General features: G+C 36.9%; 1 pseudogene; it reads left to right on the top strand.

Annotated features, from left to right (window-relative positions):
• Positions 1-50,552: 50,552 nt before the first annotated feature.
• Positions 50,553-129,677, top strand: LOC108177905 (homeobox protein NANOG-like; annotated as a pseudogene).
• The last annotated feature ends 14,502 nt before the right edge of the window (positions 129,678-144,179 follow it).

The raw sequence follows: 144,179 nt of genomic DNA, 5'->3' as shown, positions 1-144,179 counted from the left end.
TTTGAATTCCCTGTTTTAAAAATGCCTGTTAAATTCCTTTGTTCATTTTTTAACTGGATTTTTTGTTTTGTTGTTGAGATTCTTGAGCTCTTTATAGATTCTGGATAGTAATTCATATAACAGTTGTATGATTTGCAAATATTTTCTCCCATTCTGTCAGTTGCCTCTTCACTTTGCTAGTGTTTCTTTTGCAGTTCAGAAGCTTCTCAGCTTAATGTAATCCTATTTGCCACTTAGGCTTTGATTGTGCTTTTGGGGTCTTTTCTAAGAAGTCTTTGCCTATGCCAATGTCTTGCAGAGTTTCCCCAAAAGTTCTGTAGTAATTTGATGGCATTCGGGTCATATACTTAGTTCCTTGATCCATTTTGACTGGATTTTTATGTAAGGGGTAATGTAGGGTTTTGTTTTGTATTTTTACATGCTGAGATCCAGTTTTCCCAGCACCATTTGATGAAGACACTATCCTTGCTCTAGACTGTTCTTTAGTTCCTTTGTCAAAGATAAACTAGGTGTATATATGAGGATTGATTGTGGAGTTTCCATTCCGTACTAGGTCTACAGATCTATTTTTTGCCAGTACCAGGCTTTCTTGATTAAAACTGTCCTGTATTGTGTCTTGAAATCTGCTATTGTGATACCTCTGGCTTTGCTTTTATTTTATAAGATTACTTTAGCTATTCAAGGTCTCTTGTATTTCTATGTGAATTTTAGTATTGTCTTTTCTAGATTTGTGAAGAACGTCATTGGTAATTCAGTTGAGATTGCATTTAATCTGCACATTGCTTTCAATAGTAAGAACATTTTGAAGATAATGACCTCGTTTCAACTTGGGTTATTTGTGTAAATATTTATTTTCCAAATAAAATAATATGTTGAGGTACTAAAGGCTAGAGTTTCAAGATATCTTTTTAGTGATATGATTCAAACCCTAACAGTCAGTGTCTAAAAATTTTTGCTATAGGGGCAGTGTTGTGTAAAATCACTGCCTGCAACTCTGGCATCCCATAAGGGTAAGGAAGAGTCTCAGCTGCTTCAATTCTGATTCAACTCCTTGCTAGTTTCCTAGGAAAAATAGCAAAGGATAGCCCAGATAGTGGAGCTCTGCCACTCATGTGAGAGAGCCAGAGGAAGCTCCTGGCCTCTGGCTTCAGTCTGGCCTAGTGCTAGCCATTGTGGCCATCTGGGAAGTGAATCAATAGATGGAAGATTTCTCTTTGCCTCTCCCTATCTGTATGTATTTCCAACTTTCAAATAAAATAATTAAATATTTTTAAAAGGTCTCCATATAACTTAGCCATCATTTCATATACACCTACTAAAGAGAAAACACATGCACATGGACCATTGAAGATCCATAAAAATGGAAGCAACTTAGCTGTCCACCAGCTGGCAATATGATAAGAAATACACAATGAATTGAGGCTGGTGCTGTGGCTCACTTGGTTAATCCTCCGCTTGCGGTGCCGGCATCCCATATGGGTGCCGGGTTCTAGTCCCAGTTGCTCCTCTTCCAGTCTAACTCTCTGCTGTGGCCCGGAAAGGCAGTGGAGGATGGCCCAAGTGCTTGGGCCCTGCACCTGCATGGGAGACCAGGAGGAAGCACCTGGCTCCTGGCTTCAGATCGATGCAGCGCCAGTCATGGCGGCTTTTGGGGGGTGAACCAACAGAAGGAAGACCTTTCTCTCTGTCTCTCTCACTGTCTAACTCTATCTGTCAAATAAATAAAGAAAGAAATATACAATGAAAACATATCATTGCTTCACATAATAATGAATAAGAGCAATTTGTATGCATTTTACTAAGTCAAAGTAGCATATCCATGTATTCTTTTACATAATTCTGTTTGTATGATCTATGGATAAAGGTAAAACTACAGGAAGGGAACATAGCTCAGTAGTTGCTATAGAATATATTGGTGAAAGGGTTTTGATACATAGTGACAGCATTAGAATGTCAGGCCAATGGGACAATTCTCTATGAAGATCTTGGTGGTGGATTGATGACTCTATATCTCTGTCAATACTTCTAGATACCTACACACTAAAAAGACAGAATTTCAATGTAAGCCAATTTAAAAATCAACAAGAATTTAGTTGAGCAGAGGACAGTAATAATTTATACTCAGACCAGTTATTAAAAATGAATCACATAATACTGATGGAGGTTAAGTGTAATATAATAACATAAGTAACTTTGAGAAACTATTTTGATTGCATATTTTCAGGCTGTGAAGAAAGCTAATCAGAAACACCATAATCTGGTTAGTATATATGTGCACTTCCCAGAAAGTTACATTTTAATAATATTGAAATAATTTATATAAATTTTGGCCAGCGCCGTGGCTCAATAGGCTAATCCTCCACCTTGCGGTGCCGGCACACCGGGTTCTAGTCCCAGTCGGGGCACAGGATTCTGTCCCGGTTGCCCCTCTTCCAGGCCAGCTCTCTGCTATGGCCAGGGAGTGCAGTGGAGGATGGCCCAAGTGCTTGGGCCCGGCACCCCATGGGAGACCAGCATAAATACCTGGCTCCTAGCTTCGGATCAGCGCGGTGCGCTGGCCGCACACACCGGCTGCGGCGGCCATTGGAGGGTGAACCAACAGAAAAGGAAGACCTTTCTCTCTGTCTCTCTCTCTCACTGTCCACTCTGCCTGTCAAAAAAATAAATAATTTATATAAATTTTAATATCAAACAAGGAAATAATTATCTTGCATATACTGAGAGCCAATTTTGTCACTATCAGAAAAATTAAAATCATAGGGAAATTTAGAATGACATCTGTAGTGTTTAATTGCTATCAGAGTTATTAGTACAACATTTATTATAAACATAGATTCAGAAATAATTATAGATGTGCATTAGTAATCCTATGTTGTTGTCCCATCTCCATATATCACCTACCAACAATGGCTTTCTACTAGCAAGGAATATATGGCACCCAGATCTTGGGATTAAAGGGCAATAGACTAGTGGAAAAGCTGCTAAAATATTTTATTAAATTTATATCTTGGATAATAATTGTACTATAGAGACCAGCATTGTCAAAAAGCAGATAAAGTTGCTGCCTGCAACACTGGCAACCCATAGGGTGACGGTTCATGTTCTTCTGGCTGCTCTACTTCTGATATAGTTCCCTTCTAATGGAAAATCAACGAAGATGGCCAAAGTAGTTAGGTCCCTGCCACCTATATGGAAGACTCAGAAGAAGCTCCTGGCTCTTGGATTCCATCTGCCCAGAACTGGCTGTTGAGGCCAACTGGAGAATGAACCAGCAAATGGAATCTCTCTCTCTCTCTCTCTCTCTCTCTTCCTCTCTCTCTCTCTCCTTCCGTCTCATTCTCAGTAACTATGACTTTTAAAAAACTCTTTAAAAAATTGTACTCTAATTCAATGAGATGTTAGTATAGAGGAGGCTGGATAAATGGTACATGAGAACTCTTGCTATTTTTGCAATATCTCTACATGTGTGAGATTATTTCAAGTTAAAATTCAAAAAGGAATTTTCCACAATAAGCATATACTGACAATTTTTATGTTTCATGTATTGTAGAAAGATTGTAATTTAGCTTTTTGTTTCTTTAAATATTAATTTCTTATTCATTACAGTATAGGAATTGGGAGAACCCATGTGAACAGTATACAAATGTAAGAACTTTATATACTATTTTTACAAATATTTTGTCTTTAAAATACTTTCATAGTAAATTTTTATATGTAGTATTTATTTATATATTTTATATTTAGAGAAAAATTGATGAGAGAAATACAGAGCTGCTGTCTCCTGAGTCATTCTCCATATATTGAGAACAACCAGGATGGGGTCAAAGCAGAAGCCAGGAACTCAATTCAGGTCTCCCCTGTGGGAGACAGGATGACAAGTACTTGAGCCACTACCACTACCTTTGAAGGTCCATCTGAGTAAGAAGCCAGAACCAGGAGGTGTAGCTGGAAGTCACATCAGGCACTCTTTTTTTATTTTTATTTATTTATTTTTTTTTTTTGACAGGCAGAGTGGACAGTGAGAGAGAGAGACAGAGAGAAAGGTCTTCCTTTGCCGTTGGTTCACCCTCCAATGGCCGCCGTGGCCGGCGCGCTGTGTCTGGCACACCGCGCTGATCCGAAGGCAGGAGCCAGGTACTTATCCTGGTCTCCCATGGGGTGCAGGGCCCAAGCACTGCACTCCCTGGCCACAGCAGAGAGCTGGCCTGGAAGAGGGGCAACCGAGACAGAATCCGGAGCCCCGACTGGGACGAGAACCCGGTGTGCCAGCACCGCAAGGCGGAGGATTAGCACATCAGGCACTCTGATATGGGATGCAGATATTCGAGTTGGCATCTTAACCACTAGGGCAAATGCTTCTCCCAAATAAGTTATTTCCATATCAGTCTTTTTGTAGAGAAACTTTTATTCTAATCATAATGTAAAACTGTTGAAAATATAAATGAAATTTGTCGTCTGCAGAAGAAAAACCATATGATTATCTCAATAGATGCAGAGAAAGCATTCGATAAAATTCAACACCGTTTCATGATGAAAACTCTAAGCAAATTGGGTATAGAAGGAACATTCCTTAATACAATCAAAGCAATTTATGAAAAACCCATGGCTAATATCCTATTGAATGGGGAAAGTTGGAAACATTTCCACTGAGATCTGGTACCAGACAGGGATGCCCACTCTCACCACTGCTATTCAATATCGTTCTGGAAGTTTTAGCCAGAGCTACTAGGCAAGAAAAAGAAATTAAAGGGATACAAAATATTGTCAGTATATCCTTATTGTGGAAAATTCCTTTTTGAATTTTTAACTTGAAATAATCTCTTATAGTGACAAACCTGGCTCTCAGTATATGCAAGATAATTATTTACTTGTTGAGAGAGAGGTCTTCCATCTGCTGGTTCACAATCCAATTGGTTTCAAAGGCCAGAGCTGTTCTGATCCAAAGCCAGGGGCCAAGAGGTTCTTCTGGGTCTCCGACGCAGGTGCAGGGACCCAAGGACTGCACTGCAGGCAGTGGCTTTACCCACTATGCCACGGGGCAGGCCCCATGTCTTATACTTTTACACTATTATTATTACTAGGATTTTTCTCAGACCAGTTTTCATAATTTAAATTTTAGTAAAAATCTGTTCTGACAAAACTGTATTATCTGAAAGTAGATCAATATTTGTTAATTTGTGCAAAATTCTATCTGCTAGATATCTTGAAATTTATGGTCAAACATGTTATTAATCTTTAGAAATCTAATACTATTTTTGGGACAGACTGAAAGTTATATCTCGTTGAAAGCTATGGGTGAAGTCTTGGAAATATTCATTGTTAGTTAAATTCAGATATATAAATATATATATATACACGCACATATGAATTCATTAGGTGCTTAGTTCTCCAATTGGCTAAATTTGATGTTCAGTAATTTAGAATTAGTAGAATTACTGAATATAACTAGAAAGATGGTTTTTACTGATCACTTACTAATAGGCTGAAGCTGTCAGCATTTTTCCCTATTTTAATAAATTAAAAAAGGTTTGAAAGTCACACAAAAAATTGCTGCCTTGCTGCAAAATTAATTATTCTCCGTACAATGTTTATTAACGTATAGGAAATAAAAGTAAAAGCCTTCTGCCAAGGATCAATAGACATAAAAATGGAAGTTGATTAATAATGTTGAATTTTCATGTTAACTACTACGCTAATAAGTAAATGAAATATGTATCCAGTATGCTAGCATTTTTGTGTATTAAAGCATAAGTAGTGGTAAAAAGAAGATATTTTACAAAATACATAGTTATGGAAAGGAAATAGTCCTTAGTGCTGGGATATTTCTTTCTCTAATAGTGTTTTTATTTGATGCAAATATGATATGAGGAAATACAGATCTTGCTGCAATTATATGTTGTATAAAATTGTATGTGTTTTGAAATGTACAGAGGTTTTATTTATTTTAGAGTGAGAGAGAGAGAAAGAAAGAGACAGAGAGAAAGAAAGAGACAGAGAGAGAGAAAGAGAGAGAGAGAATCTTTAATCCATGGTTTGCGCCTGAAATGTCCCTAAGTGCTGGGGCTAGGTCAGGCTAAAGACAGAAGTCAAAAATCAATGAAGGGGCCAGCGCCGTGGCTCAATAGGCTAATCCTCTGCCTAGCTGCGCTGGCACACCGGGTTCTAGTCCCGGTCAGGGCGACGGATTCTGTCCCGGTTGCCCCTCTTCCAGGCCAGCTCTCTGCTGTGGCCCGGGAGTGCAGTGGAGGATGGCCCAGGTGCTTGGGCCCTGTACCCCATGGGAGACCAGGAAAAGCACCTGGCTCCTGGCTCCTGCCATTGGATCAGCGCGGTGCGCCGGCTGCAGCGCGCCGGCCGCGGCGGCCATTGGAGGGTGAACCAATGGCAAAAGGAAGACCTTTCTCTCTGTCTCTCTCTCTCACTGTCCACTCTGCCTGTCAAAAAAAAAAAAAAATCAATGAAGGGGCAGGTGTTGTGGTGGAGCAGGTAAAAGCTGCCACCTGCAATGCTGGCATCCTATATGGGTGCTGGTTCAAGTCCCGGCTGCTCCACTTCTGATCCAGCTCTCTGCTATGGCCTGGAAAAGCAGTAAAAGATGGCCCAAGTCCTTGGGCCCCTGCACCAGAAGAAGCTCCTGGCTCCTGGCTTCAGATCGGTGCAGCCAATTGGGGAATGAACAAGCAAATGGAAGATTCTCTCTCTCTCTCTCTCTCTCTCTCTCTCTCTCTGTCTCTCCTTCTCTCTGTGTTAACTCTGACTTTCAAATAAATAAATAAAATTGTTAATAAAAAAAGAATCAGTGAGGGTCTCCCATATGGGTGGCAGGGAACCAAGTGTTTTAGCTATCACTCACTCTCTACCAAGATGCACATGAGCAAGAAGCTGAATCAGAAACAGGCAGGACTCAATTTCAGGCACTGTGCTATGAGATGTGAGCATCCTATGCAGAAGCCTGACCCATCATTCCACAATGCTCACCCCAGAAATCAAATAATTTTCAAGGTAAACATTACAAAAGAGGCGCCCACATCCAGAGCTTACCTCCTCAAGTTTTCCCCTGTGATTAAAATACCAACTATAGGGAACAATGCTGTGGCATAATGGGTAAACCACCTCCTGTTGTGCCGGAATCCCATATGGGCACCTGTTCAAGGCCCAGCTGCTCCACTTCCAATCCAGCTCCCTGCTGTGGCCTGGGAAAGTAACAGAAGATGGCTCAAGTCCTTGGGCCCCTGCATCTGCATGGGAGACCCAGAAGAGGCTCCTGGCTCCTGGCTTTGGATCTGCGCAGCTCCAGCTTTTGTGGCCAGTTGGGGAGTGAATCAGCCTCTCTTTCTCTCTGTGTCTTTCAAATAAATAAATAAATCCTTTAAAAATATGAATAATAGCAACAACAACCTAAGCAAAATATGAAAAGTAAATACCTCTGGGCTCTGAAAAGTAAATACTTGCAGTAGTAAATTTAGACAATTTACTTATTTTGTTTTCCTTTATTTCTCTCTTTTTTTTTTTTTTTTTTTTTTTTTTTTTTTTACTGCTCTACCCTGCCAAGCAATCTGCTTCCACAACTGCACAACGGCATAGCTGACACAGAGAGAAGTGGCTGTAAGTGAATCAAATGCTGTCTGCACTATGAAATCACAGCCCCTTCATCAGGGATTCAGCTCGACATGAACACAAGCATTTTGAATGTGTCACCATCTTCCCCTGAAAGTCATCTGCAGGAATAGGACAGGTTACAAAATGCTGCTAAAATAATCTGCCAGGGAGTTGTGTACAGGAAGGGCCTGGGAAGTCGCTTACCTAATGTCTGGAACGTTAATGTTTGTTGAGAAAGTCCAGGAGCACCCTGCTTACGTGTGAGCTGCCTTGTGTAGATTAGCGTATAAGCCGTTACTACTGGCTGGAGGACAGAATTCATTGCTTCCTGGCTGCTAAAGATCAATCTGGAGATTGAGATTACACTATATATAATCGTGTAATGTCCTTTTCCTCTTATCTCTCTGACCCCTCTGCCTTTAGCTGCTGGTACTCATATACCAGGTTTTTCAAAAATCAATCTCTCTCTTTCTCTCTCTCTCTCTCTCTCCCCCCTTCCTTCTCTCTCTCTCTCTCTCTCTCTCTCACACACACACACACACACACGCATTGTCTCCCCCCCCCCCCACTACTCTCAGGCAAGCCTCAATAAGGAAACCATACTCCTCTAGTGACTGTAGTGGTGGGTGGTGGGATGATGGCAGTGATGTCATGGAGGTATCAAAACTCTGAAATAAAATCCTTCTCTTTGTCAAGAAAGATCTCCTGTGGTTTGAAGAATGTTTTTTCTCTCTACTGACCCACAGAAGAACATACAAGTTAAAAAACAAAATCAGAACAAGATAAAAAGAGACTCTGAGACATGGAGAGCATGATAGATATTCGTGAGAGGAGGAATATAGACGAGCCTGATAAGAAAACTATGCAGTTGGAAACCAGAGCTTTCTAAGATCAGGAACAAGGCAAAGATCTCTGCTCTCATCACTGCTTTTCTCAACATCATCCTAGAGGTCTCAGCCAATGCATAATGTGAGAGAAATAAATGTAAAGACACTGAGAAGTAAGAAATAACAGCACTTTCCTCCCAGATAAAATTATTAATTGTGCCATTAATACGAAGTAATGAAGGAAGAACTCCTGGAATTAATAAGTGAGTGTAGAAGGGTTGAAGGATACAAGAACAATCAGAATCCAGGATACTGACAACACTAAGTGATGGAAAGGACATTGAACAACAGGAGTTTTCATCCATTGCTGGCAGGAATGCAAACTGCAATAACTACTTTGGAAAACAGTTCTATGGTTTCTTACAAAAACTAAAAGCACTTTTACCATATGATCCATCAAGCATTTCCCTTGGTATTTATACAAATAAATTGAATGTATATTCCACACAAAACCTGTACACATCTCTCTACGTCATCTTTATTAATAATTGCTAAAACTTAGTAACAACCATGACCTTCATTAGTAGAATGGATAAATAAACTGTGGTCCATGTCGACAATAAAATATTATTCATTACTAAAAAATCATTTATTAAAAATGGAAGCAAAAGTGGCAAAAAATGAATCAACTACATGGAGGATGCTTCTTAATATCTGACATTCTGAAAAGAGAAAAACTGTGGAGCAATAAAAAGACAAGTGATTTAGGGGGAAAGAAGGATGAATGGGCAGAGCACAGGGTACATTTAGGGCAGCAAAATCACTGTGTGTGACACTGTAATGGTGGTTACATGTAATTATATGTTTTTTCCAAACTAATAATAGGTATAACACCAAATGCTAATGTTAATGTATAATATGGAGTGAGAAGGTAATGATGTTTCAATTTACGGGCATTGATAGTAACTAAAATGCTGCTCTAAGAGTGATGTTTATAATGGGGGAGAATATGTATGTATAGAAACAGGTGCATTTGGGAAATTTGTGTTTTTCTTTAAGCTTTTGTTTATCTAAAACCTCTCTATAGCATAGTCTAATAAAGAACTATATTGCATACTGTCATCTGGAGAAAGATTTGGCTGAAACACAAGCAGAGCAGTCCAAAGCAGAGCTGTAGACATTCTTGAGTGATGGGTGATTAAAATTTCCCGAAGTACATTTTTAAAATAAGACTCAGAGAGACAAGCAGAGCTGATGCAAGATGCTCAGATTATGTTTTGACTCTTGCTCAGGACAGAGGAGTGGGATGTTACTATGCAAATGAGGCAGCAAGCTCCATAGCTTTAACCCAAAGGCACTGTGATCACAGCTTCTGAAATGTCCACCAAATGGAACTGAAGTAGGAAGAGAGAGTAGTAAGGCGAAAGGACAGCATTTTAAAAGGGACAGAAAAAAAAGAACTCTGAAACTGGCCAAAAATTAGGAGGGCTGGCACTGTGGCACAGCAGGTTAAAGCCCTGGCCTGAAGTGCCAGCATCTCATCAAATTTAAAAACAAAGCTGAGGGAGCAGTGCTGTGGTGTAGCAGGTTAAGTGTCCACCTGTGGTGCAGGCATCCCATATGGGTGCTGGTTCAAGTCCTGGCTGCCCCTCTTCCAGTCCAGCTCTCTGCTGTGGCCTGGAATAGTAGTAAGAAGATGGCCCAAGTCCTTGGGCCCCTGCACCCACATGGGAGACCTGGAGGAGGCTCTTGGCTCCTGGCTTCAGATTGGCACAGCTCCAGCCATTGTGGCCATCTGGGAGGTGAGCCAATGGATGGAAGACCTCTCTCTCTCTCTGTTTCTTCCTCTCTCTGTAACTCTGTCTTTCAAATAAATAAAATAAAAATCTTTAAAAAAAAGAAAATTAGGAGTTAACAGGGGAAGAAGTAGTAGGAACCCTGAAGTGAAGAGCCAGAGATAAACAATTCTCTCAGCTACCCCTTGTAGAACAGCTTCCTACATTCCCCGGCACTGCCCTGCCCTTTTGAGGTTAATCATCTGATTTCCTGGAAATTGCTGTAATCTATAAATCATATTCCAACTAAACTTTTTCATCTGACTTATATGGTAAATAAACATATTTAAAACAGAATTTGAGCATGGTTCATAGTAGGGGAAGGAAAGAGAAGTGAATGTTATCTTGTGGGTTGCAGTGTTCAAATATTCAATTAGTTTTTGTTCATCTACATTAGAATGCATTGTAATAAGTGTATTACATCCCATCCCAGTACTGTCAGATGTGACAATTCCACTTAGGGAAAAACTGCCAATAGAAATGTGCTAATGCAAGCACTCAAGTGCCATTTACCATCAATTGGTATGAGTGATTTTTAAGATTATTTTAAGATTTATTTATTTATTTGAAAGGCAGAGTTACTGAGAGGCAGAGACAGACAAAGAGAGAGAGAGGTCTTTGCAGATGGCTGCAACGGCTGGAGCTGTGCTGATCTGAAGCCAGGAGCCAGGAGCTTCCTCTGGGTCTCCCATGTGGGTGCAGGGGCCCAAGGACTTGGGCCACCTTCCACCGCTTTCCCAGGCCATAGCAGAGAGCTGAGCTGGATCGGCAGTGGAGCAACCAGGATATGAACCAGAGCCCATATGGGATGTTGGCACTGCAGGTGGCGGCTTTACCTGATAGGACACAACGCCGACACCCATATGGTTTAAGTGTGTCTAACCTCTGTTAGTCTAAGTTTACTATATAGATTTGCTGACAAATCAGAAACTTTAGTTGCAACAGCTGTGACTGCAGTAAAAGTACATTTCTGCCATAAGGAGCGGCTTAAACATCCTGACAAAACTGAGTGGTTTGGGGCCTGGCATTGCAGCACTGCAGAACAAGCCACCCCTTTTAATGCCAGAAACCATCATCCAAGTCCTGGCTTCCCAGTTTCTAATGTGAGTCAGCACTAATGCACCTTGGAAGCCAATTGATATAACCCAATTGCTTGAGTCCCAGCTACCCATGTGGGAAAACCGTGATCAAGTTCCTTGCTCCTGACATCAAGGCTGGTCCAGCTCCAGCTGTTGTGGCCATTTGGGGAATGAATCAAGAAGATGAAACATCTCTAAATATCTATATCTCTCACTTTCTCTCTCTCTCTCTTGACTCTCCTTCTTTCAGTGGTTCTGTGCATTTTAAATAAATAAATAAATATTTACAAATTTGTATAGTTTGCTTGCCAAGCAATTTTTGTCTGCTATGCAGCCAAATTTACAAAGTTCAATCCTTCCATCACTCATCAATAAGCCTCTGTCCTTCTGATCTCCCTCAAAAAAAAAAAAAAGACTCAGAATTGTTTATGTATTTTAGGATAGTTATTAGAGATAAGGCAGGTGTCTAAGGCTGATGTTTTTCCAAAATAAGCCTTTGAAAGAATGTAGCTTAAACTTCCACTGGGAGGGAGCCCCTGTTCAAAGATACCATTTGGATATTTGAACTTCTGATATAATATGATTGAAACTCCTTTTGAACAGTAATTCTTACTTTTCTACTGAACTTTTGTCAAACTGAATGCATTACCTGTGAAGGATTTATGATTTTCTGGCACCCTATGAACTATTTTGCAATATATAAATTCAAATCAATAAATAAGGAGGTAGGAAGACACCAAAAAGCCTTGATTGTCAAAAGGAAATAGATGTGCTCATAAACATAACTGGTCTCTCCCTAGTGGTAGCTCACTTGTGTGTATAAATGTGATATCTTCTTCTCGAGATGCACTTTTATACCCAACAAAATTGCTTGAAGAAAAAACAACACTTCAGTGGGACTCTGGATTCTCTAAGGGCCATGCAAATATTTGGCCTTTGATGGTTGGTTTAACCAGAAATCTGTTGATGTCTACAGGATCCAGAGGCTGTTTGGCCTCAATTAAAGCTGTATAGAGCAAAATGTGAACATTGTTACTCCATTCAGAAGGAAGAAATCTGAGTCTCAGCTTTTATCAATGGCGTCATTGTTTCATATGTTGCTTGGGAAAGTACAGACGGACAGATGAATGGCATCCCTCTTTGGTTCTGCAAACCATTGAATCAAATTTTCAAATTTTGATAGAAATGCCTGGTACACTTATCTCTCAGAGTAACAATAAACTGCTGATTGAAACTCAATTTATGTTTTTGATGCAGAAGCTACCAACTCATGTTTGACATATCACTACTGATGAAAGTAAGCCATTGGTCTTGTATTCATTGGAAGGCTGCTTAAGAAGATCCTGGTAGATTTATCAGAACTAATATAGGTCAACTTTTTTAGCTTTCTGTATTATTTATAGGCAGATGATTGTGTATTTTTTATCAAAAAGACTTCTGAATAATAACCTAGGAGTCTGATTTTACCTCCCTCTTTCTTTCTGACTCTACACTTTAGACTTTAGAATGAGGGAGTTTCACATTGAAAAGCAACTCTACTCAAATGGGACAACCTATTTTGTCTACTTTCTGAGAAATTATGAGTATAAAAGTTTTTTTTTTAAGTTAAGAAAGCAGTCCACACAGAACCATCATTATTCTGACACCAAATACAAGTTCAAGATATTCCAAATACCATATATCACATTCAGTAATTTGCCGGAAAGACTCACAGAGCTCACTGAAAAGTGTTGTAAGGAAGTATCAGATTAAAATCAGACAGGAGAGGAAACATTTTGGACAGAGTTCAGGAAAAGTGCCAGTGAGATTCTACTCACATTCTCCCTGTGGAGTCAGCATGATTTTTCCATCCCTGATGTTTGACTGCATACAAGGAATGCTCTGAACACGGATGCTCACCCAAGCCACAGTGTTCAGAATATTGGGGAGAGGTCAGGGGGATTTCTGTAACAATTGATTAGTCAGGAAGCTGGTTACATCTCAACAGTCTCAATTCTCCAGAGGTCTATTACACTGTGCGACATGGGGCCCTCCACCACAAAATCACCTTGTTAAATTTCACAGTTTAATTCAAAGCCCCCAGGCAAATAAAGATATACATATTAAGCATGCAGTTTTAAACACTTAGAAACTATCTCACAAGAGCCAAAGACAAAGGCCTAATTTCTATTTGGAAAAATTAAATTCTGTACTACACAAAGTATTGTAGGGGCTATATATAAAGTTAAACTGGAGATCGATAATATCTTCTTAACAATTTCTGGGCATGATGCTTTTAACTATGTGCCAATAGGAACTCCAAAAAGATTCCAGAAAGAAAAGCCACAAGGGACTAACAAATTGTATTAATTTTATATAGATGTTCTGATCCCTACTATAATTGATATTTCCAAGCTAAAGATCTATGTATGATCAAGGCTAATGATCTAAAAGTTAAATTACAGCTGTTAGAATGGGACGATTTGAAGATTTGAAGGAGGCCAACAATTAGGCTCCCACGATGGGAACACATTTGAAACCAGAAGGGATAGAGGAAGATGAAAAATAATGATCTTTGTCTTTCAGAACACCTAAGTATAACATAAGATTCTTTTAGGGAGCAAATAATTTTAAAAAATTTCTTTCCAGGAAAACCACATACTTTATGGGGATTGAACCTTTTTTGTGGAAGTCAAGCATTATAAACTATTAAATTTCAAATTAAGAAATAATCATAAGAAACATTTAAATGTTTAGGCAAACATCAACCCAGGCTTTGAAATCATTCAAATCACACTTATTTCCTGCCCAGGGTTGTTAAAAATGACCAAAATAGCCTGCACCCCCTTTTCAAGCGGGCAAAGAGGAGTCTGCAATCATTGGTATGTTCTGCTCCTGATGGGTAAATGTTGTGGACCAATTGCATAATACACAAGTTAAGTTGAGGGGCTAGTGCTATGGAGCAATGGGTTAAAGTCCCAGCCTGCCAAGCCAGCATCCCATATGGGCGCCAGTTCTAGTCCCTGCCACTCCACTTCCCATCCAGCTCTCTGCTATGGCCTGGGAAAGCAGTAGAAGATGGTCCAAGTCCGTGGGTCCCTAAACCTATGTGAGAGACCCAGAAGAAACTCCTGGCCCCTGGCTTCAAATCAGCTCAGCTCTGGCTGTTGTGATCATTTTGGGTGTGAACCAGTGGATGGAAGACCTCTCTCTCTCTCTCTCTCTCTCTCTCTCTCTCTCTGACTCTACCTATCTCTGTAGCTCGGTCTTTCAAATAAATAAAAACAAATCTTTAAAAAAAAAGTTAGGTTGAAAGCTATCAGTGTTCTAAGGTAGTCAATGTTCAGAGGAGGATAACATTTGGGATATTGGGAAAACGGCCAAAATCAATACAGCAAGGTTGCCTTATCTTACTGCTGTGTAACCTAAATTAAATGGACTTGGTCCCATATGTATATCATCAGATTAATCAGAAAGACTGACAGAGACTCATATTTACTGTAACATTTGTCAGCATCAAGGAGTGTAAAGAAGCATGCAAATATTATTAGAAGACATTTCTTAGGACTTTTTGGATTCCTTCAAGAATTGAATCACCATTTGTCCCAGGATAGATTTTTAAAGATATCATGTAACACCTGGTCTTAGGAGACAAAGATGATGTCTCAATTTTTTTCCCTTTCCAGGTCAATAAATGAATATCTTTGCACAAACATTTTTTAATTACATTGTCAGTTTCAGAAGTTCAAGTTTACTTATCTTTGGAGAAAATTCACTTCTTGTAAGACATTCATCTGGGCCTGCCTCTGCCTTAACCCTGTGGGACTCCAGCGATAAGATAAATAGATGTAAATGTGAAGCCTATACTTCCTGTTGTGATATAAGTAATAAAAGTGCTTTTCCTCTGTCCCAAAGATCCATGTCTTTTGCCAGCATATATGAAAGTATGGCAAGCAAAAATATAGCTTACAAATAAGGCAATATCTCAGACTATTTACCAATCCTAACAAGAGAATATAGTTGGAGAACTCACATTAGTTGATTTTAAGATTTACTATAACTTGGTGGCTCATGTCAAGAGCTTTGAGTGGTCACTGACATAAAAAATAAGAGTGTTGATTGCTAAATACTGTGCACTTAATCCCAATGTTGGACTTCTTTTCTTAATGTATTGTACTATGAGAATTAACTGTAAAATTTGTTTCCAAACTGTACTTTATACTTTGTGTGTCTGTGTGGAGGCAAACTGTTGAAATATCTACTTAGTACAGAGTTGGTTTGTACTATATAGTATAAATATAAAGTCAATTAAAAATGGAAAAACAAGATTTACTATAAAGATTTAATGATCATGACAATGCGGTATTGGTGAATGCTTGAATTTTAATTTTGACATGATTGTAGATTCACAAACAGTATGCATTGTAAAAATAACAGGCATATAGACAGAACCTGACTACCCTTAATCAATCCATCTTTAATGATAATATCTTGTAAAATTCTAGTACAATATTTACAACCCAGATATTGATGTTGATATTGATGCAGATCAACACAGAATATTTCCATCATCATAGACACTTATCATGTTTCTCTTTTATAGCCATCTCTGCTTCTTTTACAACCCTACTTTCAACACTGGCAATAACTATTATCTCTCTGCTTAAACAATATTATAACTTCAAAATGTTATATAAATGTAATAATATAATACATAACCTTGGGGTTGGTTGCTTTACACTCAGCAAAATCCTCTGGAAATTCATCCACATTGTTATATTTATCATTAGTTTCTTTGACAGTGCATATATTGATGAATGTACCACTGGTTGTTTAAATTTTCACTTTTTGGGTATTTGAATTGCTTTTACTTTTGACTATCCTAAAAGTTGTTAAAATTCATGTAAAATGCTTTTGTGTAAAAATAAGTTTGTTTGTTTAATTCTAGCATAAGCAACCAAGAGTGAAACTTCTGGGTCATGTGATAGTTGTAAGTACAGTTGTGTAAGAAATTGCCAACATCTTTTCCAGAGTCTCTGCATCATTTTGCAGTATCGTAACAATCTAGTTTGTGTGCATTGACTCCAGGAATTTGGAGATATCTATGTTTTTATTATAGCCATTTCAGTAGATGTGTAATACCATTTCATTGGGGGTGTTAATGTGCGTTCTCTAATGAATGGTTATGCTAAGCACCATCCCATGGACTTCTTTGTCATCTGTTTAACCTCTCTGTTGAAATGGCTCCATCTGCTATATTTAACTGAACCACTGGATTTTATTTTTCAAGTATTTAGTTTTGAAAATTAGTTATATAGATTACTAGCTTTTGTTCAAAATATATATATTGCAAATACTTTATCCTGGTCCATAGCATGTTTTCTCATTCTCTTAACAAGGCTATTATATGACAAAAAGTAATTATGGTAAGATCTAATCTATGAGATATAGTTTTCTAGTTATGTATTGTGATTTTAGTGCTAAGTGCAGGAACAGTTGGGGCCGAGATTTATGGCACAACATGTTCAACAACTGCCTGAGACACCAACATTCCATATGAGTGCCAGAATGAACCAAGTACTTGGGAATCTGTCACTCCTGAAGGAGACCTGTGTGGAGCTTCCGGTTCCTGGCTTCAGCCTAACCCAACCCCAGTCATTCTGGCCTTTCGCAGAGTGAACCAACAGATGGAATCTTTCTCTCTCTCTCTCTCTCCCTCTCTTTTCTCTTTCTATTTCTCTCTTGTCTGTCCATCCCTGTTTCTCTATAAGCCTTTCAAATAAATATGTGGTTTTTTTTTAGAGTATTGAGAGTTGAGAAATGTCTTTCCAATTTTAGAGTAAATACAATATTTCACCACTAAGTGCCACATTGTATGCAGTGTTCTTGAAGATGCTTGGGATTTTTTGACACTACCACTGCAGTGGATCTGAGAATCTTATTATAGTCTCCCACGGGTCGAATATTTACTTTTCCCATTAAGCCTTTTCTGAGGTGTGTGAAGAGAGCACTGCTATTTTTCTATCGTGACTCCCTGGAGTAAAGTTGTTTTTAGGCTGTCCCTTTCCTGATCATTTAGCTAGAGAGAGAGAAAGATAAAACCTTTTACCTGGCTGGCGCCACAGCTCACTAGGCTAATCTTCCACCTGCAGCGCTGGCACCCCGAGTTCTAGCCCCGGTTGGGGCGCTGGATTCTGTCCCGGTCGCTCCTCTTCCAGACCAGCTCTCTGCTGTGGTCCAGGAAGGCAGTGGAGGATGGCCCAAGTGCTTGGGCCCTGCACCTGCATGGGAGACCAGGAGGAAACACCTGGCTCCTGGCATCGGATCGGTGCAGCACCAGCAGCAGCAGCCATTAGGGGAGTGAACCAATGGAAGGAAGATCTTTCTGTCTCTCTCTCTCTCATTGTCTACCTCTGCCTGTCAAAAAAAAATAATGTAGAGTAACTTTCCTTTTTTTTTAACTTTTATTTAATGAATATAAATTTCCAAAGTACAGCTTATGGATTACAATGGCTTCCCCCCAATAAAGTCCCTCCCACCCGCAACCCTCCCCTTTCCCACTCCCTCTCCCCTTCCATTCACATCAAGATTCATTTTCGATTCTCTTTATATACAGATTCAGTTTAGCATACATTAAGTAAGGATTTCAACAGTTTGCTCCCACACAGAAACATAAAGTGAAAAATACTCTTTGAGTACTAGTTATAGCACTAAATCACAATGTAACTTTCAATAAGGAAGCTAGGAAGAGAACATTTAAGCTGAAGAAGTAAAAAGAAATTTACCTTTAGAAAAAAAAGTCATATGGCAATTACTTTTGACAAGTGTTCAAATATGATTCAGTGGGGGAAAATATAATCTTTTGATAAAATGGTGTTGAAACAATTACATATTTTTGCATAACCACATTGCAAAAATATTCACACACCGACATGTGAAATGTAAAAATATAAAACATTTATATGAATACCTAAAATAACATGTTTGTGAATTTGGGCTAGGCAACAAGATTTTAGAAACAAAGCTAAAAGCATAATTCTTATAAGGAAAATAAAGTAACTTTACAGAAACTTAAAATTTTGTGTTCTGTAATACTATTTTTAAGAGAAAGAAAAGATAAGCTTCAGATGAGGAGAATATATTTGAATCCACTTATGCAACAAATTACATCTATCCAGAATATATGAAGAACTTTTAGAACCAAATAATATGAAATACATCAACTTTACCACAGAGATTAACAAAATATCTCAATAAATATTTCCCCTCTTCAAAAGCTGTTTATACAGTTGGCACATAAACACATGAGAGAATGCTCAAAATTAAGAGATATTAGAAATATGCAAATTAGAATCACAGTAACAAACACCTGTGACCCACCAATCCCACTCCTATGTATCTACTCTAAAGAATTACTCACCAAAAATGTATTCAGAAAAAAATCTGTACATGGATGTTAATAAAATCTTTTTATAATAACCCAAACATACAAACACCCTGAATATCATAGAATAGGTTAACAGATAACCAGACTATAGAATATCCATAAAATCGAATGTTAACTAGCAATATTGAAAATGAACTAACACACACAACATGGATAAATCTCATGTCTGTTACCTCTGTGAAAGAAGCCATGCTCAAAAGGTGATATGTTGCATGATTCTATTTAAATATTCATTCACAAAAAGGCAAAAGTCTAGCAACTATGAATGGATTAATGAGCTACAGTAAGTTTGATTGCAAGGGGTAGAACAGGACTATGTTGAAGATTTTCAGAGTCCAATTTGTGCTGCTAGTGGGAGAATGTCATGGTGGGTAACTTACAAACAATAGAAATTTATTCTAACTGATGAAATCTTTACTTAATATATACTGAATTGATCTTATGTATATAAAGATAATTGAAAATGAATCTTGATGTGAATGGAATGGGAGAGGGAGCGGGAGATGGGAGGGATGTGAGTGGGAGGGAAATTATGGGGGTGGAAGCCATTGTAATCCATTAACTGTACTTTGAAAATTTATATTTACTAAATAAAAAATAAATAAAAAAAGAAATTTATTCTAAGAGCTGAGAAATCTATGGTCAAAATATGGGTAGATTTGGTTTCTGATGATAGCCTGGTCTCTGCTTTAAGCCTACTGCTTTGTACATTGCTGAAGAATTAAAGAGTTGAGAAAGAGTCTACATAAAAAGCTCTTTTTTAAAAAGATTTATTTATTTATTTGAAAGAGTTACACAGAGAGAGGTGAGGGTAGATTTGGTTTCTGATGATAACCTGGTCTCTGCTTTAAGCCTACTGCTTTGTACATTGCTGAAGAATGAAAGAGTTGAGAAAGAGTCTACATAAAAAGCTCTTTTTTAAAAAAGATTTATTTATTTATTTGAAAGAGTTATACAGAGAGAGGTGAGGCAGAGAGAGAGAGAGAGGTCTTCCATCTGATGGTTCATTCCCTAATTGGCCGTAACAGCCAGAGCTGCACCAATCCAAAGCCAGGAGCCAGGAGCTTTCTCCAGGTCTCCCTTGCGGGTACAGGGGCCCAAGGACTTGGGTCATCTTCTACTGCTTTCCCAGGCCATAGCAGAGAGTTGAATCAGAAGTGCAGCAGCCAGGTCTCGAACTGGCACTCATATGGGATGCCGACACTTCAGGCCAGGGCGTTCACCCACTGTGCCACAGCGCCAACCCCATTTAAAGCTCTTTTACTAATACATTATATCTGCTCGCCAGGATGGAGCTCTCATGTTCTATTTAACTCTTAAAGCTGCCACCTCCCAATGTCATTACACAGGCAGTTAAAATCAATAGGAGTTTTGGAAGAGACAGAGATTCAAAGAATTGAAGAGGGCAATGAAGAAAATGTACATATTTAATTGGCTGCTGCTTTTATAATGATGTGCCTGTTAAAGTTCACAGAAGTGTGGTGCACTAATAAGAGTGAATTATACTAAGTGGAAAATAGATGATCAATTAATGAATAATATAAAAAATTGATAATTTGTTCCCACAAGACATTTATTGAATTGCACACTATAGGCTAACTGCTTATTCTTTAGAAGAAAAACACAATTTCATGCATAATGACATATAATATTTAATTATAATTATAGACACTAATAAATATGTACTATTGTGTTATGCATTCTGGGATCAAGTGTCTAGTAGTCTTAATTCGAAGAAGTGAAACACACTTAGTGAAATGATGCTTGAAATATTTCCTTTATGAAAATTTCACCTTAAGAGAATCTTACCCTTACCCATTGTATTCTTACCATCTTGATACTTTGAAAATGTTAGATTTGTCACATCTTTGTCTAAATTTTCCGACGTCTCCTTACATCCTTTATAGGAATGATGTTAACAGGTATTAGCACAGCGGTTTAATATGCTACATGGCAGGTCTCATTTCCCATTCCAGCTTCTTGCTAAGGCATATCTAGGAGGCAATAATGCAGGTACTTGCTTTTCTTCCACCCACCTGGGAGATCTTGGTTGAATTTAAGGATTCTGGCTTCAGCCTGACTAAGCCTCGGCAATTGTGGGAATTTGGTAGTGAATCATCAGATGGGAGATCTCTCTATTTCTGTCAGTATCTTCTTCTCTCTTTCCCTCTGCCTTTCAAAGAAGTAAGTAGAAAGCTAAGGAGTAACCAAGCCATGATCTTTATTTGGCTAGAGCATTTCCTGTTATTTACCCCACCACCACCTTTCCACTGCAGCTACATCTATTCCCTTTGTATCAAATATAATAGGCATGTTCTTGGTTTTGAATTATTTGTTTCCAAAATTTGACTATTCTTCCTCTCAGTGGATATAGCTTATTCAAATCCTTACTATATGTCATGATTTTAGAGAAGCTCCAATGAAAATTATAACACTGCTGCATACATGAGGGCGCTTCAAAAGATCATGATAAAATGGATTTCATTGATAAATTCATTTGGTGAAAAAATTGAGATGGCTGCATATATTTTTAGTAAAATACAATTCTCCACGAACTTTCTGCAGACCACTTGTACAGCCCCTATTTGTCTTACACAAGTGATATTTTTATTTATCACTTACCCTGTGCTTACACAATGGAGCAGTTTACTTTCTTCATCTTATTTGCTTTCCTTTACTCTTCTTAAAACTTAAGGTCTTTCAAAGCAGGGAATTTTTTTTTTCAAAAGATTTCTGTTTTGACAAAACACTGTGTTTGCCACAAAATTGATACACAGCCAATTCTCTCTCTCTCTCTCTCTTTTATTTGAAAAGCAGAGTGTCAGAAAGACAAAAAGAGAGATTTTTTCTGCCCATTCATTCACTCCCAAATGGCTGCAATGGTTGGGGCTGGACCATGCTGAAACCAGGAGCCAAAACCTCCTTCTGAGTCTCCAATATGAGTAGTTGAAACTCAAGTACTGAATATATAATATGTTACCTTCCCAGGCACATTAGCACAAAACTGGATTGGGGCAGGCGCTATGGCACAGTGGGTTAACACCCTGGCCTGAAGCGCTGGCATGCCATATGGGCGCCTGTTCTAGTCCCGGCTGCTCCTCTTCTGTTCCAGCTCTCTGCCAAGGCCTGGGAAAGCAGTAGAAGATGGCCCAAGTCCTTGGGCCCCTGCACCCTCGGGGAGACCTGGAAGAAGCTCCTGGCTCCTGGCTTCAGATCAATGCAGCTCTGGCCGTAGCAGCCAATTAGGGAATGAACCATCAGATGGAAGACCTCTTTCTCTCTCTGCCTCTCCTCTCTCTGTGTAACTCTGACTTTCAAATAAATAAACAAATAATCTTAAATAAAAAAAACTGGATCAAATGCACATCAGCAGGGCTGAAAGCAGCACTCCAATATGGGACCTGGTTGCAAATGACTGGTTAACCCACTGAGAGGATGGACTGTGCCTACATTGTTTGTTGATGCATATGCAAAGCAATTAGAAAGTATTTTGCATATAGTACCTATTCAACATGTAATTGTTGAGCAAATGAAGGTCACTAATTGTATATACATAATTGTCAAATTTACTTCTGTGGATAATTTCATCTGTTTGAGATTGAGAATTGCAGACTCTAATAATAAATAAACACAACTAATGATATTTCAAAGAGTTCAAAGGACAATTCTCTCAACTAGTAATGTGTTACTGGATTATGCTAAGGGTAGCGTCCTGTAACTGAAGAGTTTGCTCCAGGTTGAAGATAAAGCAAAGATAAATCTGGAATGCTGGCTTATGGATGTGGGCTTTCACAATCTGTCTGTAGTGATTTGGTCTTAAGGAAGACATTGAGTTCTAGAAAATGAGTAATTCTCCTATCATAATTTTTACCAAAGTAAAATCATTTGACTCTCGTTTTAACACTGACTCTGGGGCAAAAAAAGTAGTAAAAGGATTTCAAAAATATCTTAAATCTTTTAAGTCTCTGATTCCAGTAACTGAAATTTTATTCTGAAATATCTGGGTTGATAATGTAAAATGCTTTTCTCGTGGTTCTGCATATAATATGTTTCCACTTAAGTGGAGAGAAAAAGTCTCACTTCAAAAAAAGTCTCACTTGGGACTTGGAGGATCCAGAGGATAACACAGAAAATACCCGGTTAAATCAGTTTCAGTACAATAAGAGAGTAAGAGCTGAAACATAAGTAAGATGGCTGGAAAGCAATTGTCTTTCTCCAATTTTCTTCCATTGAAGCAATACAAGCTCAAGACAAGGGTGATTGTTTCCATGTTTAGACAAAGTAATAAAGAAAGCAGTCATTGTCTACATTGTAATATATTCCCAATGCTGAGAGCAGCTGAATCTCTCTCAAGGATAGTCCTTGTTCAGGAACACCTGCTTCAGGAAGGTCATTCAGTAAACTCATTTAGATTCAGGGTGAATGCAGAGCTGTTGTTCCTCTCACTGATATGCTGGTTAAGAGCATGATACCAAATGAACATTGAAAATATTGAATAATAATTGTTAACACAGTATGCAATTTTAGCAGTGTTGCTTGATTACAGAGTTTTATGGAAATATATTAAAGTCAGATAATTTTAGGTTTTGTAAACTTTTATTAATATAAAGGTAACAGGTTTCATGTATTTCACTGGTTTAATTCTAAGATAACCATATTTCTTTCTCTCCCTCTCTCCCTCTCTTAAACCTCTCTTAAAACCTTCCATCATTTTAATTTTTGTAAAAGCATAATTTCAATCCACTCTATAATCAAGGTGTAATTCACCATTAGCCATGATATTCAACAATAAAGTAGAACAATAATTTTAGATTTTAACTCTAAGGACAATCAAGTGCAACGTTAGTATAAAAGCATATATATTTTACAAGTTGGTAAATGTCCCACTGAATTGACTTGCTTTTAAACTTATTCTAGACATTTTTAAGATTATTAATATTTTTCATTGCTTTGTGTCTTCCAAATTAATGCTTCTAAGAAAGGCAATAGCAATAATTTATTGTAGAGATGCTATGAAAGTGCCTCTCATGGTGGCATACCCTCCTGAAATTAGGGGCAGGGCTGTAGTTTCTGCTCATGCCAAAACAAAACCTGCCCCCCAAGGAATGTGACAGCTGGAGCAGCAGGGGACTAATGTACATGAATTAGTACCCGGAATATTTTTGGGAATTGTAAATTTGCACGAGCATCTAAATGGGCCTGTCTGAAGATATATAACACAGCTCTAATCCCTATCTTATACCACCAGACTGAATCCCTTTTCCCAAATCCTTAAGTTGATGTACAACCTTGCCTACCTACTTGCTGGCTTGTAGACTTGCTGGTACCCTCTAAAATTGGGAGAGCATAGCTATCCAGTGATGGGCTCTTAGAAGGGATGCTCCTGTGTCCTGTCTCCGCATTTGAAAAACCCCACAGTTTATACATTAGTATGTTTGCCTGCGTGTACCTACAATCTGCTACCCTACTGGTATTGAAACATGAATTGCATAATTTGCCAAAATAAAAAAAAATAATAATGCAATAAAATTATAAAATAAGATTTGTGATGCTGAATTTAGTTAAAGGGAAAGCAAAGTAATTTACAAATGAATATTTTCTTCAACAAATTATTCTTTCACAATATGGGAGAATATTATAGGCAAGTGATTCATAAAGTAAAAAGTGATTTTGCTATGATGCTTCAGGGATAGTGAATTGAAAGGGAAGCTGAGCTGTAGTTTTTATGAAAACTCATGTTGTGTGTTTCAGAAATCTGATAGATAAAAACATGAAAATAATGCCCTAAAGGTAACAGATATGCCTGAGATATGGCAACGACATGGAAAGGCATGAAGTGAGTCTCAGCTAGTGTTAATTAGACTTGTCACCAGACACTGTGCATCTTTATAGGGGTGCAATGTCTACCAGGAATATCAACTTTCAACATTTGACATATTGATTTTTTGCTTTAATCTATCACTTTGACCCTAATATTTTTGAACATGATTGTTTTCTCATATTACATTTGTGAATTCTTGTACATAGCTTGTGCAAAGCTATATTACTAGAAACATAGGATGATTGAAATTAGTACATACACATAAACTTGCCTTCTGTTTTTACTACCTTATCTAAAAAAAATCAAAAGTAAAATAGTTAAATGACAAAGCCGCCATTCTCACTTGTTGGTATTGGATATTAAAAAAAGATAATAAAATTTCATAAATCTAGCAGCTAAGAATTCATCACTACAGAAAGAAGACAAGGATAAATCTATGTGTATGAATTTTTATAAATAAATGAGATCAATAATGCATATTTATTTTTCTTTTGTTAAACATAAATACATTTTCTAAGGGAAAAATAGGCTTGTAAAAGTACTATTGATTCATTATAAATAATTAATGTTGTGCCTTGGATTTTACTAAAAGCAGAGCCTTAGAAAAAGAATTTGTGCAGGTACAGAAATGAGACAAATGAGGACACCAGGAGGTAACTGTTGCTATGGGATATCCTGAGACACACACAGAAGTCTTTCCAGCATTGTCTTTCTCCTTCATGGCCTCTCTCAAGAACTGAAGCTGGATCATTTGTCTGCCAACTTCTTTTCCCAGTATATTGTATTGTTCTTTTTCCTCTTAAGTTCCTGGCACTTCCAAGTTGCATGTGTATGACATTTTGGAAAAACACAGTTAAAAATCGGAAAGAGACAAGACGCAGATAAAAGCAGCAGATGTTCAGCAAAGGATAAATATGAGCCAGCTGCAACTTCACACTGTAACTGTCCCCAAAATAAGAAACCAGCCAAAGCCTTTGGTATATTCTATACAATAGACTTCATAGAATGATGATTATGGTGGTCCATTCTTCCTGAGCTTTGCATCTGGATTAGGGTATTGTGCTATAACAACTCTGGGAAAAGTAAGGCCAGGGAAAATGATGGGATGTGCATTGATCTTTGCTTAAGTGAATAACTGTTTGCTGCTTGGTTTATTAAAATGATATCAACAATGCGAGTTTAAACAACCTTGTAGTCTTAAGACTATTAAAATTACTTTTTAATGTTATTTCCTCTATTTCATCCACCTGTAATTACCTGTAATTAAAAGTATGCTGGGATGGGGCCAGAGCTGTGGTGTGACTGGTAAAGCCGCCTCCTGCAGTGCTGGCATCCCATATAGGTGCTGCTCTACTTCCTATCCAGATCTCCGCTATGGCCTGGAAATGCAAAGAAGATGGCCCAAGTCCTTGGGCTCCTGCACCCAAGTGGGAGACCCAGAAGAAGCTTCTGGATCCTGGCATCAGATCAGCTCTGTTCCAGCAAGGGCAGCTATTTGTGGGGTAAACCAGCAATGGAAGACAACTCTCTCTCTCTCTCTTTCTCTCTCTCTCTCTTTCTCTCTCTCTCTCTCTCTCTCTCTGTCTGCCTCTGCCTCTGCCTCTCTGTAACTCTGCCTTTCAAAAAAATTAAAAAAAAATATTTTTTAAAAAGTGTGCTAACTTGTCTCTTGAATTCTATCACTATAACAGTAAATCTTTAGGTGTTAATATCGAACTAGAAAAGACAAGATATTCAAATTTCCAATACACAGGGATGCAGTTAGTTATGTTTACAGTGATTTTGACTTTATAACTTGCTACTCCTAAGACTGCCAGAATTTATCCAAAATGTGTTTATTTATCATTTTTAATATAATAAAATCATGATTACACACTCAGCACATAAGGCAGGACATGTGACTGAAACTGCCCAATTGAAGATGAATGGAAATTCTTGGACTTGCCTCCAGTTCAAGGCAAAAAGCAGAATGGTCGTGTCTTTTCCATGAAGTCTTCTTCCTGCCACTTGACACCTGAATCAGGAGAAGAAAGTCAGACAGCGGAGCTATACAATAGGAGGACATTAGCTACTTTAAGAAGCTCACAGGTCACAGCTGTTTTACAAACACAGGTATCGCACAAGAAATACATTTATGGTAGGTTAACTTTCAAAACGAACACTTAGCTTTTTGCCATCCTAGCTTATATATTTTATGAATAGAAACTTTTAAAATAAACTATTGAGATTAACTTCTATTCAGTGATTATCACTTAGCTTCACATTTTCCATTCACTTTATCAGTTAATCTGCAAAAATATTCAGTGAAAGAGACACTCATTACTGTTATCTGATGAATGCAAAGATAGAGGTTCTGGGTTTGTAAGAAATGTGTTTGTAATCATACGCACATAAAGAGTTGCGTTGAATTCAATCCTGAGACTTCCGTTACTAAACTGTTTTCTGAAAAAAAAAAAAAAAAAGTTCATACAATTTTTTTTTTTTTTTTTTTTTTTTGGACAGGCAGAGTGGACAGTGAGAGAGAGAGACAGAGAGAAAGGTCTTCCTTTTCAGTTGGTTCACCCCTCAATGGCCGCTGCGGCTGGCGTTGCGGCCAGCACACTGCGCTGATCCAAAGCCAGGAGCCGGGTGCTTCTCCTGGTCTGCTATGCGGGTGCAGGGCCATAGCACTTGGGCCATCCTCCACTGTACTCTCAGGCCACAGCAGAGAGCTGGACGGAAGAGGAGTGACTGGGACAGAATCTGGTGCCCTGACCCGGACTAGAACCCGGGGTGCCGGCGCCGCAGGCAGAGGATTAGCCTAGTGAGCCGCGGTGCCAGCCTACAAATTTTTCTTGATAACAACTACAATTTTAAAAAATCAAATTCAAACTCTTTTGTGTTTTCCTAGATTCTGAGTCAGTCTTCCTCTTCATGAACGCCCTTCTGGTTTAAAATAAATACACTTTCCTTTGTGTCTTTGCAGAAGTTTTCTTCATAAATCCTAGAGATGACTTGCATACCAGATTCATTAATTCCTTCCATTTTTCTTTTGAAATGTAGATTGAAAAGCGTCTATTGCTAAGGGTATGTTAACACAATAATGTCCTTCCACAAAATTTATTTTTATTCCAATAATTAACAAAGAAGGACTGGCCTGTTTGGTGATAACAACTGGTGCTGAGGGACTAGAGCTGTGGTGTAGCAGGTAAAGCCTGCCTGTAGTGCGGCATCCCATATGGCTGCCAGTTCTTGTCCAATCAGCTCCTCTTCCAATTCAGCTTTCTCTGTGGCCTGGGAAAGCAGTAGAAGATGGCCCAAGTCTTTGGGCCCCTGCACCCGTGTGGGAGACCCAGAGGAATTTCCTGGCTCGTGGCTTTGGATCTGCACAGCTCCAGCCTTTGTGGCCAACTGGGGAGTGAACCAGCGGATGAGAGACCTCTCTCTCTCTCTTTCTCTCTGCCTCTAATTCTCTCTGTGTGTAACTCTGACTTTCAAATAAATAAATAAACCTTAAAAAAAGAAAAGAACTGGTGTTGAGCCAAATTATTGGAGTTGAATCTCGAGTTTACTAGTTCTTGCTAGTATTTAATATTAAAATAACATAAGAAACAGAATTGCTCAATATATGTTAATTGATATTAATTCATTGTTAATGGAAATTTTTAGAACTTATGCACAGGAATTTGAACTATGAGCAAGGCTCATATAGCTCTATTTATTTCCAAACACAGTATTTATGAAGCATTTACTGTTAACAAGCATCCTGTTACCAGGGGAAAAAAAAACAGGAGCAGCAGTAAAAGCCATAGCAACGAAATAATGAATATAACAAGTCACTTGCATTGAATTGCTGTTTTTGATTTGCATCCAGGTAGGAAAAAATTATTATTTTGTATTCTTTAAATAGCCTGAACTGGGCTTGATTTACCAATCTCTAAAAGAAAGAGAAAGGAAAATAATCCAGAATTCATTAAGGGTAAAGTTGACTCATTCAGAGGAGAAATGTAAGATAATAGGAAAACATTGTAGAGAAAATAAATAAAAGGAAAATATAAGGAGGAAAATCATACAATATACCTTATCAAATCAGACCTAACATTTGAATGGTATATAAACTTTAAAGTAACTTCTTATGAATTCTGAAAATATAAATTAGAGTTTAAGATTTTATTTTCTTGCTTAGCAAATTTGTTATTATGGTATCTTTCTAGAAACAGATAGTGATAATTTGAAAAACATAGTATCCTAAAATATAGGTATTTTGAATAAATTGATTTTTAATTTTATACTATATTTTGAGTCCTTAAAATATGGTAAATGTGGATAAATCATATCAGGAATAATGTCAGTAATTATTACAGTCTTGGTATGTATGTAATACCTTTGTGAATTATTTAGCTAACATACCTCCATTTGGATAATGTAAAGCAAAATTTTGATATAAATAAATCTGCAATTCTAACAACCTCTGTGGTTTTGTTGTTTTGGGGGTGGTCATGTTTACATCAACGTATAAATATTACTATATGGAGAAAGTGGATTATTGTTTCAAAGAGTTTTGGTGGACAAATTAAAATTCAAGGTGATAACAAAACCACAAGGTTTCATGTGTTGACATGAGATGCACGTTCATTTAGATGACACAGAGGACAAAAATTAAAGTGTACAAATGTCTTTTTAGTGAGCAGAGTTAAATCATGCTAAGTTTCAACTTTATTAGAGTATGAAAAACACAGTGGATCTGAAGAGAATTGGCATTTTGAGCTTCAGTGATTGTTTATAGCCCATGTCTCTACTGTTGAAGAACAGTGTTTTTTTCTGCTTACTATTTGTTGAATATTTTTCTTAGTGTAGAGTTAATCTTATGAGTATAAAATAAACTGAAAGCATGTCATTGTAAAAAATGAAAAGAAAGAATAAGAAAGGAAGGAGGAGGGAAGGTGAGAGCATGGTCAGAAGGGAAGGTAGGGGGAAGTATCATTATGCTCCTAAATCTGTATATATGAAAAACATGAAATTTATTCATCTTGAAAATAAATGAAAGCATAAAGAAGGAAATTTAAGTTTAAAGCTACCTATATACAGACAATTCTTTTAAAAGTTGAAAGTAGAGTTACTAGTTTTAAGATATTAACACAAAGAAGCAAACTATAATCACCAAATATATAAAATACCATGTGTTAAAAAATAAAATAAAATAATGACAAAAAGATACACACACATACATCCCCCCCACACACGAATATTCTCTTAGACACTATTAGTTGATCTCTAATATGCCTGGATTAAGATTATCAATTAAAGGATACAATCTTCCTATTAAAATCTCACTCTTTTCCCTTGTACACTTTAGACATGAGGGAGTTTTAAAACTAAATGTTATAAAAACTTTAAAAAAAAGAGAATGGAAAGACTTTTCAAAACTTATTACCAAAATTAAAGTCATGTCATATTTTTGCCACTAGAAAATGATGAGGTTTTTAAGTTTTTAAATTTGTAAAATTCATTTTTCTATACGAATTGATAGCACCACACAAGCATCATTTTAGCATGAATACACTGACAACTGATCAGGACTCTTTGTGCATTTTACACTTTATTGTTCTTGCTTTCAGACTTTGAAATGGGTATTTCTCCAATTATCATCTTTTCATAATATTGGACAATAATTTAAAACTAAGATTTGAATATGTTGTGTACAAATAGTTCCTGAGAAGTAATTAGATATAAAAACTATACTAAAATATTCATTCAGTATACATATGAAATATGTGTTTTTGAAATTCTAACAATATTCTTATTTCCAATTCAAGAAAAAATATAGGGATTTTAGTAACTTACTTTGTATAATATTTTTCTCTTACACTATAAATACTAATTAATAATAACTTTAATTATTCTCTTATTTCTGTAATATCCATTATTGTGTGATTATTTTTAAGTAACTGTATAGTATATAGAATATAGTTCAAAATGCATTTAGTGGGCCGGCACCAGGGCTCACTAGGCTAATCCTCTGCCTGCGGCGCCAGGTTTTAGTGCCAGTCGGGGCGCCGGATTCTGTCCCGGTTGCTCCTCTTCCAGGCCAGCTCTCTGCTGTGGCCTGGGAGTGCAGTGGAGAATGGCGCAGGTCCTTGAGCCCTGCACCCGCATGGGATACCAGGAGAAGCACCTGGCTCCTGGCTTTGGATCTGCGCATTGCGCTGCCTGCAATGTGCCAGCCATAGTGGCCACTTAGGGGGTGAACCAATGGAAAAGGAAGACCTTTTTCTCTGTCTCTCTCTCTCTCACTGTCTAACTCTGCCTGTCAAAAAATAAATAAATAAGCAAAATGCATTTAGTGTAGTTTATAATGTTAACACTTTTCTACTAAAAATAAACTACTAATAGAAACTAAAGTGTCTTTTTATTTCATTTTGGTTTTAGCCATTTACTAAATCTAAACAGAGAATTGTGTTGCAATTACATGAAATATTTATTCTTCATGGTTGTAGTATTAAATTAATATAGTGTTAGGTTCATTTTTTAATGTTTGTATAAATTTGCATTTTTTCACTTCTAAATGTGCTTCACTGACTTTCTGGTTGAATTTCATTTCTGGAAATAAAAAAAAAAACATAAATATGGTTCAAAATAAAAACAAAATAAATGCCTATGCTTTTCTGTATTATTTGAAGTTTCATGGAAATAGTCAATGCTTCATATCTCACTCTTAGGTTCCTTAAAAATATATGCCATCTTTATTATTCTTGTCTTTCTTACTTACTGAAAATGTTGAAAATGATATTGACTCTCCACCCACCTCTCCTTGCCAGTTCTTCTCATTCTTCTCACAAAATAGTGATACGCTATTGTGTAGATAGGGCTATCTCATTTTCTGCTCAAATGGCATGGTCTTGCTTTTATTCTCAACCTCTCTACAACAATATAGAGAATAGTTTGGATTCCTCTAAATTTAATTATTGTTACAAAATGTATAAACAGAAGTGCATAAAAGACACCTACATATAACATGGGCCTCAATTATATGCACATTAAAAAACTATAAAGTATATATGTGGATTCAAAGTCAGTTTTGAGTGTTTCTTTAAGAAATAATCACAAAAAGCATACATCTGTCAATAGTGTTTCTTCTGGTCCACTCTTGATCTGCAGTGATCACCATCTGGTATAAAGATAGCCTATATGTATATTTTTTCATCATTATTTCCAAGTTTTTTTAATACTAAAATATAAATGTACTTTTTAGCTCCTCTTTGTTTTCGAAGGCAATGACTGAAGTCTATCTCTTAACTTTAACATAAATGGCATTTTTTCCTGTCCTTCATTATCAGTATGCTGTTTCTACAGTGGTCTCTGTATACACCAAGGGAATGGGGTTTGGAAAAGAATAATGTAGTTGTGAGTTATAAAGCACTATATATGCTGATTATAAGAGATAATTTCCTAAGTATTTACAGGTGCAGGTTTCCCCTCGCGTGTGTGTTATCTTCACTACTTTATTTCACCTCTCTAGTCTTCAACTCATTATCTACAGCTTATGGGAAATTAAATATAATATTGGTTATCATATCATTACATTTATATAGCTAGAATGTTATTTACTAATATGACTAACCAGGTGATTTTTAGGATTAAATGTGATAACAATTACCTGGCATATCATCAGACGTACAGAAAATGGTCAGTGTTGGAATTAATTTGCCTTGCATATATTTAATCTAAATGATGTATATTAATATTATAGCGGAATATAGTAATTAAGTAAATAAAATTGCTAAAAATCATATAAGTTTTTGAATAATAAGGAAATTAAATGTTGTCTTCCAGAATATAAATTTGCACTTAAATTATTCCTTATTAAGCACATAATGCTAAGTTGCACATTTTACATAATATTAGCTTAGGCAAACTCCCTCACTTTAATGAGGCATCCAAAGCACTCCAAATGAAATATCAAGGTTAACTATTTTAGCCACCTAAACCATCTCCTCCTTGCTGACTGTACAATATTTATCTTGACAGATGTCAGCTTCATAATGCTTGTGAGAAGTTTGTGGCTTTCATTACCTGGATTTACAATACTGTGCAACAGAGGCTTAAATTGCACTGTGAGCCATGACAGCTGGCAAAAATGAGTCAGAAGGAGAATTCCATCAAACCGGCAAAGCTTGAGAAAAGCTTAGTGAAGTCAATGAAAATCATAAAAGCTGAAGAACCTGCAGAATAAAGACTTATAAAGGAATGAATGAATGAAAAAGGAGCTGAAGATTCCTATGCCTCTAGCATTGGCATTGCTCATTGCTCTGAATAAAGGAGTGATTTTAGTTGTATGCGAGTAAAAATCACTCAGAATATGTGCAGAGTACCTGGACTTTGATTAAATTGTTTTCAGCACCTTTTTAAGTGCACTTGTCCTCCTGCATATTTATGTATGTATTTGTTCTGACATTTATTTTTTAATTAAATTTTATTACTAATCTACAAAAAAAAAAGGCTTGCACCCCATATCTCTTAAACAGTTCCCATGAAAATAATAGACATGGATAAAAATTTTCTGAGTCTTTGCATCTTAGAAATTTAGAGGATGGTGCAGATTATCATTTATGTTTGAAAAAACTGAAGTTCTCAGAAATAAGAGATATTCCACAAGGTAGAGAAACAAGTGATTTATGACTTCAGCTAATGGGTGAGACCTATCAATTAGAAAACATTTTGATGGTAATCTGCTTTACTCAAAATCTGTTTATTTAACTGGTAATTTCCTCAAAATATACCTTAGGAACCATATCCACCTTGGCATAGAGAAAGTATCTGGGTACTGTGACCCAGCCAAGTTAACATACAAAATTAATCATAGCCTCAAATGATTTTTTGTTTGGTTGGTTGCTTTGTATTTGTTTCCATTGCTCTTAGAATTCATGAATAGGGTGGCAGCAAGATGGCAGAATAGGAAGGGAGCACACTGATAGTCTGGGAAGAGACACTTTAATAAAAGTGGAGACTGATAGTCTGGGAAGAGACACTTTAATAGAAGTGGAGATACTGCAGGTTCAAGGAAGAGTAGGGGAAGAAACAGCAGAGGAAACTCTTGCAGAACTAGTGATTCACAGTGGACCTGCATGAGGGCATGGGAGCCCATGGCTCGGGACACCAGTGGCAGAATCAATGCACCAGCAGTAGCCCCAAACACCAGCAGGAAAGTGGAAGAGGAGACTAGAGTGAACGAGGCTTGAAACCCTGTGGGGAAAATTTCACCAGGCTAACTAGAAGAGAGAGGAAAAAAAAAAAAAAAAGTTACCGGTATGAGCACGAGTTTCTCTCTCTCCGCTCACCTCTCAAAGGCGAGCAAGACAAAGAGCAGGCACCATTTTGGACATACATTATAAGCGGGGTGACTTCAGGTCTGCACCCACCCTCAGCCAAGCAGAAAAACCTGACTCGGGGGGGGGGGGATGAAAAACAGGAGATTAGGACCTAGTGAATGTGTGGTGCTAATAAACTAAGACTGTGAAAAAAGAGATGGTGGGTGAGAGAACTCATGGAATTCATGTGAGTACTCTCCAGAGATGCTACAATTTGGTATCCTTGGCAACCCAGTGGGAGACTGCAGGAGAATTTGAGCCTGTACTGAGGGCCACACAGATTCCCTATGTGGTCCTTGGGGAAGAGCTTCCAATCTCTGGCTCCTGTGGGTATATCATTTGCCTGCTAACTACCTTTAATTCCACTCAGCTGTGCAGAATTACTTCCCTTCAGAAAGAAAGAAAGAAAGAGAGAGAGAGAGAGAGAGAGAGAGAGAGAGAGAGAGAGAGATTTACCACGCCTAACCTGGGAGTGTCACCTTTGGCACACCCTTAACCCTGAGGAACCAAACAGAGCTCTCAGGCCACACCCATCTCAAGCCTCTAAGGCTTCATCAAAAGCAGACAGTCCACTTAATACAGTCATACTATAACAAGAAAAAAACACCACAGCGAGGGAAGAAGAATCCAAAGAATATCTCCACAATGCCAAGCAACAAATGCAGAAATTGAGGAAACAAGAACAAAGGAGACATTATGATGCCCCTGAATGAACAAGACACCCCAAGTCAAGATTATGAAGATGATGAGATGGAAGAAATGCAAGATACAGATTTCAAAAAATCTATAAGAACATTTAGAAGTTTTCAAAAACAAATGCTTGAGCTACATAAATCCTTATTGGACAGGATAGCAAATCTCTCTCATGAAAATGAAATATTAAGGAGGAATCAAAATGAACACAGAAACTAGTAGAACAGGAAAGTGTGATAGTGAAGAGAAATCAAAATGAAATGAAGAGCTTAATAGATCAAATGAAAAACACATTAGAGAGCCTTAAAAACAGAATGGGTGAAGCAGAAGAGAGAATATCAGACTTAGATGACAGAGCACAGGAAAGTATACAATCAAACCAAAGAAAAGAAGAGGAAATTAGAAATCTAAAAAATATTGTTGGGAATCTACAGGATACTATTAAAAACCCAACATTCAGGTTCTAGGAGTTCCTGAAGGCATGGAGAGGGAGAAAGGATTAGAAGGCTTTTTTAGTGAGATATTTGCAGAGAACTTCCCAAGTTTGGAGAAGGACAGAGACATCCTAGTACAGGAAGCTCATAGAACCCCTAATAAACATGACCAAAAGAGATCCTCACCACATGTTGTAATAAAACTCACCACAGTGAAACACAAAGAAAATATTCTAAAATGTGCAAGAGAGAAAATCAGATCCTCGATTAGACTCACAGCAGACTTCTCATCAGAAACCCTACAGGCTAGAAGGAAATGGCAAGACATATTCCAGGTACTAAGAGACAAAAACTGCCAGCCCATCCCAGAATATTATATCCTGCAAAGCTCTCATTTGTGAATGAAGGTGAAATAAAACTTTCATAGCAACAGAAATTGAAAGAATTTGTTGCCACTCATCCAGCCCTGCAAAAGCTGCTTAAAGATGTGTTACACACAGAAACACAGAAACAAGGTCATCAATATGAAAGAAGGTAAAGGAAGGAAACCTCACAGCAAAAGATCACAGGAAGTTCAAAGCATATATTAGAAAATATCTTTGGCAAATGGCAGGGCAAAGTTATTACTTATTAATAGTCACATTGAACGTTAATGGCCTCAACCGTCCAGTTAAAAGACACAGATTGGCTGGTTTAAGGAACATAACCCATCTATTTGCTGCTTACAAGAAACACATCTTTCCAACAAAGATGCATGCAGACTGAAAGTGAAAGGCTGGAAAAAGATATACCAAGGCAACAGAAATGAAAAAAGAGCAGGTGTAGCCATCTATTGCTCTTAGCTTAAGAAAGATTTTACAATTAAATGAAAACTTGGTTACAGCTTTCAGGTTTTTTTTTTTTTTTTGGATAAACATAAATGAAGAAGTTTTCAACAAAACACTAGCAAATCAAATCCAAAGCAACACCAGTGATTATACATAACAGTAAATTTGATTTCATCCAAAGATGCAAGGGTGATTCAACATTTGCAAATCAACAAACCTCATAAATCAAATCAACAGAATGAGGGAAAAAATCATGTGATCATTTTAACTGACACAGGACGTAATTGATAAAATTGAATATCTCTATAATTAAAAAATCCTCTACATATTAGGTTAAAAGGAACATATCTCAAAATTATAAAGCCTTTATAATACAGACCAACAGCTAGTTTTATACTGAAAAGTATAAAGCAGAAATCACTTCCTTTCAGATATGGAACAAGAGAAAAATGTCCATTTTTCACCAGTCTTATTCAATATATTATTGGAAGTACTAGCAAGATCATTTTGGGAGGTAAAAGAAATAAGGTAATTAAAATTGGAAAGTAGGAAGTCAAAATAGACATATTTGGGACCAACTCTGTGGCATAGTGGGTAAAGCCACCACCTGCAGCATGAGCATCCCATATGGTCACCAGTTGGATTCTTGGATGCTCCACTCAAGATCCACCTCTCCGCTGATGCACCTGGGAAAGCAGCAGAGGATGGACCAAGTGTTTGGGCCCTTGCATCCATGTGGGAGACCTGGATGAATCTCTAGCTCCTGGCTTCAGCCTGACCCAGGCCTGGTTGTTGCAGCCATTTGGGGAGTAAACAAATAGATAGAATATTTCTCTTTCTATGCCTTACCCTCTCTGTAATTCCTTTCAAATAAATAATTAAACTTTTAAAATCAACATTTGCAGATTACATGATGTTGTACCTGGATGAATACTAAGCACTACACCAAAAAGCTGTTAGAACTTATAAATCAGTTCAGCAAAATCACAGTTACAATGTGAGCAAACAAAAACAGTAGGATTTTTATGTACCAACAATGATCTCACTGAAAGAGACATCAGGTTTGAAATCCCATTCACAATAGTCACAAACACAATCCAATATTTAGAAATAAATTTAACCAAAGAAATGAAATATCTCTAAAATAAAATTTATAAAATATTGATGAAAGAAATCATCAAGATGACTGGCACTGTGGCACACTAGGCTAATCCTCTGCCTGCAGCACCAGCACTCTGGGTTCTAGTCCTGGTTGGGGTGCCAGTTCTGTCTTGGTTACTCCTCTTTAAGTCCAGCTCTCTGCTGTGGCCCAGGAAGGCAGTGGAAGATGGCCCAAGTGCCTGGGCCCTGCATCTGCATGGGAGACAAGGAGGAAGCACCTAGCTCCTGGCTTCGGATTGGTGCAGCGTGCCAGTCGTAGTGGCCCTTTGGGGGGGTGAACCAATGGAAGGAAGACCATTCTCTCTGTCTCTCTCTCTCACTATTTAACACTGCCTGTCAAAAAAAATCATCAAGGACATAAAAATTTGAAGATATTTATTGCTCATGGATTGTAAGATTTATTACTTCTGCTATTCTGCTATTACTTCTAGAAAATAATTGTTACATTTCCTGGTCACAGTATATTTTATTTCATAACATCTGGATCCTCTTTTTATGTATTTATTTTATGTGTGTTTGTTTGAGCTTATAACAATCAACCATGCATATCCTTGTTATACCATTTAAAGCTAATATAACCACTGTGAACTTGAGGCCATCTTGTTTTTTTATTATTATTATTTATTTGAAAGACAGAGTAACAGAGAGAGGTAGAGACAGAGAGAGTGTTCTTCCATCCACTGGTTCATTTCCCAGATGGCCACAATGGCCAGAGCTGCGCCAATCTGAAGCCAGGAGCCAGGAGCTTCTTCCAGATCTCCCACACGGGTGCAGGGGCCTAAGGACTTGGGCCATCTTCTACTGCTCTCCCAGGCCATAGCAGAGAGCTGGATGGGAAGAGGAGTAGCCGGGACTAGAACTGGCACCCATATGGGATGCCAGTGCTTTCAGGCCAGGGTGTTAACCCACTGTTCCATAGCACTGGCCACCAGTTGGTTTTTTTTTTTTTTAAAGAAACTTTCAGTGGTTACAAAATTGTATAAGCTGTTCTGACAATTTTCATGTATACAATTTTTAAGAGACTTCTTAGGCAAATTTGGTCATTCTTTCTTTCCAAGTATCATATTTGTTGGCAATTATGAAATTTTCCAGAACTATGTCATTTATCTTTGATTTCTGAAAGTGTCAATACTTTTACTCAAGTTAGTGACACTTTTACTTCATGGTTATACTGGTATTTGATGTGAATTTTATTTAAATTTTGTGAAAATTTTTAACTTATATTCCTTCTTAATATAATTGTAATTGTTTAGTTTTCAACAATTTCATATCTATTGGTCACTCTGTATTGCCCCTACAAAATTGCTCATGTCTGTCAAAGTGATCAGCATTTATTTATTTCATATAATTTGCATGCTTTTTCATCTGTTTTATAAATTATAGTTAATACTAATACTTGTATATTAACATCCTAGTGCAAGTCAATCTTAGCAGTAGAATCCCATGGTCATCTTGGTTGGCTTTGTCATTATGAGGTCCCCAACTCCATCACAATTCTACAACTTTCCTGGCTACCATCATTTACACATATTTTTAGAACTATCTTATACTCATTTGATAATTCATCATTTGCAAGAGTTTCCCCCTATATTTTCTTTCAGAAAGTTCAGAGCCAGAGATTCAAATCTTAAATGTAGGTTTTTGATCCACCTTGAGTTGATTTTGAATATAATGAGAGGTTAATACCACATACACACACACACATACACTTTAGTTTTGCAAGAACTGGTTATTTTTATGTACATTCTATGGAACTTTGGTCAAAAATCAGTTGCCTGAATGTACATGAAGTAATTTCTGGACACTTCATTTTCTACAATTGATCTATTTGAAAATTTTATGTTATTAGTGAAACTTTATAATATGCTTTGAATCAGGTACTATGATGCCTCAACCTTTATTGAAAAATGAAATGGCACAGATTTCTATGTATAAGATCAATATAGCGCTTGGCATTTTGGCACAGCATGTAAAGCTACTGCCCGCAAAGCCAGCATTCCATATGGGCACCAGTTTGAGTCCTGGTACCTCCACTTCTGATCCAGCTCCCTGCTAATAGCCTGGGAAGGCTGTGGAAGATGCCCCATGTTCTTGGGTCCCTGAGCCCATGTGGGAGACCAGAAGAAGTTCCTGGTTTCTGACTAGCTTTAGCCCAGCCTAGTTTAGTTGTTGCAGCCATTTGGGGAGTGAAGCAGTAGATGGAAGATTCTCTCTCTCTCTCTCTCTCTCTGTCTCTTTCTCTCTCTCTCTTTAACTGTGCCTTTCAAATTAATAAAGAAAAAATTAAAAATTATTTTAAGAGATCTATCTATCTATCTATCTATATAATCAACAGAATTGCTATGTACAAAGAAGACACAAATAGGAAACAATTTTAAAGGACACAGACTAGAAAATGAATACACACAAGATAAATGAAACAAGGAAGGACTAATCTATGTAATATCTTCAAGTGTTATTTTAAAAAAATCTACAGTAGTACATAATTCCTATCAGCTTGTTTGACAAAGATTTAAAACGCAGTTTGAGAAAACATATTTTCATCAAAACTGATACAGGCATTTCTCCTTTGCAATTTTAGCTCCCACATATAAGAAACTGTGGTATTTGTCTTTCTGTGTCTGTCCAGCATGTATTTGTTTTTGTTTTTGCTTTTTTGCTCAAGTTCACTTTGGCTTTTCTGGGTACTTTTTTCATACATATTTTTGTATTGTTTTTCTACTTCTGTAAAGAATGTCATTGGTATAATGACATGGATTGAATTGAATATATACTTAAGATGCTATAGATTCTTAACAATAATAAATCTTACAATCCATGAGCAGCTTTCAGATTTTAGCAAATACTCACTAATATTTACCTAAATAAGGATATATACTATAACTTGTTTTGCAAAGTGTAACTTTCAAGTCTACTTTAACTCTAGCTTTAAATAAATTAAAGTAATTTCAGTAATTTCTGGCAATGTATTTAATACATAAGGACCAAAAATTATTGTTACCATGGAAATACTACACTAATAAGAATTAATTTAGGGATGTCTTTTTTTCTAGTCCTTTTATTTCAATGAGGAATAAACCATTTTTGGCATGCACCCTTTTGGAATTCATCATCAGATACTGAGGCTTTTTTAACCCTAGAAGCTAGAAGGAGGAATACTTGATCTTTTGCTGCACCATGTCATGGCCAGGATGCAAACTGGAGGAAGAGGAGACTTGTCCCCTTAAGGGAAGAATTAACTATAGCACCATCCTCCAAGTAGATATCTTTTGTCACAAGTAGTGAAATGGTCTGAGATCTTTTATGTCCAAACATTTTTTCCCTGCAAGATAAGCCAAACATTTGCCAAGCAAAAGTTACCCTCAAGACTCCAGCTTCCCCTCTCCCTCCCTCTGCCTAGAGCCTGTAGCACATTCTACACCAATCCCTCCATCTACTGCTCCTATGCCTTCTCGCCCCTCCCCTTCAGGGACTACTTGTTACCAAATAGGACACTTCTGACTTCTATTGTATTCCCCTGCCCCCACCGAAGAGGTATCAAGAGTTCAGCAGCCTATTTGTGCCAGATATCTTGTCCTTATAGGATCTTAGGCAGAAAAAGGGGGTTGGAATATTTTCAAGTGGCCCTGACATATATATTGATATATAAATTGCCTTCCAGAATTTGTCCCAGTGTTATGATCTTACCTAGAAAGATCTGATACTACATTTAAATTAGATCTTAACAAGAACCTTGAAACAAGTTGATCTCTCAGCTGCAGAAATTATCAAGGATGAAGCTTATTTGATGTTGACATCCCTGCCTGATCAAAGGGGTCAGGAACAGATATATTATCATTTAGAAAAAAGGCTACTTCTCAGGAAAATCCTCACCCTAAGTAGACACCAGATAGCCCTATAGATGAATGGAAACAAAAACATTCCATTGCTGTGTCTTGGAGGAATTGAGGAATAACAGGCACAAGCCAATAAACTACCCTAATTTGTCCATGATAGACCAAGGCCTTGAAGATAAACCCTCTGCCTTCCCAGAGAGATTGAAGCAGGTTATTTAATATACTTCCCTAACAAAATCTCCCAATTCAAAGGAAGGGCAGGAAACCTTGAAGGATAAATTCATTACTCGATCAACTTCACATATTAAGAGAAAGTTACAAAAACTGGCTATTAGAGCCTTAGAAAACCTCTGAAGGTCACTCACTTTAGTCTTTTACCATGGGTACCAGGGAAAGGTACAAATAGAGGGAAGGGATGGGAAAAAAAAGACTACAGATCTGGTAGGAGACTTGTGGTCATATCAACCTGAGGGTCCCCAGGAGTCACCGAAGTGCTATTGCTATGGTTAGGCAGGGCACCTCAAGAAGGAATGTCCACATTCACATCGTCAGAGAAACCTCTAACTTTGATACACACTGAGCAGGGGAGAGACCCAGGGAAAGAGAATTTTCTGAGGTAGCTTCTTGAGGTGTCTCTTGAGGATGCTATTAGTCTTTTCTACTTTCCTTGACAATTGGGGCCTCCAGTCATAATGCAGACGATATTGTATACCAAGCACATTTGAGACTCATGGAGTGATAGTTGCCTTTAAGGAAGAGCCATTGCCACTTTGTAGGCTCTTAAGAAGTCCAAACTGAGGGAGTATTTCAAACAATAGCACTTTTAGTACTTCAGTGGCCATGATTGTACAGGGAAAGACTCCCAGCCAATTAGGAAATGTGTCTACCCATACCAGGAGGTACTCCTATTTCTTGTTGTACTATAACCTCTAGAAAGTGCTCATTGAGTCTGTTCAGATGAATATTTTGCCATGATCTTTTGTAAGGAGTATCCCTAAATCAAAAAGGTCTCTGAAGGTTCAAGGAATCTCCGGAGTCTCCTTGGCTGCTGACCTGTCAGTCCAGTCTGCCAATTGGACAAATTTTATTGGTCCCCTTTTGTTTTCCCTTACAGAATATAACTTCCTCTTCCTAGGGGCAGAACATTGAAGATAACAATCTTTCATTTCCTGATGGTACTTGATGGAGGACCCATTTATGGTGGGAAAGTGCCTTATTTTCCAAATACCAAGCACTTTTGCAATACAGTACAGTCATCCATTCAGTATTTTATTTATTTATTTATTTATTTTTATTTTTTGACAGGCAGAGTGGACAGTGAGAGAGAGACAGAGAGAAAGGTCTTCCTTTGCCATTGGTTCACACTCCAATGGCCGCCATGCCCGGCCAGCGCACCGCGCTGATCCGAAGGCAGGAGCCAGATACTTATCCTGGTCTCCCATGGGGTTCAGGGCCCAAGGACGTGGGCCATCCTCCACTGCACTCCCAGGTCATAGCAGAGAGCTGGCCTGGAAGAGGGGCAACCGGGACAGAATCTGGCACCCTGACTGGGACTAGAACCTGGTGTGCCAGCTCCGCAAGGCGGAAGATTAGCCTATTGAGCCGCGGCGCCGGCATCCATTCAGTATTAATGAACTGCTATTGGAAAATCAGACTTCATGCAAAATTAGATCCATCACAGCTCTTGTCAATTTCCAACAGGCAATTCAAGACTTCATGGATACAGAACCCAGGGAATCAGGAAGCCATATATATATATATATATATATATATAGCATTATATATATCATTGTATATATTTATATATATATGCCATTTGTATTTAAAGCTACTGGTAATTCTAACTAACTAACTAACTAAATATATATATATATATATATATGCACACACACATACCCTTGGAAACTCACTGTTAATCATGGCCCTTCCTACTCACTATCCCTCTTTGGAGGAGTGGTGAGAGATATCCTATCCTGTGATTTTTCAACTGCTGCTACAAGTAAAACTGTCCATATTGAATTTCTGGATCCACCATTCCAAAGTGAAGGTCTGTGTTTCTGCATCAACCTCAGATTCACTCCTGGATGACGACCCCAGCACCTAAAAAAAGATGAATGCCCCTCCCAAGCACCGAAGAACGCAAACTCCTTTGTTAAAGAGATAAGTAAATCTGTCGTGCACACTCATGCCCAGTCTTCATCCTCAAATCCACCATCCCTTAATTCAATCATCAAGCTGTAGTTGTTTGGGGAATAGCTTTGCTACTCAGCATGGTAATTTTTGACATCATAGTATACATCTGCTTACCTCAATATTCTCTGCTCTTTTTTTTTTTTCAATAGACTAGCTTTACGTTATACAATTTTTCTTATCTGTGCTCCTAATTTTTCATGACCACAAGACATGAACCCAAGCAATTAAAACAGAAGAATTCTACAACATTTATCCAATAGATCTGCCCTGTAGCTGCTTGATCAAATTTTACCTGTTCTGCCAGAAGAAGCCAGCATCTTCTCATTTTTTTAAATAATTTTGTGACTTCAAGGTGTATGTGAGTCATATAAATAATCCATTTCCTCTTCCACTGGTCACAGTCTTTCTGAAGAAACTCTCTACAAAATGAAAACAGCAAACTCAACCAAAGTTTTTGCTTATCTAGTACCCTTCCCTGAATTGCTTACCCCATGTTCTGATTTCAGCTGAATATTTCTTGATAATAAATTATTTATTCCTAAATGTGCATCTCTAATATATAACCCAGTCTAATAAAAAAGGAAATTATATGGTATTATTCATGACTATCCCAGTGAAAAGTAAGAAAGTAAGAATTCTGGTTTTATGTCCTAAAGACTTGAAATATAAAAGAATTACTTCTGGAAAGCCAAAAGCTACTCATGATCCCTGTTGAATTTATCTCCCTTTATGTCAGCATAAATTCTCTTTTGATGCATATGGTTGCTTCTATGCAATGCAAAGGGACAGGAGGAGGAAAAAGCAGGCACACTATCCCTAGAGGGAATGTGATACGAACTATAGCTGTTTCTAATATGAGAATGGAGGCCTTAAGTATTAAGCTACCATAGCTTCAGAAAAAAAAAATAAATATTTTCTGTATTTATTTGTTTCAACAACATTTTTTCTCTTCTTTCTATGTCTCTACAGATAAATACATACTAAAATACCTGTGAGATATTGGCTTTATTGAAGGAAAGTGAGGATAGTGCTTTCTAGATGATAGGCCCTTATCAAGTAGTTTGTCAATTACTTTTTGTATTAGATAGTGGTAAAATAAAGTTAAAAAAGAAAACATCAAGATGCCTAAAATTTTTGATAATATAGCTTGTAGATACTATTCTGTAGCTGTTAACTGCAAGTTTGCTAATAATTAAGAGATTTGGGAGGATCATTTAACTTAATGATTACTGTGTTAAATGTCTTTGCAAGAGTAGTGTTGCCAGTGCCAGCACTGTGGCACAGTGGGTTAACACATGGCCTGCTGTGCCAAGATCCCATAAGGGCACCATTTTTAGTCCTGGTTACTCCACTTCTGTTCCAGCTCCCTGATAGTGCACTTGAGAAAGCAATGGAACATGTGCCAAGTCCTTGGGCCTGTGCTATCCACGTGGAAGATCCAGATGAAGCTCCTAGATCCTGGCACCTAGCTTAGTCCTTGCCCAGCCCTGGCTGTTGCTGTCATTTGGGTAGTGAACCACCAGTTAGATGATCCTATTTCCTTCTTTCTGTCACTCCAACTTTTAAATAAATAAGATAATTTTACAAAAAGAAATAGTGTTGTCAAAGAAATAGGGAAGAACAGAAGATGGGATCATACTTTTCTATGCTCTTCATGAAGCTTTTTGAATATTTGTTTTGCATGGATTTACATTCAATTTTCAAAGCTGATACTAAAGAATGTCCCTCAGCTGTTGAACAAGCATTTGCAGCTTGTAAAATGACAATGGGTCAGAAGTGTAGTGCATTTTAAAAGTAAAATGTCTCGCCGGCGCCGCGGCTCACTAGGCTAATCCTCCGCCTTGTGGCACCGGCACACCCAGTTCTAGTCCCCGTCGGGGCGCCAGATTCTGTCCCAGTTGCCCGTCTTCCAGGCCAGCTCTCTGCTGTGGCCAGGGAGTGCAGTGGAGGATGGCCCAAGTGCTTGGGCCCTGCACCCCATGGGAGAGCAGGATAAGTACCTGGCTCCTGCCATCGGATCAGTGCGGTGCGCCAGCTGCAGCGCGCCGGCCGTGGCAGCTATTGGAGGGTGAACCAACGGCAAAAGGAAGACCTTTCTCTCTGTCTGTCTCTCTCTCTCTCTCACAGTCCACTCTGCCTGTCAAAAATAAATAAATAAATAAATAAAAGCAAAATGTCTTGTAATAACTATTACAAAAAAGAAATTTGTCAAAGAAGTGGACATTCATATTATTATTTGAAAAAAATCTCAACATCACAGCATCCATAGTTACCTTATTCACATTATGCACTCTTATACTAATAAACTATGAAAGCAATAGCAAGAAAATGTCAAGATTGACTTGTATGGTTGAATTCATGTTAAATTGAAACTATAGTTTCTGAAAGCATTTTTCTTTTTTTAAAATAATTACATGGCAGATTATAAATAAGCATATATGTGGAGATTTTCTTAGTTCCAAGACTTGAAATAATCACATTTTATAAAGTACATTGACTTCTGAAGTGTTTATTTCTCACATTCATGTTTTTCACTAGTAGAAGGTTTTTAATAATTTTTTCTAATAATAAAAGATTTACTAGTGAGGAAGTGGAGAATCAACATATCTCTACCTAGTAATAAGAAGTGATAATTAGTAGAGATGCATCCTTAAATCAATATTAACTACGGATTTCCATCCTGTGTACTAGGATTATAATGAGATATGTACACTAGATGCCCTTGAGCATTTTATGTTATAGCATTTAAATTAACAGCCTTAGGAAACAAGAAATAATTAATATTGTGAAACGACCCCAGAATGACATAAATTGATGTACAATGATGCAACGCCCTTGAGATCAATCATTGTTAAAACAGTGCTAAAGATGATGAATGGTGAAGAAAATGGTAGCAGTGGACAAGGATGAGGTGGGGAAAGAATGAAGTAGGGAGCTAGGAATATATAGGGAATAAAAGCCAAAAAAAAAAAAAATACAAAGTAGGAGGAGCACTTGAGACTATAAAAGAGAAAAAAGCAAATAAATATTCCATGTAAATTTCCCTGGACACTTCAATATGTTTATTGATCACGAAGAGTTTAGAAAGTTACATCAATTTCAGACAATATTATTTTTGTTTGTTCAAGTAAATATGATTTTTTAATATGGTTGGAATCAGAAAATTGTATCCAACAGTTAAGATATCAGTTACAATGTCAGTGTCATATGCTAAAAAGCAACATATGTATCAATGTAATCAGCTGTATATAATACATATTCATAAATACATAGAAGTTCAAAAAGATTAAGGAAAATAAATTGAAGATAAATTTTTGGGTAGACATTTGCTGTAGCGTATAACATGTATCTTCATATACACACATCCCATGTCAGAATGCCTGTGTTTGAGTCCTGATTCTACTCCCTCTTTCAGTTTCTGTGCCCAGGGAGACAACGATGATATCCCCAGTGCTTGAATTTTGCCACTCACATGGAAAACTCGGATTGAGGTCCAGACTCTTGGTTTCAGCCTATCCTGTCTCAGCTGTTGCAGGCATTAAGGAAGGGAATCAGCAGACAGGAGATCTCTCTTTCTCTCTGTATCTTTATTTTTCAAATAAGTAAATAAATTTCAATATTATAAATATGTTTTGAAGCAAAAATTTTTGGAATTTTACTCATATAGGAGTCTTCAAAAACCATAGAAAATGCAAATTCTGAAAAAAACTATGTATGAGTTTCAGCATTTTTGCATAACAAAATAAACTTACCATAGAATTACATTTTTTGACAAACATTTTCAAAGCTTATTGTATATCCTTATTTTAATCCACATTGCCTTATTTGTATCATATAGAAAAATAAAGTAGACACTTTATTTCTATAATTTTACAAATCATATTACTTAAAAGTTTATTAAAAAGGTAGATAGAGTGAGAGAGACAGAGAGAGAGAGAGAGAGAGAGAGAGAGCAAGCTTTCATCTGCTGCTTTATTCCCCAAATGCCCCGAAAAAGCTGGGGCTGAGCCAGGCCAAAGGCAAGAGCCAGAAACTCCATATGGGTGTCCCAAATTAATGCCAGGGACCCAAGTACTTGGGCCATCATTTGCAAGCTAGCAAGAAGCTGGATGAAAACCTGAGGTGGGACTCAATCCCAGGCACTCCCATGTTGAGGTGTCAGTTTAAATCCCAGTGCTACAATGCCTACCTCTCTTTATTATTCAATATTTGAATACCTTTGCATAAAGATTTTGAAAGGTTTCCTAATGCAATAATTCTTCAAGAAGTTCATGGGAAATGGAATTTAAAATAAATTTTTTGGTGAAAAAATTTTTAAAGTCTGTGTATAGGGGCCGACGCTGTGGCACAGTGGATAAAGCCGCAGCCTGCAGTGCCAGAATCCCATCTTGTTGCTGGTTCAAGACCAGGTTTCTCCACTTCTGATCCAGCTCTGCTGTGGCCTGGGAAGGCAGTAGAGGATGGTCCGAGGCCTTGGGCCCCTACACTCATGTGGGAGACCCAGAAGAAGAATGTGGGTTTTTTGTTGTTGTTGTTGTTTTTGTGGTTTTTATTTTTCTTTTTATATTTATTTATTTATGTGAAAAGCAGATTTTCAGAGAGGCAGAGGCAAAAAGAAAGTGGTCCCCCATCTGCTGGTTCATTCCCCAAATGGCTGCAACTGCTGGAGCTGCACCAATCCAAAGCCAGGAACTAGGAGCTTTTTCTGGGTCTCCCACAAGGGTGCAGGGGCCCAAGCACTGGGGCTATCTTCCACTGATTTCCCAGGCCATAGCAGAAAGCTGGATAAGAAGTGGAGCAGCCAGGCTCGAACCAGCGCCTATATGGGATGCTAGCACTGCAGGCAGAGGCTTTATCCACTAAGTCAGGACTCAAGCTTATGCTTTGTTTTTTTTTTTTTTTTTTTTTCATTGTTGGAATAGCTAATAATTTTGTGTTCAGTCTCTAATTATCTGATGTATTCAAATTTCATGTCCCTCCTCTCAATGTTCTGTCCCTCTAATAGTTAACTTCTTTTTAATTTTTTTAGTGGATTCAGGTTATATTTTCAATGCCTTCTTTTCCCCAAGGCTATTCACATAAAGAATGATTTTTTTTTCTCTCTGAACAAATATATAAAATTAAAACACATATTTAATCAGATTATGCCACAAGTGCAAATTTGCCTTTAATTAACTATATAGTTTAAGGTAAGTCATTTTATTGACAATTTTGAATATTAACATAGATTTATATATTGCAAGGATAGGAATATTTTGAAATTCATCTTATTATACATTAAACTAAAATATACTCTATATTTAATTCTGAATATAATGGACTCAGAGTCTATTGGTCATTTTCTCTACTACAAGATAAACATAAATTTAATATATAGTTCAGAAAAAAATTCAATTGAAACTCACACCCAAGTACAGACAGTTATTCATACAAGTTTAAGAACTAATCACAAAAAAGTTATCTTATAAAGGCAAGGTTTTTATGTGGAAAAAACTGGCTTATTCTATCATAGTTTTATAAGTTGAGTCATTCTGCAACAAGGATGTCCATCAGTGGCTTAGGGAATAAAGAAAATGCACCTTTTACATGCAATGGAATGCTTATTTTTCAGTCTAAAATACATTTGCAGAAGAGGAAATGGGACTGGAGAATGTTAAAGGAAAGAAAACAGACACATATGGGAAATATTTTAGCACAGTGATTGAGGCAGCTCTTTGGGACTCCCACATGCCACATCAGCACACCAGTTTGAGTCTTTGCTACTGAGCTTCTGATACAGACCACTGCTATTGTGTCTGGGAAGCAACAAATGATGACCCAGGTTCTTGGGCACCTGGCACCCATGGATGAAGTACCTGACTCCTGGTTTCATCCTGGCACAGCCCAGGCTGTGGGGGAATGAACAAATGGATGCAAGATATTCTCTCTCTCTCTCTCCCTCTGCCTCTCCCTCTCTCACTCTCCCCCTCTCCCTCCGTGTGTGTGTGTGTGTGTGTGTGTGTCTAAAAGCAAGTAGATCTGAAATTTTATTAGCAATGACCAGAGCTGGCCCAGGTTGGGAGAGGTTACCAAATTCAGACAGATATAGAAAATAGGTTCTGCTGTTCCTCAGATCAGTCAGCTGACCATAATTCAAAAAATATACTACATAAAGAACTGGAAGAAAGGAGCTGATAGCTGCATACACAGGCTAAGAACACGGAAAAGTCTAATTACATGATCTGATTGTTTTATGTGATGTATATGTGTTGAAACATTGTACCACAACATAAAAATGCTTAACTATTACATTTTAAAGTTTCAAAATAAAATAATTTAATAAAAGCCACAGTGATTTTAAAAGCTGGTAAAGGATGCTACAAGAAAGGCTTGAAATTATAAGCCATGCAATCACAGATTACACATTAAATATCTTGCAAAATGTAACTTTTTAAAAAAGCAATAAGAAGTTATAAATAATATATATAAATACAGAATTAACCTATATATATATATATATATATATATATACACACTTAGTTATAAGGGAATATTTATGTTCAATATTTTCCTTGCATAGTCTCTTTATAGAGTGGTACTAGTATCTTTGTGTTTCCTCTTGATTGTTCCCCTTTCAGCCAGCAGCAGGGGCTGGGTTTGAGGGAACCTCTGCCCACCCATCAGTGAGAAAGCGTCCCCCAGAGACAGGTTCCCAGTGGCAGCAAGGGTGCCGGGGCCGGGGGGTGGGTGGGTGGGGGGAGGGTCAGGCTCCAAATCTGGAAAGCACAAGGGGGTCCAGGAGGGCATGGGGCTGGCCGGGCGCCTTTCCTCCACGCCAGCACCAGCAAGGCCCCAGTGTTCAGAGCCTGCCCGCCCAGATCCAGGCTGGATCAGCACTGAAATGCGCCCCTCTGCTGCCTCTTGCTCCCCAGGCCAGCACACGGATGTCCAGGCCCTGGGCCTCTTAGCCCCTTCCGGCCAGTGCCGAGGAGGAAAGAGCCCCTGTCGGCAGCGGGCTCAGCCCTGTGGGGACTGCATGAGGTCGCCCTCATCCCCAGGTCCCCAGGACCCCAAAGCCACCGTGGTGGGGGCAGACCCCTCCCACATACCTGCACCTTCCCACTTCCCCCCGGTGACCCTACTCTTCCCTCGGATGAGAGCAGAGCTGTGGACACGCTGCTCAGTCTCACGGACTGGACCCTTCTACATGCCCTGACTTCAGGCCCCGGTGGAGGTGCAGCCCACAAGAACCCAGTATGTGCAGGGCGTTCTCTCCCGAGTACTGCAGCGAACTCGGTCCCTGCCTTCAGGGGCTGGCCGCTGGGAAGCTAGTAGGGACACAGTCCCGTTCCCCTCACAGGTCCTGGCTCTGGGCCTGTCCCCTCCGCACTGCCTGTCATTTACGGAAACCCCGCCCCGGTCCCCCTGCCCTGTTTATTGAAGTAACTGTGAATCGAGGTGCGGAAGACATGCCTGTCTTGGAAACACGTGGAGAATGACAGATACTGTGAATTCAGCCCCCACAGCCAACTGTGAAGGAGGTGGAGAAGGGCCCCCTGGGAGCTTCCAAGGGCTCAGAGTGGAGCCCAACCAAGCTCAGCCCTTCGAGGCACCCCTCGATCCCAGCCTCGCCCCGAAGCCTGTGGCCCCTGAGCTGTCTAACGTAAGGTCTTGAACCAATGCTGGTTCAGAGTTAACTGTGAGCGGCCTGTAGCAAAACTGGCTTCCGCGCGTCACCGGGTCCGAACGCCCTCTGCCATCCTGTGCCGCTTCTCCCTGTGCTCACTCAGGGCATCGGAAACCCATCCTGGGAGGGTCTGGGCGGTGGGGCAGAGCCCGCGCCGAGAGGCGGCTGGGAGCCAGGGCGTCAACAGTGCGTGCAAAGCAAGCCTCTGCGGCCGCCGCAAGGCTCACACTTGCATTTTTTGAATGTGATGTAAAATTTGTACAGGAAAAGTTTTTATATTTTCTATCAACTGCATTTGTCTTCCAGAAATGCTATTAATTTAAATTAAAATGGTTAGTATTAACGAAAAAAAAAAAAGAAAGAAAGATTTCTAAGCCTCTGAATACATGAGAAGGAAAATAACTGAGGAATGTTTGAAAAAAATTAGTTTTGAAGAAAATATTCCTTAAGTGAAAAGATGATTAATCAGCATGGGCTTTTAATGATCTCCTCTAATATGCTATCCACCTTCTGTTTTGGTAAAGAGTAATTTGTTTCTGTTCTAAAGTGTTATTTCATAATGATCTTATATGAAAATGGAGGCTTTATTGAGTAGAATTACTTAGCAAAGAGTGATCATAAACAAGTAAACATTGTAACTGATCTACTATCCGAATAAAGGTGGAATTTTTTAAATTTTTAACTTTTCCATAGTATGAGAAATAAATAGTTCTAAACAAAAATTAAGGAATGAATTGCTGGAGAAAATTGAAAGGAATCTGGGAAAAGTTTGAATTTCATAAGAATTCTGAAAGTTGTAAGAATTGGGCAACTTGTTTTTTTTGTTTTGTTTTGTTTTGTTTTTTGTTTTTTTTTTTTGTTTTTTTGGTTTTTTTTTGACAGGCAGAGGTAGACAGTGAGAGAGAGACAGAGACAAAGGTCTTCCTATGATTCACTCCTCAAATGGCCACTACAGCCGGCGCACTGCTCTGATCCGAGGCCAGGAGCCAGGTGCTTCCTCCTGGTCTGCCACGCGGGTGCAGGGCCCAAGGACTTGGGCCATCCTCCACTGCACTCCCGGGTCACAGAGGAGAGCTGGACTGGAAGAGGAGCAACCGGGACAGAATCCAGTGCCCCAACCGGTGCCGCAGGAGAAGGATTAGCAAGTGAGCCGCGGCGCCAGCCAAGTTGGGCAACTTTTTAAATTTTTTAGTTGAAAAATATTTTAAATTTATAATTTTTCAAGAACTGCAAACAAGTCTTTAAAAATATATAAATGACAGGAACTTTTTTAAAACAGTTTATCACACATATTTTATGAGGATTCAAATAACATACATATTATATGAAATTCTTTGTGATTTTATTGATATATAGCAGGTCTTTGAAAGTTTTGACTTTTGTAACTAAAATACTTTCCACATGAGAAGCAAAGGGGGATGAGAAAACACTGTGACTTGTTTTAATAATAAAAGTCTCTGAATAATTAAAATATTTACTTAGCCTAAAATAAGTAACGAACTCCACACAGCATTTAGACATATGTGAATAATATGTCAAGCAGAAAGATGATGTATTAATTATCATAAGGTATAATATTTAAATACTGTGTGCATGATGTTTAAATACTATGGTGTGTAATAAAGGAGAAAATGTATGGAATTCATATATTATTCAAATAAATATTCAAGGTGAAAAACTGAAGATCTGTAAACAAATTAAATGATTACTTTCTGAATTTCATTTTTATATTTTTTTCATTTTAGAAGCTTGTGTATTTTCCCTTAATCTTAGTTTATAATGATTTAATTTATTAATGTATTCATTATAAAGTATATATTACCCTTATGCTTATATATTAAGAACCTAACATTCAGTAGCTGGAATTTTTTTTTTGAATTTTTTTAATTAATTTATTTAAAAATTAGAGTTACATAGGGAGAGGAGAGGCAGAGAGGCAGAGAGAGCGAGAGGTCTTCCATCCGCTGGTTCACTCTCCAGATGGCCACAATGGCCAGAGCTGCGCCCGTCCAAGGCCAGGAGCCAGGAGCTTCTTCCAGGTCTCCCATGAAGGTGCAAGGACCCAAGGACTTGGGCCATCTTCCTCTGCTTTCCCAGGCCATAGCAGAGAGCTGGATCAGAAGTGGTGTAGCTGGGACTCGAACCATATGGGATGATGGTGCTTCAAGCCAGGGCATTAACCCACTGCGCCACAGCGCCGCCCAGCTCCCCTACCTGGTTATTTTGTGATAGCTACAGGTCTGTTAAAAGATATTGATGGGGTCTTTGCTGTGGCTTGCCAGGTAAAGCCACCACCCGCAGTGCCAGCATCCATATGGGCACCGGTTTGAGTCCTGGCTGCTCCAGTTCCAATCCAGCTTTCTGCTATGGCCTGAGGAAGCAGCAGAAGATGGCCCAAGTCCTGGGTCCCTGCACCTGTGTGGTAGACCTGAAAGAAGCTCCCGGCTCCTGGTTTCAGATCAATGCAGCTCTAGCCTTTGAGGCCAGTTGGGGAGTGAATCAGTGGATGGAAGACCTCTCTCTGCTTCTGCCTTCTGTAATTCTGCCTTTCATTAAGAGATATTGATAACCAAACAAATGTTTGTTAAATTTCCTAATATTTGTGCTACTGAAATCCATAGTATGATTTATGGAAATACACAAAATATTAGCTCCTCAAGTTATTTTCAAAATCAAATTTCTGGAAACTACATAGATTCTCTGCTTAGAAAATTCAATGTAATTGTTAAATATTTCACTTCAATAGAAAACAGTAGCCAACATGTGAAAAATAGAGTTTGAGAATATTTTCTGAAAGTAAAGTGAAAGGCCCACTACAAATGAACAATTATGACATATAGTATATTTTGTGCTTTTTTATTATGTCCTTGAAATTTTGCTTAAATGAATTACAGATATATTCTGTGTAATCAAATGTAGCATATTATTAAATACTCCAAGCAAAATTTATGTAAAATAATTATTATTTATCATTTTTCCAGGAATGCAGATGAAAAGAAAAAAAAATTCAGGTGATGATACAACTGCTTTTAAGTAGATGAAATTCAGCATGATCAGGCCAGCGCCATGGCTCAATAGGCTAATCCTCTGCCTGTGGCGCTGGCAACCTGGGTTCTAGTCCCAGTCAGGGCGCCGGATTCTCTCCCGGTTGCCCCTCTTCCAGGCCAGCTCTCTGCTGTGGCCTGGGAGTGCAGAGGAGGATGGCCCAGGTCCTTGGGCCCTGCACCCGCATGGGAGAACAGGAGAAACACCTGGCTTCTGGCTACGGATCAGTGCGGTGCGCTGGCCGAAGCGAGCCGGCTGCAACGGCCATTGGGGGGTGAACCAATGGAAAAAGGAAAACCTTTCTCTCTCTCTCTCTCTCTCTCTCTCTCACTGTCCACTGTGCCTGTTAAAAAAAAAAAAAATCAACATCATCAGACAAACTTTCTGGCTGAGGGACTGAAATGTCACTTTTCATTAATCTATTGAAGGATGCAAATAAGGAAAAGATTTCCACCATTTTTAACAAACTAACATTGTTCTTGTGTTTTAAATACAGCATTGCAATGTTCTATTTTCCTTAATTGCATTCTCTACTTGTTTAATTCCTCTTCACTTTCTATCTTGTACCTGAACCCTCAACACTGGTGACGTCCTTTATATTAAAATAAACAGTTGCAGTGATTGATTACTATTCTCATTCAACAAAAATTTTGATATTACTTGCCATATCTTTAATTATTTAGCACACTTTAAAAACTAATATACCTCTATTTTCTGGAATAATTTCTAATACTTGATATCTTAATTATAAAATCATACAGTACTATATGTACATGGGTACTTCGAAATTTGAAAAATTAGAATCAAAATGTAACTTTGTTATGGTGCAAATTTGTTTTTAGAATTTATACAAAAATTTCTTCAAAAAGTTCTTGATAAATATATATTATGAAAAACTGCACAGGGATGTCAGGATTTTTTTGCACCAAAATAGATGTATTTTCATGCCATTTTTTTCATTAATCTTTTGAAGTAACCTCTTACAAGTATGTATGCTAAAGAGCAGAGAACATAAGCCAATAATAACACATTTGGGAAATAATAAGGGCTAGCCTTCTATAAAATGTTGATACAATAGAATTTTCCTTGTATACATATTATGTACACCTACATACAGGCTCAAATATAAAATATTCCTTCTAGATGTTGTTCTTTCACTTGACATTTTGATACTATCTTCAGTACTAATTTCCTGGCAACATATTAGTTTTCCATCCTTAAATGATATGTGCAATTTACTACTTATAAGTAGCTAGAGAATATTCAATCTGACATATTCTAATGTAGGTATATTGGATGTTAGAGTAAAATAAACATTCCATGTGATAACTCTGTTTCTATTTAAAACCAGTTTCCTCCTTTGCTTAATAATCTACATATCTTAAGTATGCCATTTTCCTCCAACTAAGCGTCCATACACATACATTCTTTCACTTGAGAAATTGTTTTACATCTCATTCATCTCTTCATTCTCTAGCTTGGCTTAGAGTAGTTTTCACATGTTTTATTAAATAAATATCATCCCAGTCTAGCTCTTGAATTTATATGTACAGGTGAGACTACAAATGTAATATGTTTATATCTTTTATTATTACAAATGTAATCCATGATTACCTGTTTTTGGCAGCACACCTGTCTTTATTCTTTGTGAAGTTAATACAAATGTCTCCGCTTGTAGCTTTTTTGTTAATCTGTTGTTAAACATTGACTACTTGCTATGTTTAATTTTTACTGATAGAAATCAAAGCACATCAAACTATAATACTAATAAAAAACAAGTTGGTATCTACCATTTTCTTATAAGAATATATTGAATTTACAATAATTAAAGACTGTCTTTATTAAGGAATAACTAATTTTTAATTGCTTACCAAAGTTTTCAAAGTCTGTATTTCAGAGATTTCTATATGCACTGCTTTTTTCTCTTTTTTTAAGATTTATTTATTTATTTGTAAATCAGAGTTACACAGAGAGAGGGGTCCTCTATTGACCGGTTCACTCCCCAATTGATTGCAACTGCCGGAGCTGTGCCAATCCGAAGCCAGGAGCCAGGAGCTTCCTCCAGGTTTCCCACACTGGTGCAGGGACCCAAGGACTTGGGCCATCTTCTACTGCCTTCCCAGGCCATAGCAGAGAGCTGGATCAGAAGTGGGGCAGCAGGGCCTCAAAGCGGCACCTATATGGGATGCTGGCACTGCAGGCGATGGCTCAACCCACTATACCACAGCGCCAGCCTCATGCATTCCTTTTTTATTTGATGTGATTTAAAAAATATTATAATGGAGTATATAAATATTTTTTCTACAGAATTTTACAAAATTTAATTTGCTTCGTATAATCATGAATAAAATGGAATTAAAAATATAGTAACAATATGGGGATATCTAAGATGAATAACTAGGGAAAAGACACAATGATTTGGGCCATGGAAAGGTAGCAGTATGGCAGATAAGGGACCACACTCCCAGGGGACAGCTGGAGAGAAGTTTTTGGTGAAAAGTCTGCAGAAATAAAAAAGACTCAGTGGGGCAGCAAAGATTGAACAAATATGCAGCACCTGGCAAGATGCCATCAGTGACTCCCACAGCGAATGGCTGCTGGGGATGCCATTTTACCAGAGTGCAGTGAGAGGAGACTGCTGCAGCCTGTGTACTGCTGGTGATCTCGCCTTTGGGAGAAACCCAGTGTTTCCACTGACTTTGCCTTTGGCTTGAAGAGCTGATGGGTGCAGGATGCCCACTTAACTCCACGAAGGGAGTACGAATTGCTTCCTCCCTCACCAAACCAAAGTGCCAAGTAACCAGCAGGCAAGAAGCCCTATCTTCAAAAAATAATGTTGAGTAGAGGCCTTTGTACTCCATACACCAGTAGTGGATTTTGTCTGAGGTTTATACTAAGTTTCCCAATGACTGAGTCCTGCCTGCAGAGTTTGCAGGGGGCAGGGGGCCCACTATGCTATGAAATAAGGCCTCCTCGGTTCCCTCCCAACATCAAAGCACTAGACTCAGTTTGTCAAGGCAGAACATCAGTTGATTTTTTGCCAGAGATATGGCTGGCTCCAGCAGCTCTCTCCAAGGAAAAGAAGGTTCTCAGAGCAGAGAGTCGATTCTCTGCATCCTGTGATTATGAAAATCAAGTAAAATGCTAGAAACTGAGAAAGGCATGGGGTATGGCTGGGTCTTTGAGAAACCAGTTGCTCCAAATCCAAAAGCTCAAAACACTCTGAGAGATGGGGAGAGTCATTATAGTGGTCACCACAGAACACACAAATCCCTTGTGTGCTTCATGTGTCTGAGTGGGTGAGGTGTTCAGGCTCTGAGAGCTCACCGTAGCATTTGGGTCACCTTCGTTCAGTGAAGGGCTGAGGCTGTGAACATCCAGCCAATTCAATCATCCCTCTCCCCCTACTGATGATATAGGAGCCTTACCACGCAAAACTTGACTATCATTGTGGACCGATGTCCCATCCTCAAACTATTGACAGAACTCCCTGGCCCCACACAGTTCACACCTCTTAATATTCACTACATGCATAGGATTTGCAGTAAGCCATAAAGGTGCATTCCATGAACAAAGCCTTCTGAGGAGATACTAAGAGTTTCCAATAACAAGTAAAAGCAGAAATAGAAATACAAGAAACATGATCACAAAAGAAAACATGACTTCCCCAAAATAACATGATGATACTTCAGTATTAGACTAAAATGAGATTTTTATGAAAAAATCTGACAGGGAATTTAAAAAAAATGATTATAAGATTACTTTTTAAAGGTTTTTGATTTTTTCTTCTTAAATAAACATGAATATATATATATATATATAAAGATTACTCAAAAAAAAAAAAAAGACCACAGAGAAGCAGTGATGTGAGATAATCAGCATATGATATAGATGAAATTTTCCACAAGAGATAAAGATATTAAGGAAAAATCAAGCTGAAGTATTAGAAATGAAGCAGTCAGTAAGTTAAAAAAATAAAGAGAATTGAAAATGAATCTTGATGTGAATGGAAGGGGAGAGGGAGTGGGAAAAGGGAGGGTTGCAGGTGGGAGGGAAGTTATGAGGGGGGAAAGCCATTGTAATCCATAAGCTGTACTTTGGAAATTTATATTCATTAAATAAAAGTTAAAAAAAAAAACACAGTTGAAAATGTTAGCAATAGACTCAGTGATAAAGAAGAAATGATGTCTGAACTAGAAGATAAATAATTGAAAATATCTGTCAGATAAAAGGGGAGAAAAATTACAAAAACCAAAAAGAGCGTTTGAGATCTATGCTATGGCATCCAATGATGAAATACATGTGTCTTAGGGGTTCATGAAGGAATGGAAAGCCAAAATGGATTAGAAGACTTATTTAGTGAAATAATAGCAGAAAAATTTCCTAATTTGGAAAATGGTATGGGCATCCAAGTAGAGGAAGTGCTTAGGACCCCAAATACACATGATAGAAAGCATTTTCACCATGACACACTACAGTCAAAGGTTCAAAAGTAAGACATAAATAAAAGGTCCTACAATGTTCAAGAAATAATTGCCACATTACCTTTAAAGGGACTCCAAATATATTGACAACAGATTTCCAACTGGAAACACTACAGGCTAAGAGAAAATGGAGATATATACTATAAGTCCTAAAAGAAAAAAAAAAATAAGAAAGAAAGCAAAAGCTATGCACAGTGAATCTATCACTTATAAATTAAGATGAAATAAAAACTTGCCAAAATAACAGGAATTGAAAGAATTTGCCACTACCCTGTCAACCTTAATGATAATTGTCACCCACAGAAACAGAGAAACATCGTCATTACCATGAAATAACATGAAGGAACAATGCTTGAGGCTGGCGCCTTGGCTCACTTGGTTAATCCTCTCCCTGTGGTGCTGGCATCCCATATGGGGGCCAGGTTCTAGTCCTGGTTGCTCCTCTTCCAGTCCAGCTCTCTGATGTGGCCCGGTAGGGCAGTGGAGGATGGCTCAAGTCCTTGGGCCCTGCATCTGTGTGGGAGACCAGGAAGAAGCACCTGGCTCCTGGCTTTGGATCAGCGCAATGCCGGCCATAGCGGTCATTTGGGGAGTGAACCAACAGAAGGCAGGCCTTTATCTCTGTCTCTCTTTCTCACTGTCTTTAACTCTGCCTGTCAAATAAAAAAAGGAACAATGCTTTTTAGTATAAGTAAAAACGATATTCAAAACAAAAAATAGGGATATTTAAAAAAAATAGCAACATAGCAAAGATAGGTGAATGAGATTATATCAAGCTAAAATGCTTCTGCACAGCAAAGGAAACACTCAACAAATTGAAGTAACTGACAAAATGAAAGAAAATATTTGTGAACTCAACAACAGCAAAACAAACAACCAGTTATTAAATTGGCAAAGGACATGAACATGATTTTTTCAAAGATAAAATACAAATGGCCAAATGACACATGGAAATTTTCTGAGGATCACCATCTGTCAGGGAAATGTAACTAAAAACCACAAAAACGGTTTTACCTCAGCTCAGTTAGAGTACCTACCATCAAAAAAATCTAAAAATAACAAATGCTAGTGAGAATGTGGAGAAAAAAAAATGAAACCTAAATACACTGTTGGTGGATATGTAAGCTAGTACAGATATTAGGAAGGTAGTATAGCAATCCTTCAAAAATCTGAAAGGAGATTACAATATGTCCCAGCTTTCCCACTCCTGGAAATTTACCTAAATTAAATGAAATCAGCAGTTAAAAGAGTTATCTGTACCCCTATATTTATAAAATCTCAATTTACAGTAGCTAAGGTATGGAATCAACCCAGATGCCCATCAATTGATGACTGGATAAAGAAAATATCTTTTTGTATATGATCAAATATTACTCAGTAATAAGAGAATGACATTCTGTGTTTTGCAATAAATTGGATACAATTTGAGATAATTATGGTTATTGAAAGAAGCCAAATCACCAAAAAGGAAATGTCTTTTCTTTTATTTGTGGTAACTTACATATAAAGTACAAAATAGTAGTGTATGAGTGAAATTTACATTTTGAGATTTGATTATTGTTTAATGACCTTGTGTACGTGCCTGTGGAATATGGGTCTTTCTGCTTTCTACTTGTTGAATTCCTCATTTATTGGAAGATCATGCCAATGATAATAAAGTAAATTGGTAGTATCTTATTGCAAAAATTAAAAGAGAAAACAAAACAAAGAAGCAAATGTATAAGGAGGGAGTGTGGAAAGACCATTACGTGCTTAAAATTATACATATGAAATATATGAAATCTTTTCTTTTTACATAAATAAATAAATAAAATTTGAAATATAATTACAAATAATATGGGACTAGATTATTGTAGAAAATGAAATAAAGAAGAAATCATTAAAACAAAGAAACAAATGGAAGAAGATAGTGAAATGCATTGTTCATGTAAATGAATATATTTAAAAAGAAATTATTAAGTATATGCATGTATATATGCTTTAAGATTTATTTATTTATTTTAAATGCAATGTGATAAAGGAGAAGAGGAATACAGGAAGAGACACAGAAACACACAGAGAGAAAGCTCATCCATTCTGGGGTTCACATTCCAAATATCTGCTATAGACAGAGTTGAGTCTCCCATGTCCTTGGTGGGGGACAAGCACTTGAGATATCATGTGTTGATATCCCAGGCACATTAGTAGGAAGTTGGATCAGAGTTGGAGGAGCTGGAACTCTAATCAGCATTCTGATATGGGATTCTGTGGTCACATATTTAATATATTGACTGGATATTAACATCAGTGAACAATAGCAGAAACAAATAGCAAAACACACTCTAAATAATTATTCACTATAAATTGACTTAACATTTATTTGGAATATGAATGTAAGAAAAGGGATTGCTGTATTTATATTTAATGACAAAAGGTACTGTGCTACATGGTACATTTAAAATTTTATTAAACTGCTACTAGTTTGTTATTAGGTTCCCCAATTTTGTATAAGAAAATTGTTAAAATTAAAAATCTTTCAATATGAAGGTAATACTCAAATCTACATTGCATCTCACTCTAAAATGTTATCTGCTTTGTAAGATATGATATTAAAATAAATTAGTGAATACTATGAATACTCTTAAATAGCCAGCATATAGTTTAAATTAAAAATATGCTAAATTGCAAGCACACAAGCATATGAATTTAATTAAATGAACATACACTAACAGAAAATATAATTTTTAGCAAATTTTGAAGGACTTTCAAAGAAAGGAATGTATTTAGACAAAAACTTACTTTTCTGCTGGTGCTGCTGTTGTGTTTTTATCATTGCGTTAACATTACCAAATATGTAATGAAAGTAAACCTTTATTCCATTTGTGCTTTGAGCTAATTATTTTTAATTATACACCTGCCTCATTCCATTCTTATTTTCTCTTGTTTGGAAAAAAAAACATAAATAATGACACAGAATAGAAGTAATCATCTTTTTTCTATGAAAGATAATGTCTAATTTTCTTCCCAAAATTATATGTTCTGAAAAGTGTGTATATTTCATATTTTGAAATTTGGATATTTATTTATTTAAAGAAAAACAAATTACTTTTCATACAACATATTTAGTAAAATTGTTTCAACTCAAAAGCAATTTAAGTCAGCAACATATTGAACTGTAATTAAAGATTTATGATTCTATTAAAAGGTAATGTTGTAGTTTATTCTTGATAATAAAATACTTCATGAAAGTTCAATGTTGTATACAATGCAGAAAGAAATGGAAAGATCTCCCACCCATTAACTAGCCTTGTCATTCTATTCCAAATCTTAAGACTGTTTTTCAATGACAGAGTGAGTACAGATATGATTAAGATATTATGATTCTTGTCTCCACACCTATTCAGAATATGTTAAGTAATATATATGGATTGTGGTATAATATTTTAAAATATTATTTTAATTTTCAAACAAAGTAGATGAATTTCTGGTCATAATAGTACACCATATTCATGTTACAGTGCCCCTTTTCAACTCAAAATGTACAGAAATTAGAAAAGTGTTATAAATATAAATAACTGAAAAAGAAGAACTGGGTTAAAAAAAAAAAAAACAGAAAATAGACATAACATATACAGTGTTAAAAACCATAGGTCATTGACCCATAAGCATATAGTGGTGACCAAGAATCTTTCTCTAGCATGAGAAAGGGACAAAGTGTGTACCAATGGAGACAGGAACAAAAGTTCAGCTCACTGCTTACTTGTTGGGCTGTCAAGCTCTCCATCTAAGCACCAAATTCTCAATAGGTTTGCAATTTTCAGCAAATAAGGACAACAGATGTAGTGAATTATGCTTAATTAAAAAATGATCCACTGTTTAGCTAAAATTTAAGTGAGCTTCATTTATTTTATCTGTCAATTTTACTCCTAAAGCTACAGTTTATTTTTTTTTTTATTTATTTATTTTTTTGACAGGCAGAGTGGACAGTGAGAGAGAGAGAGAGAAAGGTCTTCCTTTTACCATTGGTTCACCCTCCAATGGCTGGCGCGGCTGGTGCGCTGCGCTGATCCGAAGGCAGGAGCCAGGTACTTATCCTGGTCTCCCATGGGGTGCAGGGCCCAAGCACTTGGGCCATCCTCCACTGAACTCCCGGGCCACAGCAGAGAGCTGGCTTGGAAGAGGGGCAACCGGGACAGAATCCGGCGCCCCGACCGGGACTAGAACCGGGTGTCCCGGTATGCCAGCGCCGCAAGGCGGAGGATTAGCCTAGTGAGCTGTGAGCCGCAGCACCGGCCCTAAAGCTACAGTTTAAAGAAAATGTATGAAAGGCTTACATATAGTTTATGGAAAATGCATATTGTGAAAAAAATATAGATTTTAAACCGTTTTAACACCAAAATATACTTATATTTCAAGTCTATTTTTCCATACACATTTTGATGTCCCCTCAAATTCCATCAATATGTGGAACCGAGAAAAGATAATGAGAGTAGGGCCGGCACCACGGCTCACTAGGCTAATCCTCTGCCTGCGGCACTCGCACCCCGGATTCTGTCCCGGTTGCCCCTCTTCCAGGCCAGCTCTCTGCTGTGGCCCGGGAGTGCAGTGGAGGATGGCCCAAGTGTTTGGGCCCTGCACCCGCATGGGAGACCAGGAGAAGCACCTGGCTCCCGGCTTCAGATCAGTGTGGTGCGCCAGCTGCAACACACTGGCCATAGGAGCCCTTTGGGGGGTGAACCAACAGAAGGAAGACCTTTCTCTCTGTCTCTCTCTCTCACTGTCTAACTCTGCCTGTCAAAAAAAAAAAAAAAAAAAAAAAAAGATAATGAGAGTAGCCATGTTCAAATTCAACTCTCCTAAAAACTTCCAGGGTTGAAAGAGCAATATTTTAATAATTTTACAGGTTATAAAATTTCACTATTGGCTTCTATTATTAAAAATTATTGTGCCAGGAAACAGATGCTGGAAAATTGTTAGGTAGAAAATAGCAAAAGAAAATAAAAAAAGTTAATGAAGAAAAAATGTGAATAAAGTAAGAAAAAAGCCCTCAGGGTACATAAGGTATTCAAATTTCCAATGTAAAAGAGAAAAATTAACACTAAGAAAGTAAAAACATTACATTTAGTACGTGAAATATATGTAGATGAAATGGCATAATGAAGCATTTAAATTCAGCATGATGATGACACTCAAATAGTCAAATAAAAAATTAAATGAAAGAAATAATTTGCATTTATGTTATTTAAAAAGAGAATGAGCTGGCGCCGCGGCTCACTAAGCTAACCCTCCACCTGTGGGGCTGGCACCCTGGGTTCTAGTCCCGGTCGGAGCACCGGATTCTGTCCCAGTTGTTCCTCTTCCATTCCAGCTCTCTGCTGTGGCCTGAGCAGGCAGTGGAGGATGGCCCAAGTTCTTGGGCCCTGCACCCACATGGGAGACCAGGAGGAAGCACCTGGCTCCTGGCTTCAGATCAGCGCAGTGTGCTGGCTGCAGTGCGCCAGCCGTAGCGGCCATTTGAGGGGTGAACCAAAGGAAGGAAGACTTTTCTCTCTGTCTCTCTCTCTCACTGTCTAACTCTGCCTGTCAAAAAAAAAAAAAAAAAAAAAAAAAAAAAAAGAATGCAACAAAAAGTTTTTAGTATGACAAAAGCATAAAAATGTTAGAAATAGAAGCAATATTGTTCTGCCAATTATAATGTATATGATAAACACATCAGGAAAATATTAACAATTCTTACAACACTATTGAAGAAGTTGCAGTTACTGTAGCAAAATGTTAACATGATGACAATGACATATTGTTAAGAAGATCATTTTTATAAGATGTAGAGATGCCTGAACAAGATTCAGAAGGAGAAATTGAAAAGGAATTTAAAATGGAAATACTTGAAAGTGTAATAAAGTAACTTTTTGAAAATTGAAGGAAAATGACTTATGTTATTATACTCACATTTCACCTGTGCAAAATAAAATATCTTTGTATTAAGGCCCATGACGTGGTCCATTTGTTTTCTTTATTTTTAAAAATATGTTTTTTTCAAAATTTACAGACAGATGAGATACAGAGGGAGAGATAGAGAGATCAATGTTCCATGTGTTGGTTCCTCCCTTAAATGTAATGACTTGTGCTTGCTCCACCCAAATCCAGGAGGTTTAACTGGGTGTCACACCTCGGTGCAGGTACACAAGCACTTGGGACATCTTCTTCTCCTTTTCCAGGCACATTAGCAGGGAGCTGCATCAGAATTGCAGTAGCCAGGACTCTCTCATTAGCACCTGTATGGGATGCCAGTGCTCAGGCAGAGGCATAATCTGTTATGATAAAACACTGGCCCTGTCATTTCCTTGTCATATAAAAATACTGAAGACAGGGTAACTTAAGAGGAATAGAGCTTTATTTAGCTAGCTCACGGTTCTAAATGCTGCAGAAGTCCAAGTCCATGGTACTGGCACCTGAACACTATCTGTTGAGAACATGATTACTGCATCATAAAACAGCAAAGGGAGTCGAACAAAATAGAGCAAGTATTCTAGCTCAGTTTCTCTTCCTCTTCTCATAAAGCCAATAATATCATCATTGGGGGAGGGATGTGTCCCATTCTCATGACCACATCTAATCCTAATATTTGTTAAAGACCCCACCTTTGAATTCTATTTTTTAAATGATTTATTTATTTATTTGAAAGTCAGAGTCACACAAGGAAAGAAAGAAAGGCAGAGAGAGAGGGAGAGGTAGAGAGAGAAGGAGAGGGAGAGGGAGAGGGAGAGGGAGAGGGAGAGGGAGAGGGAGAAGGAGAGAGTTCTTCCATCCACTGGTTCAATCCCAGTTGGCCACAGTGACCAGAGCTGTGCCAATCTGAAGCCAGGAGCCAGGAACATCTTTTGGGTCTCCTACACAGGTGCAGGGATGAAAGGACTTGGGCCATCTTCTATTGCTTTCCCAGGACATGGCAGAGAGCTGGATTGGAAGTGGAGCAGCTGGGACTCAAACTGGTGCCCATATGGGATGCCGGCACTGCAGGTGGTGGCTTTGCCGCTATGGCACAGCACCAGCCCCTTGAATTCTATTAATATATGAATTTTAGAATTAAGTTTCCAATATGTACAATTTGGGAAGACACAATCAAAACAACATAGAGAACTATAAATATCATGATTAAAAATGGTGGTTACATTTAAAAAATAGCTATACATAATGAATCAATTAATTCATATGAATTATATATTACATGTGTATTACTGTTTGCATTACATGTATGTATTAATATATCTGTTACTGACTGAGCAATGATGAGCATGTTTTCTTGTATCTGTTGAACGTTTCTTTTCTTTTTTTTTTTTTTTTTGACAGGCAGAGTGGACAGTGAGAGAGAGAGAGAGACAGAGAGAGAGGTCTTCCTTCCGTTGGTTCACCCTCCAATGGCCACTTCACGCTGATCCGAAGGCAGGAGCCAGGTGCTTCTCCTGGTCTTCCATGAGAGTGCAGGGCCCAAGCACTTGGGCCATCCTCCACTGCACTCCCGGGCCACAGCAGAGAGCTGGACTGGAAGAGGAGCAACCAGGATAGAATCCGGTGCCCCGACTGAGACTAGAACCAGGGGTGTCGGTGCCACAGGAGGAGGATTAGCCTATTGAGCCGTGGCGCTGGCCTGAACCTTTCTGTCTTCTATGGACAAATGTCTGCTCAGTTTTCTTACCCTTTTAACAATCTTCTTCTTACCTTTCAGTTGTTGGAATCCTTTGTGTATTTTGGATATTAACTCCTTATCAAACTGTTGGTGATCTCTTCACACAGTTGTTTCCTTTATTTGAAGAAGAATTTTAGTTTAACAGAATATCATTTGTTTCTTTTTTATTGTGTTGCTTAAACTATTGAAGTCAAGCCAAAAAATCATTACCCAGATCAATATCATACAGTTTTCATCACACATTTTTTCTGGTAGTTTCACAGTTTCTAGTGTTACATTTGAATCTTTAATCCATTCTGATTTGATTTTTGGAATGAGATGAGACCAAAGTTCATTTTCCTGGATGTGAATATTGAGCTTTCACAACACAATTTAGTGAATAGGTTATCAGTATCTCAATGTATATCCCTGCATCTTTGTTAAAACACTTATTAACCATAAAAAATACATGGAATCATTTCTGGGTTCTCATTTGCATCCCATTGGTCTATATGCCTATTTTTTGGCAATACTGTGTTGTTTTAATTACTATATCTTTCTAATATACCTTAAAATCAGGCTGTGCAATAACTCTAAATTGAGTTTGTTTTTTCATTATTCTTATTGCTATTCAAGGATGAAGTAGATCTTTAAAAGTAAAAGGACGTTATATTGAAAATTTTAGATCGAAATGTTTCTCATTATAAATATCAATTTTATAGTACATAATTAAATCAATAAAAATTAAATGAGTGATTTAGAAAATTCAAATTTATCTGATAATACAAATTCTATTTTACAAAAATGCTCCAAATCCAGTCATTTTACAAAGCTTCAAGAAAATATAATTTTCTTTTGAACACTATTTGTGAAAAAAGAATTAAAGTTAGTGAAAAAATTTGAACTTAATGGAAACCTGAACAAGAATACTACAAGAAGCTAATGATGGTCATATTTTTAAATTGCTAAATGAATTCATTTGATTGACATTGAAAACAGTTCTCTCCTTTCTAATTGCACATGCTCTCGATAATTCACGATTATTAAATGAAGATGATGTGATCATAGTAGGTTCAACCAATATAGCAAGCTTATTTTAATTAATTGAAGAGAAAGCTGAAATTAGTTTCCTATTGTGCTGATGGAAAGTGCATACATTATACATCAACCCATAACTATGTATTGAATCAAATCCCTCATTATTTTCATTTTCATCCTTTCTCTCTTTTCATTATGTTCTTTTTTGTTTTAAAGATTTATTTATTTGAAAGAGTTGCACAGATAGGAGAGGCTGAGAGATAGAGGTCTTCCATCCACTGATTCACTCCCCAATTGGTCGCAAAGGCTAGAGCTGTGCAGATCCGAAGCCAGTAGCTGGAAGCGTCTTCCGGTTCTCCCATGTGGGTACAGGGACCCGGGGACTTCAGCCATCTTCTACTGCTTTCCCAGGCCACAGCAGAGAGCTGGATTGAAAGTGGAGCAGCTGGAACTAGAACCTGTGCCCATATGGGATGCCGGCACTGCAGGCGGCAGCTTTACCAGCTAAGCTACAGCATCGGCCCCTCATTATATTCTTGCCTTGAATGATATGAAATGTGAGCTAGGTTCAATGAAATTCTTTAAACATTATATTATTTATATTTCATATTTTGTATGTTCGTAACAATAATTTGTTAGAAATAATGAGGCACCAACATCTGAATTTATAGATAAAGGGTTAATATTGTTAATATCAGATACAATGTTTGGATTGTCCTAGATCTATGATCTCACATTTCAGATGTTGTTTGTTGCTATACGTAATATAGATATGATACAGTAGATATCCCAAAGGATTCAAAGACCATTCCTCGTGTAAGGATGGACACTCTGTTAGCACAATGCTAGTGCCACGTAAATGTCTTCCAAAGGTATCACGTTAAGACTGTAAATGCCTCTATTGTCAAAGTCATTATTTTTTATCCCTAAAGGAGTGGATTTAGAACTATGTCAGAGCAGACATTCAAAGAAACGACTTTAGTAGTGCTGTGTCTCAGCATGATGATTATGTCACTATGTGCTGGAATATGATTTTGAAACATGAGGGAAACAAGAGGGAAACCTGTTGGAGTGAGGTGGACACTATGGGAAATGGTGGCTTGATCAGCATAGCCCTGACTGTTAATGAACAACTAAATACATTATCCCTCTTAGTAGTTTTTTTTATCTGTTCTACTTAATATGACTGGTTTAGATCTGTAATTGATGCACAGTTATTCTTAAGTGTTGAAAATTAACTGAAATGTGATCCCTGTTGAACATGGTGGTGGGAATGGGAGAGGGAAGAGATGTATAATTTGGGACATGCTCAGGCTGACTTGCCCCAAGTGGTGGAGTTGGAAGCATACCAGGGGATTCCAATTCAATCCCATCGAGGTGGCATGTACCAATGCCATCTCACTGTTCCAGGTGATCAGTTTCAGTTCACAGTTGGTCATGGTGAAGGGACTGGGAGTCAAAGGGAGCACATACACAAGTCTAGTACCTGCTAACGCTAACTGATGGAGTAAATAAAGGGGAGAGTGATCCAACATGGGAAGTGAGAATCTCAGCAGACTCATAGAATGGCAGATGTCCTAAATAGCACTCTGGCCTCAGAATCAGCCCTAAAGGCATTCGGAGCTGGCTGAAAAGCTCATGAGAGTATTTCAGGCATGGAAAGCCAAGACACTCTGGCAAAAGATCTCTGCGAGTGAGATCCCAGTGGAAAGAACAGGCCATCAAAGAAGGAGGTACCTTTCTCTGAAGGGAGGAGAGAACCTCCACTTTGACTATGAGCTTGTCTAAACAAGATAAGAATCAGAGAACTCAGAGGGCTTCCATAGCCTTGGAAACTCATGACTGGAGCATAGGGAGATTACTGATGCCATAGACAGGAGTGTCAATTGGTAAAGTCAACAACAGGAGTCACTGTGCACTTACTCCTCATGTAGGATCTCTATCCTTAATGTGCTGTACATTGAGATTTAATGCTATAACGAGTACTCAAACAATATATTTCACTTTGTGTTTCTATGGGGGTGCAAACTGTTGAAATCCTTACTTAATGCATACTAAACTGATCCTCTGTAAAAAAAAAAAAAAAAAAAAAAAAAAAAGAAATTATCAATTCCCAACTTGACTCTCACTGGGATTAAACATGACAATAGGTCTGCTCTGATTTCATCATCATTTTAAAAAATCATCTATTATTTTTCACTTTATGTTTCTGTGTGGGAGCAAACTGTTGAAATCCATACTTAATGTATACTAAGCTGATCTTCTGTATATTAAGATAATCGAAAATGAATCTTGATGTGAATGGAAGGGGAGAGGGAGTGGGAAAGGGGAGGGTTGTGGGTGGGAGGGACGGTACGGGGGGAAAGCCATTGTAATCCATAAGTCGTACTTTGGAAATTTATATGCATTAAATAAAAGTTTAAAAAAAAAAAAGTAAACCAGTAGGCTTAAAAAAAAAAAAAAAAAAGAAACATGAGAAATGCTCTATCTAAGCGGAGAGGAATTATCTGCTGTTTGTTTTTGAATAACTCAGTTCTGCCCCATGTTAGCTTGGGTTACTTAAAAGAATCTTATTATGACTGAAATACAGGCAAAACGATTTATTAGAGCAAAATGTAAGATAGATGAGGTTTGATAAGTGTTTATCAACGCCTATGGAAACGTTTCAGATTGTCATTATTGATCACAGATTATTTCAAGACTGAGTACAGAATATGTATCATTTATCTAATCCCTTTGTTATATCCAGGAGTTGTAGCAAAGTTTTGTTTTAATCATTCAGATATCATTTTAAGTATACTAGGAAGATACAGGACATAAAATGTTATAGCAAGAAATTATTTTGAATGATAAATTGTCACTTTTAAAAAAATCACCTAGAAATGCAATAGTATTGTATATTGAATATGTAGTTAAATAATATTTGCAATACTATAGTTAATACTTGTAATATTATGAAGCTACATATTTTACATAAACTTTCATCAAAGTAGTTAATTACATATAAATACATATATAAGTTTATATGACACATGAACATTAAATATGTGATTGCAAACTATTTTTGTAATCCTTCAAAGTAATCCTTGCACTTAGTAAGTTATAATTTTTGTCTTTTAAAAAGAAGATATAAAGTTTTCTGGAACCCTATCACATTTTGATCTATAATAATATACAAATTTTCAATGTGTTAATAAACTCTGGAACATAAGTTCATCAAGGTGGCAAAGTGTATTACTCAAAATATAATGGAAGGAATATCATAAACTCACTAAATTTTTTTCAAATACAAAGAAGCTAATACATGGCACAAGGTGTTATTGCACTGTTAGGTTTGCCAAGAGAGTAGAACCCAGCCGGAGGCTTGTAGGTAATAGGGGAAAGTCACTGAACATACCAATTAGAGGTCAAAAAAAGGCTCGAGTGTCCTTCTAACCTTGGAGTCATCCCACAGACTCAAAGCAACCAGACAATAGAAGATGACATTTGGTCACTGCAAACTCAAGTCAGCTAAACATCAGCCATCAGAAACACAGGAAGGAATCCTCTGCCTGCCTTTCACTTTACAGGTATTTTCTGAATGTGTTTCATTGGAAGACCTAGATAACCTCTGAAGTGCTGGGGACTAAAGGGTCTGAAAAACATATTTTATGCATTTTCAAGGATTTCAGCCTCTATCATACAGGGAGTGCACAGAAGGGATGAAACGTTAATGAGAGATGAAAAAAAAAGTGAAAAATAATAAAAGGAGTGACCCATCCTCTTTAGTTTAAGAGTTTAGGAAACCAACTGTGTAACATTAATTTGAGTTTTTGCTTAAGCAGTAAAGAACAGAGATGTGAGGAGCATGATGTAGTGAGCTACTGAGTGTGTTGAGAGTGCAAGTTTCATGTTATGGAAAGGAAAGCAATTGTAGTAGTAGGTGGTAGTGCAAAATTCACAGCAACATTCGGAAACACATGTCAGAATTGCAAAGGGATTTTAACTTTGTAATCCATGGTGACTGAAGATTTGGATATGGTATGCTTAGTTTTATACTTTAAAGGGTGGATGGAAGGAGACAGGAACCGCTATATAAAGAAAAAGGAGCCAACTTCAATTGTATATTTATACACTCCCCTATGTTTGCAGAAATTATAACTCCTCCACAGATATAATGAAGAGCTTTATATATAAATTAATTCATTCAACTATTCTGTTTGAAAATGCTGTTTGGAAACTACTCTGGCACTGAGGTCTCTCTTTTACTTGCATTTCATGCTTTTTTGCCAGTAATCTTTTTGCTTGAAACAAAAAGGGAATTTGAAAAAAAAAAAAAAAAAAACTCTTGTTTATTTTACTCTTTACTGAAGAGAGCTTAACAAAGTAAAAAATCCCAAAATAAATGAAGAACTGGAAGAGTAATGATGAAAATACCAGAAGTACAAGATAAAATCATTCCATACTTTGATACAGTTTCCGTATATTTTTCATCTTCTACACTCATCTTCTCAGAAGCTTCTATCCTGATGTCATTAAGCATGAGATTGACACAGAATGGAGGAAGATAAAATAGTTTATTCAATCCAGCAATGATTCTATTTTCTACCATTCTGCTTCACATTTCTCTTTTAGAGGAGGGAAGAACATCTTGTAATTTCTCTGGATATATATTATCTTTCAGACATAGTGATAACACTATGAATGAACAATAGGTCATAGAATAAATCAAAAGGTGGTCTAGTGCTGTGGCATAGCAGGTAAAGCCACTGCCTGCAGTGCTCACATCCCAGTTGGGTGCCAGTTCGAGTCCTAGCTGCTCCACTTCCAATCCAGCTCTCTGCTGTGGCCTGGGAAAGCAGTACAAGATGGTCCAAGTCCTTGGACCCCTGCACCCACGTGGTAGACCCAGAAGAAGCTCCTGGCTCCTGATTTCAGATCACACAGCTCTAGCCAGTTGTGGCCAACTGGAAGTGAACCAGCAGATGGAATTCCTCTCCCTCTCTCTCTGCCTCTCCTTTTCTCTCTATGTAACTCTGACTTTCAAATAAATAAATAATTTTTTTTAAAAATCAAAAGGGAAATAAAAATCTGAAAAATTACCTACAAATGAATGAAGATGACAATAAAACATAGCAAAAACTAACAGGACACAGCAAAAGCACTGTTAACAGGGTATTTCATTGCAATTGATGCAAACATCAAGAATTTTGAAAGGCATCAAATAAATGAGCTATCAATGCATCTCAAGGACCTAGAAAAAAATGACAGCAATTCAAAACCAAAATACAAAATTACTAGGAGAAAAGAAATAATTAAAGTTAGAGAACAAATAAACAAATTTGAAACCAATAAAAACAATACAAAAAATCAGTGAAATGAAGAGCTGTTCTTTTTTTTTTTTTTTTTTTTTTAAAGAAAACAACATTGATACCACACTGGTCCAACTAAGAAAAAAGAGAGAAGATTAAAATCAATAAAATCAGAGATGAAAAAGGAGATGTAACTACAGATACCAAGAAATAAAAATAATAATTAGAAATTACTGTAAATAGCTATATGCCAACAAATTGGAAAATAAAGAAGAAATGGATAGATTCCTAGACACATACAATCTACCAAATTTGAGTCATGAAGAGAGAAAAGCTAAGCAGACCAATAACCAAGACAGAGATAGAATCTTTAATAAAGACTCTTCCAACAAGGAAAAGCACAGTACAGATGGCCTCACTGCTGAACTCTACCAGACTTTTAGAGAACTAATTCCAATTCTACTCAAACTTTTCAAAACAACTGAAAGAGAAAGAATCCTCCCAAACTCCATCTATGAGTCCAGTATCTCCTTCATTACTATCCAGAAAAAGATGGAACCAACAAAGAGAACTAGATGCCAATATCCCTGATGATCATAGATGCGAAAATCCTCAACAAGATACTAGCTGATTGAATCCAGCAGCTTATAAGAAACATCATTCTCCCAGACCAAGTAGGATTTATTCCTGGTATGCAGGGATGGTTCAACATATGAAAATCAACAAATTCGATACATTACATTAGTAAACTGAAGAATAAAAGCCGTATGATTATCTCAATAGAGGTACAGAAAGCATCTGATAAAATACAACTTTATTTCATGTTGAAAACCTTAAGTAGATTGAGTATAGAAGAAATATTCCTCAAAAGAATCAAGTCAATTTATGACATGCCTACAACCAGCATCTTTTTTGTGTATGTGGCATGATAAGGTTTACAAAGAAAGTGAGAAGAACATGCAGGAACATGAGTGTTTTGTTAAGGGAGACTGGGCCAGGAAGGGGAAAGGCAGACCTCCATACTAATCTTTCCCTGGTCCACCAGGGGATAGACAGAGCAAGAGAGAAAAGAAGGCCACCTCCCCTTCACCAGACTTCTTGTTATCTTTGAAAAGGGGAGTGGGTACATGGTCTGATTAACAGGTGGAATTTCATGGAGGTAAGGAAATATGGTCTCCACCACAAGAATTAGCTATCTCCCTGATTTTTTCAACATAATTCCCCCCTCAGAGATTCCTGACCCTTAATCGTAAGGGGATGTTAAAGGACATAGGCTCATCATATCTTCTGTATCCTTCCTGCTAATCATGGATGCAGGCCAGCATCTTATTGAATGGGGAAAATTTGAAAGCACTTCCACGAAGATCCAGAACCAGACAAGGATGACTGCTTTCAACATTGCTATTCAACATGGTCTAGTCTTGGAAGTTTTAGCCAGAGATATTAGGCAAGAAAAAGAAATCAAAATATACAAATTGGGAAGGAGGAAGCAAAATAATCCCTATTTGCAGATGACATGTTTCTATTTTAAGGGAACCAAGAGACTGTTAGAACTATAAGATTTTGGTAAAGTGGCAGGATATAAAATTAACAAACAAAAATCAGTTACCTTTGTGCACACAGACAATTCCATGGCTGTGAAAGAACTTCTAAGATAACTCCCACTCACAATAGCTATGAAAATATTGATAAATACCTTGGAATAAATTTAACTAAGGATGTGAAAACTCTATAATGAATATTGAAAAAAAAGAAATAAAAGAAGACACACACAAAAACAAAATCTTCCAGGTTCATGGATTGGAAGAAATAATATCATCAAAATATGCATACAACACAAATCACTTTACATATTCAGTGTGATACCAATCAAAATAACAATAACATTCTTTACATCTCTTGAATACATGATGCTAAAATTCATAGGGGAACATAAGATACCCTGAATACTTAAAGCAAGATTATATTATAAAGCAAAGCCAGGGACATCTCAATATCAGATTTAAAGGGCAATTATAATCAAACAGCCTGACACTGGCAATAAAATAGTTGTGTACACCACTGGAACAGAATAGACATTCTATAAATCAATCCATAAATCTACAGCCAACTAATGTTTAACTAAGGAGTTAAAATCAATCCGTGAAGAAAGGTTAGTCTCATCAACAAGCAATGCCAAGAAATTTGAATCTCCTCATGTAGAAGAATGAAACAAGACCCATATCTGACACCTTATATAATTATCATCTTAAAATGGATCAAGGATCTAAATCAACCACTTGACCTGATACCATCAAATTACAAGAGAAGAATGGGGGGGGAAACTCTGCAAGACATTATCATAGGCAAAAACTTCTTGGAAAAGACCCAAGAAGCACTGGCAATCAAAGCCTAAATTGAAAAGTGAGATTACATCAAGCTGAGATGCTTCTAAACTGCAAAAGAAACACTCAGCAAAGTGAAGAGGCAACCAACAGAATTGGACAGAATATTTTTTTTAACTTTTATTTAATGAATATAAATTTCCAAAGTACAGCTTTTGGATTACAGTGGATTTTTCCCCCCATAACTTCCCTACCACCTGCAACCCTCCCATTTCCCACTCCCTCTCCCATTAGATTCGCATCAAGATTCATTTTCATATATATTTATATACAGAAGATCGATTTAGTATACATTAAGTAAAGATTTCAACAATTTGCACCCATATAGAAACACAAAGTGTAAAGTACTGTTTGAGTACTATATAGCATTAATTCACATTGAACAACACATTAAGGACAGAGATTCTACATGGGGAGTAAGTGCACAGTGACTCCTGTTGTTGACTTAACAACTGACACTCTTGTTTATGGCGTCAGTAATCACCCTAGGCTCTTGTCATGAGTTGCCAAAGTTATGTAAATAAGCCAGTCCCAAAGGGACAAATATCATATGTTCTCCCTGATCGGTGACAACTAACTGAGCACCAAAAAGGAAACCTGTTGAAGTGAAATGGATACGTTGAGAAACAGTGACTTGATCAGCCCTTGTCCTGACTGTTGATGAACAACTTAATACTTTCCCTTTAAGTATTTTTTTTTGTTCTACTTAATACTATTGGTTAAACTCTTTAATTAACACACAATTATTCTTAGCTGTTGCAACTTAACTGAAAAGTGATCCCTGTTAAATATAACAGTGGGAATGAGAGAAGGAGGAGACGTATAGTTCGGCACATGCTCAGTCGGACTTACCCCTAAAGGGAGAGTTAGAAATGTGCGGAGGGGATTCCAATTCAATGCCATCAAGGTGGCGTGTTCCAATGCCATCTCACTAGTCAAAGTGATCAGTTTCAATTCACAATTGATCATAATGATAGGATTAAGAGTCAAAGGGATCACATAAACCAGACTAGTGTCTGCTAATACTAACTGAAAGAATTAAAAATGGAGAGAATATTTGAAAACCATGCAACTGATAAAAGATTAATATCTAGAATCTATAAAGAGTTCAAGAAATTCAACAAAAACAAAACAAACAACCCAGTGAAGAAATGGGGAAAGAACATGGACAGGCATTTTTCAAAAAAGGAAATTCAAATGCCTAGTAGACACCTGAAAAAATGCTCAGGATCACTAACCATCAAGGAATGCAAATCAAAACCACAGTGAGGTTTCACTTCACCCTAGTTAGAATGGCTCTCATACAGAAATCAATAAACAATAAATGCTGGGTGGGATATGGATGAAAAGCTACCCAAATTCACTGTTGGTAGGAATGTAAACTAGAACAGCCATTGTGGAATGCAGTATGGAGATAATTCAGAAAGCTGAAAATAGATATACCATGTGTGCTATCAATACCACTCCTGGAAATTAAACTGAAGAACATGAAATTCGTATATGAAATGGTTACATGTATCCCCATATTTATTGCAGGTCAGTTCACAATAGCTAAGATATGGAATCGACCCAGATGTCCATCATCTAATGTTTCGATGAAGAAATTATATATATATATATATATATATATAGAGAGAGAGAGAGAGAGAGAGAGAAAGAGAGAGGAGAGAGAGAGAGAGAAGATATGAAATAATACTCAACCCTAAAAAAAAGGAGTGAAATACTGTCTTTTGCACCAATGGATGTAACTGGAAACCATTATAATTAGTGAAATAAGCCAATCCTAAAGGACAATGTCATGTTTTTTTTCCTGATTTGTGGTAACTAATAGAGTATCAAAAATGAAGTGGACATTTTTTTTGACAGGCAGAGTGGACAGTGAGAGAGAGAGACAGAGAGAAAGGTCTTCCTTTTGCCGTTGGTTCACCCTCCAATGGCTGCCATGGCCAGCGCACCACGCTGATCTGATGGCAGGAGCCAGGTGCTTCTCCTGGTCTCCCATGGGGTGCAGGGCCCAAGTACTTGGGCCATCCTCCACTGAACTCCCTGGCCACAGCAGAGAGCTGGCCTGGAAGAGGGGTGACCGGGACAGAATTCGGCGCCCCGACCGGGACTAGAACCCAGTGTACCGGTGCAGCAAGACCCTTGTCTCTACTGTTAAGGAACAGCATTTGTTTTTTTTGTTTGTTTGTTTGTTTTTGTTTTGTTTTTGTTTTTTTTTTCTTACAGACTATTGAACTCTTTACTTACTTTAGTGTTAACCTAATGAGTATAAAATAAACTGAAAGAAAATCATTATAAATATTAAGAGAGAAATAAGAGGAAGGATGAGGAAGGGTATGAGTGTGGGCAGGAGGGAGGGTAGGTTGGGAAGTATCACTGTTTTCCTAAATCTGAATATATGAAATACATGAAATTGTTAACCCTAAAATAAAATAAAGAACCAATGATATACATAAAGAATAAAATATGGGGCCCACACTGTGACTTAGTGTGTAAAGTCACCACCTGCAATGCTGGCATCCCATATGGACGCCGGTTCAAGTCCCAGCTGCTCCTCTTCTGATCCAGATCTCTGCTATGGCCTGGGAAAGCAGTACACGATGGCCCAAGTCGTTGGACCCCTGCACCCATGTGGGAGACCCAGAAGAAGCTCCTGGCTACTGGCTTTGGATTGGCACAGCTCCATCCAGTTACGGTCAACTGGGGAGTGAACCAGCAGGTGGAAGACCTCTCTCTCTTTCTGCTTCTCCTTATCTCTCTGTGTAACTCTGACTTTCAAATAAATAAATAAATCTTTCCAAAAAAAAAAGAATAAAATAAATTTCTTTTTTTAAATTTTTTTTTTAACTTTTATTTAATGAATATAAATTTCCAAAGTACAGCTTATGGATTACAATGGCTTCCCCCCCATAACTTCCCTCCCACCTGCAACCCTCCCCTTTCCCTCTCTCTCTCCCCTTCATTCACATCAAGATTCATTTTCAATTCTCTTTATATACGGATCAGTTTAGCATACATTAAGTAAAGATTTCAACAGTTTGCACCCACATAGAAACACAAAGTGAAAAATACTGTTTGAGTACTAGTTATAGCATTAAATCACAATGTACAGTACATTAAGGACAGAGATGCTACATGAGTAGTAAGTGCACAGTGACTCCTGTTGTTGACTTAACAAATTGACACTCTGCATCTGTAATCACCCTAGGCTCTTGTCATGAGTTGACAAGGCTATGGAAGCCTATTGAGTTCACTGACTCTGATCATATTTAGACAAGGTCGTAGTCAAAGTGGAAGTTCTCTCCTCCCTTCAGAGAAAGGTACCTCCTTCTTTGATGACCTATTCTTTCCACTGGGATCTCACTTGCGGAGATCTTTCATTTAGGTGTTTGTTTTTTTTTTTTTTTTTTGTTTGTTTTTTTTTTTTTTTTTTGCCAGAGTGTCTTGGCTTTCCTTGCCTGAAATACTCTCATGGGCTTTTTAGCCAGATCCGCGTGCTTTAAGGGCTGATTCTGAGGCCAGAGTGCTGTTTAGGACATCTGCCATTCTATGGGTCTACTGTGTATCTTGCTTCCCATGTTGGATCGTTCTCTCCCTTTTTGATTCTATCAGCTAGTATTTGCAGACACCAGTCTAGTTTATGTGCTCCTTTGGCTCTTAGTGCTATCATTATGATCAATTGTGAACAGAAATTGATCACTGGGACTAGTGAGGTGGCATTGGTACATGCCACCTGGATGGGATTGAATTGGAATCCCCTGGTATGTTTCTAACTCTACCATTGAGGTAACTCAGCTTGAGCATGTCCCGAAGTACACATCTCTTCCCTCTCTTATTCCCACTCTTATATTTAACAATGATCACTTTTCAGATTTTTTTAAATTTTTAAATAGATAAAAGATATATTTTGAGATTTCTCATTGTTGGATAGAAACATAAAAATTGAAATGGAGGAGGTCTTTTGTCTAGTTTTGTATGTCCTTATCCCACAGCAAAATACCTGAGTGCAGTTTATGGCTTGGTTCTCAAATCTGTGTTCCCACCAATGTAGATTGTGGAAGGCAGCAGGTGACTAATTAAATAGTTGGGTGACTGACACCCATATGGAACATGTGGATTGAGTTCTGGACTCCTGGATTTGGATCATCCCTGTCTCACCTACTTTGAGTATTCATTGAGTGAACAAACTAGTCAAAACACACTCTCTCTCTGTCTTTGAAGTAAAACATTAAAAATTAAAATGAACTGTATAGTTAGTACTTTTATACCTTACATACTCAGCAAGAATCCTAGAATATAGATCAGTATTGGCTGAATAAAATACTAATTAATAAATGAATAAATCCATTAATATTTAATATATGGCTACTGAAATATTGGAAGGGGATCCATGCACATGTTGAAAATAACTTTCTGGGCAATTCACAAGGGAATGTAATCCAGACAGAAACAGCATTTCAAAATTGTTAATTAAACTGGCTCAGGTGTATTGCTTAAATCTTTCAAATCAGTAAGTTGATTGGATGTAGTTGAGAATAGGCAATATACTCAAACTAATCACTTCAATTAGAACTGCAAACCTTTCACACATCAAAGACTACTTGAATGACAGATACTTGTGCCAGCTTTGATATTGAGGAAAATAGTACTACAGATAAATATCATATATATACATATACATATATAAAAATATATACACTTAGAGAAGATCAGATTTATTTTCCTATTTCTTGTTAGTATAATCCTGCTGAAATTCAACAATCTTGTATAACTAATCCAAAAAAATCAAGTTTATGTTAATACTAATTAATCTTCAATAGATCCTGGAATAAGGTCACATAAAAATGTCACACATCCAGACAAAAAGTTCTCAAGTGCCCAGATACTCTCTTGTAGAGTGTAAAAGTTAAAGTTGAAAGGTGAAGGTACAAATATCTTTGCTTCAGGAAGAAAAATTAATTCTGAAAATTTCCTCTTACCCTCAGTACGTCTTCTTGAAAATACTTGCAAGAAATCCAGATTTCTTAGCAGAACAGTTTGTAAAAAAGCTTATTTTGCAATATAACTCATGCTCCTTTACTTTTAAAATGTACTTTTCTTATTCACTACTGCCATGGATTTTAAACCATCACACAGTAAAACAAATTCTACAATGCATAGTTTTACTTAGAAACCTCAAATGATGGTGCTTGTGATAGTGATTTGTCCTGAAAGATTTGTGAGAACCTAGGTACTGATCATAATTGTGCAATCACCTTCAGAATTCCATTCAGAAAAGAGGTGCCTCTGTGAGTTCCAGTTTCAAAGCTTATTTTAGCCTAGACGTATTCATCATGAATTTGTTGTGGCCAGCTTTTAATGCCATGTGTTTATGAAATATTAGGTAAATATTAGGTAAATAAGCAAATATTAGGTAATATTAGGTAAATAAGCATTAGGTAAATATTAGATAAATAATAAAAAATATTAGGTAAATAAGCAAAATGTGATATAGACTATTTTACCAAAAGATCTAACCATGACATTTAATATAAACAAATATATAATTCAACGATACCTCAATCATTCGTGTTGCCCCACTATATATTACCAATACTTCACAAGATCTTGCGTTTCCTTCACAAAGGATTGCACATAAACAAAGCCATTTTCAAGATACCTTGGGGTTGGCAGCTGTGTGCAATATACACATCACTTTAAGCATGCTATGATTCTACATCTTGACATCAGAGATTCCATTAGAAACCGGGAACCAAGCACTTCTGTATACTGGGAGTCATGAAGCTGAAAGGATATTTCAGGTAGGTAATTCACTTTTACCTTTCTGTTTAGCACCGTATTTTGTCCATAACTAATCCTGCAAGTCTCAGAGCTCAGTGGCATATAGAAACATTAGTTCAGCATTGCTTTGGTGGCTCAGAACAGCAGATTACATGACATTCCTAAAAGGACATAAAGAACAAAACAGAATCTAAACTCCTGGGGACCTGAAGGCTATGGGGCATCTATCAAAGCCATTTTTGCTCTATTCTTTACCTGAAATTCCGTGCCACAGGCACTTTTATATCACAAATAACTTACTCTTATACTTTTTATATTTTGATATTTTAGGAGAATTTTAATAAGCAGTATTTATTTTCTTCACTGGATTTTATTTTGTAAATTAAGATTTCTGAAACACTTCATTTAATGCATTATATTGCTTCATGGTTATTCAAAACAAATATGATAAATGGATTCTGTGAATACATTTATGGCTTTCTCTTCTGATATACATTAAACATCACTCAAATCTACCGAGAAAACACTACTTAAAATAATTTTTAAGTCTGGTATGATTGATTCACTGAGGCAATGAAAAACTCATAAAGTCTTCAATAAATTGTTACATTAAATACCATACAGTGTTTCTCCTGCCAAAAGTGTTTTAACTTATTCATATTTCATAAAACACTTATTTATTTAGTATTATTGTTAAATAACTTAGGAATGCTTATTGTTCCTCATACAAAAAATTAATTTTCTTTCATTTATCAAGGATATGGATTCCACATAATTTTTTAAAAGTGTTAATTTTTTAAACATTCAAAATGTCCACAACACTATCTAAAAAACTTCCCTTTTTGGCAACTCAGACTTTTATTCACCAAACTGTACTTACTGTTATTTTTTTAAATGTGCTATAGGTGCCTGCCTTGTGATTTAGCAAGTAAAGCTGCCACCTGCAACTCTGGCAATCCCATAAAGGCGCTTTTCATGTCTCGGCTGTTCCAGTAGCCATCCAGCTCCGTGCTGGTGGCTTTGGAAAAGCAGCAGAAGATAACCCAAGTGAATGGGCCCCTACTGCCCATGTGGGAGACCAGAATGGTTTGGCCAAGCCCTGGTCGTTGCAGCCAGCTGGGGAGTGAACGAGCAGATGGAATATTCTCTCTCCCTCCCTCCCTCCCTCTCCCTCTCCCTTTCTCTCTGTCTTCTTCTCTTTCTGTAACTCTGACTTTCAAATAAATAAATAAATAAATAACTCTGACTTTCAAATAAATAAATAAACTGTGCTACAGATATTCATCACTTACTTACACATTAAAATCTGCCATGTACCATCGCACAGGAAGTTTTTTTTTTTTTTTTTTTTTTTTTTATAATTATGGTGCTTTCTCAACTACCAGGTGCTCATCTTAGTTTGAATCTTGAATCCACATGCTGCCTACCAAAATGTGCCTTAGCAGAAGACAGAATCAAAAATGGATCCAGGGGGCCACCACTGTTGAGTAGCAAGTTAAGCTGTTTTCCGAAGGGCCAGCATCCCATAAGGGCACAGATTCCAGTTCTGGCTGCTCCATTTGTGATCCAGCTCCCTGCTAATACAACTGGGGAAGCAGCAGGAAATGCTCCAAGTACTTGCATCTCTGCCACCCATGTGGGAGACCTCAATGGAGTTCCTGGCTCCTGGCTTCAGCCTGGCCTATCCCAGACCACATTGCAGCCATCTGTGGAGTGAACCAGCAGATAGAAGATCTCTCTCTATCTCTCCTTTCCTTTCTGTAACTCTGACTTTCAAATAAATAAAATCATAAAAAGGAAAATTACAGATTCATATCTCTCATGAACATAGATATAAAAAAATCCTTAACAAAATACTAGCAAATCGAATTGAACAAAATACAAATATGCTAAGTGCAATTAATTGTGTGAATATAATACTGGTTTTATGTGCAATTACATAATCAAGTATACAAATAAACTAAAGAAAAAAAACTCATAGGAACACATTAGCTGATTTGGAAAAAAAAATGTTCTAACATCCAACAGTAATTTATAGTAAAACTCTCAACAAACCAACAATAGAAGGGACTTTCCTTGATTTGACTAATAACATACAGCTAACATCATATTTAATGTTGAGAAACTTGATGCTTTACCACTGGAAGCAATGCCTATTCAATATCATGCTAGAAGTTTTGGCTAACAGAGTAACACAAGAAATGAAAACAAACTTTTAGACTATGAAATAAGAATTAAGACCATCTTTGCAGTGCCAGAATCCCATATTGGGTGCCGGTTCGAGTCCCAGCTGCACCATTTCCATTCCAGTTCCCTGATGATGTGCCTGGAGAGATAGCAGAGGATGGTACAGGTCCTTGGACTCCTACACCCATGTGGGAGACCCAAAGAAACTGCCTGGTTCCTGGCTTCAGAACCATTGTAGCCTTTTGGGGAGTGAACCAGCAGATGGAAGCTCTCTCTCTTTCTCTCTCTCTCTCTCTCTGGCTCTGCGTCTCTGTAGCTCTGCCTTTCAAATGAATAAATAAATCTTTGACAAAAAATTATCTCCCCCTTAACTTATGTACATGATACCTGTTGTAACTGAGTATTAATATGAAAAAATAATATGATTTGAATAATTACTTTCACAATTAATAAACGAATTGAAAATATAATATATTATATATTATATATAATAAATATTGAATAATTATTTTCACAATTGATAAACGAATTTACACTCTGGAATTCAATATTTTTAGCTATATGTTTAAACATAAAATTGAAGGAAGTAAGCTATTTTATTAATAGTAAAATAAAATGTTACATGCTTTAGATGATTTGATAAAAATTCTGAAATTATTTAAGAATTTAAAATGTATTTAAGCTGTACTTAAGCTGTTTCAAGAGGAATGTCCTCTTCCAAGAGGAATATATGGTTGTGAGATTTAAAAGAGGGGAGTGAGAAGTATTTATAGTTTGAAGTTTTTCAATATAGTGACTTTAACGATTTACTATAGAGCTTCCTGGAGACTATTCTCAACTTAAAAATAAACAAAAAAGTACATTTGTTCTTATCTTTATGTCTGGGAACTTTGTGGATTTGTTCATTTTTACTAACAATACATAGGAGCAAACAAAAGCCATACTAGGCTAAAATGAATTGATGAATTGTATCAAAACATCACAGAATCCACACTGTTGAAAATGTCAACCATGAAATGTAAACAGAGCAGCAATAAAAGCTACATTTACCAAAAATGAAGTAGTTAGGAGACTATTCACATTCCTTTTTTTTTTTTTTTTTTCTTCAGCAATGAACTATTCCTGGCAACCATTTTGCAATGTTTCTTTACAAGTGAAATTTTGGGGGAAAATTGCGTATCTTTGAGAAAAAAAAATCTGCATTTTCCCCTTCTAAAACAAGACAACATTATCCCAAATATAAAGTGTTAGATTGAACATACACTAGAAAATTGGGCTAATTTGTCTCTTAGTAAACAAGTCATATTTGTCAACAGAAGACAATTTTGTTAAACATAGCTGTATGATGGAAGCAGTTTCAAAATCATTGAAATCTGCATAAAAGATTTTACTTTTATAAATATTTTAAAATATATTCCTTTTCAAATAATAAGTTTCATCATTACACTAACTGCTAGAAATTAAGTTACTAATTTCTCTAAAATATATCCAAACTTAAAGTAGAACAGAATCACAATCCTTGTGTCATTCCTACATTGCTAACAACTGAAAAACCCTCAGAAAGAGCCTGCAGTGATCTGGGAAGCAGACAGAGAGAGAGGCTGGACCTGACTCAGGCTTACGCTCTCACAAGAGCTGCCTCCTGAGGGTACACACCCATGATTGAGAAACTCCCACTAAGTGCAATTCCTAAACACTACAATTGGACTAAGTTTTCACCTTCAGTACCATGAGGTTTAAACATCTGCATGTGTTCAGAACCTAACTCATATTTAAAAACAAGGGCAGTCAGCCCCTTTCAGTCCCCAAAACTCATGCTTTTCTCACATGGAACACACGATCAACTTCAACCCCAATAGTTCCAAATTTTCAGTTATCAGTAGTAATTCAAAAGTCCAACTTCTCATCTGAGACTCAAGCAAGCATTTCCAACTGTGAACCTCTGTGTAATCAAAAACAATTTATGTACTTCCAAGATACATTGGTGGTGATCATAAACATGGGATCTATATTTCCATTACAAAAGGAGGAGATACGGAAATAGAAAGGCTTCATCATACCAATGCAAGACTGAAATAGAGTAAGACAAGATAATCCTGAAGCTCCATGGCTGGCATCCTGAGCATCCTATGGCAGGACAGAAATCACCCCTATAGCTTTGCTGACTGTAACATGAAATGTACTTTAGTGTTCAGAGTTTGGAATCTCCTCTCTGCAGCTCCAATAGACATTCCTCTGGTGGGACTTTGTTGCAGCTCCAACTCTGTACTTCCACTTGGCATTGGCCTTGTTGGGGCTGTCTACAGTTCTTCTATCCCAGCAAAAGCTCTATGGACAGGCATGCAAGTTGTCCAAAGCATCTGCCACCATGTAGGTGGATGCTTCTGCGCATGCCCGGCTCCAGTGGACTCTGTCCGCATGTCTGCTCTCTGAGGCACCACACTGATGCTTACGGCTTTTCTAGGCTTGCCTGCACACTGCTTGCAGCTTTCCTCGGTGGATGTCTCAAGTTGCTGGTTCATCTTTCTGAAGCTTCTTCTGTATCACCATCCTCACAGTTGCACTAGACTTTGCCCCATCTTGGCTCGAAGCAGAGTCTCCAAGCTTCCTAACCTCTTGGATTTTCCCATGGAAGTCTCACTTGGAAGGTTTCATGACTGTAACTTGCATACTCGACGCTGGTACACCAGCCTTACATGGATGCCATTCCCAATTTCTGCAACCAGTAGGCGTTATACCTGCTTTAACCAACTCTGCAGAAAAGGCTTTGCTGGATTAATGTAGGGAAACAAATCCGAGACAGTGTCGGTTTTACTCTCAGGAAGTGCCCTGGAGTGCTGCAAAAACAATTCTATCTGTACAGGCCTCAGGGTCTCTGATGGAAGGGGAAGCCTTGAAAAATTATCTGCCACTCCTTCTCCCATTATTTCTGAGCTATTGCCGTGGTAACCATTTTGTCTGTGACTCAAAACATCTATCATATTGCCTATATATTTTTACTTCATCTTTTCTATTTTATTTAATTTTTCCATTTTCTCTCAGTAACCGTTGAGGTTAAGATACTCCTTGAAATGAAGCCACCACATTTTTTCTCTGTAAATCACAATATAATTGTATTAGTTTTCCTCACCATTGTTCCTGCAATTGGTCTTTTGCTGTATTTTTAGAATATGGAAAAATACTCTAGTTCAACACTCTGATCCAATAGTTTACTATTTTTCTTAAGCTTTAACATTTAATATTTTGAGAGACAAGCAGAGTTTACTGCTGATTTACTCTCAAAAGTCTGCAATGGCCAGAAGCTAGGAACTCCATTGAGGTCACACCTGGGTGATAGAGACCCAATTATTTGTGCCTCCATTATTCTCTTCTATGATGAGCATCAGCAGGAATCTAGAATCAGGAACCAGTGCTACAAGTTGACCTCTGATGCTTGCATGTGAATGAAAACATTCTAACCAGCATCTTAACTGCTAGCCTGAATTCTCACCTCTCCATAATTTTTAAAAGCATACTTCTGGAGAAATAAATCCTTTTCCTTTGTTTTATTTTTTTTAAATCAACAAATAATTGAGCCACTTTCAGCCATCTGATGTTATGATCTTCAAATCCAATTAAATTCTTAAATAGGACTTTGGTTGGATTAAAACTAAATTGATATTAACTTATATTTGAAAAAAAAAAACCATATTTGACTAATTGGTATTCCAATACAGTAAGAAAGCTATGACAAGACTTTATATTGTAAACAGCTATCATGTTAGTTTAGCACATTTTTAGAAAGAATCTCATCAAAGAGAATCTTATCTTTCCAAAGCTTAAGTGAATGTTGGAATCAGAATAGGTAAATTAAGCAGTGAAGCTGACTTTGTATTTGGCATAGAATGCCAATTTAAGTTTGTTCACTATTTCCGAGGACAGAAAACAAGGCCAGGCATAGAGAAGACTTCAGAGATCCTGAGGTTTTCTGTTTCACTTGAATTATTAAGAATTCAGCAGTTAAATATTTTTCTTGTTTATAATATCCCTATTCCTTTTCAAAGTTCTTTTGTGCTTATGTTGTATTCCACAATTAAGTTTAAAATACCTGAAAAATATAAGTAATAAGCATCCCAAGATTGTCATTTTGTCAGAACAGTGAACAACTTTAATATATGTAAAATAAAATGCTATGTATCTTCCATTAATAAATTTTTGTTAGCATGCCAAAATAATTATGACTCCATTGAAAATCCAGATTAACCCCAGCTCCTTACACCTGTGTTATAGCAATCAAGTATAATCTAATTAATCATTTTTTCAATTTCTAATTCCACCTCATTTACTCACCTTTTATCTCTATATTCTCTTAATTGATATGATTTAATACTTTTTTTGAAGATTTATTTATTTATTTTAAAAACAGAGTTACAGACAGGCAGAGAGAGAAAGAGAGTTATTCCATCTGCTGGTTCATTCCCAAAATGACAGCAATGGCTGGAGCTGGGTCAGTCTGAAGCCAGGAGCCAGGAGCTGCTTTTGAGTCTCCCACACAGGCGTAGGGGCTCAAGCCCTTGGGCCATCTTCTACTGCTTTCCCAGGCCACAGCAGAGAGCTACATAGGAAGTGGAGCAGCCAGATCTCAAACCTGTGCCCATATGGGATGCCATCACTGCAGGCAAAAGTTTTACCTGCTGTGCTACAAAGCCGGCCCCTGTGATGATCTTATACTTTACTATCATCTCTCCTACTCAATAGTTCAGCACAATTTGTAATTTATATCCTTGTTATCAGCTCCTAAAAATAACAAAATTCTAATGAAAGAATTTCTGTGGTTAATTACTGATAGTTTTCTTTCCTAAATTACATTTTGCTATTTATTCAAATAACAACAAAAGTTATATGCATAAAAACCCTTTAACACTTGAAAGTTATATAAATAAATGCATTTCTTAGCATCAATTCCATTGTGAACACATGAAGACAAGAAGTTTCCTTAAAAAAAATCACTGGAAATAAACAGCAAGTGTGGGGCAATTGTATTGAAAACCATTCCCAATTGAAAATAATCAGTATTATGTTTAGAACATAGATAAGTTTACCAAAATATGACTGCTATTAAAATTTTCATCAAAATCCTGAAAACCTCCTTCTCCTTGGTAAGTCTTATTCTCACTAGATAAATAGCTCTTCTGTCCCTACTGCAAAGCCCATTATATCTTCTGAGAGAAGTCCTGTTAAAAACAGTTTTTGAGTTACCTTCTCTCCTTTGCTACATTTTAAGGTTTTAGTTTATTTCAGCAAAAATAGCCCTTTCCTATCCTCCCCACACCTAACATAATCTTTTTCTTTTACTTTTGATGTATTTATTTGAAAGGCAGAATTACAGAGAGGCAGAGACAGAGAGAGAGGGGGAGAGAGAGAGAGAGAGAGAGATAAAGTCTTCCATCCACTGGTTCACTCCCCAGATGGCCGCAATGGCCAGAACTGGGCTGATCCAAAGCCAGTAGCTAGGAGCTTCCTCCAGGTCTCTCACGCGGGTCCAGGGGCCCAAGGATTTGGGCTATCCTCTACTGCTTTCTCAGACCATAGCAGAAAGCTGAATGGGAAGTGGAGCAACTGGGTATCGAACCAGCGCCCATGTGGGATGCCGACACTGCAGGTGGCAGCTTTACCCGCTATGCCGTAGTGTTGGCCCCAGCCCTTGTTTTAATTTAACTTTCTGCTTAATCTATCATGTCTCTTCCTAAATGTTATTTGTGTTCTCAGTGTCAGTCCCCCTAACATATTGTTTCATATAAAGCATAGTGGACATCCATAGTTATGTGGTGTTGTGATTAGCAGAATAACTGTAGTGTCTGACCTGGCATATCTTATTGTGTATGCTCCATCACATGATTTAATTTTCCTTGCCACACTTTCTATGCTTCTAAAATATTGATATAATTATATTCTTATAAAGATGTTAAAATATAAAAGATTATGAAGCAACATCGCCCTTTTGTATTTGATGTGTTTTTATATTCTGATTTCTATATATTCATTTCTATTACATTTAAGTAAAACAACATGATACAACCTCCCACTTAATTAATATAAGTGAAATGAAGAATCCTAAATAAACCAAATCAGATTCAGTGAAAATATTTTTCTAATTCATATACCAGATATTACAAATTTATTGTTGTGAAATGAGTTGATTTTTCCTTCTTTGTTTCCAGCAGAAATCACATTTTATGTTTTTGTTGCTCATTTATTGAAAAAATGAGTTATTCTATGGTAGAAACCATTGTTAGTGCCTGCTACAAGGTACATTTTGAATAGGAGAATGGTCAGATATCAAAAGCACTAGCTTTTTCTGTTTTTATATCACTGCTCAGTTCAGAGACACATTGTTTCTGGCTGAAATAGTTGCCAACTTAGTGGGAATTTCTGTTATGCATAGTTAGTATTTTTTCTTCTGTAAAATATATAATTAAAATTGTCCACTGAAAGGGAACATTTTCATTATAGAAAAGTATTTCAAATATTCCTGTACCATATCTTATTTTATTCTAGTAATTTATTTATCAATATAATTATAAAGGAGCATTGCTTTATTTTTCAAGAAGACATTTATTTGATCAATTATATCTTTTCTTGAGATTAAAGTTATAAATAACACAAAAGTTTTCAATGTGAGATTTCTTATGTAACATGATTTATTTCTATTTCCCCTAGTGTTTCCAAAATGTACCAAAGAATTTTTCATGCATTAACATTGCAAATACACATTGATCTCCAAAAGTGTGTTTAGAATTTTAGTTTAATTTTTTTGTGCTTGTCATTGGCAAGTAGTTGTTGATGCCTCCTGTTACATTTTGAATTATCAGTCTAGTCAAATAAACACATACATTTAAAAAGATTTAGAGACTGCATCTTCAGTCTGGCAAGCACATAAACTTTTATATAAAAATCATGATCTCAGATTTATTTCCTTCATGATTACTGCTGTGATGGGGAAGAATGACCTTTCCTGGCTGGGCGCCAGGAGAATTCTGTTCTCAGACACTGACGTGGCTTTTGATTGTGTTTTGATGTTTTCAGCAGCCTATTACTGCATTGACTTGATGGCAGCCAAAACATACATTTGTGATCTCATTTTTCTTCAGCAGTTTTTTCCACTCAATCAGACATGTACACAAATATCCACAGGACAGAAGAATGCTTTTAAGCGAAGCAAATCTCTTAGGAATAGTGTCAGGCAAGACTTTCTTTTTGAAAGAATGTAGTCGGCTGTTTGTGCCAAGCATTTTCACCCCTTAATGGAATAACACTGAAATTAATGCCAGAAAGAAAGGTGTATTAGGAACCAATGATTACAGTATGCCATAGTGCTAAAGATCAAATTGTATTTGTACTTCTTTGATAACGACTAAAAGATTTTTAACTTTGATTTGATTTCTGTGAGAATTTATAAGCTGTAATTCCTTTGAATTAGCATTAAGGATTACTTCACATCAAGGTCATGAAAGGCAAAAAATGGATCAGTAATATGTCTTTTACAGAGAGACACTACACAAATCAAACTGCATTTCCTTGCTTATCCTTGAAATTCAATACCATAATACTACTATAGTCCTGATGATAAAAGAGTTAAAGTACAACACAAATCCATGTTATTATTAAAAACATTTTGGGAATCCTTTTGTTGATTAGATTCTTTCAATTTACAGAAATCCAATGAGAAAGTGTAAACTTTCACATTATAGTGAGGGCCAATATTGTGCATTAAATAGTATTTCTCAGTGTCTATACACTATATTAATACCAAAATATTTTTATTTCTAAAAAATAAATCAGTCTTCAATGGATTGAAATTTGATAAAACGGATTAAACTTTAAAATAATATTTTAAGTATTATGCTAGTTATATATTACCACTTCATTATGTAAAAACCCAGTGAAAAATTTTTATATTGATTAACTGAAGATTGTATATCACTTATCACTTTAAAAAATATTCAGTTTCATTATTTTGGTTGAAAGACAGAGACCAACAGAGACTGTGACAGATAGGGAATCTTTGATCCGCTCTCCAAATGTCCCCAACAGCTGCCGCTGGGTGAAGCTGAAGCCAGGATGTATGTACTTGAGCCATCTGTCCTGTCTGCCTCCCAGTTTGTGTGTTAGCAGGAAGCTGAATCTGAAGCACTGCAGCTGGGACATGAACCAGGCACTCAGATATGGGATGTGGGCATCCCAATTGATGGCAACCACTGAGACAAACACTTGCCCTTCACTTTAATGATTTTCCATATCAAAAAACAGGTGCCAAAAATTAGACAAAGATTAGCTAAGTCTTTATGCAGATGCTTCTTCAGGAATTTCATATTTTATTGGTTCTGTTTCTATAAACTTTAAAAGAGCATAATTCATTTACTTTCCTTCTTTGTTCATTTCTCCAAAATATTGTCATTTCTGTATTTTCACTAATTCCTAATGGTAATTTTCCAATAATGTTTCAAAAACAAATCAACCTAGTTAAACATTCCATAGGTAAGAAAAATCTCACCAGAGACTGCTAATCCATATAAGGAATTCAAATTCAGTATTTATATTAAGAAAGTTTATTTAGGGGCCAGCAATGTAGAGTAGCATGTAAAGCCGCCGCCTGCAGTGCTGGCATCCCATATGGGCACCAGCTCAAGACCCTGCAGTTCCACTTCTGATCCAGCTCCCTGCTATGGCCTGGGAAAGCAGTACAAGTTGGTCCAGGTCCTTGGGCCCCTGCACTGCTTGGAGACCCGGAAGAAGCTCCTGGCTCCTGGCTTCGGATCAGCCCAACTTTGGCCATTGAAGCCAATTGGGGAGTGAACCAGCTGGTAGAAGACCTCTCTCTCTCAATCTCTCTCTCTGCCTCTTTTTCTCTCTCTGTGTAACTCCGACATTCAAGTAAATAAATAAATATTTTTTTTAAAAAAATAGTTTATTTCAATCACAGTAACTTTCAATTCAAAATGAAATGTACAAACTAATATAAAACAGAATTTATAAATGAACATATCTATTAATGTTTAATTATCTACTTGGTACTCAATATATATCATGGAGTCCATTTTCACACATACATTTTTGAAAGCAAAGAAAACCACTGCAATGTCTATGTGTTCAAAAATTATATCTACATGTGCACAATACTGAAAAAAGTTTATCTTTTTTTGTTGTTTAAGGAGTTTTACCAATCGTTGGTATAGTTATTTGAAATTTTTTACTGATATTTCTTTTGTTTCCCAAAAGCACCTACCAATGTTAATTTTATTTTTTTTAACTTTTATTTAATGAATATAAATTTCCAAAGTACAGCTTATGGATTACAATGGCTTCCCCCCCATAACGTCCCTCCCACCCAGAACCCTTCCCTCTCCTGATCCCTCTCCCCTTCCATTCACATCAAGATTCATTTTCAATTCTCTTTATATACAGAAGATCATTTTACATATATTAAGCTTTCAACAGTTTGCACCCATACAGAAACACAAAGTGTAAAATATTGTTTGAGTGCTAGTTATAGCGTTAAATCACAATGTACAGCACATTTAGGACAGAGATCCTACATGAGGAGTAAGTGCACAGTGACACTGTTGTTGAAGTAACATATTGACACTCTTGTTTATGGCATCAGTAATCACCCTAGGCTCTTGTCATGAGTTGCCAAGCCTAGGGAGGCCTTTTGAGTTCACCAACTCTGATCATAATTAGACAAAGTCATAGTCAAAGTGGAAGTTCTCTCCTCCCTTCAGAGAAAGGTACCTCCTTCTTTAATGACTTGTTCTTTTCACTGGGATCTCACTCACAGAGATCTTTCTTTTAAGTCATTTCTTTTTTTTTTTTTTTTTTTTGCCACTGTGTCTTGGCTTTCCATGCCTGAAATACTCTCATGGGCTCTTCAGCCAGATCTGAATGCCTTAAGGGCTGATTCTGAGGCCAGAGTGCTATCTGGGACATCTGCCATTCTATGAGTCTGCTGTGTATCTTGCTTCCCATGTTGGATCGTTCTCTCCCTTTTTTTTCTATCAGTTAGTATTAGCAGCACTAGTCTTGTTTGTGTGATCCCTTTGACTCTTAGTCCTATCATTATGATCAATTGTGAGCAGAAATAGATCACTTGGACTAGTGAGATGACATTGGTACATGCCACCTTGATGGGATTGAATTGGAATCCCTGGCACGTTTCTAATTCTACCATTTGGGGCAAGTCAGATTGAGCATGTCCCAAATTGCACATCTCTTCCCTCTCTTATTCGCAGTGTTATATTTAACAGGATTCACTTTTCAGTTAAGTTTCAACACTTAAGAAGAATTGTGTATTAATTACAGAGTTCAGCCAATAGTATTAAGTAGAACCAAAAAATGCTAAAAGGGATAAAGTATTAAGTTGTTCATCATTGTCAAGGCAAGGACTGATCAAGTCACCGTTTCTCATAGTGTCCAAGACTTCTTGAAAAGACCCTGGAAGCACAGGCAGTCAAAGTCAAAATTAACTATTGGAATTGCATCAAATTGAGAAGTTTCTGTACTGCAAAAGAAACAGGAAAGTGAAGAAGACAACTGACAGAATATAATAATAATATAATATTATTATATATATTGTGTATATATTATATATTATATACTATATATGTTATATAATATATAATAAAAATATTTGCAAACTATGCAACAGATAAAGGATTAATAACCAGAATCTACAAAGAGATCAAGAAACTCCACAACAGCAAAACCAACATCCCACTTAAAAGATGGGCCAAGGACCTCAATACACATTTTTCAAAAGAGGAAATCCAAATGGCCAACAGACACATAAAAAAATGTTCAGGATCACTAGCAATCAGGGAAATGCAAATCAAAACCACAGTGAGGTTTCACCTCACCCCGGTTAGAATGGCTCACATACAGATATCTACCAACAACAGATGCTGCCGAGGATGTGGGGAAAAAGGGACACTAACCCACTATTGGTGGGAATGCAAATTGGTTAAGCCACTATGGAAGTCAGTCTGGAGATTCCTCAGAAACTTGAAGATAACCCTACCATTCAACCCAGCCATCCCACTCCTTGGAATTTACCCAAAGGAAATTAAATTGGCAAACAAAAGTGCTGTCTGTACCTTAAAGTTTATTGCAGCTCAAGTCTCAATAGCTAAGACCTGGAATCAACCTAAATGCTCATCAACAGTAGACTGGATAAAGATTGGACATGTACTATATAGAATACTATACAGCAGTCAAAAACAATGAAACCCGGTCATTTGCAAAAAGATGGAAGAATCTGGAAAACATCATGCTGAGTGAAATAAGCCAGTCCCAGAGGGGCAAATATCATGGACAAATATCAACTAACCGAGCACCAAAAAGGAAATCTGTTGAAGTGAAATGTTAATTTCTTATAAATTCATGGACTCTATTTTCTTCAAATAATCATCATTGAATTTCTAAAATTTGCTTATTTTCATAACTTTCAGCATTCTCTTTTATCAGTACAACATGCATGCCTTCTCCCCTTTGTACTTTGTGTATTTTAGCCTATAGAAAGGAACATTTATAATCTTGTTTTGAATTACATATTAACAGATATTCAAAGAACAGAATGCTTCTGTTAAGAATATGTTAGATTGTGCCAAAAATATGGGAGTTATAAGTTTGAAGAATACATTTTTATCTCATCTATGGAAATGAAATAATCTTTCAGCTTATTATCTTATAAGGAAGAACATTATCCCCAATGTTCCAAGTTATAATAAAGATGAGGATCGTGGAAAACATTCTACAAGGAGACAAATGTATTAGATAAATTTAGAATTTGATTGCTCAAATGCTAATTAATCATTAGAGAAAAAATGATGCTAGGGTATGGAAAAGTATTTGGAGGATTAACAAAAATAGAGAGGCAAAAAATCTAGAATATCTAAAACATCTGTCAAGCAGTGCAGGTGGTTGGAATATGGGGTTCAGAATGTTTGTTTTTCTTTCTGAGAGACAGACAGGAACAGCTTCCATTCTCTGTTTCATTTGCCAAATGCTTATAACAGCAAACGCAGGAACAGGCCAGAGTCAGGGGCTTGGAACTCAATCCAGATCTTCTAAAAGGGTGCAATTACCCAGCAGTGTGGGAATGTGAGCCCTTACACTTTCCTCTGTATACATCAATGTTTCCACATTCAAGCACTGTACCTTAATACGCATTTACTGTGTGCTGCTTTTCCCATTCCTCACTGTGCTTCATTTTCATAAATCTTCAAATTTACCTATGTTCTCTAAATAGGATCTTCAAAAACAAGACACAATGTGTTACATATATGTTAATCAGTTTGGGCTATAGCAAGGCTAATTCCACTGTTTGTATGCTGTAATCAATTGGTCCTGATACAAAGAATGAACATTTCGTTAACTGTGTTACACGAGTTTATCATTAATAAACTCAAGATTTCTTTTCCTTCTGTCTCCTTACCTACTCTTAAGCCAGATCTCACCAATTACGGATTAATTTTACACTTAATTTTAATTATTTTCTGCTCAAATTCAAATTGCATATACTAAGCCTGTGAAAACACATACCTTTCATGGTCTTCTGATTTTTTATATATTTTTGAATATTAAAAAGTGTTTGTTAAGTCTTTAAATGCCATTTAATGACAACAATCAAAAATCTCAATACAGAATACCTGTAGAAATACTTCAATCCCTCAATTAACATAAACTAAATGTTATTTTTCAATAATGACAAAGTAATTCACTGAGTTGTAAATACTCTCTTAGACAATTGATTTATTAAAACACACCTTTTCTCTGGAATCATCCTGTGATAGTAATATTATAATCTCATATTTAAATATCAGCTCTACAAGTTGTGAATTATAAATCATTGTCCACTTTTTCCAAGAAAGCTTAAATTCTTTGAATATTTAATAAGATTGAAATTCAAAATAAATATAAAACTGGTGCACTATCTCTATAGAGTTATACTGCTCTATATGGAAATAGACTTTCCAGGAAACAGTTTTCACATATGCTTTTTTTCTTTGAAGTGATTTTATTCAATTCTCTCTTTTCAATATGATATAGAATAAAAGGATATAATTAAAACACAAATTATTGCCTTCCTAGTAAGGTGTGTTGTATCACACTACACAGATTATATCTTTCCCATTCAGCATATATTCATTAGAATGGCGTCACAAAGTATTGTCTTCATAAAACATTTCTTTGTCAAAATGCAGTTCATGGGGCCGGTGCTGTGGTGCAGCAGGTTAATGCCCTGGCTTGAAGCACAGGCATCCCATATTGGGCCAGTTCTAGACCTGGCTGGTCTACTTCTTGTCCAGCTCTCTGCTGTGGCCTGGGAAAGCAATAGAAGATGGCCCAAGTCCTTGGGCCCCTGCTTCCGCATGAGAGACCTGGGAGAAACTCCTGGCTCCTGGCTTTGGATCCGTGCAGCTTAGGCCTTTGTGGGCAGTTGGGGAGTGAACCATCATATGGAAGACCTCTCTCTTACTCTCTCTTTCTCTCTATCTCTCTCTCTGCCTCTCCTCTCTCTCTGTGTAACTCTGACTTTCAAATAAATAAATAAATCTTTTTTAAAAAATGCAGTTCCTAATTGCAAAGTGATTTTTATACAGCTTTTTTTATTCAGAAGGCCATATCTAATTTCCTATTAAATGAACTCATATGAACACCTTTTATATGATGTAGTCAGAATTTACATGATGATTGTTTTTTTTAATTCTATTCCTTCTGAAGGTAAAATTCTGAGTCAGATAGTAAGAAGTTTTTTTCATTTCCTATTGTCAAATTGTCTAGTAGTAATCACTGAAGCTTTGACAGGCAAACCAACTTTTCTCACTCCATTTCACCATTGCAGAAATAGACACATACACTCTGCTAACCTCAGAAGAGATTTTTAAATATAATATATAAATAGTATAAATATCATCTCCAATTGACAGATTTGAAAAGAAATGTATTAGGTGAAAAGAAATGTATTAGCTATATTTCATCTGAAGTTGTTACTATAGATAAACTTATTTGTTAATTAGAACTTAGTATGTATACATTATTATTATATAATCTGCTTGAATTAGTTTTGTGTATTTTTAGTCAATCAATCAATTTTTTCTCCTAGAAACAGTTCTGTGGGAACTTTAAATTTTTTATAGAATCTACTTAACTAAAATCAATACATAATCCCAAAGGTAAGTTATGTTCTTTCTACCAAGGTGAGGAAAATGTGTTCTGTGCTCCCTCTATCGTTGTGTGTGCAGCACACGGTGTCCTGGGAGTGACAAATGCTGCATCACCATATGCTTTAGCCATCTGGACGATTTATTTCCCATAGAGTGGTACACATTTTTCCCTAACAATTTCTAAACAGAAACTCACAAAATTTACAAAGCAGATAACTATTAACTCAAGTCAAAATTTCCAACACATTTTTGGGAAGAAATACTAGTGGAAGAATTTATTTAGTACTCGCCTTTATATAATGATATGAAATATATTAGCAAACCAAGTTTGAACTTTGACATTTAACAAAGGACATATTAGAATTTGAAGTTCACAAACTCTGGTTTTGTTTAATAGATCTGGTAATTTAAAATTTCTTAAACATTACTTGAAGAATGCCAGATTTTTATGAAGCCATTAAAACAATGTTAAACTATTAAAATCTCAATGTATTTCAAATAAAATTTCATAAATTGTTTATTTCCTCAATAATTTGTCTTCACAATCTGATTTAAACTCATATAGTCACATAAGTGATTGTTTGAAATGATCAGTTTGAAAATTGTATTAGGAAAAATTATGAAAACACAAAACATGCTGACACGAGGAAGGAAAATATTTTGTTGTGGAATCAGTTATATATATATATATATATATATATATATGCATGTGTGTGTATATGTGTGTGTCTATCAATGTCATGACATTATAACTAAATTCTCCATGAAATGTTTAAACTACATGTTTTACTTAAAACCATCGATCTTGTCACATAATAGACACATTTCCAGTCAAATCAGTTAATTATTGCCTCTTGAAGTCAGTGAAGTGCTGTCATCCTTGCATCTTGCATATTGTATGATATCTATCCAATGTGAATCTGATTGAAAGACACTGCCTGTCAAAGATCTGGTGGAGATGGAATTGAATCAAAAGGAGAAAAAAAATTCCCACTTCAACAAAAGAGCTCAGATCTTGACTAAGTCCAAAGAGACAAAAAACACCCATTTTAAGTAAGACTCTTGAATTTCAGCTCAATGATTTCAATTATATTTAATATATGGTAAAGGGCTAAAATAAAGTGATTAAAGATATTAAAAATTGACTAGTAAGGAGAAAAATGATGGAAAGACATAAATACAGAGAACAATGATGCATACTTGGGGTAATTCATTTGGATTTTGTTCATCCAAAAATTATTTTACTTAGAATTTGTAATTATTTATTTATTTGAGAGGCACACACTTACAGAAACCCAGAGCTCCATCTGTTACTTCCCTCTCCACATTGCTGTGAGAGCCAGGACTAAGCCACTCTAAAGTCAGAAGCCAGGAATCTAATCCAGGCCTCCCAGATGGATGGCAGGGACCCATCCACTTGGGTCTTCACTTGATGGGTCTCAATATATACATTGGCATAGGGCAACAATTAGTAGTGGAGCAGGGATTCAAACTCATAGAATTTTATATGGGGTGTATACATCCCAAGTGGCACCTTCTTTTTAATTTTAAAAATTTTATTTAAAGTAAACAAACATAATATATTTCATATATACAGATTTAGGAACATAGTATTACTTCCCACCCCACCCTCCCTCCTCTTCTCTTACTCCTCTTAATTTTTACAATGATCTACTTTCAGTGTACTTTATGTTCATAAGATTAACCTTACACTAAGTAGAGTTCCTCAAATATGAACACTGTTCCTCCACAGTCGAGACAAAGGCTATAAACAATCATTGAATCTTAAAGTGTCCATTGCACTCCTATACATTACATTTAGTTTTAGCTTTTAGTTTTTAACAGGTTCAGTATAGTTCATAGATACAACTCTAAGAATATACTGATGTTCTTCCCCCTCCTCCCTACCATTCTTTCTCCCCCTCCCTTTCTCCTTCCCTCCCTCCCGTCCTTCTTTCCTACTTTCTTAAAATAACATTTTTGACTTACATTATCGTTAGGGATTTTATGCTCCATGGAAAAAGTGGTTTTTTAAAGCAAAAATATACCAGTTTTGTGTAAATACAGTCAAAATAATCAAATGGAAGCTGGCGCTGTGGCAGCCAGCATCCCATATGGGCATCAGTTCGAGTCCTGGCTGCCCCACTTCTGATCCAGCTCTCTGTTATGGCCTGGGAAAGCAGTAGAAGATGGCCCAAGACCTTGTTCCTCTATACTGACATGAGAGACCCTGAAGAAGATCCTGGCACCTGGCTTTGGATTGGCACAGCTCCAGCTGTTGTGGCCGTCTGGGAAGTGAACCAGCAGATGAAAAACATTTCTCTCTCTCTGCCTCTGCCTCTCTGTAACTCTGTTTTTCAAATAAAAATAACTAAATCTTTTGAAAAATAGACTCAATAAAAATATCAAATGAAAAGATGACTATGTCACCCACAGACAGCAAATTTAAAACTAATCTAATATTAAAACGATAGTAGTATAACACTCTTACCATCGGTTTAATAAAGTTATAAAATAAAGTTTGACTAAAATATATTTGCAGCAGTACTGATACACATAGGCATTTCTTTCTTTTCCTTGTTTTCTTTTTTATTTATTTTTTTTTTACCATTTTAAATGTTAATTCCCAAATATAAGAGAGAACAGGTGGTATTTCTTTCCATGTCCATCTTATTTCACTCACCATGATGTCCTCCTGTGTCATCCATTTTGCTGCAAATGGTAGAATTTCATTTGTTTAGAAGCTGAATAATAGGCGTCAGCACCGTGGCACAGTAGATTAACCCTCCGCCTGCCATGCCGGCATCCCATATGAGCGCCAGTTCTAGTCTCGGCTGCTCCACTTCCAATCCAGCTCTCTGCTATGGCCCTGGAAGGCAGTAGAAGATGACCCAAGTGTTTGGGCCCCAGCATCCATGTAGGAGACCAGGAGGAAGCTCCTGGCTCCTGGCTTTGGATTGGTGCAGCTCTGGCCATTACGGCCATTTGGGGAATGAACAAATGGAAGGAAGGCCTTTCTCTCTGTCTCTCCTTCTCACTGTCTGTAACTCTATCTCTCAAATAAATAAATAAAATCTTTTAAAGAAAAGCTGAATAATAGTCTATTGTGTAGATATGTCACATTGTCTTCATCCTTTCAGCTGACAATGGACATCTTAGTTGATTCCCTATTTTGGCTATTGTAAATAGTGTTACTGGGAACATAGAGGAGCAATCTCTCTTTCACACAAAGCGTTCATGTCTTTTGGATACATGCCCAAAAGTAGGAATTTCTGAATTCATATGGCAAATCTATTTCTAGTATTTAAAGAAATCTCCACATTGTTTCCACAGTGGCTAGACTAAGTTACATTCCCAAGGACAGTGTGTAAGTATGTTCTTTCCTTACTTCCTTGACTGCATTTGTTATTCTTTGTTTTGAATTTTAGCTAATCTGACAGGGATGGGGTTATATCTCATTGTGGTTTTCACTTGCATTTCCCTGATGCCAGTGATGTTGAGCATTTTTTCATATATTTGTGGCCCTTTGTATATCTTCATTGGAGAACTCTATGTTGAGGCCCTTTAATTATTTCTTAACTGGATTTGTTGAGTTTTTGTTGTTGAGGTTTTTTTTTTTTTTATCTATATCAATAGATATAGTATTTAAGCTAATTCTTTGTTTGATAGGTTGTTCTTAAATATGTTTCCCATTATGTTGAATGTGTCTTCAATATATTGATCATTTCCTATGTTGTGCAGAATGTTCTGAGTTTGACAAATCCCATTTATAAAGTTTTACACGTGTTGCCTATTTTTTGGCAGTCCTACATGAGAAATCATCACTTTCACCAATCTATCAGAATGTTTCTCCTTTATGTTTGTCCAGCACATTCATAGTGTCAGATTTTAAATTTAAGTCTTAGATCCATCTTTAGTTGGTTTTTGTATACGATGAGCAGTATGGATCTAATTTCATTCTTCTACATATATACATGCAGCTTTGCAACATCATTTGTTGAAGTGAGTATCTGTACTTTAGTGTATATTCTGAGTAGTTTTCTCAAAAAAACAGTTAGTGAAATATATATGGATTAATTTTTGTGCTATTATGTCCCAGTGATCTACTAGTTTTTAGACCAGTACCATGCATTTTAACTATCATAATTTCATAGTATTCTTTGAAGTCAGGTATAGTGATGCCTCCTTGTTGCTGTGGATTCATTCTGAGAGGAGGAGCATGGTAGGGGCAAGAGGCACAGAGTCACCACACAGTTCCCTGGGAGTCGGGTGAAAGAAGGCCAGAAGCGAGCAGCCCACAGACTCATTTATTTCAGTTGGTACAGCAGCTTATATAGCCGAGGCAGCCAATCCAGTCAAGGGGTGGTTTATGCCCTAACCAATCACAGCCTGTTATCAGGCAGGCTCCTTTACCATGTGGTTTCTGAAGCCATTCCTGAGTAACTGACGCTTGCTTGCCAGTGGCCATCTTGGCATGGCCTTCTCGTCCCACCACATCTCCTTGCTTGATTTTTCTGCTCAGGATCACTTTGGCTTTTTAAGGGCTTTGTCATTCCATATATATTTTAGGATTGCTTCTTCTAATTCTGTAAATTATGTCATTGGTATGTGGGTAGGTATTGCATTGAATCTATAGATCATTTTATGTAATGTAGACATTTTAATGACATTCATTGTTCCAATCCATGATCAGGGAATATCTTTCAATTTTTTTTGTGTGACTTGCTCATTTCTTTCAACAATGCTTTACAGATTTCTTTGCAAAGATCATAAATTTCTTTCGTTACATTTATTCTTAAATATGTGATTTTTTGTGGGTATTGTGAATGGGGTTGCTGTCTTGATTTCTATTTCAGTAAAGTCATCATTAGGATATAAAAAACTACTGTTTTGTACCTTCGTTTTGTAACCTGAAAGTTTACTGAATTGGTTTATGACTCTTTTCTTCAGATTTATAAAATATAGAGAAACAAAGGGAGAGAGAGAGAGAGAGAACTTGCTTATCCAGGCAGAGGCACATTGACGCCAGGAGCCAGGAGCTACTTCCAAGTTTTAAACTTGAGTGGCAGTGGCCCAAGCATTTGGGACATATGCTGCTGCTTTTCTCACCCTATTAGCAGAGAGCTGTATCTGAAGTGGAGCAGCAAGAACATGAACCCATCCTATATAGGATGCCAGCATCTTGTATTGCCTGCTATGCCACAAGGCCAAGCCTGGTTTATCCATTCTGACAGCTTTTGGGTGGTTTAGGTTTTTCCATGTACAATATCATGCCATCTGAAAACATGGGTATTGTTACTTTTTCTTATCCATTTTGATACACTTTATTTCTTTTTCTACCTTAATTGCTCTTGCTAAAACTTCCAGTATTATATTAAATGAGAGGTGAAAGTGAACATCTATTCTTGTTCCAAATCTGAGGGGAAGTGCTTCCAGCTTTCCCCATTCAGTATAATATTGGTTGCTCATTAGTCATAGATAGGTTTTATATTTTTTCTAATTTTTTAAAAAAATTATTAACATGAAGAGTTCTTATGGACTTCATAGGTACAATTCTAAGAGGATAACCTACTTCTACCCTCCCCTCTCCAACCCTCAATTCTACTCCTTTGCCCATTCCTTGATTGTGTTTTGTTGTTGTTGAGTTTCTTCAGTTCTCTATAGATCCTTGGTATTAATCCTTCATCAGTTGCATAGCTTGCAAATATTTCCCCCATTCTTTCGGTTGCCTCTTCACTTTGTTGAATGTTTCCTTTGCAGTGTGGAATTTTGAGGTACGTTCCCTCTATAGCTAATTTGTATAGGGTTTCCTCATGAAAGGGTGTTGCATCCTATCAAGTGTTCTCTCTCTATTTATGAAGATGAACATATGGTTTTTGATCTTCATTCTGTTGATGTGATTTATGATATTTATTGATTTGTAAATGTTGAACCACCCTTGTTATCTCAGGAATAAATTCTGGTTGATCATGATGTATGATCTTTTTGAAATGGTTCTGAATTCAGTTTGCTAGTATTTTGATGAGAAATTTTTACATTTTTGTTAATCAAGGACATAGAGATATATAGTTTTATTTTCTTGCTATGTGTTTACTTGGTTTTGGCACCAGAGTAATCTCATAAAAGTAACTGGCAGAATTCTGTCTTGTTCAATATTCTGAAATATGTTGAAAAGTATTTGAGTTAGTTCATCTTAAAATGCAATGTAGAATTCAGTAGTAAAGTCACCATGCCCTGGCCTGTTCAATGATGGTAGGCATTAGACCACTGCTTCAATGTCATTGATTGTTATCAGTCTGTTTAGAGTGTCTACATCTTCTTGATTTAATATTTGTCCATTATACATAGCATTTAATTTGTTTGTTTTGTTTTCAAGGTTTTCCAGTTTACTACCATACAGTTTCTTATGATTATTGTATTTCAGTGGTGCCTGTTTTAATGTCTGCTTTTTCAACTCCTATTTTATTTATTCAAGTTTTTCATTTTATGATTCTGGTTAAAGATTTATCTATTTTGTTTATCTTCTCTTAACTGTATGATATGATTTTAATGAGGCTATGTATTCTCTAAATGAGAGAGAATTAGTACAAAAAGTAGAGTACATTATTTATAAAAATGCAGTAAATTTTTGTGTTTTTATTAAGAAACTTAAAGTCATTATGTGAAGCTGAACACCCTTATCTTATTTGCTCCTTGATATTGTGTTATTTCTTTATAGGCATTTCTATTTTCCACACAGGTGTACAACTGTTCCAGCAATAACCAAATAGATCATCACTATTACAATGTATAGTCAATTAATGTGTAGCATAATTAAAACAAATGAAGTTGTCTCAATTTGGGATGCATTTTATGTCAAAAGTGTCATGACAGTATTGTAACATATAACCTCCCATTCATTTTCAAATATGTGAGCAATGACAAGTAATTATGAATAATCTAACAGAAGCAAATATTTCAGACAAGCTCCAACAAATCTAGCCTTAGCTTGATTCTCTTCACATTGCTTTCTTTCTCCTAAATCTTCATAACTGGAAAAACTATTTGTTTCTTACTATCTTTACTTATATCGCTGTTCTTCAGTTAGGTTTAGTTATGTTTCAGCCCATTCAGAATTGCTGGTCAAAGTCAAAGCAGCAATTTGATTTTTAGCACCTAGTCACCTAGTATAAAGGAAAATATGAGCTTCTCTGGTAGAAAGGGAGTTGAAAACTACAGTGCAATGTAATAAATATGAAACTTGGTCTTCTCTTGCATGGTTTTCTCTCAAGTTGTCATCAAATTTTTTTCTACTTAACTTCATTCTAGCTAGAGACAACTAAAATTTTAAATGAATGTGAGTTTTACCTTCCTTCATATTTGTATTGCACAATGGCGGTGCTATAATTGCCAGAGTTACATAATGTGCACTTCATATCTCATACGTGCATATATATTTGCTAAAATCAGAGGAAACACTGAATGAATCAATTAGAGCTGCTTTTATTTTTCTTATTCATATGTGCACATCCTACCAACATTCTATACTTTCCACTGATTTAAATTTCAGCAGGACAAAATAGGCCAATTACTACACATTTCCCAATCTCTACCTTTTCTTCTATGCCATTCTTGTCAGTAAAAGTGGTTGGCTAATGCAAAAAGAATCAAAAGTGTGGTAAGACTCCGATTTTGTTTTATAGAACATGATTAACTTATTCATCATTCAAAGCAAATTCTATTCCGAAATTTGCCTCATATGGCCATCATTGCCCTGATGATTCACCATAAACATGAAAACTTTTTTTCTTTATTTTTTTTATTTAGTAAATATAAATTTCCAAAGCACAGTTTATGGAATACAATGGCTTCCCCCCCATAATTTCCCTGCCACTCGCACCCCTCCCATCTCCCACTCCCTCTCCCATTCCATTCACATCAAGATTCATTTTCAATTATCTTTACATACAGAAGACTGATTTAGTATATATTAAGTAAAGATTTCATCAGTTTGCACCCACACAGAAACACAAAGTGTAAAATACTGTTTCAGTACTAGTTATAGCATAACTTCCCATTAGACAACACATTAAGGACAGATCCCACATGAGAAGTAAGTACACAGTGACTCCTGTTGTTGACTTAACAATTTGACACTCTTGTTTATGGCGTCAGTAATCTAGCTAGGCTCTTGTCATGAGTTGCCAAGGCTATGGAAGCCTGTTGAGTTCGCCAACTTCGATCTTATTCCAACAGGGTCATAGTCAAAGTGGAAGTTCTCTGCTCCCTTCAGAGAAAGGTACCTCCTTCTTTGATGGCGCCATTCTTTCCACTGGGATCTCACTCGCGGAGATATTTCATTTAGTTTTTTTTTTTTTTCTTTTTCCCCAGAGTATCTTGGCTTTCCATGCCTAAAATACTCTCATGGGCTCTTCAGCCAGATCCAAATGCCTTATGGGCTGATTCTGAGGCCAGAGTGCTATTTGGGACATCTGCCATTCTATGAGTCTGCTGTGTATTCCGTTTCCCAATTGGATCGTTCTCTCCCTTTTTTATTCTATCAGCTAGTATTTGCAGACACTATTCTTGTTTATGTGATCCCTTTGACTTTTAGACTTATCAGTGTGATCAACTGTGAACTGAAATTGTTCACTTGGATTAGTGAGATGGCATTGGTACATGCCACCTTGATGGGATTGTATTGGAATCCCCTGGCACGATTCTAACTCCACCATTTGGGGCAAGTCCGGTGAGCATGTCCCAAATTGTACATCTCCCCTCTCTCTTATTCCCACTCTTATATTTAACAGGGATCACTTTGCAGTTAAAATTTAAACACCTAAGAATAATTGTGTGTTAATTACAGAGTTCATCCAATAGTACTAGAACAAAACAAAGAAAAAATACTAAAATGGATAAAATATTACATTGTATATCAACAGTCAGCAAAAGAGCTGATCAAGTCACTGTTTCTCATAGTGTCCATTTCACTTCAACAGGTTTCCCCTTTAGTGCTCAGTTAGTTGTCACCGATCAGGGAGAACATATGATATTTGTCCCTTTGGGACTGGCTTAATTCACTCAGCATAATGTTTTCCAGATTCTTCCATCTTGTTGCAAATGACTGGATTTCAACATGGAAACTTTTAACACTCTACCTATTCTGAGTCTAGTGAACTTATATGCATCCTGGCTTCTCCAGCATTCTATGCTCTTGGAGCTTCATATGAGAATACGTGTACATTGAGTGTATCTCTTCTGTCTACATCGGTCATGTGTTGTCACACTGATATTCCCTTATGAAGCACAAATTTGACTAGGAGGTCATTAGTAGGCAGTGGTAAGTGGAAGGAGATAGAAAACAAGAAACTTGGCCAAGGGTGATGAGGTCATGCTTGTTATATGAGACAATAAAACATAGACTTAAAGAATTCCATAACACCATAAAATTGTAATATACTAATCCCAGTGTCATGTCCTCCATCTGAGAATTTTGAGCTTTGCAATAATATATTCATAGTCATTAATTAATTTTTTTTAAACTTTTATTTAATGCATATAAATTTCCAAAGTACGACTTATGGATTACAATGGCTTCCCCCCCATACCGTCCCTCCCACCCACAACCCTCCCCTTTCCCACTCCCTCTCCCCTTCCATTCACATCAAGATTCATTTTCGATTATCTTAATATACAGAAGATCAGCTTAGTATACATCAAGTATGGATTTCACAGTTTGCTCCCACACAGAAACATAAAGTGAAAAATAATAGATGATTTTTTTAAATGATGATGAAATCAGAGCAGACCTATTGTCATGTTTAATCCCAGTGAGAGTCAAGTTGGGAATTGATAATTTCTTTTTTTTTTTTTTTTTTTTTTTTACAGAGGATCAGTTTAGTATGCATTAAGTAAGGATTTCAACAGTTTGCACCCCCATAGAAACACAAAGTGAAATATATTGTTTGAGTACTCGTTATAGCATTAAATCTCAATGTACAGCACATTAAGGATAGAGATCCTACATGAGGAGTAAGTGCACAGTGACTCCTGTTGTTGACTTAACAAATTGACACTCCTGTCTATGGCATCAGTAATCTCCCTATGCTCCAGTCATGAGTTTCCAAGGCTATGGAAGCCCTCTGAGTTCTCCGACTCTTATCTTGTTTAGACAAGGTCATAGTCAAAGTGGAGGTTCTCTCCTCCCTTCAGAGAAAGGTACCTCCTTCTTTGATGACCTGTTCTTTCCACTGGGATCTCACTCGCAGAGATCTTTTTCCAGAGTGTCTTGGCTTTCCATGCCTGAAATACTCTCATGAGCTTTTCAGCCAGCTCCGAATGCCTTTAGGGCTGATTCTGAGGCCAGAGTGCTATTTAGGACATCGGCCATTCTATGAGTCTGCTGAGTATCTCACTTCCCATGTTGGATCACTCTCCCCTTTATTTACTCCATCAGTTAGCGTTAGCAGGTACTAGACTTGTCTATGTGCTCCCTTTGACTCCCAGTCCCTTCACCATGACCAACTGTGAACTGAAACTGATCACCTGGAACAGTGAGATGGCATTGGTACATGCCACCTCAATGGGATTGAATTGGAATCCCCTGGTATGCTTCCAACTCCACCACTTGGGGCAAGTCAGCCTGAGCATGTCCCAAATTATACATCTCTTCCCTCTCCCATTCCCACCACCATGTTCAACAGGGATCACATTTCAGTTAATTTTCAACACTTAAGAATAACTGTGCATCAATTACAGATCTAAACCAGTCATATTAAGTAGAACAGATAAAAAAACTACTAAGAGGGATAATGTATTTAGTTGTTCATTAACAGTCAGGGCTATGCTGATCAAGCCACCGTTTCCCATAGTGTCCACCTCACTCCAACAGGTTTCCCTCTTGGTGTTCAGTCAGTCGTCACTGATCAGGGAGAACATATGGTATTTGTCCCTTTGGGACTGGCTTATTTCACTTAGCATGATGTGTTCCAGATTCCTCCATTTTGTTGCAAATGACTGGATTTCGTTGTTTCTTACTGCGGTATAGTATTCTAAAGAGTACATATCCCATAATTTCTTTATCCAGTCTATCGTTGATGGGCATTTAGGTTGGTTCCAGGTCTTAGCTATTGTGAATTGAGCTGCAATAAACATTAGGGTGCAGACCTCTTTTTTGTTTGCCAATTTAAATTCCTTTGGGTAAATTCCAAGGAGTGGGATGGCTGGGTCGAACGGTAGGGTTATCTTCAAGTTTCTGAGGAATCTCCAGACTGACTTCCATAGTGGCTTGACCAGTTTGCATTCCCACCAACAGTGGGTTAGTGTCCCTTTTTCCCCACATCCTCGCCAGCATCTGTTGTTGGTAGATTTCTGCATGTGAGCCATTCTAACCGGGGTGAGGTGAAACCTCATTGTGGTTTTGATTTGCATTTCCCTGATTGCTAGTGACCTTGAACATTTTTTCATGTGCCTGTTGGCCATTTGGATTTCCTCTTTTGAAAAATGTCTATTGAGGTCCTTGGCCCATCTCTTAAGTGGGTTGTTGGTTTTGTTTTTGTGGAGTTTCTTGATCTCTTTGTAGATTCTGGTTATTAACCCTTTGTCTGTTGCATAGTTTGCAAATATTTTTTCCCATTCTGTCGGTTGTCTCTTCACTTTCCTGACTCTTTCCTTTGCAGTACAGAAACTTCTCAATTTGATGCAATCCCAATAGTTGATTTTGGCTTTGACTGCCTGTGCCTCCCGGGTCTTTTCCAGAAATTCTTTGCCTGTGCCAATATCTTGAAGGGTTTCTCCAATGTTCTCTAGTAACTTGATGGTGTCAGGTCGTAGATTTAGGTCTTTAATCCATGTGGAGTGGATTTTTTTGTAAGGTGTAAGGTAGGGGTCTTGCTTCATGCTTCTGCACGTGGAAATCCAATTTTCCCAGCACCATTTATTGAATAGACTGTCCTTGCTCCAGGAATTAGTTTTAGATCCTTGATCAAATATAAGTTAACCCAATCAGCCAATCGGTGTCTTTTAACTGGACAGTTCAGGCCATTCACGTTCAAAGTGACTAATGATAAGTGGTAACTTTGCCCTGCCATTTGCCAAAGATAAGTTCTAATATATGCTTTGAATTCCCTGTGATCTTTTGCTGTGAGGTTTCCTTCCTTGGTTTCCTTCCTTTACCTTCTTTCATATTGATGACCGTGTTTCTGTGTGTAACACATCTTTAAGCATCTTTTGCAGGGCTGGACGAGTGGCAACAAATTCTTTCAATTTCTGTTTGCAATGAAAAGTCTTTATTTCACCTTCATTCACAAATGATAGCTTTGCAGGATATAATATTCTGGGCTGGCAGTTGTTCTCTCTTAGTACCTGGGCTATATCTCGCCATTCCTTCCTAGCTTTTAGAGTTTCTGATGAGAAGTCAGCTGTGAGTCTGATTGCAGATCCTCTGAGAGTAATCTGACGTTTCTCTCTTGCACATTTTAGGATCCTTTCTTTATGTTTCACTGTGGAGAGTTTAATTACAACGTGTCGTGGTGAGGATCTCTTTTGGTCGTGTTTATTAGGGGTTCTGTGGGCTTCCTGTACTAGGATTTCTCTGTCCTTCTCCAAACCTGGGAAATTTTCTGCTAATATCTCACTAAAAAGGCCTTCTAATCCTTTCTCCCTCTCCATGCCTTCAGGAACTCCTAGAACCCGAATGTTGGTTTTTTTAATAGTATCCTGAAGATTCCCGACAATATGTTTCAGATTTCTAATTTCCTCTTCTTTTCTTTGGTCTGACTGTATCCTTTCCTGTTCTCTGTCTTCTAAGTCCGATATTCTCTCTTCTGCTTCACCCATTCTGTTTGTAAGGCTCTCTATTGTGTTTTTCATTTGATCTATTGAATTCTTCACTTCAGTCACTATCACAGTTTCCTGTTGTACTAGTTGTTTCGTTTCATTTTGATTCCTCCTTAATATTTCATTTTCACGAGAGAGATTTTCTATCTTGTCCATTAAGGATTTCTGTAGTTCCAGAATTTGTTTTTGAGAACTTCTTAATGTTCTTATCAATTTTTTGAGATCTGCTTCTTGCATTTCTTCTATGTCATCATCTTCATAATCTTGAATTGGGGTGTCTTTTTCATTTGGGGGCGTCATGGTGACTTCCTTGTTTTTATTACCTCGGTTTTTGCGTTTGTTATTTGGCATATTGGAGATATTTGGTTTCTTCACTGTGGTGCTTTTTCTTGTTATACTATGACTCTAGATTAAGTGGACTATCTGTTTTTGATGGAGCCTTAGGGCTTGAGATGGGTGTGGCCTGAGAGCTCTGTTTGGTGTGCCAAAGGTGACACTCCCAGGTTAGGCGTGGTAAATCTCTCTCTCTCTCTCTTTCTTTTTTTTTTTTTTTTTTTGATTCAAAAGGGAAGTAATTCCGCACAGCTGAACGAAGTTGGAGGTAGTTAGCAGGCAAATGATATACCCACAGGAGCCAGAGATCGGAAGCTCTTTCCCAAGATCCCCACAGGGAATCTGTTCGGCACTCAGAGTGGGCTCAAATTCTCCTTCAGCCTCCCACTGGGTTGCCAAAGTTACGGAATTGTAGCGTCTCTGGAGAGTGCTCACGTGAATTCCGTGAGTTCTCTCCCCCACCGTCTCTTTTTTCACAGTCTCAGTTCAGTAGCACCACAAATTTACTAGGTCCTAATCTCCTGTTAATTCACCCCGTCCAGAGTCAGGTTTTTCTGCTAGGCTCAGGGCCGGTGCAGACCTGAGGTCGCTCTGCTTATGACGTATGTCCAAGATGGCGCCTGCTCTTTGTCTTGCTCGCCCTTGAGAGGTGAGCGGAGAGAGAGAAACCCGTGTCCGTACTAGTCACCCTTTTTTCTCTCTCTCGCTCTCTTCCAGTTAGCCTTGTGAACTTCCCCCCCCCCGGGGGTCGTTCCCTCTAGTCTCCTCTCTCCGTTTGCCTGCCGGTGTCTCAGGCTATTGAGGTTCGGCTCACCTCGCGTTCCAGCGCTGGTGTGTTGAGACTGCCGCTGATGTCCCGAACTGTGGGCTCCCACGCTTTCCACGCAGGTCCGCTGTGAGTCACGCGTTCCGGAAGAGTTTCTTCTGCTGTTTCCTCCCCTACTCTTCCTTGAACCTGCAGTATCTCCACTTTTATTAAACTATCTCTCCCCAGACTATCAGTGTGCTCCCTTCCTATTCCGCCATCTTGCCTAAATCGTCATTAATTAATTTTTGAAATAAGGATAGTCCAACACATCTAGAACCTTGAAACATTCTTCATGGAAATTCAGATGCAATGATCATTTATCACCATAATTATTTGCATAAGATTTTCATTGATATACTTTTTAAGAGCTTACATAATACATGCTACTTCGATTTGCTTTGTAGAACTGACATGTCCTGATCATTATACACACACACACACACACACACACATATATATATGTATTTATGCAAGACTATTAAAAAGCTAATATTGAAACATTTTTCCAAATTTACCCAAAATTGATTTAACATACTGAAGATAGAGAAGGCTATTTACTCAGAGTATTCACACAAGGCAACACATTCTTCCTCTCTGAATTTCTTTATGAAAATGTCTAAATTGCTGATTACTGGATATATTTATCTTCCAGAAGAGTTTGATATAATTCCCAAACATAAGGAATAGAGATTGCTAAATTTACAAAAAGTGTAGTAGTCATTAAAATGAGTTTCAAACAATCATTGTTGAATTACTTATTTTAAGATACAAAGGAAAAATGTTTCTGGTACACATTTGCTAGGGAAAGAAGAAACAACTTGTTATTCCTCAAAAATGTGATAATTTTATATGTACTTCATTAAATGTAGAAGCAAATGTAGATAGTGCCAGCCCCTTCTAGTTGAACTAGAATACATTTTATATGCATTTTACAAATTAGAAATTAAGTTGCATTAAAAATAAACTAGCAGTAAAAAAAAGGGGGGGGGGTCAACACTGTTGGCATAGTAGGTAGCTGCTGCCTGCAAAGCCAACATCCCATATATGCGCTGGGTCTAGTCCCAGCTGCTCCACTCCTACCCAGCTCTCTGCTGTGGCCTGGGAAAGCAGTGGAATATGTCTGAAGTCCTTTGGCACCTGCACCTGTATGAGAAATGCAGAGGAGTCTTCTGGCTCCTGGCTTTGGATCAGCACAGCTCCAGTTATTAGGGCTATCTAGGGAGTGAACCAGTGGATGGAACACCTCTCTCTCTGTAACTCTGCCTTTCAAATAAATAAATAAATAAATCTTTTAAAAAATAAATAAACCAGTAGTACCGAATGTCACTTTGTTAAAATTTAATTTTATTTTATATAGTGCATAAGACATATACTTACATGATATATGCAAATACATATGCCTTGATATGTACACAGACACTAAGCACATTTTCTCAGACGAGATAAAATTATTTAAAGTGAATATAATCACTTAAAAATGTAAAAATTGATGATCACTTAAAAACATAATTCAACAGGATCTTAGTGAAAGCAACCTTTGGAAGGTGAGCAAGTAAATATAAGGTATGTAAGTTCATTTGAATAGAATAAACATAGCAAAGAATGCCAACAATGTAACTAAGCAGTTGTCCTGTGAAATGCAGGAAATACAAGATGGAGCTTTAGTTCTTTTGAGTTAGCTAAAGAAGTAAGCTAGCTGTTTCTCAAGGGTCAAGTGAATGATGAATGTGCAGATTTCTATTTGCAACCCTATCTCAAATGCTGATGTATGTCAACAAACAAGAAAAACAGATGTTACCAAGTTGCCTGTGGAGCCCAGAACAGATGGGATGGAGGTGTTGTGTGAGAGTAAAAATACACTGGAGCTGTATCACAGAATGGATCCCATTGACCGAATTTTACAGTAGGACAAAAATTATTATAAAAAGAAAAATGGAGGTAGGAGTATGAGAAAGAAGGAAGAAAAGCTAAGTGCTGACAAAGCTATTTATCTGTGAACAAAAAACTGGTACACTCTACAAACCTAAGAATATGTATATGAAATAAACAGTATTTGTGAAATATTGAAATAGCTAATATTTAGTTCATTAATACATACATTTATTTTAGTATAAAATTAAGTCATCATAACTACCAAAACTCCTGTCAAATATATACTTGACTCAACCTGTATCATGCCTCAAAGCCAATATATGCTTGAAATGATTTTTAAATATTATATCTTCTCAGAAAATCAAAATTGTGTGAAAATCACACAAACACACACGGACACACACTCATGATGTATCTTTCTCAGAAACAAACTTAGCATGATACAATTTAATAGCACAATATTATTTATTTTCATGTATTAAAACAAATATAAATTAGGGAGCAAAAGAAGGGAACAGTGTCCTTTCTTCACTACTATTTATCATTGATGTGCTCAACCTTAATCAGAGATTCCCATGGCGCCTCCTATCTCATCCGTCTTCCACAAATCTACAACTGTGCTCCTTTCTATGTGGCTTCATGCTTCCTGTGAGGCACCTGCAGCGTAAGCTGGCACGCTTAATGGAGCTCTGTGAGTTCTTGGCAGGCTATCTCCAAGCATGAGGGCTTCCTATTTATAGAGAACTGAAAGAACATATTTGTTCTATACATTCTTTACTTTAAAATCATTTTTATCCCCACTCTCCCTAGTGATGTCAAGTCTTCCAGGTCATTGTTATCCATGTTTGTTTCTATAATGCCCTAAAAAATTCTTAAATGTCATATCTAACATATATTCCTCTCACCATAGTCCCAAATATTTCCTCTGGACATTGGAATCAACCATAAGCATGCTCTCTGTGTCTCGATTATGCTTTCTGAATACCACAGACATTTTCTTGCTCCAGTAGAAACGTGAACATCATCTTCTGGTATGAATAACAGAGTTCCTACTGGACGCTGATTTACTATCTGTTATAGACAATAACTAAAAATTATTGAAACTTATCAGGAAATCAATTAAATATAATGGAGACAAGAAAAAATAATGATGAAAGTTCTTGTTTTTTACAGTTTAGTTTAACTGAATTGAAAAGAATCAGGAGGAATAGAGAGAGAACGAGAGCTAGACAGAGACTCGCAGAAATGGAAGCGAGCAGAGAGGGCGTGAATTTCCATCTGATGTTTCACTCCTCAAGGGCCCACAACAGAAAAAGGCCTGCCAAGCCGAAGCCAAGAGCCAGTAACTCCACACACATTAGCAGGAATACAAGTAGTTGAACCATCATCTGCTGCCTTCCCACATCCTTAATAGGAAGCTGGGTAGGAAGTGGCTGCTAGACTCAATCCCAGCTACCCCAACATGGATTGTGGGGGTCCCAAGTCTGACTTCCTGTATCACAATTCCTACTCCAGGAACCAAAATTCTGAGATTGTGGAGGCTAGGGACCAAGGAATAGCGTCAGGAGAGTTGCTCATTTGTTTAATGCTTTAGCTTGAGTATGGGATGAAATCATAGCCACTGGTCATTCATAACTGATAGAAATCCCAAAGTCTGGCCAGACAAACAGGGAGAGGAGCATGGAAACCCTCACAACATCTGGAATATGAGAATGGGATTCCTTGAAGGAAACGCATCTTCAGGAGGCCCTGTTCTGTGAATATACCCTGTACCGTTCTCGGAGACCAGAAGGTGCACTCTGAAGGAAGACTCAGACTTTTGGATAAAATTGAGAAATGTATAAAATAGAAAAGGTAATTCAGTTACAATAATTTGAAATTGAGAAATGTATGTTTAAATGACACAAGTCCTCCTTGTTCTCCACTCCATGTTCAATGAATAGGCAATTTAAAATGAGATATGCAATCCGTTGTTCACATATCCCTACTGTGTACCTTGTTGTAAGACAATGAGTCATTCTGTGGTTACTACATTTATGTAGTCTATTTGCAGGTGATTTTTTAACATTTCCATAAGTTTTATATTGACCATGTTCTGATTATGATTATACATTTTAAAATCATAAAAAATAAAGTTCTCATAAGATGTATACCTCTCATTAATACACCAATTATTGATTAGCAGCTAAATAAGCAGTCAAAAATACTTGTGTGAACATATACGGGGGGACGGAGAGAAAGAACGAAGAGAGAGATTTAAAGTACCACCATGCATGTTTGTAAAAATAAAGTTGAAAAGATTCCAGATTTAGAGGAGTACGAAAGAAACTTATAAATGTATAAATTAGATTGGTACAGCTAATTTTTTACTGATAATTTTTACTAAACTTTTTCAATTTTTATTTATATAAGTGGAACACATTTCTTTTTTTAAAAAAATTTTTATTTATTTATTTGAAAGACAAAGTTACAGAGAGGCACAAGCAGAGAGGTCTTCCATCTGCTGGTTCACTCCCCAGATGGCCACAATGGCCGGAGCTTCACTGATCCGAAACCAGGAACCTGGAGCTTCATCCAGGTCTCCCATGTGGATAGAGGGGTCCAAGGACTTGGGCCATCCCCCACTACTTTCCCAGGCTGTAGTAGAGAGCTGGATAGGAAGTGGAACAGCCGGGACTTGAATTGGTACCCATATAGGATGTTGGCACTGCAGGCGGCAGCTTAACTCGTTACGCCACAGCGCTGGCCCATGGAACAGATTTCATGTACATCATATTTATAGTTTCAAGAGCATAATCCCCACCCTACCCTCCTTCCTCTTCACCCTCAATCTTCCCTCCTCCTCCGTTTCTTATTTTTTTCCTTTTTGCAGTGACATACTTTCAGTTTATTTTAGAATCACAAGCTTAATCCTCTAGTAAAGAATTCAACAAATAGTGAATAGAAAACCAATTGCTACTCAAAAGTAAAGACAGTGCTATAAACAATAATCAAATCTCAAAATTTCCATTTTGCTCATGTGCATTTTTTGTATCAAACTGTCTTTAACAATGTATGTGTCAATCAGCTAGTCATTCAATACTTCTATAAATAATATGGAATTATACCTCAAGGTACACATAGGATATAGGTAAATGTTAGCTATATATTTCCAAAATTTTGCCGTTCAAAAACTTGTTAAATGGCTAGAATGAGTGTTACTGTGTACTTCTTACTCCTGATTATATAACATTGTATGTTTTATAAAAATAAAATACTTATTTCTTAGGATAAAGATTTATAATCCCCCTTCCAAGAACTGGTCCCACTCAGAAGATCAAACGTTACTTGTGCAACAGAGATTTTAATGTCCATTGTGGTTAAACCTGAATATGCACACCTATAAAATAATGTCTACACTAAAGCTTGATTTTGTGTGGTACACATTGAAATAATTATTGCATATTAAAGACAGAAAGAAGTCAAAAAAAGAAAGAAAAGAAGGACAACAGATGGAAAGAATGGAGATTAGAAGGAAGAAAAAGTAAGGAAAAAGCAGAAGAGAGCAGCAATTAGAAGAAACGAACATCAAAGATTTTGATTGGGTAAATTTTACATGACATTTTACATGAATATATGCTTAAATAACATATGCTATTCCTTGATCTTAGTTAATGCTCATCTACCTGCTGATAATATGCTACAAAATTTATCTATATTTAAGGGAGGATCTATAACAGATACATAATAAAGCTAGAAATGCCACTCAAAGGGCAAGCCGATTAATCATCATTTGTTTCTTTGGATTTAACAATTAATTTGAATGGCTGAAAAGCAAGCAATTATTGCTGTCAGCCAGAATTGACCTAGAAAGAGATTATAGTTTCTGAAACAGCATTAAATTTGGTTCCCTAAGGTTTTCAGTGAGCTGAATACAACTTAAGCCAAAGATGAATACAATTTAAATGACAGTTGAAGGTGCAAGTTACAAGCAGCATGTTGCCTAAATAAATCAGTAACCTTATAATCAGGCACTACTTGCACTTTCCAAAGCCAAACATCATTGAATCACAATTGGTATGATTTTCCTCTCCAGCAAATTTAGGACTTTTTCAAGTGCAAATTTGTAAGAGCACTTAGAAAGACAATGTTCAAAGCTATTTTTCACCATGTAATCTTCTTGATTGTGGGTTAACTCTTGTTCTTTCAGGCTCTTCATCTTGAGAGAGTTAGTCATTAGGAAGGTGTTGAAAACTTTTAAAATTTAATTTGTCAAGATGAGATATGGATGATTTTTCATTATTCATTGCCCACTTTAATTTTAATAATTGATAGAATATCCCTTCTCTAATATAGCGAAGTGAGTTTATCTCAGTCTTGTTAGTCTGTTGGTTTCAAACAGTCTGTCTCTCTCTGTACAACAGAGCTTGATGGAAGGTGAAGAAAATTACAATTTTTTTTAACTTTTATTTAATAAGTATGAATTTCCAAAGTACAGCTTTTGGATTACAGTGGCTTTCCCCCCCCATAACTTCCCTCCCACCCGCAACCCTCCCATCTTCCACTCCCTCTCCCCTTCCATTCACATCAATTCATTTTCAATTATCTTTATATACAGAAGATCAATTTAGTATATATTAAGTAAACATTTCAATGGTTTGTACCCACACAGAAATACAAAGTGCAAAGTACTGTTTGAGTAGTAGTTATAGCATTCATTCACATTGTACAACGCATTAAGGACAGAGATCCTACATGAAGAATAAGTGCACAGTGACTTCTGTTGTTGACTTAACAGATTTATGATAGTCATATGACTCAAAGTTTTTTATAAGATATTTTATTCAATTCCTACAAAGTTCCTGTATTGCCCACTGTATCACCTTCAATGATTCATCAGTGGACATTGGAATTGAAGCCAGTATCTGCCTGGGAAAAAATAATCTGCTTAATGGAACACAGCATTTAAGTGGCTGAACAGAAATTTGAGGGAAATGAAAATTAAAATTGAATTGAGATAACACTCCACAATTTTTAGAATGGTTCTTAATAAAATGACAAAAGATAACATGTAATGGAGGAGGTGTGGAGAAAAGGGAAAAATTGTCCATCGTTGGTAAGATTGTAAATTAGTACAGTCATCCTGGAAAATACTATGGCAGGTCCTCAGAAACTAAAAATAGAACTACCTGTCACTCACTTCTAGGTATATATACAAATGAAATGAAAATTCTGTGTCAGAAATATATCTACAATCATTTAGTATCAACCTAAATGTCCATCATTGATTATTCAATGATCTAAATTGAATACTTTTCAATCTTAAAGAAAGGAGATAATTCTGTCATTTATGATCAGTGGGTGACCCTTGATGAAACTATGCTAAGTGAAACAGGCGAGGGACAGGAAGACAAATGCCATATAATCTCATTTATGTAGAGATTTCTGACTATGGTACTATGATACTATGACACCATTCTATATAAATATTTTGAATACTTGAATTATTTGAAAAAATTATAAATATTCCATGACTTAAAAAATTCAGGTGTATCAGGCCAATTTTCTTGCCAGATTTCATTCCATATTAGAGGTGCCACCTATAGTAGAAACTGCCATGAGTGACAGAGCAAAAGAACGAGATGACACACTCCATGTCTCTGGCTGAGAAGTCAAATGGATGTGAAAGTATTCAACACTTCTTTGGATTATCTTTGAATTACCATGTGAATTGAGGGTATTATCTGCAGCTAAGAATGGGCTATATAATGTAATTTATGGAATTCACATAACGTACAATATTAGAAAACTTCCTAAATGAAAGGCCATGGCTACTTTCATTTCTAACCTTTGAAATGATAAGAAACAGATGCTATGTTCATAGGCCACAAAACATATTTTTGGTTGTCCTTTCAGCAGTATCACATTAATTTATTATTCAATAATTGTTTTCAAGTAAATAAAAGGTGAGAAGTTTGTTGAACTGAGGACTTTACATTAATGGGTTCAGTATATTATCACTTTTTTATAGACAAACTTTATAACATAAAAGTATTTTGTAATACTTTAAAGTTCTCTTAGAAATTGATTTTACCTCAATATTTCACACACAATTTGACATCATTTTACCAAAATATCAAATAGTTTAAATTATTTTTTGTGAACAGCTCAGACTTAATCTCAAAATGTGGTACAGGAGGAATTCGGGGTCTAAATTTTATACTGACTGCAAATTACATCAGTTAAATTTTGTTTCTGAAGATATTCGTTTTTTAACATTTTTATTTGTTTATTTTATTTGAAAGGTAGAGTGGGAAGGAGAGATGGAAGGGAACAGGGATGAGGAAGAGAAAGGGAGAGAAGCAACAAGACATTCCATCTTCTAATATACTGAGGGAGAGCTCTGAACTTTTGTTTCACTCCTCAAACAGGTGCACAGGCCAGGGTTGCGCCAGGCAAAAGCCATGAGCTGGGAACTCAATCCACGTCTGCTGGAGCTCATGTTATTTCCCATATACTCCTCAATTACTATATGTCTCCCATACTATATCCTCAAATAACTTCTTGAAAAAAGTCAACTGATTGTTGGTTACCCAGTGATCTCCTGTAAAAATAGATTTGACTCTTCCAGAGAGAAATGGAGAATTTTTGTGCTTGGTAATTATATCAACTATCTATTGCTGTATGTTAAAAATATTCAAAACTTTTTATTGTAAGAAATAGAGTAATTAGCTGCCTCATAGTTCCTCTCTGAATTCTCTCCAACACTTAATTTACCAAATCTAGAGGAGAATAATAAATCGCCTTCGTGTTTGCTCAGAACCATACTAATTACATTTTTCCCCCATGGTTGTTAGTTTGATGAATGAAACCACCATCTCTCCATCCACCCAGATCGGAAAATTCAGAGTTATCTTAAATTTCTATCTTTGATCCACTATTATATCTGGTCTATCTAATCTTGTGTGGAAGAAACACCCAATTTCACTTTTTAAGCAGAGAAGAAAGTAAAAAGAATTGGACTTTGCTTTTCTTAAGGTCAGAAAAAAAAAGATACTAGTAATGTGTACTTCCACTTGTATAATAATTTCTCATATCTGAATAATCTAGGAAAATCAATAACGTGCTATATTATCAAAGTAATCAAAATACTGTATATGATTTATTTAAAGGTGATCAGCTTACTCTAATTCTAGATATTCCAATTCATTCATTGAATCAGTAAATTTCAATTGTTTGCCTTGAGTGTTAAAGCTGAAAAATTAAACTATCTAATTACTGGAGATAATTTAATATTAATTAGTATTTATAAAATGGAATCTTTCTTTACTACATAAATTTTTCACCTGATTTCTAGAAAATTATCAAGGATCATTTCTGTGCCTTTAACCTCTGAATTCTGAGACTCTAGTCCAGTGCATGGCATACAGTATATAGTTACTATATATGCTTTTTTTCCTGAGAGCATAGATAAATATTTATATAATATGTTAGATGAATGTTTTCACCAAATAAAGAATAATATTTTTGTTAAAGGAAAATAAAAAATCTGTTCAAAATCACTACAAATGTAATTACCAACATTTATTAATTCATGTGTGGCTTTCCTGATGTTACATAGATTTATTTGAATATGCCTAAGTAAAGAGGAAAGGAATATTCAAATTTATATACAAGTAGTTCACGGTGGCTTAATAAATGCTAGTAAAACAAAATGTGACAGTAGAGCAGTATGATTCACAATACAAATTTTATATTTTGAGTTAAATATTACATATATGTATACATGAATATAACAACATACAATTCTCAGTGATCTATTTTATATCTTTTATCAGTATTTCAGTAGTTAACTAGTATTTACTGAGTAGCAACTGCTTTTATAGTTCTAATATTTAAAAGTAAAAGTTGATATTAAATCATGAGAAGATATATTAATGAGTTTTAATGAAATTAACTTTTCTTTATTGAAAGACTGTGTAAGGAGAAATTACTGTATTCTGAAAACTAAGATGAATTTTTCCTCCATTACAGACAATTGTCAAGGTAAAGGAAATATCCTAAATATTCTAGAAAGGTTATAGACTTGTGTTTGAATTGTGCTGCCAATCTCCCACCAAATTCACGTGTAGAAATTTTAATTTTCAATGAGAATGTATTTGGAAATAGGATCTAGAGAATGTAGTAGAAGTTAAATGCAGTCATATTGCTGGTGCCCTTGGAAGTATTTTCTTCCATTCTGTCCCATGGCTCTTCACTCTGTTGATTATTACCTATGGTGTGCAGACACTTTTGAGTTGAATATAGCCCCTTTGTCTAGTTTTTCTTTTGATGCCTGCGATTTGGGGGTCACTGACACCAATGCTTTAGAATGTTTCCTTTACATTTTCTTCTACCAATTCCCTAGTCTTAGGACTCAAATTTGGGTCCTTGCTCCACCTTGAGTTAATCTCTTCTGATGAGAGATAGGGATCTAATTTCAGTCTTCTACATATATGGATCTAGTTTTGTCATTCACTAAAGAGCTTACCCTTTCCTTAATATATGTCCTGGGCATTTTCACAGTATCTTTTCCATACAGTGCTGAATGACTGAGGACATTACCAGTAACCCCAGAGCACCCACCTTTCCTGATATGAAACTTTTTTTCAGCCTCTCTATCACAGCTCCTTTCCCAGCTCATCTCTTGGATGATGCCTACTGTCAGCATTGTCTAAATAAATTTGCTCTCTGTGCCCATACCCCCACCAAAAAAAAAAAAAAAAAAAAAAAAAGCAAGCAGTTGGCTGTAAGTAGGTGGATAAATCCTAGGCTTTCTATTCTGTTCCCTCAATCTATATGTTAGTTTTAAAGTCAGTTCCATGAATTCATATCATGTGTTTGAAGCAGGCTTTAAAATCAGGTGTTGTTATGCCTCTAATCAATAAAAGCCATAAGTGACATCAACAAAATGTAGAAAAAAACAGATGATCATCTCAATATACGCAGAGAAACATTTGGTAAGATTCAGTACAACTTCTTGATAAAAACCCTCCACAAATTAGGTACTGAAAGAACATACCTCCAAATTAGAAGGGCAATATATGTAAAATCAACACCAAATATCATACTTAATTTTAAATGCTGAAAACATTTATCCCCAAGTATGGAATAAGGCAAAGATGTTAACTTTCACCACTTTTATTCAATATAGGTTTGGAAGTATTAGCAAAAGCAAATAGGCAGAAGAAAGAAATCAGAATTGGAATGGAGGAAATTAAAATATTCATATTTACAGATGACATGAAGTTATACATGGAAATACCTAACACTGTACCAAAAGCTGTCCAAAATCAACATGCAGAAAGCAGTAGATTTTTATACATTGGTAATAAACTTGATAAAAGAGAAATTAAGAAATCCCATTCACAATTGCCACAAAAATAAAATATTTAGGAATAAATTTAACAAAAGAATTGGAAGATCTGTAAAACCAAATCCTTTAAAGTACGTAAATTACATACCTACAGATTTCCCCATTTGTTGTTCAAAATCTCTAATATATAGGGTAAGAAAATAAACTTTCTGTAAACATTCCATTTATATTCATTCTACTGCTTCATTTGGAATTTAATAAACTGAAATAAAATTGAGCACAGTATTGGGAAATGCAACTAGGAAGCTCTCCCATAGTTTTTACTTTTCATAAGACTGGCTCATTTATCTGTTATTTGACAGGCTTAATCATATCTAATGAATTCTGGTGTTATTTGGGGTTAATATACTTTCTTCATTTCATTAAACTTTTGCAAAATTTATGAGTTTACAAATATCTAGGATGAATTTATTTCATACATATGCTGAACTAATGATTTATTTTATTCTGTTCATATATGACAGTAATCAGAAAGTGATTTTAAATTACTCTGCTTTCCAACATTTTTAATAGTACTTCACACATTGCTGTTTTCCAGTCACTCAAGGAAATGTGGCCAGGTACATAACGTTTGGGATGAAATGGTCCTAACGTTTGTATGGAACTGCAGAAAAGGACAGTCTTGAGCAAAACAGAAACAATACAGCATTAAAAAGTACTACATTGCTATGGCAATATTGGTATGAAAACACACAGGAACAACGGAATAGGATAGGAAACCTAGAAGTAAACCTACACATCTACAATCAAGGGTTCTGCTTAAATTTTCTTGTTTAAATTTATTTTTACTTGAAAGACGAGGGGGGGAGGGAGAGAAAGGGAGAGGGAGAGGGAGAGGGAGAGGGAGAGGGAGAGGGAGAGGAATAGAGAGAGGGAGAGGGAGAGAGAAAGAGAGAAATACAGACAGAAAGCAATCTTCCCACCCTGCCAGTTCACTCTTCAAAGGCTTGCAATAGATTTAACTGGGCAAGGCCAAAGCTAAGAAGATATACAAAAGGCCAATAAGTACTTGAAAAAATTCTCAGCATTTAATCATGTGGGAAATATAAATCAAAATTGTAACGTGGTATTACCTCATTACTACTATATTGGCTATTAACAAAAGACAAAATATAAAAGTTCTGTCAAGGACATGGGAAAATGAGAACCCTTGCACACAGTTGGTAGGAATGTATATTTGCATAGCCATTGTTGAAAAACAGTAAGGAGGTGTCACAAAAACTAAAACAAGAACTACCATATGACAAGCCAACAGTGCATATATATCCAAAGGAGATGATTCAGACTGTCAGGGGGACATCTGCACTCCATGTTTATGACAATACGATTCACAGTTAACCAAGAAAAGGAAACCATATGAGCATCAACTGATGAATGAATAAAGAAAATGTGGTACATATACACGGTGAAATACTATTGAGACATAAAAAGGAGGAAACAACTGTCAATTACAACAACATGGATGGAACTGAAGGTTGCTAGATTAAGTGAAATAAATCGAGTACTAAAAGGAAAACAAGCGCATGATTTGAATCATATGTAGACTATAACAGTGGCTTTCATAAAGTTGAGAATACAGTCTTTGTTAGTAGACGATGGGGAAGGTAGGGGAGAGGGTAAGATGGGTTCAGGATGAGTAGTGGGTACTAAAGGACAGTTAAAGGAATGGAATCCTGGCACTCTATTGCACAGAATGATTATATATAATGATAAAGGATTGCTTATTTCTTAAAAACAGCTAAAAGGAAGTATTTTAAGTATTTTTACCATAAATGATAAAACTTTAAGGAGTAAATATATGTACCCTTGGTTGAACATTAAACTGTGTAGATACATATAAGAGTACAACATGGTAGCCCATAAATATGTACAAATTTTTCTGTATCAGTTAAAAATTTAAAAATTAAGGGTAGGGCATTTGGCATGGCCGTTGAAACGCTGCTTGAAGTGCCTGTGCCTGATAGTGGTTTGCCTGTATTTCTATTGCTTTTCTGCTTCCCTTGCAGCCGTCTTCCTATTAAAGCACACTCTGAGAGGCAACAAACCATAGCCTTCCTGTTGGAGACTGGGATGGCCTTCCTGGCTCCTGGCTTCAGCCTGGCCCATGCCAGGCTGTATTTGGTAGTGAATCAAGGGATAGAAGATCTGTCTCTGTGTTTCTGTTCATGATATGTCTTTGAAGGGTTTCAAAAATGTTTATTTCTTTTTCGGATATGCTATTTTTTATGTCTTAGTTTTGTGGAGGTTTATTAAGGAAAATTCTATTATTTGAAATATTTTAATTCTTTGTTTTATTATTATTGCTGAGTATAACTGACTAATATGTTGGCTTATGTATACCACATGCAGAATTCATGCACACTCTTCTAATCTAACAAAGGAGAGTTCTGCTGTTTAAATGATGCCTTCTTTTATTTCTTTTTCACCATTTCTTTGTTTTTGGTTGAGGTGAGATAGTCATGCCTGTTTCCTTGGATATTTTGCTTTCTTTTGTCTTAAAGTTTCCTCAATAGTTTCTCTTCATTGTTTTCACATTCACTTGCTAGTTCTAAAGTATACTCCATTCTTTTTTCTGGAGGTGATAGTTTTTTTTTTTTTAAGTTTTATTATATTTATTGAAAGAGAGAGTTACAGAGTGACTAAGTCACAGATGATTTCTTTCTGCTGATTCACTCTCCAAATTCCTGAGCGAAGCTAAAGACAGGCACCTGAAACTCAGGATGGATCTCGCATGTGGTTGCCATTAACCCAAGTACTTGGTCCATCACATATTGGTTCCAGGCTACACATTAGCAAGAAGTTGGATTCAGAATGGAGCAACAAGTCAATCCCAGATACTATGATATGGGCTGGGGGTATCCCAAAGAGCATTTTAATCACTGAGCCAAATGTTCACCCCAGTAGTGATGCTTTTGAAATGTCATCTCAAATTTCCCACATTTAAATAATTTTCTGATAATTTGCTTGTATCTATTAGCATTGTTCCAGTATTCTCATAGTAATGGGAATTTTATGCTTCTGGAAGTCAGTTTTAGGTCAACCTATGCTTTCAGTTTCCTCTGTCTACCTTCCAAGATATATGAAGACTCTGTCTGTGCTTTATTCTATGTTGTTTTAAACTAATATTCCAGAAATTCAATGTTATTTGCTTCATCATTTTCCCTACAAATCCTTTTTTTTAGTATTTATGTTTTGATAAATACTAATAGTTTCACTGTTGTTACTTGTTTATTTTAGACATGATGTTTTATACTGAAGATTCTGACTAGCAATTCCTTTAGGACCTCCTGTTGCAAGATTGATACGGACCACACACAAATGGGAAGAATTTTTATAACCATTAACTCATACAATGGAAATGCAGTTATATAAAAAACTATACTGCATGAGTTATTTTATTTTTATTAAAGGCATATATATCCCCTTCTAAACTCAGTTCACCTCATAAATTACATTTGGTTGTAATGCAATAAAAAGCAACTGCCATGCATTATAATACAGCAAGATGAGGCATCATTATAAAAGTACATTTATGTACTGATTCCATGGCTAAGGCTTTCAAAATTTTTAAAAGATATGGTGCAGATTTTCTCTTTTTGAAAACTTTCAGAAGCCATTCCTCTTTATAAAACATCAACTGATTATTAATTTTTAAATGCTATTTGAATGAAATTATCATTTCCATTGATACTTGAAAGAAATTACCATTTCTGGTTTTATCAGGTCATAGGCTCACAGTTTCAGAGCTGACAGCAATTTAACCATTGTGTCTGTTAATTTATCAATTTGTGAAGTCTCATGACATGATTATTAGGATAAGTCCCATGAAGAGAGATAAATGACAAGGAACTATAAGAGGTCTCTAAGTACTGACTATAACCCCTGTAACAGTAAGAAATCAGAATCACAAGAAATTCAATCTGTGGCTATTTTAAACATGGCTATGAATTTAGTGACAATCTTTTAATCAAAGTTCAAGGTCAAAATCCGCTCAATAATAAGGAGATTTGTAACTGCATTGAACAATTCACCTTTGTTCAAGGGATACCAAGGTCTCAAAGATGCAATATTACTTTTTTAAGTCAAGCCAAGAACACATGAATGCTCACTGAAAACACTACAATCCTGTTTTTTTCTTTTAGATATTTAAGGGGGATCAATGTCATGACTATATGAAAATATAACAGAAAATTTCATAGGACATGTTACACAATAATATCAGAAATAATTTTTGTACATCAATAGCAGTCACATTAGGTGTAACAATTATGACCAAATAAGTCAAACTGACAAGTTAAAATGCATGTTCTATATTCTTGATGTGAAATGAGTCAATAATTTTTGTTTAATTTTTAAGAAATATAAGCTGTGTAAAATCTAGAGATTTAATTTTGTTGTTGCTTATTTTAAAGGCAGAAGGGAAAGAGAGAGAGAGAGAAAGATCTCACCCATTAGTTCACTCCACAAATGCCTATGATGGCCCCTGGCTGGGATTGAAATCACAAACCAAAACCTCAGTCCAGGTTTCCCACGTGAGTAGCAGGAAAGCAATTACTTGGGCTATTGCCTCTGCCTCCCCATATCTGCATTATCAGGTGCTAGGATTTAGGACTCAGAACTAGGAATCAAACGCAGACACTCCAGTGTGGGATGTGTACATCTTAATATTAGCACCTTTGATCACTAAGTCAAATACCTCGCTGAGAGAGTTTTATAAGTATAATTAAATGTCCTTTTTTTTTTTTTTTTTTGGACAGGCAGAGTGGACAGTGAGAGAGAGAGACAGAGAGAAAGGTCTTCCTTTGCCGTTGGTTCACCCTCCAATGGCTGCCGCGGCCGGCGCACCGCGCTGATCTGATGACAGGAGCCAGGTACTTATCCTGATCTTCCATGGGGTGCAGGGACCAAGGACTTGGGCCATCCTCCACTGCACTCCCTGGCCACAGCAGAGAGCTGGCCTGGAAGAGGGGCAACCGGGACAGAATCCGGCGCCCTGACCGGGACTAGAACCCGGTGTGCTGGTGCCACAAAGTGGAGGATTAGCCTAGTGAGCCGCTAATGTCCTTTCAATATCACTTAAGTTTCCTAAAAGCAGAAATTTCTGTTCACTTGTGGGTCATCAGTGATTACCAAATTGCCTGCCAGGCAGGGATACACAATACACAGAACCGAAAACTGTTGTTTCATAGTTTCTCTAGGATTTCTCTTCTCTTTTGTTATCTAATCCTCAATACCATTCTCAATACCTCCAAGCTTTCCACCACATTCATATTTTTTTCTGGGATAAATTATCTTTTAAAGCTATTTTTGATTATGTGTAATGAATTAGGAAAATTGGATTGCTAGGATTTCTATAAACTGAAGGTGACAGATATTCTATACATAAAGGAATGGGAGAGAAATGAATTACACTCACCTTGTTTATAATACCAAGGAACATTTCTAAAAAGAACAAAAATAAATGAAATAGACATAAAAACATGTTATGTACAATAAAAAGGATAGGTATTTGGGCTGGCATTTTGGCACAGTAAGTTAGACCTGCACCTGTGATGCTGGCATCCCATATAGGCATCAATCATTTCTTGACTGTTCCACTTCCAATCCAGCTCCCTGTTAATGTGCCTGGGAAAACAGCAGAGGTTGGCCTAAGTGCATGGGCCCCTGAACCCACATGGAGGGTCCAGAAGAGACTCCTGGCTCCAGGCTTCAGATTGGCCTAGCACTGGCTGTTATGGCCATTTGGGGAGTGAACTAGAGTATGAACGAACTTTCTCTCTGTCTTCCTCTCTCTCTCTGTAAATCTGCCTCTTAAATAAATAAATAAATATTTAAAAAACGATAGTTATTTAGTTAGTAATTTGGAAAGTACAAGCATCTCAAAAGAAATAACCTCACAAAGAGAAAAAAAAAAAAGATCCCTTTAAACACTCGGTTGGAGAAATTTGTACAAATTTAATGACAGACCTTTGACAGTAGAGTATTGATTGACCCCGTTGATCAACATGAATCCTATCTTAAACAATCTCCAATGTAGTTTCCAAACTACTAAAGAATTGGCTTAAACTAAAAACTATAAACTACTAAATAATCGGTTTAATTTTGTTTTTTTTTTAATAGAAGCTCTATAACATCAGAATAGATATTTATAAGAGATATTAACTCTACATGTAAAATACAAATTTCATGCCAAAGGAGCAGTATAGACATTTAAGCACTTCCTATTTTAGCACTTTTTATATGTTGGATATTAAGCAATTTTTTGTTTAAAATATTAATTTATTTAAAAGGAAGAGTTTTAGAGAGTTAGAAGCAGTGGCAGAGAGATCATCCATCTGCTCATTCCCTTCCAAAATGGCCAAAACGACCAGAGCTGGGACAATCTGAAGCTAGGAGCCAAGAGCTCCTTCCTGTCTCCCATGTGGGTTCAGGGGACCAAGCATACTGGACTATCTTCCACTGCTTCCCCAAGCCATTGCAGGACTGGAAGTTGAGCAGTGAGGACTCAAACCAGCACTTGTATGGGATTCCAGCACTGCAAGTAACGTCTTTACCTGCTATGCCACAGTGCCGGCCCCTGCAAGTAGAGCACATGATCCCTATCCTTATGCACTCTAGTGAGAAACAGACACCTATATCAGTTACTAAGTGCACTAAATAAGTATTCACAAGATCTTGTGGTGAATGTTGATTCGACTTATCCCCAGAGCTTGCCTAGCACCGAAGTATCTGATTCTAAGGACTCGTCACTGATGCCTGTGACCCCTGGGCATGAAGAAAACCATTCAGCCTTACAAAGGCCATCTGCTGAGATACCCCACACAGACACTGCCTTTCCTCTTCCTTATTCCATGGATCTGCTCATACAGGACAACCCGGATTCTTCCACCAGTCCAAGAGTAAAACTACCCATTTCTTTTTGTTGTTGTTTAAGATTTATTTATTTATTTGTTAATTTATTTAAAAGGCAGACCTACAGAGAGGCAGAAGCAGAGAAACAGAGCAAGATCTTTAACTCCCCAAATGGCTGCAACAGCCAGAGCCCTGCCGACCCAAATCCAGGAGCCAGGAGCTCCTTCCAGGTCTCCCATGTGCATACAGGAGTCCAAAGACTTGGGCCATCCTCCACTGTTCTCCCAGGCCATAGCAGAGAGCTGGATTGGAAGTGGAGCAGCCAGGACTCAACGCAGCTCCCACATGGGATGCCAGAACCACACGTAGTGGCTTTACCCACTATGCCACAGTGCCAGCCCCACAACTATCCATTTCTATCGGGAAGAGCACAAAGAAGGAAGAGAAGGTGAAGCAGCAGATCCGAACTGTGCTGTCCCAGACCCAGCTATGTGTACTCAGCGACAGATTTCACACAGAAATACCTCAGCCTCCAGCAGACTCAACAACTATCCCACATTCTGAACCTAAGCCACAAGCAGGTTAAAACATGGTTCTCGAACCAAAGAAGGAAATTTATAAGGTGGCAGAGAAACAACTGGTCAAAAAGACTAGCAAAAGAATGACTAAGAAGGGCTCAACCTCTGCAGAAAACTCAAATTTCTACTCTTTTCCCCATGAGAGGCACCTAGTGAACACATCTGGAAACTTTCCACTGTTTAGCAACCAGACCTGCAGTGACCCAGTTCAGAGCAACTAGACTTTGAAGAGTCTGTATTGAACAGCCATTCCTGAGATAATCCAGACCTGGAACACCCAAGCCAGGAACAATCAATCTTGGAACAGTCCTTCTCTTGCAGATAGGAAGTTCTGCAGACCTTTAAGTGGCTCCAACATAATTTTGCTAGCAGTGATTTGGAGGGTGTCTTGGAAACTGTGGGGAAAGCCAGATGTAGTACAGTTAACCACAAAATATTTATTAAATTATTTTATGAATATGCATCCTGAAGATGTGTCAAGATGGGCCTATTATTCTATTTCAGCCCGGGCAGTGCTAGGCTCCGTCCTTTCTCATGAAACTCTTGCTGTTTTACTGCCATGCATGGATATCTTGCCTTGATAATTTGTTTCTCACTGTATCGCTTAGGTCAGTTTGGGGATAAGTCAATAACCTTGGCTGCTGCAGACATGCTGTCTCCGCGTATAAATGGCAGCTATAATTCCAGTTTGGATAGCTTTAGGAAATTTAATCTAACCGTAAGAGTAGGAAGTAAAGATATAGAATACGGAATTATTTTTTCTATAACTTCAGTGGCTTTACTTTATTAAATGCCTCAATTTTTCAAGTTCAGCTATAGTGAGCTTCATTAATGTCCTCCACTTTTCTGGCTCTGTGTTTTACCACAACCTTTAATTTGTTAATTTAATCATTAATATTTGAAGAACAAAGTTTTAGGTGAGATGCATCATGATATATCACTACCAATTAGGCTGCTTTAAGAATAAATAAATAAAATAACCATTTTACATTTTTCTTGTGGAATTCTGTGAGTAGACTACTAAGTAGGGAAGATAAGGAAGGTAATTCTGAGTAGTTGTGGAAATCTTTTAGTATTCCATGTAAAGAATGATAAAAAGAGAAAATAAATAGGCAGATATAATCCATGTACACAAAGACACACAGCTGTCAAAGTATATGAGACAATGTGCATAATAAAGTCCATGGAAGCTAAAGAATTACTGAGACAGGGATGAGAATTTTCCAGTGAAAATTTCATTTAAAAACCAAATTTAAAATACATTTAATGCATGTTAACTTTATAACTTATTAAACATAAGTATTACTTTTTTTCTTTGTAATTTATTTCTTGGTGTTTAAGCAAATATAAAATGAAAGACATTTTGCAGTAATTATGACCAAAGACACTCTCCTAAAATATAATCTAATCTATTTAAATATGAAGGAATCTTCAAAAAGTTCACAGACAATGCATATCATGAGAAAACTATGAATAGATTTCAAAAATATTTTGCACCAAAATAAATATAACGTCATCTTTCCACCAACTTTATGAAGTGTCTTCTCAAATATGCCAAATCTTAAACGTGATTTGTGATATAAAGTCACATTGTCTACATCAGAAAAAGGAAATTTATTTTCACTACCTGTTGGGATACATTTAGGGGTGCATATTTTTGGGTTGGCCTTGTGGTGTAGCAGGTAAAGCCATTGCCTGTGGCACCAGCTTCCTATACAAGTCCAAGATGTTCCACTTCCAACCCAGCTCCCTGTTAATACACCTGAGAAAGCAGCAGAAGCTGGCTCAAAAGCTTTGGCCCTTGAACCCTCATGGGAGACCCAGAGGAAACTCCTGGCCTCAGATTGGCCCAGCTGCGGCCATTGCAGCCATTTGGGAAGTGAACCAGTGAATGGAAGACATCCCTCTCTCTCTCTCTATGTAACTTTGACTTTCAAGTAAGTAAATAAATCATTTAAAAAATGCTACGTGTTTTAACTTTATGATATATAAAATATAACAAATATAACTTTCAGCCACATAACTAGATTTTTCTGAATTCCATCTACTTTTGTAAAAGATGTAAATTAGAAATATGTTTTCTATACTGTTTAAGTTCTGTAGGAAACTAGATTAAAATATGGAGAAATGTATTTATCTTGGAAATAATTTCCTATGACAACAAAAGCATAAAAAAACAGAATAAAAAATAGACATAGGATTACATAAAACTAGACAGCTTTCTTTGCACATCAAAGGAAACAATCAGCAAAGTGAACACAGAAAAGAGAAAACCAACAGGGGCCAAGGGATGCTACAGCATCTCAGGTAGAGCCGCCGCCTGCAGTGCCAGTATCCAATATGGCCACCGGTTGGAGTCCCAGCTTCTCCAATTCTGATCCAGCTCTGTGCTGTGGCCTGGGAAAGCAGTAGAAGATGGCCCAAGGCCTTGGGCCCCTGTACCCACTTGGAAGACCCAGAGGAAGCTCCTGGCTCCTGGCTTTGGATCAGTGCAGCTTTGGATGTTGTGGCCAATTGGGCAGTGAGCCAGCAGATGGAAGACTTCTCTCTCTCTTTCTCTGCCTCTCCTTCTCTCTCTGTGTAACTCTTTCAAATAAATAAATAAATTTTTTTTTAAAAAAAAGAGATAACCAACCTACAGAATGGGAGAAAACATTCTCAAGTCATTTATGTGATAAGGGGTTAATATCCAAAGAAGTTGGCAAATACATAGCAAAAAAGAAAAAAGAATTTTTCAGAAAAAGACAAAGAATTGAATAGATTCTTCCTTATAGAAGAAATAAAAATGGTCAGGAGATAGCAATTGCCTTATTGGTTAAGAAGCCATTTGGGATGTCACACCCCATATCAGAGTGTCTGGTGTGAGTCCCAGCTTAACTTCCAATCCAGCTTCCATCTAATGAGCATCCTGTGATGTAGTAGGTGATGGCCCAGTTATTACATTCCTTTCACTCATCAGGAAGAACAAGATTGGGTTCTGGATTTCTGGCTTCAGCTTGGCCCATTCCTGGCTTTTAATAGAGTTAATGTAAGAGTGTGAATCACTGAATGGAAGATCCTTCCATCAACTCTCTATTTCCATTTCTATCACTATCTCTATATCTCCAGCTATCTATCTTTCAAGCAAAATTTAGTTAAAAATGAAAAAAGGAAAAATGAAAAGTACTTTAAATATAGTCAACATCATTTTTTTAAGGATTTATTTGAAAGTCAAAGTTGCCTAGAAAGAGGGAGAAACACACACACACAGAGAGAGAGAGAGAGAGCTCCTCCATCCACTGGTTTACTTTTCAGAGACTACAACAGCCAGGATGGGGCCAGGGCAAACTCAGGAACCAGGAGCTCCATCTGGGTCTATTAATGGGTTGCAGGATCCCGAACACTTGGGTCATCTTCTGTTGCTCTTCCTAGGCCATTTGCAGAGACCTGGATCAGAAGTGGCCAGGACACAAGCAGGTGTCCATACGGATGATGACATCACAGGCAGCAGCTTTACCCACTTTCTGTCAAAAATCCAGCCCCAAAATAGCCATTAGGAACGTGCAAATAAAAAAAAAAACACAATGAGATATCTCAATCATATTAAAACAACCATACTTAAAAGCCTATTATAAAGGCTAGCAAGAGAATCTAGAAAAGAGAACCCCTTGTACTTTGTTTATGAGAATGTAAAATGGCACAGGTACTATGAGAAATAGTGGAAATTCCTAAAAAAATAAAAAGAAAAATCAAACACCATGTGATGCAACACTCCAATTTTTGGGTATTCTTCCATAAAAATTGAAATTAGAATCATAAATAGATTTTTCACTCTCATGTTTATTGAAGCATTTTGCACAATAGAAAGTACGTATAAATAATGTAACGGGAAGAAGAGATAAAGAGAATGCAATAGACATATATGCATAATGGAATGTATTCAGACATAGAAACAAAGGAAATACTGCTACATTCAATAAGATGGGCTGAATTTGAGGGTATTACTCTAAATGAGATTAATCAGTCAAAAGACAAATAATTTACTATCACATTTACATGAGATATGTAAAATAGTCAAGTGGCTTAATTCACCATTTCAGATGATTGTGTCTGATGTGGAAGTGCCTGGCACTGAGTCCTGCCTCCAGTCTGGATCAAGCTTCGTGCTAAAGTGCCTGCCAGGCGACAGATAATGTCTCAAGTGCATGAGTCCCTGCTACTCATATGGAAGATCTAGATGGATTTTCTGACTCCTGGAATCAGCCTGGAATAGTCCTTGCTGTTGTAGACATTTAGGAAGTGATCCAGCAGATGGAAGTTCTCTTTCTCTTTCTCTCTTTAGTATGCATGCTCTGCCTCTTAAATAAATAAAAATGGATAAGCATTAAAAATATATGGTCAAACTCTTTGAAGAAAAAGTAAAATGGTTATTTCTAGGGACTTGAAGGTGGTAGAAATTAAGAAATGCCATTCAATGTTTAGAATTACTTATATTCAAGATGATAATCTATAGATCTGTGGTACAACATGGTACTATGATTTGTATACTCTACATTGACAACATCTGTTAAGAAAAGAAATCTCATGTTAGATGTTCTTGCCACTATTGATAAATAAAGCCTTACCAGGATAGCTGTAAAAGGACTTTCTAAGTATCGCCCTTCATTACCTAGTCGCTGTCCCCTTCTGTATGTATGTTTTCTTATCTCCTGATTTAGCATAGGTTCCGGAAGTCAGTATCTTGATTTACACTATTGCCTTCTTTCTTGTGTGGGTGCATGTGAACAGGGGCATACAAGCATGTATGTGTAAATTAAATTTCTATGCCACATACTCATGTCTATATTAACAGATTTTCTAGTTTGTAACTACTAGACAATAAATTCGCGTACCTATGTACTCATTGTTTCACAAAGAAAGATAACTTTACTCCCAATTAAGAATATTTTGTTTTTATAATACTTTTGAGATCTCCTGACCTTCTTTTCTGTAGTCACTTAGTTTGAGGAATTGTCCCACCAATTAATCCTGTTGCAGCATTAAGTATTGCTTTGTTTAGACACTGAAATTGAGGCTGGCAGTAAAAGTTTCTCATGTCAGAACCTGAAAACTTGCCTTTATTTCCCCACCCCCATATTTTATATGACTACTGCCTCTAACAATTTTCTTTTAAGCTTTAAAAGAATAAGAATATAGCTAATTGTTGGAGTTTGACTGTGATAGTATCTAATAGATGAATGTGCCTTGTGGTTTACAAATAACCCCCATCAAATTACTTTGATTTTTTCAAATGTAGGAAATGAGGCAAAGACCTGAATGTCCACAGATCAAAGGAATATTTCTATATTTCCTGCTGTTGGAGTTTCGGTATCTACTAACATCAATCCTTAATCAGATTCTGATTATTTAGGACTTGCACAGTTGATTCTGGTTTGAACATGTCATTAACATGCAGTTCTCCTTTGAATCCTTATTTCTCCTTATTTCTTGTACATCCTAAGATGTAAAACTTTCAGTGAATTTTCTTGATTTATAGAAAGAACTTACTTTTTGTGTCTGGCTGGCATTTTGCCCCAGTTAACTTCATCCTCCTTAACCATGATTCTTGTTCCTGACCCCACCGATCTGCCTTGAAGCTGCCATCCCTAAAAATGCAGAGGAAAATCAGAGGATTTATCTTTAAGGATAGTTTTTAGAGACAATTAGACTAGTTCCAGCAACTAGGAGACTGGAAGAAACTTTGTAAGAATCCTTATGGCAAAAGCCAGAACAATTCTAAATGTACAACTGATATTCTACCTTCCTGAGTACAAAACTAGACACACAGTCGTTCTCTTAGTTTAGAGATAGATTAGAGTCACATACAATAAAGAGAATCAAGGTACCCTTAACAATATAATTTATAATAATTATAGAGGCAAGATTGTAGCAAACCTAAAGCAAAAAGATAATGTTTTATATAAGCTTGAGTTACACACCATCCTATTTGACAAGGGTGTGAAGAAAAAAGTGTGAAAAAGGCAGAGGTATAGTGGTCTCCATTCAAATCATGAGACTGAAAACAAAGTTGTTTTTTTTTAAAGATTTGTTTATTTGTTTGCAAGGTAGACTTATAGACAGAGAGAGGGAGAGACATAGAGAAATGTCTTTGTCCACTGATCCACTCCCCAAATGGCCACAAAGTCCAGAGCTGGGCTGATCTGAAGCCACTATCCAGGAGATTCTTCTGGGTCTCCCATGTGGGTGCAGTGGCCCAAGCACTTGGGCCATCTTCTGCTTTCCCAGGCCACCAGCAGAGAGATGGATCAGGATAGGAGCAGCTGGGACAGGAACTGACATCCATATGGGATGCTGACACTGCACACGGAGGCTTAGCCTACTACACTACAGTACTGGACCACAAAGCTAAAGTTTTAACAGCAACTATTTATATTCTCTAGCTCGGGTTGCTTATCAAATTTTTTGGTTTTCATTGCCAGTCACATGAAATTTGAATAATGTTACAAACTTTCAGATTTTCTAAATATTCTTAGTGGAAGACAATTCATTAGTAATTTTTATTTGAAGTAATCTGTTAAACCAGTGCAAAATTTTCCCACGTATTTATGATGAATAAATCAGACCCTTCGTAATTTCTTTGGTGGATATGATTGATTCATTGATTTTTGATAATCTAACAGCTCTTTAATGTAATTCCTATTGCATCAGGTAAGTTTTCATGTGCATTGGATTGTCTTTTACTGAAGCTTCAAACACTGTTCTTTTACCACAAAACATATAAGAGAAAAAGAAGAGGATTTAATGTGAATTTCAATAATTTTTGGCTACATGTCATTATAAAAATGTGTTTTGTCTGTTTCCTAGCATTCTATTTAGTGATATCTTAAATCTTGAATGGTTTATGTGGGTGGAAAATAACTCTAATTAGATTTAATTTAATATTAAACTATTTTGGAGTAGTGTTTCAAAGCATATATAATAATGAAAGCTTACTGTTACTCTTTTTTTAAGATTTATTTATTTATTTGAAAAGTAGAATTGCATAGGCAGAGGCATAGGCAGAGAGAGGGAGGTTTTCCATCTGAGGTTCACTTCTCAAATGGCTGCAATGGCCAATGGCTGGAGCTGCACAGATGTGAAGCCAGTCCCCAACCCTCCCCCCACCATTTTTTTACTACTAGTTTATTTATATATTTTTAAAAGATTTATTTATTTATTTGAAAGAGTTACAGAAAGAGGTAGAGACAGAGAGAGAGGTCTTTCATCGGCTGGTTTACTCCCCAAATGGCCACAAGGCCAGAGCTGAGCTGACCTGAAGCCAGAATCCTGGAGCTTCTTCCAAGTTTCTCACAAGGGCTTGGGCCATCCTGGCTGCTTTCCCATGCACACTGGCAGGGAGCTGGTCATAAGTGGAGCGGCCAGGACAGGAACTGGCGCTCATATGGGATACTGGCATTGCAGACCGGACTTTAACCCACTGAGCCACAGTGCCAGCCCCCGGTTCCTTTTATTCCCCACAGCCTTTCCAACATGTGTAATCTCTCATCTTTCTAATAATGATACAGGCAGCAACAGCTTAACCTGCTGCACCATATCACTGGCTCTTCCTGCTCCTCTTCCTCCTCCTCCTTCTTTATTTTTTGATGCGGAGCATTTCTTTCATATACCTGTTGGAAATTTGTTTGTTTTCTTTCAGAAAAGTATATTTCAGAATTGTATGTTAATTTTTAAAAGAATCCTATTTCTTTATTTTCATTTTATTTGAAATGCAGAGAGGTAGTATCTTGCATTCACTGGTTCACTTCCAAAATGCCTACAACAGTCAAGAGTGAGTCAGGTGGAAACCAAGAGCCTGAGGCCTTCCAGGTGAGTGCCAGCAGCACAATTACTTGAGCCATCTTCGCTGCCTCCCAGTGTTAACACTGGATGGAAGCTGGATCAGAAGAGGAGGAGCTGCATCTCCAACTAGGTATTCGAACATGGGAAGTGGGCATTTGAAGTGGTAACTTCACCACTGTGCCAAATGCCAATGTTGTTTCTTGCTAATTTCTGTGTTTGGATATCAGTTTGTCCCAGCATTTATTAAAACAACTGCCCCTTTTTCAATGCTTGCTCTTAGCATACTTTGTTTTGCAAATCCTTTGAAACTCATTCTATGCAGCCAGCATTACCTTGATATCAAAACCACACAAGAATACAACAAAGAAAGCTACAAGCCAATGTTCTTGATGAATGGAGATACAAAAACACACAACAAAATACCAGCAGATCTGAAACCAATAGAACATTAAAAAGTTTATTCATCATGATAAAGTAACATTCATTCCAGCAATGTAAAGATTTTTTGTATATTCTGTCTTGCAATTTACTTATTTATTTTTAAATTTTTTAAAAATTTATTTAGCAAATATGAATTTCCAAAGTACAGATTATGGATTACATATGGCTTTTCTCCTCCATAACTTCCCTCCTGCCCGCAACCTTCCCAACTCCTGCTCCCTCTCCCATTCCATTCACATCAAGATTCATTTTTAATTATCTTCACATACAGAAGATCAGTTTAATATATATTAAGTAAACATTTCAACAGTTTGCACCCACACAGAACATAAAGTGTAAAATACTGTTTCAGTACTAGTTATAGCATTAATTCACATTGAACAACACATTAAGGACAGAGATCCTACATGAAGAGTAAGTGCACAGTGACTCCTGTTGCTGGCTTAGCAAATTGACACTCTTGTTTAAGGAGTCAGTAATCTAGCTAGGCTCTTGTCATGAGTTGCCAAGGCTATGGAAGCCTTTTGAGCTTGCCGACTTGGATCTTATTTAGATAAGGTCATAGTCAAAGTGGAGGTTCACTCCTCCTTTCAGAGAGATATACCTCCTTTGATGGCCCATTCTTTCCACTGGGAACTCACTTGCAGAGATCTTTCATGTAGGTTTTTTTTTTTTTTTTTTTTTTCCAGAGTGTCTTGTGTCTTGGCTTTTCATGCCTAAAATACTCTCATGGACTCTTCAGCCAGATCTGATTGCCCTAAAAGTGCTGATTCTGAGGCCAGAGTGCTGTTTAGGACATCCGCCATTCTGTGAGTCTGCTGTGTATCCCACTTCCCATGTTGGATCATTCTCTCCCGTTTTTATTCTATCAGTTAATATTTGCAGACACTAGTCTTGTTTATGTGATCCCTTTGACTCTTAATCATATCATTATGAACTGAAATTGATCACTTTGACTAGTGAGATGGTATTGGTACATGCCATCTTGATGGGATTGAATTGGAATCCCCTGGCACATTTCTAACTCTACCATTGGGTCTAGTCAGCTTGAGCATGTCCAAAATTGTACATCTCCTCCCTCTCTTATTATTTAACAGAGATCACTTTCAGTTAAATTTAAACACCTAAGAATAATTGTGTGTTAATTACAGAGTTCAACCAATAGTATTAAGTAGAACAAAAAAATACTAAAAGGGAAGTATTAAGTTGTACATCAACAGTTGGAATTTAATCTTTGTTTTTATTTTGTATTTTGGTAATAATCTTGAATCTTAATTTTATCCATGCAACTTAACATATTTTTTTCTCATGAGAAATAAGACTAAATTGAAGTTCTTTGATAAATTGAATCTCTCCGGGACTGGCACTGTGAAGTAATAAGCCAAAAATTTTCCTGCAGCACCACCATCCTATATGGCCCCTGGTTCAAGATCTGGTTGCTCCTCTTCCAATCCAGCTCTCTGCTATGGCCTGGTAAAGCAATGGAAGATGGCCCAGGTGCTTGGGCCCCAGGATCCCCATGAGGAACCTGTAAGAAATTTCTGTCTCCACTTTGGATAGGCCCAGTTCTGGTCATCGCGGCCATTTGGAGAGTGAACCAGTAAAAGGAAGACCTTTCTCTCCATCTCTCCCTCCCTCTGTCTGTAACTCTACCCCTCAAATAAATAAAAATTAAAAAAAAATGAATCTTTCTTTATTATTTATGAAACCATTTAAACTGACTATAGAGATAAAAATTTCAATGTTTCAGACTTCATTTTTGTGGTTTTACATTTTATTTATTTTTAAATTTACCAAAAAAAAAAAGCATGAGATAGTAAAACAAAGATTTCCATGCACCTCTTTTTTAAATTTTTAATTAGTTTTTAATGGATTCAATGTGACGGTGACTCTTCCTCTTCACCGCTGGAGAATTAGGCAGGCTGCCCAAAGCTTGCCTTGGCCAAGGAGGGGAAGTGTGCCACCTGCCACTCAGCCTTCCCCAACCCTGGGGGACAATCAGATGCGGTGGGGAGTCCAGTCAAAGCAGGATCTCCCTTATTGTAAAAGGGAGGTGTATATATTGTTGAGGTACAGAGAGGATGGTATAGAGCGGATGCAGGCAAGTTGTGGGGTGATGTGATGTAAAAGGGTTTTAGCCACTCCTATTAGACCACCTTAATGATCCTTAGGCAAAAGCTCCCTGGGGCTGGGGTGTTTGCCACCAGGGATTTGAAGTGTAAAGACAGGTATTCAAATTCAATGCAGGCTCAGGAAGTTTCCTCTAGGCCTCTCCAGATTTAGCCTCCCCCACAATTTGTAGATACAATTCTAAGAATATAATGATATTCCCCTCCTCTCTCCCACCTCCCTCCTTTGTACTGCTAACACTATTTCCCCACTAACTTCTCATACTTGTTTCTTTGTCAAAGTTAATGAACCACACTCAGCTTTGCTATTTTTTATCCTTTATTCCTTTATATTTCTGTAAATATGTCCCACTCTTGGGACTTAGTCCATGATAAATTTTTGAAACTAATTAAATAATGATCTTCAAAATCATAAATATAGGGATGTCTAAATTTTTCTGTCCATTTGTCTTTCTTTATATAATAATATTTCAAAAGAGGTAAATAAAAGGATATATATATATATATATATATAATATAACCATGCATAAAGACAACACTTACGCTTTATAATAGTAAAACTTGGATATACATAAATCCAATCATCCCTTCCTATTATTTAAATTATGTTGCTTTATAAAAATGTACAGCTCTATCTGCGATTTTGGAGAAGTTAACTTCTGCTTGCAGATTTTATTTTTTGCACTACGCTTCAGTGACTTTCTTCAGCCTAATACTGCAGCCTTCACTCACTGCCTTCTTGTACAAAATAAAAACACTTTGGAATAGTAACACAAGAATACCATGGCACATATAACATGATTCTGTTCAGTTTTAATGTTCAAAACTCCTTTTAAAAATCTCTCACATAGTCCAAATGTCCTACTTAGGATTCAGAAAGATTCATAACTATTATCTCTAGAGCATATGATTCTAGACAGCTAATTTGAGAAGCATCAAATATTTTTTCACAATATTTTAAATTTAACATAATAAAGGCATGCACATTTCATTTATTTATTTATTTATTTTTGACAGGCAGAGTGGACAGTGAGAGAGAGAGACAGAGAGAAAGGTCTTCCTTTTGCCGTTGGTTCACCCTCCAATGGCCGCCGCGGCCGGCGCACCGCGCTGATCCCACGGCAGGAGCCAGGTGCTTCTCCTGGTCTCCCATGTGGGTGCAGGGCCCAAGCACTTGGGCCATCCTCCACTGCACTCCCAGGCCACAGCAGAGAGCTGGCCTGGAAGAGGGGCAACCGGGACAGAATCTGGCACCCTGACCGGGACTAGAACCTGGTGTGCCGGCGCCGCAGGCAGAGGATTAGCCTAGTGAGCCGTGGTGCCAGCCAACACATTTCATTTGGATTGTATTTCATTTATGTACACCAATGCACATTGAATTGTTTGTCTTCAGTTAAAATAAACTGATTTTTTTACGTTTTTTTGAAAGAGAGTGTTAGAGACAGAGAGAGAGAGAGAGAGAGGGAGAAAGGGAGAGACATACAGGGAAGTCTGCTTTATGCTGATTCATTCCCCAAATGGCTGCAATATCCACGACTGAGCCAGGCCAAAGTCAGGAGTCCAGAACTCTCCCAAGTGTGTGGCAGGGATTCAAGCACTCGCGCCATCTTTTGCTGCTTTCCCAGGCAAATATCAGGGAGCTGGATCAGAATTTAGCAGTCTGATTTGTACTACTGCTCCTGTGGGATGACAGTGTTGCAAGTGGCAGATTACCCAGCTATGCCCCAAGGCCAACAACCCTCAATTGACTTTCAAAAGTGTTAATTTCTATAGTGATCTTTGCTGATTTATAATGATAACGATTTTATAAATAAAAGTTGTTACTTTGACTCACATGCTTAATTCCTGTTGTACAAATTATTCATAGAATGAATAACTTAAATAGATATACAAAAAGAGTAGTATTAAGTACTTAAAATGCATTTGAAAACTATTATGCATAAACTACACTTATCAGCATACAAAAATGCATAAATTTTCATAAATAAAAGGCATAGCTATTAATAAAAAAGCTCCAAAAAAAAAAAACACTTTTAATTTAATTTCACACATTTAACTGATACACTAATTTTGTTCCTTAATTACACTATTTCCACCAATATCTTAAAATACATCTGTCACTACACTGGAGTTCATCAGTAAGTATTGGATAATCAATTGACTTGATTTAAACTCAGCAAATGTTCAAAAACTCATTATAACTTTCTTTACTTGAAACAAAGTATACCTGGCATCACACAATGAAATAAAATATAAACAGACTGGATCCAGATGTTCAGTCATCAAGATGCAAGATGGTTGATCTGCAGGAAAGGTGTGTGATTTATGTGCTTTGACTGATGAAACTCTAGAATGGTTAGAATTAGATCAAAGTAGCCAGGGAAATTATCAATATGAACATTACACTGACTTATTTTTTCTCAGCTAATACCTGGAGCATTGTGCATGGTACAGCAATCAAATGAACCAACAGATCTGTCATTAACGGCTTTGCTCTCATGCCCTACTAATGAAAATTGACAAAAAGACGGATAGTATGCAAAGGAGGCATAAAGGTTTGAAATATAAATTGGACAAATTAGCAGAGAAAGTTAATAATCTGGAAACACCAATCAATGGCCCAAAGGAGCAAACCGCTTGCATTGATTGAGACATTACATGGAACTCAAAGGAAATGATACACACTAAAAATTTTGCAGCTGTGGGAAAGAAGAGGTGGTAAAGTTTTGTGATTTTAACTAGAAACCAGTGAGAACTCTACATGCTCCATAAACACCAAATTAACCCCTAGGGATAGAGAAACCAATCATGTGGTCTACCGGAAAAATTGTGTCCAAAGTTATTAAATTGAACATAGGTTGCAGTTAAGTAATTCCTCAAGAAAGAAATCAACAGAACACCGACTTTTCCCCGCTGGCTTTCAGGGGAAAAAAAGTATATATTTTTAAGTTGACCATGATACAATAAAGTGGAGTGGTTCCAAAGAAATATTATTATAAATAATTTACTCTTCTGTATGATTTTTCAAAGTATAATAAAGCTCTGGGAAAATCAGTGAGTGCAATGACAAAGGAATAAATTAAAAAGGAATTCGACCTTTTAAATATATTCTATTAATTTAAACTGCATTTCCAGGTATACTATTATGATTTTTGTTAAATTTTGATTTTAGACATATTGTTCAAAGAGTATTGAAATTACAAGGGACTCATGCAAAGATGTTCAAATAAAGTAAGATAAAGTTAACATTTAGGAAATGGACTACGACAAAAGCTCCATTTTTTGGATTATAAAGAAGAACTATTATATTTACTGTGTAGTCCTTCTTCAGACCTCCTTTGTTCTAATCAGTTCTTCCTTTATTGAGTAACATTTTCCAATACTTTGAATAGTCTAGAACTTAGAAAATCACATGTATAATCTGATATGTGAAAGGAGATGGGCTCTTGGCAAACTAGTAGCACACAACATAAAAGATGGCATAGGCAGCTTGGAAATCTATACTAATAAATATAAGAACAAAATCTACACTATACATTTTGTCCATTTCATAAAACACACATAAAACACACACACTTCAGATCTATATTCAAAGATAAACTAATTATCTCAGAAGTTATCCTGCTATTAATTTTTAAAGTAATAGGCCTGTGAAGTGAGCCCTCATTCTCACAGGCAGATGTGATGTGTTCATTTGCATAATTCTGGTAGTCAGCAAAGAATTAAAGCACAATGATAGGAATAAGCAGGAAGTCTGATTTCTGTGTTAAAGTACGTTTTTACCTAGATGTCTTACCTGCAGGAGTTGGGAAGAGAAATTTCCATTTGAGATATATGAAGAATCCCTTATTTTCCCCAGATGTTAAGGTACAGTTTTTTACCTTAATTTTAGTCTTATGCAATACTATAACCATAATCAGAAGACACTTTCAACATAAAAATTCATTATCAATTTAATGAAATAATAAGGAATTTTTAGCGTTAAATATGTCAGTAGATAACTGAAATAGATATCTAATTATAAACAATTCTTTTTTTAGGATTTATTTAAGTTTTTCCACTATGATTTTTTACTCTTTTAGAGTTTATTTTTATACTCCAATTGAATTTAAATGCCAATTTTCTGATATACTATGGAGTATTTATAATTAAAATATTTGCACTATCAGTGCTTAATTTCATATTTTAAAATCTAAATAATCACCCTGTTGCTGTTTTACTTTCAAAAGGAAACATAGGAGGTATAAACTCATTTTTATAATATGTACACAATGACTTGTTGTAGAGGGTCTTAGAAAAGTGATTTTTTAATTTGAATAATAGTAGTTGACATAT

Source organism: Oryctolagus cuniculus, chromosome 4, assembly GCF_964237555.1.
Source record: "Oryctolagus cuniculus chromosome 4, mOryCun1.1, whole genome shotgun sequence".
NCBI classification, from domain to species: Eukaryota; Metazoa; Chordata; class Mammalia; order Lagomorpha; family Leporidae; genus Oryctolagus; species Oryctolagus cuniculus.
Note: the sequence above shows the minus strand (reverse complement) of the source record. Positions and strands in the feature narration are given on the sequence as shown.